At 38.2% G+C, this 120,318-nt stretch overlaps 1 protein-coding gene, 1 long non-coding RNA gene and 1 pseudogene across 9 annotated transcripts; 2 read left to right on the forward strand and 1 right to left on the reverse strand.

Moving 5' to 3' along the window:
* Positions 1–16,289: 16,289 nt before the first annotated feature.
* LOC150061716 (uncharacterized) lies at positions 16,290–23,092 on the forward strand. The gene is made up of 3 exons (XR_016535846.1): positions 16,290–16,339; positions 20,418–20,550; positions 22,780–23,092. It is a non-coding gene; the product is annotated as an uncharacterized LOC150061716 (long non-coding RNA).
* A 10,043-nt stretch (positions 23,093–33,135) lies between these two features.
* On the reverse strand, positions 33,136–90,359 carry Atg4c (autophagy related 4C cysteine peptidase). Of its 8 annotated transcripts, none has more exons than XM_090334704.1 (11): positions 90,192–90,359; positions 76,208–76,292; positions 71,325–71,408; positions 67,956–68,189; positions 65,742–66,072; positions 63,337–63,407; positions 56,995–57,131; positions 51,467–51,545; positions 50,728–50,804; positions 45,067–45,186; positions 33,136–34,524 (listed from the first exon to the last, which is right to left on the reverse strand). In XM_090334704.1, exons 2-11 carry the CDS (start codon positions 76,281–76,283, stop codon positions 34,357–34,359), a joined length of 1,377 nt encoding a protein of 458 aa, XP_090190830.1. In that variant the 5' UTR covers positions 76,284–76,292; positions 90,192–90,359; the 3' UTR covers positions 33,136–34,356. The 8 variants fall into 8 exon arrangements, with proteins under 8 accessions (XP_090190830.1, XP_090190829.1, XP_090190825.1 ...); XM_090334703.1 differs by lacking the exon at positions 90,192–90,359 and adding an exon at positions 89,037–89,185; XM_090334699.1 differs by having other exon boundaries at positions 33,137–34,524; positions 76,208–76,346.
* A 19,756-nt stretch (positions 90,360–110,115) lies between these two features.
* LOC150061718 (methylosome subunit pICln pseudogene) lies at positions 110,116–113,687 on the forward strand (annotated as a pseudogene).
* The last annotated feature ends 6,631 nt before the right edge of the window (positions 113,688–120,318 follow it).

The raw sequence follows: 120,318 nt of genomic DNA on the forward strand, positions 1-120,318 counted from the left end.
CCCCAACACATTATTTACTAGTGCTCTTCAAAATGCTGGCTATACCAGACCCTGGGAAACTATGTAATGACACTCAGTAATCATTAACAAATGTGAGGAATTATTATAATCATAAAAACCAAAAACATCACATTCCTATGTACTATCCAAATAGCATTGCCAAGCAATATAATAGTAGATAAAATATATTGAAATCTTATTATGTTCCAGGCAGAGTAATAAGTTTTTTACACCATTATATTGACTTCAGGACACAGCCCTCTGAGTTAGATGCTATTACTGGCCCCATTGTACAGATGAGAAAATGGAAGTTTATAACAGATTAAGTAATTTACCAAAGAACTTGTCAGCACCAGAGGTCACTTAGAATTTGGGACTATAAGAATCTTCACCTCTCCAGTCTTGGGTTAAATCTTTGTGTTTCTCTTCTTCCCAATATTTTCATTATTTCAATGTGTAGTGTGTCAATACTTTTATATATTATTTGATGGGATCCCTTCCTCCATTCCTAGTGCTCCTTTATTTAATTTGAGCCAGGACTTGAGGCTCCATGGGCTTCTGTAGGAAGCACTAGCCAAAGCTTCTCTGTTCCAAACCCTTTCCTTTACCACATAAGCAGACACAGGGCACCCAGGGCAGAAATCAGAATTCCCCTTTAGAAATGAGAAATGGAAGCACAGGTTATAGATGGACTTGCCCAAGGGGTCACTGCATGTTAGTGACAAGCTGGAACCAGGGACTGGATCTCCCAGGTCAGAGCCTTTCCATCCTACTTCTGGGGGAGAGGGGAAGGATGCTGACAGCCCTGTCATCTTCAGATAAATCCTGTATAGAAAAGACACAGGAAGAATGATTCAAGCATGAAGCACTTCGAGGGATTTTAGAGATTTTCCCTGTTTTAACTTATTTAATAAAGGTATTGGAGAAAGCCAGGCACTGATGGCTCACGGCTATGCTACTCGAGAGGTTGCAATCTGAAGATTAAAATGCAAAGCCAGTGTGGGCAGGAAAGTTGGTAAGATTCTTATAGTCAATGAAACACCAAAAATCTGGAAATGGAGCTGTGGCTCAAGGAATAGAGCACCAGCCTTGAGTGAAAAATGAAAAGGACAGCACCCAGGCCCTATGTTCAAGCCCCAGTACCAGAAAGAAAAAAAGAAACAAACCAGATTCTGAACAAATGAAATAGTCCATGGGTGATTATTCATTCTTATCCATGATAGATAGTTGCTATATTTGTTCAGGGGAAATACAAGTTTCAGGCTTTAAGAAAGAAAAAAAAGTGTCCATGTGAAAGAAAATGTACATGTGGAAGAAAACATCTGTTTTTTGGTGGTGGAGACTGACCCAAGTTTGCCAACTTTACAATAACTAACTCCAGCTAAGAAAAATGAGCAAAAGGACACACACCATGAGGTTGGCCTGGTAAGTCACAATAAAAATGCTGCCCTTCTTCCTCTACTTCACCATGTCAGGCATTGCTAATCGATCATGGCACTGTTTCCGGCTGATCCTGCACAGAGCCTCACGAATCTTCACACACCCTGCTTTAGGCATCTCCCATTAATCCTTCAGAATTGACATTCATGCTGAAATCTATTTGTCAGCTCTGACAGACTTATAGTCTTTCTCTGTGGCACCAGCAGAACAAGAACCAACTCAAGCTGCTCTTACATCTCTGATTTTGCTGAGTGATCAGGAGGATACAATCTAGAAAGGTGTTCTTGGGACTGTTCTGATTTAGTTTAGACTTTACTGAAGAAGTGCTGGCAATGGTGATAGACTCTGCATAGGTTACTGTGAGTGTGAAATCTCAGTTTTTGAGTAAGCCTTATCCCAGTTGTTCCAGAATAATTGGGCATAGCCTTGCTTGTGGAAAGACACAGAATAATCTCTGGATAGCCTTGGTGCCAATTCAAAATTTCCTACCCAATCAGGGTTAGTAGCAACAGCTCAGAAACCAATGTCTGTATGTTCAAAGGTTCTAAGAAACCTCTCTCAAAATGAGACAGGGATTGACCTAAAGGATGTCACATGTGCATATTCAAAATTTATTAACATATGTATTTGCAGCACATTAAAATTTGAAAGCAGGCTAGAGGTGAGGGTCAGTGTTAGATGCTCATCTAGCATATGTAAGGCCCTGGGATTGTTAGCATTTTAGAAAACACAATAGCATCAAAACTCCAGCTGATTGAAATCATTCTTCTCATTAATGTGCAGTCCAAAGGAATACAGTTAAAAGGACAGTAAAATTGTATGATGATTAGATATCTTGATTTCATCGTATATTATTTTAATGTCACCATTTATGATTTTAAAATTCATCCAGATTTCTGAGTAGGTGTCTATTTAGAAAAAAAGATACTTTTATGAAAACTAATACCAGTGTAAGAAGAGTTCAACACTAAAAATGCGTGGCTTGCAAATGCATCACATAAGATGCCAACCTAATTAAAAGAAAACATTCAGAGATTCTTGTCCAGAACAGAGGTCTGAGGAATTTTATCACATGATGTCACTGCTATTCACTTCACAGAAGGGCCACCTTCTGTCACCAACGTGGAACCCAAATGAGAAAGATGTGCTCCCACAGCCTAACTGGAACTCTCAGCACAAAAACCTTCCTGGGGTGATGGGAATCCTGGGAAACAATGTCAGTGAGCTGTGTGGGATATTTTGCTTGCTTGTTTTTGAGAGAGACTCTCATTCTGTGGCCTAGACTGGCCTTGATCTCTTCATCTTCCTGCTTGATCTTCCTCCTGAGTATGGGATTCCAGGTATGAACTACCATGCCAGACTCTCCTGCTTGTTTCTGTTCAATTTAATTTAATTTTATTATCAAGGTGATATACAGAGGGATTACAGTTACATACGTAAGTGGTGAGTGCATTTCTTGTTGAACAAACACCATAGATATTTAACAGACTTCCCAGAATATTATCTGTGAAGTCCAAGTAACTAAAAGCATGTACGTAATATATATAAAATATTTTCTGTATGTGTGTATACAGATATACATGTATACCTTATAGATTAATTATACATGTATATACATATATGCATATATATAGTTACACATACACATACACATATATATATATATAAAGAGAGATATTGTATTTCCCATTTCTGGATGCTTACTTAGTGGCAGGCACTTCTCTAAACTTTGTGTGGACTAATCCTCATTTTACAGAGGAAGAGAGAGGGGCATGAGGAGGATGTAACTTTCCTATAGTCGTAAGTGACAACATCAAAATCCAAAGATTTTCATCATTATGTATTTTCTACCCCTCTCAATATATATTTTACTCAATTTTAGATAGAAAGAGGAAGAAAAGTATGATCCTCCCCTTTACCATTAAGTCGGGATGGGAGGAAATTCCCCATCACAGTCTCCTTTACTCAAACTAAACTACTGGATAATCCTTATTTCTAGTGATTCCAAGCAAAGGCTAAGCCATGTTATTTTTGAAGGTTGAATTAATAGAACATAGTTCAAATAAAACTGATCACACCTTTTATATTCCTGACGCAGCTGGGCAACTATAGCTGTTATACTAGCTAATCAGGAGGCTGAGATCTGAAGATCACGGTTCAAAGCCATTCTGGGCAAGAAAGTCCTTGAGATTCTTTTTTTTTTTTTTTTGCCAGTCCTGGGCTTGAGCACAGGGCCTGAGCACTGTCCTTGACTTTCTCAAGGCTAGAGCTCTACCACTTGAGCCTCAGCACCACTTCCGGCTTTTTTCTATGTATGTGGTACCGAGGAATCGAACCCGGGTCTTCATGCATGCTAAGCAAGCACTTTAACCACTAGGCCAAACTCCTGGCCCTCCTTGAGATTCTTATCTCCAATTAACCACCAGAAAACCAGAAATGGTCTTGTGGCTCAGGTAGTAGAGCACCTGTCTAGTAACTCTGAAATCTTAAGTTCAAACCCAGTACAGCCAATAATAATAGTAGTAGTAATAATAGTACAGTCTTAATTTAGAAAGAGACATAAGACATGAATGATGCCAAAGACATAGATCGGTGCAAGAATCTGACTGAAGTCCTTCCTTCCGTGGATGACATCTGCTTATATTCTGACTTTATATCTTTAGTCAGCCTTGTATTTGCTGGACTTTTTTCCACCAGAAACCAATTCAGTAACATTCACTGACTATAGCACTATGACGCTTCCATAATGAAAATTTGGTGTGGGTGCACATATGTACACACACACACACACACACACAGATGGATTTAGACCTCTACCATGGGAATGTCTGTTTATGTGGTTGGTTTACATATTATTAAACCACCCATCTGATCTCTAACAGCAGCCCGCTGACACCATTCTGACCCAGTGTGACAATCTAGATAGAAATTGTAGGCTTGGCTGTTCAATGGCTGTGACTTTTAACAGCACTGCTTTTGGGCCTCAAATCAATTCTCTCTGTTTACAGACCATTTCACAGCCCTTTACCTGCAACATCACTTGTGTCAGTCCCATAAATACTTTGGTGTATATAATGCTTGAATTAGCATAATGGTTTAGGCTCTAAGCTGTTAGCCCAAAGAAGGACACGTCAACATGTTCTCTTCACTTAAGCAATTAAGAGCCATTATGCTGCTTCAGTGGAAATATCATCAAGGTTAAAGACAATCCCAAACAGCCCTCTCACCTTTTTATTCCAAGTCTAATAAATGAGGCATAGAAATTGAAATGTTAGTAAACAGTCCTACTTGCAAGCTCTTTTTGCATCATGCTTAATCAGACCCTTACTCACCAGTCATTTGCAACGGATTTAGAAGTATGTATATTAAATTGTTCATTTAGTGCAAGAGAATGGACTTTATTGACTTAATTTCACAGAAAGCAGTGATTTTTTGCCACATTTTTTAAACTTTGAGCACTGAGTTACATGCAAATATCCTCTCACTTTGTAATATGTATGGCCAAACTTGTATTTTTTCAAAGGTGCTGAGGCTACTGTGCCTTTTGAAAAAGGGATTCTTGTCAAGGTCTTTCCAGATTGTTTTTCTTTTCAACTTTTAGTTTTGAAAATCAGCTTTGCATCTAATAAAATTTAGTTTTAAATATACTTTCATGAGCTCAGGAAAATGTACATACATGTATAACTATTATTATTATCAATATATAGGCTATTCTATAAGCTTAACAACAATCTCTTTGCATTTAATCCCCTTTTCCTACTTCTGGTAACTGGTGATCTGCTTTCGGCCATTAGGAGTTTTACCTTTATTAGCATTTTATATAAATAGAATCAGACAGTATCAAGTCTTTGTGTTTGATTTCTATACTTCTTTCTATTGTTTCCTCCCAGATGTCAGCTGCAGAAGATAATGCTGTAAATGTAACTTGGATGAAATCCACCATTTCCAGCTCAATGACCCTGAGCAAGAGAATGAAATTTTTGGCCTTAATTTTGCTATCCATAGGATGGTGTGGTATCACAGAGCTGGTAAGGGAAAAGAATCTATGAATCCACCTGTAGACAAAGTACCTAGAAAGTGCCTCATGAGTATCAGTGCCTCAGACTGGCCATTTGCTGACCAGCTACTTACCTCCTTAGCTGGCAACTACCCATCTAGCTACTATGACTAAATTCAATGGCTGCCACAAAACAAGGGAACATGTTCAGGTTCTGGGGATTTTCTGCAGTCCAGTGGTAATGGTAATTACACAACTGTACTCATTATCAAAGGACATTCACTATACATTCAAAATAAGAGTTTATCACATATAATTGATGGTAATGCTGTTTTTAGTCTAAAAATAATAAAGCAATACAGAAATAGTTTGAGATATCCATTAGTGTAAAAGCATCATGTGATATGACCTTGACCCTGTCAAACACAGAACATGCCAATTTATCAAATAAGGGTAGTGTCAAAGACTTTTGTAGTAATGATTACAATATATCTCACTAAGCCAGTAAAAAGCCCAGCAAGAAGCAAATGTCATCACAAAGCAATGTGTTTGTATAAAGGTTTCATTTGTATAGTAGCACAAGAGACAAGTGCGTAAGTGTGTAAGAAAAAAATGTAGTCCAGACATTGCATTGGCATTTTGAACTAACAGCTTCAAAATGTCATAAACATCTGCTTGGTTCTTATACAGAAAAAACAAATAAATAAATAAATAACCTGAGCTCAAAAGCAGGCACCAGCGGCTCATGCCTATAATTCTAACTATTAACAAGGTTGAGATCCGAAAAGCACAGTTCCAAGCCAACCCAGGCAGGAAAGCCTGTGATACTCTTATCTGCAATTAACTAGCAAAAGCTGGAAGTGAATCTGTGGTTCAAGTGATAGAATAACCACCTTGAGTGTAAAAGCTAAGGGGAAAAAGACTCTAAGTTCAAACTCTAATACTGACTCCCCCCGCCCCCCTCACTTCATTGAAATGCTGCTTGCCTTGGGACATTACCCCCTTAAGTTTCTCCAGTGTCATCATCCTCTTTTTGAGCCGTCCCTCTTCATCACACTTACTGTCACATTGCATTTTAATTGCTGGTCTGTGGTTTATCTTCTTCAAGAGATTTTTGAGATATTTGAAGATAAATCCTTTTATGTTTATTTGTATCTTTATATTCCCAGTGTCCTGAACAGCACTTGATAGGGGATCAATAAATGTCTGACGTATCAAAGTCTACATCCCTTTACTTTTATGTCATAATTTGATACAGACATTTCCTCCCAGCTGTCTTGTAATGTGCGTGAGGATGCGAGTGAACGAAGGATGCTACAGCATGAAAACAGCCAACCAGGAGAAGGCATGGAATCAATAGCCAACCAGGAGATGGTGCAGTCAGAAAAAAAAATGAGAGCAGTAGATAAGACAAGCACCCTTCACTCACAGAACTTCCGACTTGGGTGAATCATGAACCCCAGGAAGTTCGAGTTCCTGCTCCAAATCAGAGAACCCACATTAGATTATAACCTGATCAAATTCTGAATGACTAATAAAGCCCTCCTCAGTTCATCTGTGGCTTTATTTCTCATCCATGAGTGGAGACTACTTCTGTGTCCTTCATAAGGTTCCTGTGAAGATTAAATGTATAGAAAACCTTGACAGAGTGGTTAACACACACTGTGAATACTCACAAGATGTTAATTTTCTAGTGTGACTCCAAAGTGTCACCTCTTAAGTCAACTTAGATCTGAATTAAAATTCAGTGCTCAACTGTGAGCCTAGAAAGAAGATGTGTCGCCTCAAGTTCCCTGAGTGCAAGATGAGAATAAGAAAGGTGCCCCTAGTAGGATTAGTTTGAGGATTAAATGAGATACATAGCTGAATATGGTGGGTACTACATAGTAGCTACTCATAAGGCCTAACCTCATAGGCTATAGCCCTGCTATTACCATAAAAACCTTACTTCCCAGCAGGAATTTTCACTTCTCCCAAGAATGCTATACCTACTGTGCATCAGCTATGGTGAGGGGTTGGAGGATGGAGAACAACATGTTTGAGGCTCAATGACCTGGGTTCCAGATCTGGATCTGTCAGTTTCCTGTTGTGTGCACATCATTTGGCTCCTTGATTCTGCTTCCACCCACAGCTGGCTTTTAGAGAATGCATGAGATTCTACTTAGTGAAGAACATAAGGTATGGCAGGTGTTCTGGTAAACCCAGTTTAATGTCCCATCCATTGTATTCTCCCAGTCAGGCACAACTGCCCCGTGTTTGTATCTATCTAGGCATCCTGCTTTATTGTTCACCACCCCTAAAAATCCCCCCATTCTGGAAACTGTCCAACCATACTGCCCTATTTTGATTCTATGGGTATATCATATACCATTCTGCTGATTTAGCCAAATTAGTCCTGTTTCCCCAATTAAATCAATGACCCCTCAGATATCCTGACTCTTGTCAAAGATATGCATAAAAATGTGAAAGGCTGAAAATGATGTCAAGACGTTACTGTCTCTAAAACCTCTAACTCAGATTCTGAGCTCAACATCAGTGAGTATATGGTCTTTGGCATCTTCTGAGACTGAAGAGGACTTAGGAAAGATGAGTGGGTTGACTGATTAAAGTTCACCATCAGAAGACAAGTGATGGGAGTACTTCAAGTCCAGAGTGAGAGGCTTTTCAGCAGCATCGGGTCTTCGTTTCTCCAGAGCACAGCAAGTCTACTTCCTTCTGATCTCTGAGGATGGAAAACAAGCACCATTGTAGTAAACAGACATATGGAAAAGTAGTCTGAATATTCTGGCACTGCCCTCTAGACATGGAAGAACCCCTTTCAGTCCTTCGATCATCAGCCCCCCAATCCAGAACACCTCCCTGGGTCTGTGGTCTCTCATTCCCTAAGTTAAGTGCTGGCTGTTTGGCTTGATTGTTCTTTTTACACAATCGCCTTTGGATTTGGAATGAAACAGTTCACTTGGTCCTCTGCTTATACAAAAATATCCACTGATTTTGGCTCTCCTTTTAGACTTGACCCCATAAGGGAGAAACTGCAATATGGAACATAAGCACAAAGAGCCATAATTCTAGTGTTGGCCTTGTGTCGTTGGTGCCGTGACTTGGGGTAAGATCACCTGTCCTGTGGTCTCAGGTTCCTTCTTCGTGCAACTTGGAGATCTCTCCCATTCCTAACTACAATGATTCTGAGTCACTGCCATGATTCATGGTTGAAACTAAAGGTTTTCTAAAGGGTTCACGGCAATGCTTGATAAATGTATGTGGAATGACTGGGGGAATGGGTTTTCATTACTAGGTTTAAAAAGAGTTGTCATAGCTACCATACCCTTCTATTCAACATACCTAATACCAGACAACAATGAATACAAGGTTTGTTTAATTTATGATTGAAAACCTTTAACCTTCTTTCTTCCACCATTCAAAATTACAAAAGAGAAAAGTATTACATGTTTTTTAAATTGTAGTGTTTTTTGGAAAATGTGGGAGTGGTAGATCTAACCAAAGTGATATAGATAGATAGATAGATAGATAGATAGATAGATAGATAGATAGATCTTTCGATCATCTATCATACCTCTTCCTACATCATCCACATTGCATTGCTGGTGAAAGAGTAAAGGGCATAATAAAGGCCTTTCTTGTATCATGAGTCTTCTTTTGGCATAAAATTATCACCACACCTCAGAGTTCTGACATTCTAGTAACAATAACAGCTACAGGAAAAAAAACTAGAAAGGAAAAGAATAGCCAGTTTCTAATTTTATTCTGCCTACTCGGACTATGCTAAGAGGGGAAAAAAAGATGATAAATAGCCAAAGAGATTTTCTTGACATTGTGCTTAACTGAAATTTCAAAATAAATCAGTTGGGCTCATTTTTAAAGACCTACAACTAAATTATCATTGGGTCGTTTTGTTTTGCTCCCAACTGGGTTTCTAGGGGACTAGTGGTAAGATACAATGAGATCTGAAAATGGGCCACAGTACGCAAACATTGCAGTTTGGTTTGATTTAGTCTAACTCTTGTGTAATAACTTTCTTTGAAGTGTGGGTTGAGGAGCAGGTTAGGAGCCCGAGGCCACAAGCTCATCTTGTTCTTGTTACAACTCGGATGCCCTGAAGTCCCTGCACTATATATCAGAGACTTGGCACTGGAGTCCCTGAGCTGATCAAGAATGGAGCCCTCATTCCCTGCACAGCACAGCTATTGAGCAGCAGGCAAACAACAACATGGTTGTGTTTGCTTGGGAAATCCTATTCCATAAAAGGAAAGAGGTGGGTCTTGGAGGTATCTGTGAGCCAGAGGTAGCCTGATATTTCTCCCAAGGGCAAAAAAAGGGGTGTTAAATTATCCACCTTGTTAAAAAAAATTGATGATTTCCCAATCTAGGGAAAGACAAGAGGAGTTTTCCCATTGCTGGCTGACCTCTTTCCTTCCCTTGCTTTTGAATGACTACTTATGCAGGTCATCTGACCCAAGATAATCTCCTGTCCTGCTCCAGTTCAGACTGGTTTCTCATGGGCAAATGAGGAGGCTACAGCAAGCCATCACTTAGGCCATCTCCTCCTCTCAAATATAACTGCTTTGCCTCTGTCAGGGGTCTTGTAGTTCACAAGGGACTAACCTTCCTTCTACTGGTCCCATAGCTAGTTTTACAGCTAATCTGGACCATGGATTATTCTAGAAAATAACATTACCTGCACTGTTTCTTAGAATTTGTAAAATGATTTTGCATACAGTCTTTCATGTGATCCTTGCGGGGGGGGGGGAACCCTTTGAGGAAAGTGAGTTGCTGCCCTCATTTCATAGAGGTATGATGAGGGCAGACATATCAGAACTGCCAGATCCCAGAGGGAAAGGGATCTGAAGAGATATAGGACCAGAGAACTCAACGCAGGTGTCTGAAGATGAGAGGCTGCAGGGCACCACATTAAATAAAGGTGGGAGAACATGGTTGTCAGGAGCAGAGAGCATTCTGAGGATGTACCTCCAAATTCATGACCATCAGAGCCACCAGCAAAAATCATTTTGCATGAAGAGACTATAGACCAAACAGGAAGAAGACTAACCAGTTTTCAACAGATTCTCACAGCAGACTTGGCCAAGGATAAGGATGAGGGTAACAAACATCCAGTTCCTCATGCTTTGAAAGGAAAAAGCTGTATGCCCTGTAGGAGCCCTGAGTTTAAACCCTAGAACTGCCAAATGCCTCACAGTCCTTCCCCTTTTCCAGGCTGGTAATCCTGCCTTAGCTCTGGCTGTTATCTCATGAGACTTTTCCAGCAGACCTTTGCACTTTGGGAGAAATCCTCAGGAACTCCATCTCTTTTTCAGTACATCTTCTGTAGAGTAACCAGACCGTTTTCAGAAAGCAGATATAGTACAGAGCCATGCTCCTTTGGTCAATATTCCCCAACTGACCCCATAAAACAGTATGAGCTCTCAATGCTTCATAGAAGCCCTGACGTTTCACGTTCAGTGATTCACATACACACATCTTACACAGACACAGACACACACACATACACACACATACACACACACACACACACATACATTTTCCTTGCGTACACACATATTCAAACTCACACACATACACACTTTCATATGTCCATGATAAATGATTAGTACATTCTGCACACAAAGTGTTGTGACATATATCCTTGTTTCTTTCTATATATTCTTCCCTTTTCCTGACATTCCTTTGCTCTCCTCAATTCTCTTCTAACATACTAGAAAAAACACTACTTTTATGTTTTCATATGTTATAGGTTTGCTTGAGCATAATCTTTTGTGAGGCTCTTTTTTAACCTTTCTTTCATGTCCCAAAATTAATCAGCCCTTCCTTTTTGCTGTCACCTTTTGCACTGGTTCTATCACATTCTGAAATACAGTGATGTATACATCTGCTTCTCCATAGTTCTTAGGCTCTAGTACTATTTGTGCAAATCCTCAGTACTTAGCACAATGCCTAGCACACAGTAGGTCTCAGACATCTACTGAACTATAGAGGGGTTTTATAAACATGTCTACATTTGCTAGTAATCTGAACTTTCTAGTATAATACATGTGAACATCAAGTTTTACAGTGGAAAACAAAGTTAAACTCTTAAGATTGCTCAGTAAGTTTACATTAAGTAAAAGAGACCCAGAACTAAGACAAAAGGTTAGAATGAAAAAGGGGAAAATGAACATATAATTTCTCATTTCTTTCTGCCTGTGTCCTAAAAAGCTTTAATCAGGAATCTGGTCCCGAGGAACACTGGCCTCTGGTATTGATCCTCCAAAAGAGGAAAGTCTCATATGAAAAATAGAATCAGTCTACTCACCAAACTTTTACTGAGGATCAAAGATACACAAAGCATGCTGTAGCCCTAAGAAAATCCAAAGGAATCTTTTGAAGCTACAGTGAAATAATAAAAAGTTTTACTAGAATTATAGGTTATTGGTATACATACATTTTATATTATGCACAATGACTAGAATAAATGTTCTAATTGATATACTTTTGAGTACTTATAATGTGCTAGGAATTATTTTAAGCATAAATTCAGTCAACAACTATTTGTTGAGATCTAATATGTTACAGGCATGTAGGGATTCAACAGTAAACAAAACATACAAAACCCTGTGCTTTCTAGGAGTTCTTTTTTTTTTTTTTGATGGGTCATGGGGCTGGAACTCCACCTGAGCACTGTCCCTGAGCTCTTCAGCTCAAGACTACCACCCTACCCTTGAGCCAAGCCCCACATCCCATTTTCTAGAGGTTAATTGGAGATAAGAGTCTCAGGTCCTTTTTTGCCCAGGCTGGCTTTGAACTGGGATCCTCAGATCTCGGCCTCCTGAGTAGTTAGGATTATAGGCATGAGCCACAGCACCCGGCCTGGAGCTAACAATTTGTACAGGAAAACACAATCAACAAGTCAACAAATAAAAGAGAAATTCAGTCGGTATTAGTGCTATAGAAACCTGAAATCAGAATGGAGACAGGAAGTGTTTTGGCAAGGGAGCATGGTTCTCTGGTAATGTTCACTGCAATTTTGTTGCAGATGAAACTGACACAAAGGGGCAGAGGGCAAAGATGACTTCAAGGATTTTTATCTCCTCCAATAAAGAGGCAAGAGAAAGACTGAATGAGGCAACATGGGGAGTTGGGGACTTGGCTTTTTGCTAAATTTGAAGCAACAAGCATATATTTGATTAGATATCCAGATCATCCCTAAAGCTTGCCTCGATGTCACCCCTATAATAAATGATAACTAGCAGCAGATTAAAACGTGGATTCAGACACTAGAGACGATGTGGCCATAGACACAAAAAGGAAGAATCTTTTAAGATCTGGCTACCTTATACTACCATGGCACCCAAATATCCAGACATTGGGTTTTAAGCCCTAAAATAGACCTCAATATCTACTTCAGGTACTTCTCATGTCTTATCCAAGTGAGCTTAAGGTAAGGGCACATCCACATTCTCCTACTCTATATAGATGCACTAGATGCACCAAACATAACTCTTGCTGCATAGGCCTCAGTATCCCAACAGGCCAAAGATCTAATGGTGAGAAGCTAACCACCCAACAAACCAACCACCAGTCACTGAAAAACTTACTATGTGTACCCAGGTTTCCCTTGCTCTCTTTCAACCAATATGGGTAGAGATGGCAAGGAGGGGGGGACACAAAAACAAAGAACGTGGTCCTAGTAATATAGCAACAGACAGATCCAAGGATGCTTCTTATAAACTAGAAAGAAATTGTGACCAATGAAAGAAAGATGGGTCAGAAAATTGTGAGCATCATATGCATCTGATTCTTAAGGTTGGAGGCAGGTACAAATTCTAGTCTGCACCTCAGGAGAGAGAAAGAGAGAGAGAGAGAGAGAGAGAGAGAGAGAGAGAGAGAGAGAGAGAGAGAGAGAGAGAGAGAGAGAGAGAGAGAGAGAGAGAGAGAGAGAGAGAGAGGCAGGGAGGGAGAGAGAGAGGGAGAGAGGGAGGGAGAGGGAGAGGGAGAGGGAGGGAGGCAGAGGGAGGGAGGCAGAGAGAGACAGAGAGACAGAGAGAGACAGTTTCTCAATGCAGGTTAAAAAGGATTATGACAGCTCAGAGAACATTTCAAACTCATGTTATCACACCCCCCCCCGGCACCACCCTTTGCTCCCCAGCAGTACATGAATGAAAATATGGGGGGGGGGGGTTGTTGCAGCTCACACCTTACACATAATCCTATGATTATCCTAGGTGCCTATTGCCTATTAAATATGACTGAAACAATGCCCATTGGTAGTCTTAAAACCTTAACCGTCAGTTTTACTTCTAAAATAAAGTAAACTGCCAAAAGTTCTGATAAAAGTGACAATTTATATATTTTTAAGTAGTGCAACCAGAATTTTCCTATAGCTGTAGACAAAGGAATTCGTACCCAGATAAGTAGAAGAGCACCAATAAATTTAAGGTAGCTTATGCAAGTTAGGCACTAATGAATGTCATCTTCTGTTTTGTCATGAAAAAAGATCTTTCTGCTGCTAAAGGAGACTGATTTAGATTATGAATAGCTGTAGTGATTTGCAAAAATGGCTCCAGAGAGATAGAATGAGACTCCATATACTCATGGCACTTGAGGTTTCTGCCCTTTTTGTTGAAAATTAATTTGTCCTGTGGGTTATTGGATTCTACCTCAGCCAATGTATATTGCTCAGTCATCACAAATTTACTTAAAATTTAGTGTAGCTGAAGTTCATTCAACAAGACAAAAGTCTACAGTTGAAAGCTTCTAAAAATCTTTTTTAAAAACTGGCTAACAGTGTAATTGAAAGTGCTGGCTTCTAAGTAGATTCACATACTGTTTTGCAGGTATCAATATATAGCATATTACTATGTGAAAATGCATTTTTCAGTTGTTTTCCAAAGCAGAAAGAGAGGATTTATTGTCCTTTGGGAAGAAGACATTTTGGTTCAAGATCCCACATTCTGAAAATATATAACCCTAACACATACCACAGTATATTGTATTTTTAACTTTTTTTAAATAAATATTTTAGTGCAAATAGAGTATACAGCTCCTCTCTCTTATAAATCCTGAAAACATTATACATTTGAAAAAAATTAAAAATGGACACATTCTCTATCCTTTCTTCATCGGGTCCTACCACTGGCAGCTGAACACCTCTAGGGAAGGGCCAGTGTCACTGGAGTCACACTTCAGACTGCATCAAGATACAAATCATTTTCTTTTTGACAAAAGGGACAGTAGCTTTAGTGGCCAACAAGAATGAGAGGAAAAGGAACTATTCTTCAGAAGAGGTTATTATAAAAAGGTATGAAGGTGACATTAAAAAAAGGAAGAAAGAACTAGGTGGGTTGGGAAGGATGAGTAAGAATGTTAGAAGGGGTGACAATGATCAAGAAGCATTGTAATCATAAACTGCTTTGTTGAATGGCAGCTCCTTTATACAACTACTTAAAGACGAAAAACAAGAAGAAGAACTAAAAGCTACTGGTTACTTTTAATCCTTCAGTGAAAGTGGTTTTTCTTGATAGAATCTCTATTTCTCATCTTATACCTTTAAATAAGTATATTTATTTAAACAATATGTGTTTTTCCCCTTTGAAAATCTAGATGATCTCAAAATTTACTTCAGCTAGGTGTGGTGATTCACATCTATAATCCCAGCCCATGGAGAGGCACAGTTAGACTGGGTGCAAATAACTCATGCCTATAATCCCAGCTATTTATGAGGCTGAAATCTGAAGATCAAGGTTCAAAGTCAGCCCAGGAAGACAAATCTAAGAGAATGTTATCCCCAAATAACTAGCAAAAAGTCAGAAATGGAGATATAGTACAAGTTAGCATGAAAAAAGCAAAGTGAGAGTAAAAGGCCCTCAGTTCAAGTCCCCACTATCAATACAGACATACAAACATACACACACACACACACACACACACACACACACACACACACACAATTTAAAGCCAACCTGGGTAAAGGGACCCAATCTCAACAAGAGAGCTGGACATACAGGTTTATACTTGTAATTCCAGCAAGGCATGTAGTAAAAGTATAAAAGTATGAAAGGCCCAAAGCCAGCCACCAAAACTGAGAGACCACATCTGAAAAACAACAAAAGCAAAGAGTGATGGAGGGGTGGCTTAAGAGAAAAAGCACCTACTTAGCAAGCTAAGGATCTGAATTTAACCCCCTGTACAAAGAAAAAAGAAAAAAGGATTTTTAATAGTTAAAAATCACACCAGAGGGGCCGGGAGTTTGGCCTAGTGGTAGAGTGCTTGCCTAGCATGCACAAAGACCTGGGTTCGATTCCTCGGTACCACATACATTGAAAAAAGCTGGAAGTGGTGCTGAGGCTCAAGTGGTAGAGTTCTAAGCCTTCAGAAAGTCCAAGGAAAGTGCTCAAATTAAATTAATGATACACAGACAGAAACAAAGATTCATTTCATTTATAGATGAGTGATTATTCTACTGAAATTTGTATTATTATTGTTGTTGTATAATTAAAAGCAAAACTCAAGCTGAGCAGGACATATACATATAACTGCACACTAGACGGGCTGAATACGACTACCTTGGCTACTGAGTGGGTTTGAATACAGCTCAAGTGATATGGCAAAACCCTGCCTCAAAAATAAAGACAATAGGGGCTGGAGTTTGGCCTAGTGGTACAGTGTTTGCCCAGCATGCATGAAAACCCTGGTTTGATTCCTCGGTACCACATACATAGAAAAAGCCGGAAGTGGTGCTGTGGCTCAAGTGGTAGAGCTCTATCTAGCCTTGAGAAAGTCCAAGGACAGTGATTAGGCCCTTAGCTCAAGACCAGGGCTGGCACAAAATAAATAAAATAAAGACAATAATAAAATTAACCTAACAACTTAAGGAGTCAAACCTATATGGTAAGACATTAGGATTTGTTATCTCACTAAGAAAAGAAAACAAATACTAGCAGTGTGGTGGCTCACGCCTGTAATCCTAGCTACTCGGAGGCTGAGATCTGAGGATCAAGGTTCAAAGCCAGCCCAGGCATAGAAGAATCTGAGACTCTTATCTCCAATTAACCTCTAAAAAAATGGAAAGTGGGGCTTGGTTCAAGGGTAGGGCAGTAGCCTTGAGCTGAAGAACTCTGGGACATCGCTCAGGCCCAGGAGTAGGGTGGTAGCCTTGAGCTGAAGAGCTCAGGGACAGCACCCAGGCCAAGTTCAAGCCCTATGACCCACAAAAATAAACAAAGAAAGAAAGAAAGAAAAAAAAGAAAAAGAAAAATACTATTTGGGAGCTGGGAGTTTGGCCTAGTGGTAGAGTGCCTGACTAGCATGCAGGAAGATTGGGGTTCCATTCCTTGGTACCACATACATAGAAAAAGCCAGAAACAGTGATGTGGCTCAAGTGGTAGAGCTTTAGCCTTGAGAAAGCTCAAGGACAGTGCTCCAGCCCTGAGTTCAAGCTCCAGGACTGGCATATATATATATATATATATATATATATATATATATATATATATATATATATATATATATACTATTTGGGATAACCTGAACCAAAAATTTAGGACTTTTTGTAATTTTTTTTCCATTTCCTAAAAGCTGATGTATGAGTGAACTGTACAACTGACCAAGTCCAAACTCAGAAAAGATCAGCTCTTATCTGGAGGTACAACCACCAAAAAAAGAAAAAAGAAAAAATTGAGCTACAAATTAGTAATCAAATCCAAGCCATGACACAAGGGACTGCAAGTTTTAGATTAAGAAGTCTCTTCCAGTGGAGAACTAAATAACTTTTACAATTTCAGCTATAGTTACTTGTTTCTATGAAGATTTATGGTGGCAACAGATATGCATCTTACCTTTGACTTTCTAGATTAAAAAAGAGATGGTTTTAAACAGGCTCTGACTGGCATAATCTGGAATTACAAATGATCCCCAATTTTTTTTTTTATAAATGCTAACAGTGAACTTGCAAGCCAAATGAAAATGACTTTGTACATGTCAGGTGCCTGCGTGGGGGAGGGGAGGCCTGGGGCATACAGCTAACCAAGTCTGACCTGTTAGGAGTATGGATCCTTTGCCCTGACCTGGATCAGCCTCATGCAATCTGTACCTGCTTAACCAGGAATTAAAACTCCTCATGCAACTGCCGCTTTAATTGATTGATGCTAAAAGTTTAGAAAATATAACCCAACCGGCTCTTCTAAAGCTCCTTTAACCAAGCCTTCGCCTTTGAAAGCAGCATCCTCAATTGAAACTGGCAGACCACATTTTTAGGTTTCAGGCAGCTCTGTCATTCTACAAGGAATGTGTCTGCCACTTTGCACGATAGCTTGAGCTGAAAGACATGTACTTTGAATCAGAGAATCAATAGAACACTTAATGGACAATTAGGAGAACAGCTGTAGGACTGTCAGAGCCCCATCTGTACTCAGCTCAAACAGCAAGCCTGGACAGGGCCCGGGAAACAAAGTACACTGCTCCAGGGCACTGGCCCAGTACAAAACCTGCCTTTCAGTTCTCATTTAATGTTAATATAGTGTTCTTTTTCATTACAAATTTTAACACGTGTAGAAAATTATGGAAATTGCTTAAGCCATTTGTCAACTTACATCATGTGAATTGATCAATAAATTTCACTACTTTGTTGTTAATGTAGATAAATTTTGGCATTTAATTAAGCTCCAGCAAAAATGTGGCCACTTTTAATTTCAGCAGATGCTGTCGTTTCATTTGTAATACATAACTACAGGGATAAATACAACCCAATCACGAATTATCACTAAATATTTATAGACAACATGGTAGCTCAGCAAATAGACACAAAAGATTTTTACAATAAGACAATTATTGTGTGGGAAATCCGATATAGGTTGGTGATGAACTCTTATCGGAGCTATGAACTGAATCATAATATTGTAGCTCCACACAAGAATTACGTATGTATATTTTTCTCTCATGATCCTGCCTCCACAGATTAAGTCTCTATTCAGAAGAAATCGTTTCCAATTCTTTTTCTCAGAATTGTTCTAAATGCTAAAGGATAGGTCTCCACATTTATGGAGCTATGTTAAATTTTCTAAATTGAAAGCCCATCCTTTTATATTTCTGCATATTAAATGTGTGGGCATACAAATTGTGAAACTTACTTCAAAAATCTTATCTTGCTTCTGTCATACAAATGACTTGGATTTGGGTTGTAAGGATGGTCAGGAGAACTCGGCTGTGGGAAATGAAGACTAGACACTGCCAGACAATGGAAAAGGCAGAATGAACCTTTTAGGTTTCCTCCATATGGCCTGAGGGGCCCCAAGATGAAATCCTGCTCAAGACAGCCAGAAGCGCCATAGCCTTAGCCCTCTGTGGCGCAGACCGACATGATAAACTGCCATCTCTCATTTGAGAAGGAATAGGCTGCCTCTCGGTGATTCTGCCAGAGTCTTCAGGGGAAAGGGGATTCAGAAATCACATTGCTATCTTCACAGTGCAAACCAATCCAGAACATCCATTCCCACCCATTGTACCCCAGGCTTCATTCAGGAGGAGGGTTGAAGATGGCTTACTGGGCAAGGACTGCATTTTCAGTCCTTGCTGAAAAGCTGGCATGGATGCTTAAGCCGAAATCCTCAGTAACCATTAAAATAATAATAATAAAGTGTAAGGGATCAAAGCTGACTCTTCGCTTCTATTTTTACAATGTCTCCATATCAAACTGGCCATCACTGTGAAGGCAGCTTGGCACTTTTGCTCTGGCAGAGCAGGACCTGGTCAGTGATGAGTCCCTAAATTCCAACTCTATTAGAGAAATTAAAATTAAGCAGCCAAAGGGAAAGTGGATAGGGCCTTTTTGCTGAATCAAATTACTCATCTAAATCTCCAGCCAAAATTCTCTTTCTGGCTCACCCTCACATGTTCATTTTTCTTTTTTATTCCAAAATTTGAATTTCCTAGGACCCAAAACCTATTTTTACAACCCCAGAAAGTAAAGAGAGGCTGGAAAAATCTCCCTCAGCTCTAACACAGATAGTGAGGAATCCTTGGAAATCTCTGAAATCAGGGTTTCCATGAAGTGCTAATGCAACTGTTTTTCACTTGCTAATATAAGTGAACTTTGTATACCTGTGACTCTAAGGAAAGTAGGAAAAAGTAAATTACTCCTTAGATTAAGGAAATAGTAGCATTTGTTGATATTTTATGTGGACATTGAAAAGTTAATAAAGTTAAGCTGTAAGATTGGTAAAGATGGGGCTACGACTGTGGCACAGTGGTAGAGAGCTTGTCTAGCATGTATGAGGCCCTGGTTTCATTCCTAGCAGTACCAAAAAAAAAAAAAAAAAAAAAACGAGACTGGCAGAGAAATAAAAATTAAGGTATTGACAGTGGGTTAGAATAAAAAAAATAAAAATGGCCATACACTGGACACAATGTTGAAAATGATCTATCTAACTTGTGAGTGGAGAAGGAAGGCAAAAACTGGGAAAGAACGGGGAAGGGTGGACTTTTCAAAAAAAAAATCATTGTACTCTTTTCCTGATGTATCCATGTAACTTTTTATAACTGTAACCTCTCTGTATATCACTTATATAACAATAAATTTATTTTTTTTTTGCCAGTCCTGGGCTTGAGCTCAGGGCCTGAGCACTGTCCTTGGACTTTCTCAAGGCTAGAGCTCTACCACTTGAGCCTCAGCACCACTTCCGGCTTTTTTCTATGTATGTGGTACCGAGGAATCGAACCCGGGTCTTCATGCATGCTAGACAAGCACTTTAACCACTAGGCCAAACTCCCGGCCCTAAATTTATTTTTTAAATGGCCATAAAATTCTTTGCCATCTCTCCCATCAATAAATGAAGCCTCTTTTCCCTACCCATGAATCTGGACTATGTTTAGGAATTGTTTTTCTCAATTTATCAGAAGTTAACACTGTACCAGTTCTTGAACAAGACCCAGAAACTACCATTCTTTCTATTTTTCTGCTGCCATGCTACAGAAAAATTTGGATTAGACCACCAAATGACAAGAGGTCACTTGGAGAGTGGTATTGAAAAGGAGCAGCCATGGTGTCCAAGCTCCCAGCTGAAGATATAGCTTTACAACCACAAAATCAAGAGAAAGTTAAGATGGTAAGTTTTGGGATGACTTGTTACATAGCAATAAATTACTGACATCAAGATTTTATATGTCTCCCTTCTCCTTTTCAGATCCTGCACTCCTTTTGAAAGGACAGCAGTTGACAACATCTATTTCCTATGCCACTTGCAGAAAGGACCCAATAATTTAATTTAAAAAAAAAAAAGGAAATGGGAAGTGGTGCTTGGTGGCTCATGCCATAATCCTAGCTACTCAGGAGGCTGAGATCTGAGGATCACAGTTCAAAGCCAGCCTGGGCACTAAAGTCTTTTTGAATCTTATCTCCATTTAACTACCAGAAAACCGGAAGTGGTGCTGTGGCTGGAAAGGTGGGGCAGTAACCTTGAACTGAAGAGCTCAGGGACAACATCCAGGCCCTGAGTTCAAGTCCCATAACCTACAAAAGAAAAAAAAAAAGGAAATGAGTGTGTAGGGGGAAACGCTGGTGCCTTTGAATCACACCCTGTAAACTGAGCTACATGGGAAGCTCTGATTGAGAGAATTGTGGTTGAGACCAGTCAGAGCAGCACAGTTTTGTGAAATGTCTTCTTAATAAAGAGCTAGATGTGGCGATGTAAACCTGTTATCCTAGCTACACTAGAAGCCTCATAGGCAGATAGTACCCTGGCATGTGCCCAGGCAGAGAGTGAGATCCCATCTCCAAAATAGAGTACATCACAAAAAAAAAATCAGTGTTTAAGGTGTGGCTCAGAAGAGTGCCTGCCTAGAAAGTATGAGGAACTGAGCAAGAATTCAAACTCTAGTACAGGACAAAAAAAAAATAAAAGATATTCATTGGAAGGAGGGGGGGCACATATGTTTTTAAGCTGCTGAGATGGATTTTCTCTTAGTTCACTGTTTTTTCTCTATACTATATACCTTTCACTAAATATCCCAACTCTACATCAATGTTCAAATTAGACACCAAAAGAAAGTCAGTTCCTAGAACAAGAATTCTATTCCTGTTTAAGACTGAAGTCCTGAAAATCAACTAATGATTTAATTTACTTTAATACAAGTAGACTTTTACAAAGACACCAGCAGATGTTCTGGTACTTATGTTCTTCATATTAAAACTCACAAACATAAAAGAAACTCTTTAAATTTTCTCTAACCTGAAAGAACAAACCATAATATCCATAGGAAAAAATAATAGCAGGGCCAGGAGTTTGGCCTAGTGGTAGAGTGCTTGCCTAGCATGCATGAAGACCCGGGTTCCATTCCTCAGTACCACATACATAGAAAAAAGCCAGAAGTGGTGCTGTGGCTCAAGTGGTAGAGCTCTAACCTTGAGAAAAGCCTAAGGACAGTGCTCAGGCTCTGAGTTCAAGCCAGGATAGGCTAATATACATACTAGCTCTGTCATATATAACTTGGACAAAATATTATCTTTTTTGTTCATTTTTCTTTCTCAATTACATAAAAATGTGTAAATAAAAGATTCTTACCCTGGCCAGAAACTTCCACCCTCTTCTCATGGCTTCATTATGCTGTTTATCTAATAGAAATCATTTGGTTTGACTGTCATTCCTTTTAACCTACTCCGCTCATTACTAAAAAGGAATAAACCATCTAAATGATGAGCAAACAAAGGTATAAAAGCTCATTGATTCCTAGTAAATTAAGCTATAAATATGAATAAAAGACAATCATGGCTCATATGGAATAGGAAAATCTCATAAAATGGGTACCTTTGAATTGGGCTAAGTTGTTAAGGCAAACTGCTTTTCACAATTTTTTCCAACAAACAAGGTTTTAGGAGATTCCTGTGAAGTAGTTATAATTCAGTCTAACAGAAGAATAAAACAGAGAATCTAGATAATTGCCCCAGGTCAGTCAGTGACCAGATCAAAATTTGAATCCATCGCCAGGTGCCAGTGATTCACACCTGTAATGCTAACTACTTACAGAGCTGGATCTTAGGATCACAGTTCGAAGTCAGCCCTGATAGAAAAATTCATGAGACTTTTATCTCCAATAAACTACCATGAAAGCCAGAAGTGGAGCTATGGCTCAGGTGGTAATGTGCTATCCTTGAGCAAAAGAAGTTCAGTGACAATGCCTAGTCCCTAAGTTCAAGCCCTAGGATCAGCACATTACACACACACAAAAAATTGAATCTACATTGTTTAATGACCCTCTCCATCATTCAATTATTTACTATACTATTTGCCTCCCACTTTAAGAGAGAGTTTAATTTGTATTTTCTATTTTCTTTCCAGTTAAATTTTCAACACAGCAAAAGAAGAAGCATGTACAACTGATCTTAAGTCAATCATCAAAGCCTACCTACCCTCTAGTTCTAGGCAACTATCTACTGCTGCCCCAGAGGAAGATTTAATTCTATTTATTTCCCTATGAATGTGCTGATGTGTGGCAAACAACGGCTCAGGATAAGTTGTCCTATCCCCAAACCTATGCCTAATCAATCATCTCCAGGGAAACAAGCCAGTTCATTGGGTCTCTGCTTATAGCAGATACAGAACTTAACAAAAACTTTCAATTCTGAAATAAAACTATTGTGAACCAATCTCTCTACAATTGCAAAGAGTTAATGAGGCCTATGAAGACACAAAGCCAATTAAGACACAAGGATGACATGGCTTTAAAAGGAGGAAAGAGGCAAGGCACTAGTGACTCACCCCTCCTAGAGGTTCACCTAGCTACTCAGGAGGCTGAGATCTGAGGACTGCCTGTTCAAAATAGAGCAGGCAGTAGAGTCCATGAGATTCTTACCTCTAGTAAACTATTCAAAATAGCCAGAAGTAGTGCAGTAGCACAACTAATAGAGTGCAAGCCTTGAACTAAAGAAGCTTAGGAACAGCACCCAGGCCATGAGTTCAAGCCCAAGATCAGCGAAAAAGAAGAAAATGAAAACGGAGAAGTCTGGTGTTGCTTACATTTCCTAAGTTTCTGATAACACACAGTATATGACATGAATTCATATTAAAACCATACTATTATCTTTCACCACTTCTACTTTTATAAGCAGGAAGCTAGGAAGTAGGTGGGTGATAGGAAATGGAAAGTGTAGTTTATAAGAAGTATTACCACAGGAATAACTTGGGCTGAAACTTAAGTCCGGACTAAATACACACCAAATATTATCTAAGAGCTTTCAGATAACCATAACTCTTCACCGTTATGTGCCTCCTATGGAATTTTAAGATTCTAAGAGATAGTCTACCTACATGTAAATGCTGCTAATTAATTTTTGTTTTAATTTTCTTTACACACAATATTAAGAAATTATCCTTCTTTAATTGTGGAGGTCAGGTTAACCACAATCAAGGCCCATCTGTGGCTTAGGACAAAGTTGATTTGAATAAGAGATAGGGGTTTTCTTCTCTTTCCAGAGCATATCAAATAACTTTAATAGAAGTTCACGGAGATCTGAATGCTAGTTCTTGGGATGCTGGTGTGTATATGGCATAAAATGTATATTAAAAGTATATTAATACAATTCGATCTCAACACATTTAATTTTTAAATGCTACATATACTTGTTTAATCTCCATTTTAAAAGTAGAAAAGGTTAGATTATAACATCAGGTTAGCTCTCTTTGAAGCAGATAATAATTAAGTTGATTCACTGTTGCAATTACTGTCAAATCCCCCTTAATTACCAGAGATTTTATAGCAGCTTCATTACACGTCTGCTGTAATGCATTGTGGCCCTAAGGAGAGGTGTTGCAGGAAATTCTGCATAGCATGGATAATTCTAACCTGCACTTACAGCTTCCAGCAAAAGCTCTTGCACTGAATTTATCTTTTTTTGACATTTCTCCCTGTTACTCATGCAGTTAAACTGAGGTAATATTACTAAAATACTTACATAACTTTGAATGTTAGAATTGATTTCTCCATGGAAACAAGAAACCAAACAAAAAAGAAAAAGATAAAGAAAGGATAAATTAGCCATCAATTACTGCTGAAAAAGCATGAAATCATTTGGTAATGAATTCAGAGTATGGCATTCAAATAGATGTGAGATCTACATATCTTAGTCAAAAATAATGTCTTATTTTTCTTCTTGTAGATACTTTAAATATGATGAACAAGACAAAAAATTACAAAATCTTGAAGAGATAATTATAAAGAGGATAATCATTGCTTTTTATTTATCAGTGATTTTCCTACCAATTTCTCAGGGAAATAATCATTAAAATAAAAAGGACATTTTTAAGTTTTTCTAGCACTGCTTGTTTTCATTGGGAAAATCTTTATAAATCAGAGCCTGTAAATTGAATAAAGTTCAAAACAGATAACTGAATGCCTCTCAAAGGTCCCTTTTTCACCAAGGAATTTTCTCCCGGAATATATTAGATTCAGAAAGGGCTGCAGTGTCAATGACACTATTGGCAGCTGTGTTAACAGTTAAGGGCCTGGCTTTGTACAGCAATACAGTTATTAAATTTCTCCAGAGACCATGACTCATTAATCAAATATTCATACATCTCTGTAAATACACACTGAACAGAGAATACCCTCAGAGCTGGGCATCCCAATACAAGTGCTCTTTCATGTAACACTGACAAAATCCTGAGAACATGTGGTCATGTTTTGCATTTCTAATGCGCTATGTACTCTTTAATACTCTATTTCCTAAAAACAGAACACAAATGATCTTACTGATCACAAGTGTTAGATGGTTACAATTAAAATTATTTCACTATTGCTTCATACCATCTTTTTTTAAAACAAGGAAATGAATTGATTCTTCTGTTCTTTGTTTACCATCAAACAAGTAATTTTTTTTTTCCCAGGCGGATGAAGAAACTCAAGGCCATGCTCCTATCACTACAAGAATTTGTATTAGCATGAAAACAACTAACCACTACTTAAACTAGGGAGGCCAAATAATATATTAGTAGACATGAACTCGCTATATTTTCAAAGCCCTCAGTCTGTTTTATGCTACTGGGAGTCCCCTTCCCTCTCATTGTACAGTAACAAAAGGTCTTTCTGAATGCAATTTCTGGAAAATTGGTGTCTAAAGTCTAGGCAAATTAGAGAAGGCTCAAAATGTCCCCATATAAGCGACTCACCTCACGGTGGACAGAATGTACCATGACATAGGAGGAGAGGAAAGAAGCATCTTATCTTACACAAACTTACTAAATTTTTTTTTTGTGCCATTCCTGGGGCATGAACTCAGGCCCTGAGCTTCTTTTGCTCAAAGCTAGCATTCTGCCTCTTTAGCCACAGCATCACTTTTGGCTTTTTCTGTTTATATGGTACTGATGAATTGAACCCAGGACTTCACATATTCCCTGTCCTTAACTTAGTGTGAAGTTTCCAAAGCAACAGAGATCCATAATACCATTTATGTAGAAGAAAATCTTTGTCAAGTGTCTCCTTATTGCCTCTGGTTACCTCTAGCCTACTTACTCAGACTACATGTGTTCTTAACTCATTTTCCAACTCTTCCTTTTCTCTGTTCCAAAAAAATAAAAAATAAATAAAACAGATGTATCACTGCTATCCACAAGTCTTCTGTTTTCATCACATTTGGCACCTTCACCATTCTGTATACTATTTTCTCTGGCTTCTATTCTCTTAAAAACAAACAACAATAACAACAACAACAACAAAACACTGTATATTTCTAAAGGGAAGATTAAAAACATGTTTCAATTCAGAAGCAGACTTTTTGAATTCTAAAATTCAACTTAAATAGACAAAAATTATAAAGCAATCTTATAAAATAATAAAATTGGAGGCTTCCTTCTCAATTTCAAAATTTACCATGAAGTTTTTGATAAAAAGTGGTATGAGGAATAACTCTGAGAATCCAGAAGCTAGAGATGGAAATAAATAGTAGAGTATCATACATAGCATTTACAAGGCCCTAAATTCAATTCCTAGCACTGAAGGGGGAAAAAATTCAGAAATAAATCCTGACATTTATGGTTAACTGATATTGAGTAACAAAGCCAGTACCACTCAACAGAGAACACACAGTCATTTTTTAACAGAGACAACAGGTTATCTGCATGCCAAGGGATCTAACATACACAAAAACCAACTCAAAATGGAGAAAAATCTAAATGTAAGGGCTAAAATTATAAAAGGCTTAGAAGGAAATAGGTATAAATCTTTATGAACTTGGATGAAGTAACTGTTTCTTAAATATGACAGCAGAAGCAAAGAGGAAAATAGAGAAAATGGACTTTATCAAAATTAAAACCATTTTGTGTTTCAAAGGAAACACTAAGTTAAAAAAAAAACAAGTTTTACCTTTCACTATCATGAAAGTTAATAAAAACACACAGAGAGATTGAGAGAAATTGTTGCAAATCACACAACTGGTAACTGACTTATATCCACAAAATACAAAGAATCAACTCAATATTACATACACAAAGCACCTGCTTTCAAAATGATAACAGAACTTGAAAACATTTCTTCCAGAATGAGAAAATGGAAAATAAACACATGGGAAGGTGGTCAACATTACAGGTGACTAGGAAAATAATCAAAGTTGGTGAGGAGGTAAGAAAACTGGAGCCCTCATGGACTGCTGTGAACATTCTGCAGCCACTTTGAAGAAAAAAAATTCTGCTAATTTTTCAGATAGTTTAATGTAAAGTTATTACATGACTAGCAATACCAATTCCTAGGCATAGAATCAGAAAAAAAAATGAAAACATGCACCTACACTACATTATGTTCATGGCTGTTAAAGAGGTATTATTCATAACAGCCCCAAAGTGGAAACAATCTCAATGTCCATCAATTGATGAATAAATAAAATGTGGTATTACTCATCTATGGTATAGTATCCAGTCACAAAGAGAGAGGGTAGTGCTGTGACATACTATGATATGCAAAACTCTTGAAAAGAAAAACAAAAGACGCTAACAAAAAGAAAAGAAAAGGAAAAAAAAAGAAAAGAGTGAATTGTCTGGTATATGAAGAATGCATCTCAATAGGGATATTATTATTTTTGTGTGTAGATCATAGAGCTTTATAGGGTTGAACTCTGGCCCTGGGCACTGTCCCTGAGTTCTTCAGCTCAAAGCTACCACCCTACCCCTTGAGCCACAGCCCCACTTCCCATTTTCTAGTGATTAATTGGAGATAAGAGTCTCACGGTCTTTAGTGCCTAAGCTGGCTTGGAATCTCGATCCTCAGATCTCAGCCTCCTTAGTAGCTAGGATTACAGGTCTGAGCCACTGCACCTGGCTCAATAGGGCATTATTTTAAAAACTAAGGGATATACCACTGAGATAATTCTCTGGTTTTGAACAAGGTCCTCCAAAGGTTCGTGTATTATTGAAGATTTTGGCACAATTGGGTGGTAGGAGCCTGGTAGAAGGAAGTTAGGTAGGTATTCAGGGTATTATTGAAAGGAATAGTGGGTCCCTGGTCCCTCCTCTTTCTGTTTCCCCATGAGTTTAACAACTTCCATGTACTCCCATCATACTCAACCAAACTCAAAACCAGTAAGACCTACCAACTGTAGGCTGAAATCTCTACAACTGTGATGAAAATAAGCCTTTTTCCATTTTAAATTATTTCAAATATCACAATGACAATGCTCACTAACTCAAATGGCTGTAATAAAGACCTACTTTGATGTAGGAAAACATTAGACATGTACAACTCAACCGTATTTTATATTACAAGTTATTTTAAAATGTCATATAAATGGATAAAAATGGTAGCAAGAAATGTCTCATAATTTTAACCTAATTAATGTAGATAGAAATAATCATTAGCCCAGTTTAATGCTTAGTTGATTCTGTATTCTAACTAGAAATAAACTTTGTCAATCAGCTGTACATTCTACTATAAAAAAGCAAAAATAAAGAGTAGCTATGAAGTATTAATGGCATTCGCGGGGAAGTGGATGAATCTAGAGCGAACCATGTTGAGTGAGATAAGTCAAGACCAAGGGAACAAAAGGTTCATGGTATCCTTAATATGTAGCTATTAGATCCAAACAGTACAAGAGCAATAACTCAATATTTGCGTACCCAATGCTATGGACATGATATTGGAAACATAAACACAACTACATAGACATAAAAATTTATGACTTTATAGACAGAATGTTTTATTACATAGATTAATATGTATCTATTACATACAAACCCTCAGCCTAATTTTAATTATGTTCTAAAATCTAAGCACCAGTGATTGTATATAGAGATTCTCTTCTTGAATACTTGTTTATTAAACACATCATTTGAAATATGATGTAAAAATCAATGTTAATAAATTCTTTAATAGAGTATGAAATATTACAATTATATCAACAAGGTCATGTCAAGCCTAATATAAATAAAGAATAACGTGATAGTTTTTAACAATTTCATAGAATCTTTTATTCTCTGGGACAGGTTTTCCTTAAAACATTGTTTTAAGCTGGGAGCCAAGTGCTCATGCCTGTAATCCTATCTACTCAGGAGGCTGAGATCTGAGGATGCAGTTCAGAGTCAGCTCAGACAGGAAATTCTGTGAGACTCTTATCTCAGATAAACTACTCAGAACATGCTAAAAGTGATTCACGTGGTAGAGCACTAGCCTTGAACACAAACAGGCACAGGGACAGCACACCAGCTCTGAGTTCAAGCCCCAGGACTGGCAAAACAAAACGTTTTAAAACATCTATCGTTTAGTTCTTTCACATTCAACTATTTCAAGTATTTACAGGAACAAGCTACATATAAAAGAATTTCTCTAGATACACACAAGGGCTGCAGGCCCTACATTTAGAAAAGCATAATGGGCCCAATCTAGGAAGCAGTAAAAGTCAGAGGAAAAAAACACCAAATTAAGACAGAGACATAAAAGCATGATAGTACACCAATCACAATGTGAAAGACTAAATGGTGGTCCTCTTCATTACACAGGATACAGCTAAATAAGTAGAAATACAAAAACAACTTACTGACTCTGAAGGAAGCCTACATAAAAATGAATCACTTGGCAAAGCAGAAAAGGTCTAAGTAGATTCTCCCTAAGAGTTCTATTTAAAGTAGTTAAGGAGAGAGAGAGAGAGAGAGAGAGAGAGAGAGAGAGAGAGAGAGAGAGAGAGAGAGAGAGAGAGAGAGAGAGAGAGAGAGAGAGAGGAGAGAGAGGAGAGAGAGGAGAGAGAGGAGAGAGAGGAGAGAGAGGAGAGAGAGGAGAGAGAGGAGAGAGAGGAGAGAGAGGAGAGAGAGGAGAGAGAGGAGACGGAGAGAGAAAGAGAGAGAGAGAGAGAGAGAGAGAGAGAGAGAGAGAGAGGGGGGGGGGGGGGGAGGGAGAGAGGGAGAGAGGGAGAGAGACAGAGGGAGGGAAGGATGGAAGGAAGGAAGGCTGACTTTACCAGGCCCCAGTGGCTCACAATTGTAATCCTAGCTACTCAGGAGGCTGAGATCTGAGGATGGCAGGATGCAGTTCTTAGCCAAGCCCAATCAGGAAAGTCCATGAGGCACTTGTCACTGAGAAATCAGCAAAAAGCTTAAGTAGAGTTGTGACTCCAGTGACTGAGTACTAGTCTTGAGCAAAAAAGCTCATAGTGCCCAAGCTCCGAGTTCAAGCTCCAGGACTGGTGCATGCATGTGCAAACAAGTATGAATATGCACATACATACACACACACACACACACAAATTTTAACAAATGATAGTTCTCTATGGAATAGTTCCTTTATTTCTCACTCAAGAATAAGAATCTTGGAAGACTGTAAATTTCTGGAAAAATGATTTGAGTATAGAATAATAAAAAGTAATTTTTCTACATAATAACATCTTTTCCACACTTAGAATATTTTTCTTATCACTGTGAGAGAATAAGTAAAATCTTATATAACTGTAGTTGTAAGTACTTTGGACCATTGCTTGTCACCAATAATGTTGAGGAAGACTGTAAAAAAGAAAGAGAGAAAAATGCTAACTTCAAAATGTGTCTGCTGTACCAAGCCTAAATGCAAAAAGTTTATGGACAATGACAATGTCTTTAAATAACTATGAAAACCACACAAAATTTTTCAAGATTTTGAAACTGACTTAAGAGTCAAACATAAAATGATATAAAATTTATATTTTAGAATCAATAGGATGTTCCCATTTTTTCTGGCTTGGTATTTTACATTTTCAATTTACTGTCCCCAACTACTTAGATGTAAGTTCAACTGAATAGCACTATTGAACTATGATGGGCTGACAATAATATTGAGGCTATAATCAATAGCATACTGTAAATATTTATTCTCTTTAAACATTTTTTTAAAATTTTTGCTAGTCCTGGGTTTGAGCTTCTTGTGCTCAAGGCTAGCACTCTACCACTTGACCATAGTGCCGCTTTTTCTGTTTATGTGGTACTGAGGAATCAAACAGGGAATGCATGCTAGGCAAGAACTCTATCATTAAGCCACATTCCCAGCCCTACACCTGTTCTTTCATAGAAAATAGCAATTACTTATGTTTCTAAGAAATTGCTTCTATCATGGATTAACGATTTCTTTCTTTTTTTTTTTTTGCCAGTCCTGGGCTTGAGCTCAGGGCCTGAGCACTGTCCTTGGACTTTCTCAAGGCTAGAGCTCTACCACTTGAGCCACAGCACCACTTCCGGCTTTTTTTCTATGTATGTGGTACCGAGGAATCGAACTCAGGTCTTCATGCATGCTAGGCAAGCACTTTAACCACTAGGCCAAACTCCCGGCCCCAAGGATTTCTTTCTTTTATTTGCCATTATTTTAAATTATCAATTGCTTCCCCATCTAACCTAATTGGTGATTTCATACCTACAAATTGTTTATTTCTTCTTCCTTGTTTTGAAAAAAATCTTCAAAGTATTTTTATACTTAAACATGAATGTACAGTCAAAAATATTCAGATGCCTGGGGCTGGGAGTTTCAGCTAGTGGTAGAGTGCTTGCCTTAGCATGCACAAAGACCCAGGTTGATTCCTCAGTACCACATACATTGAAAAGCCAGAAGTGGTGCTGTGGCTCAAATGGTAGAGCACTAGCCTTGAGGAAAGCCCAAGGACAGTGCTCAGTCCCTGAGTTCAGTCCCCAGGACTGGCAAAAAAATAAAAATAAAAAAATATTCAGATGCCAAATTCAGTTTAATAATCTGTGATAAATCATGAAAATGAAACTTCTCACTACTAAAAGAGAAGCAAAGTAAAAGAAAAGCTGGGTTGGTGTGATTTAATCAATAATTAAATGCTTTCTGGCATGGAATAACAGAAGATAACTGGAGATCTCATAACAGATATCTAACCCAAAAGTGGACAAATTAAAAAGATGTCATTTTTTTTCATCTTTTACTTTCATTTCTCTAAAACCAAGTTGGGTTTAACATATATAGTAAAGCCTCATTAGATTATGTTAAATCCTGAGGTTAACAGAATACAAAAGTGACCTAAAATCCTAATCTTCTAAAAGTTGTCTTCTAACTAATACAGATTTAATGTGGCTGATTTAATGTAAAAGCAGAAAAATGAATACCTCAGGGAAATCCTTTTTGTATATACTTATACTATAAAAGATCTTTCATTCATTCAATAAATTATGACTTTCAAAATTACCTGCCAGTGGTTAATACATTAACAAAAAGGGATTCAAACTGTCAAATCTTATGAAGAAACAAAGGAAATCTTCATAATCAAAAAGTCCTATCTAGAATTTAAGAATTCATTTCTGAAATGTTCATGGTAAAATCCACTATCTTAATATTGATGCCCAAATGGAGGATTCCCATCCCAATTCTAACAGAATGTCCATTTTAGAACTTTGTCCTTTTTGATGTTCCTTTATTCCAGGCTAAGTGTAATCACCCATAAGCTTTGTTAACTGAACTTAGTGGCTCATTGAACCTGAAATAAAATCTGAGTTCAAAACCAAATTTGAAATTAGGATGTACACTGCTTCTATTCTATTTCTAATAATACCATTTTTTTGCTGTTCTCTCCCCCAAAACAACAGCCTTATTTTTACCTAGTATTCAGATAATGTTCAATCAATAAACATGATAAATCCAACAGCCTCTCTCAATTCCATTCACACATTCATTCACTCATATATATTACTGAATGCTTTTTATAAGCATATCATTAGGGTAATGATTTCATTCTCAACATTTATTCTCAGGAAGTAGATGACTGAACTGAAAGATTTGTACAGTATTCTGAGTACATATCTTTAATACAAAAACAAAGAAAGCTGCTGCCTTCTCTTACCATTGTCCAGCTGCAATTTTGTAATTGTACTTCAAAATGATCCTACAACAACCTAGGAAAATAACAATGCTACTCTGTAACCCTAAGCTTTTAGGTAGTTCTCATAGAAAAAATGTACAGCAAGTTGTAACTCATTGGAATATATATGAGTGCTCTCATTTGACAGGATGCCTATACTGTGTGGAACAGTAAATAGCAATGTCTTACATGAAAGGACCACAGCATATAGTCTCACATACCACTGGCTTCTTGTTTCTATACTGCCTTGACATTCTAGAAAATTAGTTTTGGACTTAATCTGGCCAGATTTTATCTAGGAACAGGAAAAAAAATTTAGATTTTTAAACTATTTCAATTCAATAAACCATCTTTACTAGAAAATGTCAAATGCAATTTTCTCATCAGGCTTACTAAAGCAATCTGCCCACTGTTTCCGTTTACATGCAACTCTAAACCAACAGGATTCTCTGATGGAAGAGATCAGTGACTTTACATGATACAAAATTTTATGTCTTTATTCTAACTCACCTTTACTTATTGAAAGAGAAACTCCATAAAGTAGGATAATGTTTTGCTTTCAGAGTAACAATAGTATTTGCCTTCAGTACAAATCAACAGAATTCATTTAAGATGTTGATTGAATGAAAGAATTAAGATAATTCAAACATTAAAACCAAAACAAAGGCATTTTATGTGCTCACTTCTTTATTACTCATTTTATACCCCTGGCTCAACAATAACTCTTGTATTTTTATACCACAAATTTGCCTAAAGAGCAAAGCATAATATCCTATAGCAGATTTACTTTGTAAATAGTTCAACTGTTAAACACCACTATATTGTTTTATACAAATAGCAAAAATCAGAGAAGTATTATAAGTTATTTACATTCAGTTTTTAAAACTGTTAACGTTGAATTCCCATAAAATTTCATTTTGAGATAGGGAACAAACATTACTACTAAATAATAGTAGTATTTGTATAATTTCCTTTTATCTAAGTGTCTAGTTACTATTAATAGCAAAACCTATAGAAGACTCAACAGCAAGCATAATTAGCAGGCACTATAAAATCACATTGCTATTTACCTTAACTCAAAACTCTGCTTTTATAACTAAATATAAAACAATTAGATATACATACAGGTAACAGATGCTATCTAATTTTCAAGATATATAAACCCAAAGTACACACTGGCTGCATTAATAGTAGGCTAGGTAGCATTGAAGGTTCATCCTCTAGGCTCCTGGTCTGGTCATTAATACAAAGTGAGGCTTCTGAAACTAATGTTTGATCCCAGTCATTGAGAAGGCCTGTCAACAAAGCTCCAGTAGGCCAATGGACAAGACTAAAGACTAAAACGATTATAATTAATGTAGTACTTCATTAGCAGATCTTAGGAAACTAGAAACACAACCAGAATCACTTGATAGTTATCAGGAAGCAAAATTCATTAAATCATCTTTCTGTCAGAAAAAAAATACCTTTCAAGTTTTGTATTTTCAAATGTTTTTTTAACAGAACATATAAAATTGAGATGTTGAAATAAAACTTCAAGAGTACTTATAACTCTTCAGTTTTACCCTTTCAAAAGAGTTCTCAACAAACACAAACAAGTTAGTCTTTAAAGTAAGACAAATTCTTCTGTGCTAAATCTTTTTAATCTTTTCTTCTCATCCTCTGAAAACAGGTCTTCTTCATTGGTTGTAGAAGATGTAAAATCATAGTCTCGGGAATGGCCATTTACAAAAGTAAATAAGGGATACTTCTCCTTAGAAGAAATTTTCAGGATCTGTAAAAAAAAAGTACAGAAGAATCCCTTATTGATTGTAACAGCCCACAGTAGAACCAAATGACTTGTAGCCTTGAATTTGTATTGTAGGATTCTTCTTACATTTATTCATCACTATTGTTTTAATTAGAAAAGAAAAATAAAGTTGATCAGAATCATAGTTTATTTATAAGTAAATACACCTTTTTTCATCATCAAAAATTAAGTGTTCACTTCTACCTCTAACCTTCTCATCACATTAGCTTAGATTCATGCTAAACAATTCAGTTGTAAGCTGGGCTTGTTGATTTCAGTACCAAGGAGGCTGAAGCAGAATAGGGAGTTCAAGACCAACAGGGGCTACACAGAGATATCCTGTCTCAATAAACAAAGCATTAACAAAAAAAACAGTTAAGTGTCACATTAACTTACCTTTTGTGGTAGTAAAAACAGAATGAAATGGTAAAATACTGGGAAAGATTGTTAACCTAACACAGATAAAAGAAGCATTAAACTGAATCAGAAGGCCCATTCTATTCTCAATTCTGCAATTTGCTTCAGTGTGACCTTGAAAAAATCACTCTTACCCATCATCTAAAAAGCAGGCCCAAGAATATCTAACTTCTGTACTTTAAAGAAAAGAAATAATGTAAAATTATTTTTAAAATTAAGTTTGGTCTTTGCAAAATTTATTTTAGAAAGATAGTTTGGCTGAAATATCTTAGTAATAATCAAGTCAAAATAAAAAATTATGTTCTAGGGCCGGGAGTTTGGCCTAGTGGTAGAGTGCTTGCCTAGCATGCATGAAGACCCAGGTCTAATTTCTCGGTTCCAAACACATAGAAAAAGTCAGAAATGGTGCTATGTCTCAAGTGGTAAAGCTCTAGCCTTGAAAAAGCCCAAGGACCATGCTCAGGCCCTGAGTTCAAGTCCTGGGACTGGCAAAAAAGAAAAAAAATGTAACCTGTCATTTAAAATATGATGTAAAAATCAACGTTAATAAATTCTTTTAAAAAAAGAAAAATTGTGTTCTACGTAGTTATAATCCATACTTTGCCTTCCAAAGTAATGATTCCAAGAATTTAGAAGAAACACACACAATCTCATAGCTTATAAATTGGGAATTCAAAGGCAATTTGAACAATTTTAAGTTTGTTGGATTCTTTCAAAATATTTGGGAAGTGGAACTGTGGCTCAAAATGGTAGAGCACCAGCCTCAAGCAAAAATAGCTCAGGGACAATACCCAGGCCCTCAGTTCAAGCCCTACTATCAAAACACACACACACACACACACACACACACACACACACACACACACACATAATTAAATATTTGAACTATTTCTATTAAAAAATAATTTAAGCCAAGCATTGGTGGCTTATGCCTACAATCCCAGCTACTTAGGAGGCTGAGTTCTGAGGATCTCAGGTTGAAACCAGCCTAGGCAAGAAAGTCTGTGAGACTCTTATCTCCAATTAACCATCTAAACACCAGATGCAGACATGTAGCTCAAAGTGGCAAAGTGCTAGCCTTGAGCACAAAAGCACAGGGACAACACCCAGGTCCAGTTCCAGGACTGGCAAAAAGAAAAAAGAAAAGTTTTAAACAAAGACTGTTTCAACAACAACAACAACAAAAGCCTTTTGCTTTCTATTTTTTAATGGTGTCTTTGAGGTTTGAACTCTGGGCTTCACACTTGCTAGGCAGGTGTTCTACCACTTGAAGTACTCTGTCAGTGCGTTTTGTTTGGGTTATTTTTGAGAAAAGATCTTGTTTGATGCCCAGGTCATCCTGGATTACATTCCTCCTATTTTTGCTTCCTCCATCACTGGGGTAACAGATGTACACCATGGCACCTAGCCATTTGTGGAGATAGAATCTCAAATATATAAATATATATACATACATAGAATTTCAAGTTTGCCTTGCACTGTGATCCCCTATCTCCATCTTCCAAATTGCTAGGATTACAGGCTGAACCACTGTTTAAAAAACATTTTTTTAAATAGTGTGAAGCAAGGTCCTTTATATATCCCAGGCTTGCCTTAAACTTGTGGGGGTTTTTTCCTGCCTTTCAAGTACTGGGTATCACTGTTTTGTGTCACCACATCTAGCAGAAACATTTTTTTCTCCCTACACATTCACAGACACTCAGGGTCTTATACTCCACTGCTGATCCATGCCTTCAGCTCCTTTTGCTTGACTTTCTTTTTCATATAGTCTCTTGCTTTTGTACAAGTCAGCATATAATCCTCCAACTCTGAGTAGCTAGGATTAGAGACATGCCATATCAAGCATGACCCAGAAGTAAATTTCTGATTGGCAAGAAAGACCATCTAAGGATTCTAAAAATTTTAACTGAGTTCCAGAAAGTGCTGAAAAATAGCGACATTATTTACATTTACCATTAATCATGATCAGTTAAATATGTAATAATTTTAGGGGTAAAACTAAATCTTCCAAATGTCAACATTCAGCTAAAGAACTATCTAATTCTTGTATATTACATTTATAGATGATTTAAGCAGGCCTAGCATATAGCTACACTGTTAAATTAAAACAGTTAATTAAGACATTCAAAATAAAAATATTCTTTTTTTGTTTTTACTTGGCAGTACTAGTGTCTGAAGTCAATAGCTGCCACTTTCGAAGCCAGGCCAGCCCTAAAATGGGCACCCTATTTGCGTGGAAATGAACCAAAAACAACCATATACTAAAAAAAAAAAAACTATAGGTAATAAAAGCTAGATTGTATACTTAATATGCTTCTAATTTATACTTGTCTAATCTATTTTGCTTACATCCTCCAAAAAAGGGAGAAGGGCAAAATGTGACACATGAAAATGAAGAGTCAAAAGATTAATCTGATGGACTCACCAGCCAGGAGCTGGAATATGGTCCAAAACATTTTTCCTCATTTTATATTCATTTACTGTCACCTGTAAAAGTCCAGTATCTCATGAGCAAGTATCCACACTATAGCATTTTCAGATCAACACATCATAGCCAACATTATCATCTCTCATTCTTTCATTCAAAATCAAGAAAGAACTTATTTCGGTGTATAGCACAAAACTAAGTTGTTCATCAACATAATTTTTAAAATCTGTCCCAGGGAAAAATGTCAGACAGGAAACTTTTACCCCTTTGTTATAAAGTATACCTACTTAAAAAAAAAAGCCTCTTACAAAGTAAAGTCTCCTTATATAAGGTATAATATCTCATGTAATATCCTTGTATAATATATTTTGATTCAAGTTTTTGAGGATTATAATTTTCTAATGTTTTCAGTTTACTTAAAGTAATTTTAAAGGCCACTAAATGAAGTCAGTGCCAGTTGTTCATGACTATACTCTAAATACTCAGGAGGGTGAGATGTAAGGATTGCAATTTGAAGCCAGCCTAGATAGAAAAGTCTATGAGACTCTTACCTCTCCAACTAACCAGCAAAAAGCTGGAAGTGGAGGTTTAGCTCCATTAATAGAGTACCAAACTTGAGGGGAAAAGTTAAGGAAGAGCAAGAAGCACTGGGATCAAGCCACAGTACTGTCATAGGAAAGAAAAAAGCAATCAGATGAAATATACATTAAAGGGTTATCTAAATTAGTTAAAAACTTATGTCCACACAAAACCTGCACACATACATTTGTAACAGCTTTACTCAAAATAGCCAAAATTTTGAGATAATCAAAATGTCTTTTTGTAGGTAAATGGATAAATACAGTATATCCAGACAATGGAACATTATTCTATGGCAAAAAATAAATGATCTACAAAGCTATGAAAAGACATGTTGAAACTTCACGAAAATGTGTACTGTAAGGTAAAAATAATCTGAAAGGCTACATACAGGGAGTGTAGCCTAGTGGTAGAGTACCCATACTCACCAAGCATACATGGGTTTGATTCCTCAGTACCACATACATAGAAAAAGCCAGAAGTGGGGCCGGGAGTTTGGCCTAGTGGTTAAAGTGCTTGCCTAGCATGCACGAAGACCCGGGTTCAATTCCTTGGTACCACATACATAGAAAAAAAAAGCCGGAAGTGGTGCTGAGGCTCAAGTGGTAGAGCTCTAGCCTTGAGAAAGTCCAAGGACAGTGCTCAGGCCCTGAGCTCAAGCCCAGGACTGGCAAAAAAAAAAAAGAAAAAGAAAAAGCCAGAAGTGGTCCTGTGGCTCAAGTGGGCAGAGTGCTAGCCTAAAGCAAAAAGTGTCCAAGAATAGTGCCCAGGCCCTGAGTTCAAGCCCCAGAATTGGCAGGGAAAAAAAAAAAAAAAGACTGCATACATACAGAATGATCTCAATGATGTGACATAGAGATGGTAAACAGATCAGAGGCTGAGAGAAAGAAGAATGATAGGAAGAGCAGACAATTTTTATGGCAGTAAAACTATTCTGTATGCTGTAATGGTGATATACATCTCTATATATTTGTCAACCCCCATAGAATATACAACTCATGCTGTGGAATATTAAAGCTATGAATATTTTACCTTAATTTTTCCTGAACTTCAAAAGGTTGTACAAGGAGATTATATTGAGCATGTCCATCTAAGTGTAGAGTGCTTGATCAGTCTTCTCATGTAAGGATGAGTGCTCTCATCAAAGTTATTGAAATTCACTTCCTCACAGCCACAGTAAACACAGGATTCAACAATAAGTGCATCAAATGAGAGCACTCAAACATTCAAATGTACTTATTAAATATACTCTTGTACAATCATTTGTTTAATGTCCACTTCATATCTTCCCAATAAAACTATAATCCCCTGAAGATTTCCAAAAGATATCAGATTAGATCTCAGAAGGATAAATCTATAAAATAAAAACTATATCCCTCTGACTTTAGTTGGAGAACACACACTAGGAGGTCTCCAGGAAATGTAATCATGAACATAAGCCTAAAACACAAGCGATTTCAAAAAGACACTCACTGAAACAATGATGGGCATGGGAAATTGTGTGTCCTTAGATAAAATGAGAATGTTTACCCTAGAAGAAAAAGGAAAACGTATTTCTCTTACACTATGTGCCCAAAGGGAAAGTTGCATGGAGGAGGATTCCAATCCAGTGTAAGTAAAGCTTTAGAAAAGAAAAACAAGTAAAAACTAAGAAGACATCCAAGAAACATCATTTTTAAGTTGAAATAGTGCTATCACCTGAAGTAAAAATTAGATAATCTACTTCCTGGAATATGGATTGACATATACATAAGAAAGTGTACATCATACTATTTATGAGTATATATTCTTGAGTTACTATCTGAGGCTTCAATCTCAGCACTATCATTTATTAGTTGTGACCTTTGTGAAAACTACTGAACCCTTCTAAATGTAAGATTCCCCATCTGTAAAATAGACATAACATTACCTACCTCAGACTAAATAAAATAATGTATAGGAAGTGCTTAGCACAATACCTGATCAACAGTGAAGACTCAACAAATGTTAGCTTTGGACTGAATAACATCAAAAGCTCTAGGATTCAACATCTATCTTTTCTCTCTCTCTCTCTCTCTCTCTCTCTCTCTCTCTCTCTCTCTCTCTCTCTCTCTCTCTCTCTCAGGATTCAATATCTATAAAATATAAATTCAGTTCATAGCTAAAGGACAAGTGGTCAAGTGTAAGTTTTCCCTTGTGGACATCCTTTCCAAACTTAAATGATTCATTTCCTAATATTTGTATTTTTCTTTTCTTTTTTTTTTAAGCCAGTCCTGGGCTTGAGCTCAGGGCCTGAGCACTGTCCTTAGGTTTTTTCAAGGCTAGAGCTTTACCACATGAGCCACAGCACCACTTCCAGCTTTTTCTATGTATGTAGTACTGAGGAATTGAACCCAGGTCTTCATGCATGTTTCAGGCAAGCACTCTACCACTAGGCCAAACTCCCGGCCCAATATTTGTATTTTTCTTTGCAAGTTTCTAGCCTTAGACATTGTACTATTAGGTAATACATTTGTCATTAAATCACCAGGCTGGAAACAGGTGAAAAAAGAAAGAAAGTGGGTACAGAATTAAAAAAATAATCTACAGAGCCGGGAGTTTGGCCTAGTGGTAGAGTGCTTGCCCAGCATGCACAAAGACCCGGGTTCTATTCCTCAGTACCACATACATAGAAAAAAGCTGGAAGTGATGCTGTGGATCAAATGGTAAACCTCTAGCCTTGAGAAAGCCCAAGACAGTGCTCAAGCCCTGAGTGCAAGCCTCAGGACAGGCAATAATAATAATAATCTATAACAGGCCATTCACTAGACAGCAAAGGAGATGTACCCTCAGTTCATAAGTTGGGAACAGATGGTGTTGGCCCAATATCTGAGGAAAATGACTATCTTACAGAAGCTGTGATCATCAATACAAATAAAAATATTTGACCTTTACATATAATATTGTTGCCGGGTGCTAGTGGCTTGTGTCTGTAATCCTAGCTACTCAGGAGTCTAAGATCTGAGGATCTCGGTTCAAAGCCAGCCCGGACACTAAAGAATGTGAGACTTTTATCTCCAATTAACCACCAGAAAACCAGAAGTGGTGCTGCAGCTCAAGTGGTGAGTGATAGCCTTGAGGTGAAGAGCTCAGAGACAGTGCCCAGGCCCAGAGTTAAGGCCCCACAACCAACCAAAAACAAAAACTCGCCATACATAAACACACACACACACATACACATGCATATATGTGCATACATATATATGTATGCATATATATGATAGAATGTCTACTACTTACCAGTTTAAATAAACTGAAAATGTAGGAATACAGACTACCTTTCAGTCACTAGCAAATGAAAAATTTATATATATATATATATATATATACACACATATATCTTTATGTAGCTAACACAAATGGTACATATCATTAGTTATCATTAGTGTTGCTTATAGGTATATAGTGTATGAGTATGGATATATAATACTAATTTAAAATAGCGAAAAAAGGAGTAAGATGGAGAAAGATAACCAATTAAATTGTTCATAAACTCAATAGCAGAATACAGACATTAGTTTTGTTAGTCTTTATAGTTTCTATATGTCTGAAATTTTAAAATTAATATAACAAAATGAGTATACTCTTAGTATAGTTATTCAACTAACATTCAAGCTTCTCCATGATGTTATTTAATGTACTTTTCCAGCCTTGTCCTTCACTATTTCTCATATCAGTGTTTACTAAGTCTTGCACATCTTACATATCACCTTCATTATTTTTGCTGTTTATGCTATTTCTATTATTACTAATGAATATTTTTCTTTTCATCATTTATAACTTAAGTAGCCTTCTATAATAAAAAAGAGACCATATGTTTGATATGTGGGTTGTGTTTTTATAATATGGATATAAAATATCTATAGATATGTTTATATGTCTATAGATATATGTATATCTACAGATACATAATGTATGCCTTAGTGACACCTAAAAACATCAACGAGTATCACACAATTTTAGGTTATAAGGTCTTAACGAATGGTTCTCAACTGATATACAAGACTGTAGGAGTCTTGTCAAAAACTGAGACTCCCATACCACCCACACTGGAGAGGTTCTGACTCAGTAAGTCAGAAGACAAAAATTTTCCCCATATCTATCCTGGACATCTATCAAACTGCACTATTTGCCATTCTCTAGGTAAGCTCCACAGTGGGATTTTGAATTTTTCCTACTACTGCCTCAGCTTGAAGTATGCCTCCCTCTCACTAAGCCAATGGAAATTAGACTACATTTTAAGGCTCATCTTAAATATCACCATCACAATAAAGTACTTTGACTTGGATGTGACATCTCATTTCAATACTCTTCCTTCCCCTATCAATTTATTTCTATTTCCATATGGATGCTTATTATATTCAATGTAATATATGCCTACTTGTCTTATTCCCCCTCCTCAAGCATAAATGTTACTTGAGGACATAATTTTATATCTTATTCAAAAGTAGAGATTATATTTCAGTCATTTTATGCTTTTTAGTTACTTACATATTTTCTAGACTCCAGTTTAACAATTTTTATTAATGTTTTAAAAATTGCACAGCACAATATTTATTCATAAATTATTACAAATTAAGTATGAGACTCTAGACTCTGTAATTACATTTTCAAAATAAGAAAACTGAGGTCATATTATAGAAAAATAATTGTTATAATTTTTCAAGGAATTAGGTTAATAAAAATACCAAATTCAAATTTTAAGAAAAAAAGGACAGAAAACTGTTTAATGTATGACTACCTAAGTAAAAGTATGTTATTATTAATATTTTGTTGGTTTGTTTGCTGGTCATAAGGTTTGAACTCCATCTGGGTGCTGTCTCTGAGCTCTTTCATTCAAGAATAGCACTCTACCACTTTTGAGCCACAGCTCCATTTTCAAAAGTAAGTTATTAAAAAAACAGAAAAATTACTTGAGAATCTAAAAAAAAAAAGTATATTAACATATTAACTGAAGCCGGGCACAGTGGCTTCTGTAGCTCACACCTGTAATCCTAGCTACTCAGGAGGCTGAGATCTGAGGATCACAATTCAAAGCCAGCCCAGGCACTACAAAGCCATGAGACTCTTATCTCCAATTAATCACTAGAAAAACGGGAAGTGGGGCTATGGCTCAAGGGGTAAGGTGGTGGCCTTGAGCTAAAGAGCTCAGGGCAGCTCCTAGGCCCGGAGTTCAAGCCCCATGACCCCCCCCCACCCCACCCCCACTCCCGGCAAAAAAAGATATTAACTGACAGTGTTAAGCTCCATTATCTTAAGATCAGTAAAGATAACTGATCTCACAAAATTCTCAGTACTTTCAAAACTTTCAAAATATTTTCTCTTGGCCTTAATAGTAAATATTACTGATTCACAAGAAGCAATAATTTTTAGTTACTCTTCCTGAGTAAAAACTATTAATAAGTTTTTAATCAGAAAGCATCAATATTCAAGTCATTTGTAAAGTTTTTTATTTGCTAATAATAATTTGTTTTGTTCTATTCCTATAGACTCATCTACTACTCTAAACACATTTTAATCTAAATAGAAAATAAACTGGTGAAAATATAAAATGGAACTCTTAAATGGAAAATGTTCATCAAAACATCAATGTATGTCACAATATCACCTGAATATTTCCGCACATACATTACACCTTATAAATACAATTATAAAGCTAAAATACACAAATGCATTCATGAATTGCAAACATTAAAGACAGAAAAAAATGAAGAATACATGCTTTGCTCCATTTACTTGGCCTTCCATGTTGACAAGGAGTGTACACGACAACCACTGTGAGAAATGTAGTATAAGAAAAGGTTCCCCTATACTTCATTTTCACCTCCTCTGATTCATTTTTCTGTCCCATTCCTGTCAAGTTTCCCCTTCTAGATGTCAGGGCAAGTAAACTGAGATTTTTTACTTTTATCCTATTTTTTATTTGTTGAAAAAATACAATTTCAACTGAATATATCCATTTTCCTGAACAAATTAGCTAGAGGTAAAGCTCATAAAACTACTATTACATCTGAGTACCAGTTAAAATTTTTCAAAAATGATTCTAGTATTGATTTCACTTATCCTAAAGGATATCCTATAACTAATGGTACTAATAAAGAGACACATCCAATTATACTTACCTCTGAAGTACGTAATCTTTCTTTTATTTCCTAAAGTACTAAACACTCACAGGCTATTAAGCCTCTGTAAATGTTTTAGCAGTAGTCAAAGACTAAAAACATGCAGAAGTTTAAAAGTAATAAGAAGTTAAATAACCTGTTTTAAAGATCCTGAAGACTACATCAGATTAGACAAGCTTATTGGAAGGTAACAACGCAGCTCATCTAATGAAGCTATCCTGAGAAATCCAAAAATACCATTTCTCTTTTTAAAAAAATACAAGAGCACTTGGACTAACAAGAAATAATGCACAATTTGGCTTGATCAAATACTTCATTAATTTTTTTCTTTCCCTAAGGGATTGCCCTTTTAAATTCTCTTCCAATGGAATATAACCTAATTGCTTGCTCAGATCTACAGTTTGAAGAAGGATTTTTATTTCAACAGTGCCACCTAGTGGAAAAAATCAATACTTTCAACTAGTCACCAGTTCATTTGTCTCAGCACTTGACTCTGCAATAGTTTTATTTTCTGATTTGCAACAGTCCTAACAGTAGTAACATTAAAAAAGGAATTCCTGCCAGCCTGGGCAGGAAGGTCAATAAGACTCTTATGTCCAATAATCTATTCAGAAAAAGGAAGAAGTAGCACTGTAGCTCAAGTGGTAGAACCAACCATGAGTACAAAGAGGCTCAGGGACAGCACCCAGTCCCAGAGTTCAAGCCCCAGGACTGCGGGTATAGAGGGAGGATTTTATTCAGGCACATTTCTGTAATCCTAGCACTGGGGAAACTGAGAAAGGAGAATTGTAAGTTGAAAACCAGGCTCATGGACAGAGTGCGAGGACAGTTGACATAGTACAGCTTGTCTCAAACCCTACCCCCTATCCTATAAAGGAGAAAATAATTTAGATATGTTTATCTTCTTACATACTATGATAAAAAATTAAGGTTTTACAAATATAATATTTTAAATATAGATACCTTAGTGATTTCTTCAGAAGCTCGTTGGAAGTCCTGAACATTTCGACAGTAAAATCCTATTGTACAACTAGGATCCATTTTTCGAAATGACATCTTTTTGGGAGAAGGACAGTGGAATGTCTGTAATTTTAAAAGTTCTTACTGATTAAATTGTCTCTATTTGATAGGCTCAAGTATACAGAAGACTATTAAATTTTTCTCAAAACTATAAATGCACATTTAAAATGGCAATTCAGTCCTTTCATTCTCCTTCTTACTCCCCAAATTGTAAAACACAAGACTTTAACATTGTGTGTAATTTAATTTATTCAATTACCTTATATGACATTACAGTGTTATTCTGCAAAGGAAAGCAACTGTGTTGTGTCAAGAGTGGTAAGCATTTCAAACACAAAATGAAAAACCATGTCACTAAAATGCCATTTCTATAAAATTGCAATTAACTCTACCTTGTTGGAGATTCTTTTTTCAATGCCTACCAATCTGCTAATAAGGACATCAAGACCTTTTAAGCCCATCTGTATAGATTCAATAAATATCCTGTATTAAAAGGTTAACTAAGAATAGCAATTAACTAATAGAATTAGTACATACATATTTTCCAACTTAACACTTCCATTGTGCTTTAAATTCCTGTTTATTGTCAACAAGGCATAGGATGAGACAACTAAAATCCTCCCTATCATGGTCCTTTGCCCTCTTTCTCACGAATCTTTCCTGTAAGTTCATTTTTCTCATGTGGTCACAGTGCCACATATAATTGGGCTCGGCAGGCTGCTCTAGTTTTTCTACTCTTGTTAATGGGAGTTGGTCTTTAGAAAATACGAAGTGGAAAAAGGGCTAAAGCTAAAGATAATTATTCCAATCTTTTTGTTCTTCACCACAGTAGTTTGATACTAGGTTTAAAAGATATTTTCAATAATGTGAATGGTTGGGTATCCTGTCCTTAAAAATCATTCATGTCACCAAGTTAACATAAAAATGAAAGTCTAAGCCAGGCACTGGTAGCTCATGCCTAGCTACTCAGAAAGCCGTGATCTAAAGATCACAGTTTGAAGCCAGCCCACTCAGGAAAGTCCATGAGACTCCTACCTCCAAATAACCACCAGAAAGCCAAAAATGGAGTTGTAGGGCAAGTGGTGAAGTGCTAGCCTTGAACATTAGAAGCTTAGAAGTTCAGGGGATAGCACCTAGGCCCTGAGTTTAAACCCCAGGACAGGTGCAAAAAAAAGAAAAAAAACCCTAAGGGTCTTTAACTTGAAACTGATGATTAAAATGTATAAAAATACAAGCTGTTATATTTGTTATATTTATGGTAAACCAATCAAAATATAATAAGATCCAACCCAGCTAAACAGAAACAAAGATGGTCTTCCTGAAATTTTACTACTCTTTTCACCCATATTCTTCCAAATAGATTTTAAAAAGATCTGGTGGAAATGTACTTATTACCTGCCTTGTAACTGTAACCCCTCTAATATCACCTTTACAATAAAAAAATAGTAATAATAAAGTAAAACAAAAACAAATCTGGAAAGGCACAGAAAACTAAGTAAATATATATACATACAATATTACACTAGGGCATAAGGCATAGTTCTGCAGGAAATTATTCTATACATAAGTTATCTAAATACAGCCATCTGCCCAACTCATTCCAATTCAGCAACAACAACATCAAAAAAATGTTTCTTTAGTTTTTATGCCCTAGGGATAAGGAAGAGAGCCAAACAGTTCGTACAAAGTTCCATAATACATTCAAATCATCTAAGAGAGTGTCCTATAGTGTACTAAAGCACTAACTGGAGTTTTCATATACAAACCACTAAGTAGAATAGGCTTCTATTCACTGCAGTGCCTCGATTATCACTGCATTGCCTCTATTGTCATATATATATATATGATCTTTTTAATTTTTTTAAATTCTAATGCTCGTTTTTTTAAATAAAAATAAAAAGCAGCTTCAAGCTAAGTGCTGGTGGCTCATGCCTGTAAATCTGCTCAGGAGGCTGAGATCTAAGGACCACAGTCCAAAGCAAGCCCAGGCAGAAAAGTCTATGAGATTCTTATTTCCATAAACTATCCCCAAAAATCTAGAAGTAAAGCTCTGGCTTCAAGTGGTAGTATGCTAGCCTTGAGCATAAAAGCTCAGGGACAGTGCCTAAGCCCTAAATTCAAGCCCCAGGACTGGCATGAGAGGGAGGGGGTAAAAAGTAATTTCTTCTTAACATACACATTTGGGGAAATATATGAACATCTGGCTTCTGTGACAATGACATACCCTTCAAAAAAAGCTAAATACAATAGTATTTGTTAACTCGATAGTATATACTAATATATTTTATAAGACAATTCACAAAACATTAATTTGCATATGACACTACAAAGAAGAAAGGAAATAGAGGACTTTAAAGAGCTTATGGTAATGCTTTGCATCTAGAGAAGGCTTAGCAAATGATACTAAAAAATAAAAACCTGAGCCGGCATGGTGGCTCACACCTGTAATCCTAGCTACTCAGGAGTCTGAGATCTGAGGATCAAGGTTCAAAGCCAGCCCTGGCACAAAAGGACCTGAGACTCTTATCTCCAATAAGCCTCCAGAAAATGAGAAGTGGGGCTTGGCTCAAGGGTAGGGTGCTAATCCTGAGCTGAAGAGCTCAGGGACAGTGTGCAGGTCTAGTTCAAGCCCCATGACCCACAAAAATAAATAAAATTAATAAAATTTAAAAAATAAAAATAAAAACCTGAGTTGGTCTGATTTGGTTTCAAAATGTTCAAATTTGGGCTAGGAGAGTAGCCTAGTAGTAGAATGCTTGCCTAGCACACACGAAGGCCTGAGTTCGAATTCTCAGTACCACATACACAGAAAAAGCTGGAAGTGGTGCTGTGGATCACGTGGTAGAGTGCCAGCCTTGAGAAAGCCCAAGGACAGTAGTCAGGCTCTGAATTCAAGCCCCATGACAAAAAAAAAGTTCAAAGTTCAACTCTAGAAATGCTAGAACTCAATGCTGTAAAAATAACAGCAAAGAATATAATCTATTTAAATCTCTTTTTCAATCTTAAATACTTTAATATTCAACTTAAAAATTCATAATCCTATTAGATTTAGGACATTCATAAAATTTCAAAACTACAATTATTTACATGGAAATGGATAGAGCTAAGATTTAAATTTCTGGCTATTGACTAAAAAAGAAGTATTGATCAAAAAATGCCGCACATAAAAAATGAGTTTAGTAACCGAGGTAGGTGGGTGGTTTTAGAATGCACATATTATTTACTAGAACATAGTAATAAAAGGTAATTTAAAATACCTTCCCTTAGAACATTATGAAGATATGACAAAAGGCAAAAACTTTATTCTTATACAAAGACAACTTATAATAAATGCATGTATTAATAGGAAAATAAGAGGCTGGATCTTTAAATTCTTTGAAGAAGAAAAAAGACTTTCAAGAAAAATTGCCCAAATAAATCAAGATACTTTATGAGAATTCAAAATTGTAACATCTCAATATACTTTATGATACTCTATAATAAATTATTTTATACATTTACATTATTAGATTTCACCAAATTTTACTTTACAAAATAAAATCTTTAAATTTATTCTTCCTTTCCATTTCTATCATCACCTCCCTACTTGAAGCTTTCATTCATTGTCATACTCCTGGAAGGTCACAACAGACTCCCAATAATAAACTGCCCTTTCTAGTCCTGAACGCATAAACACAATCAGGATATTCACTTAGCTGGGGTCCTTGAGAGATTCTTGAAAATAATAAAGACCAATAATCTTCTAATTTGCCTATTTTAAGTAGCATTAAACTCTGTGAACTATTTTCCATATGAATTTAAAGTATCTATTGTTTATAAGGAGTCATTTTGGCCTAGATAAACTGGAAATGTAACATAGACATAAGAATAGGTACCACAAAACCACAGTGTAGCAGAAAGGAAATCACATTGTGTTTCACAAAACTCAGTTCTGTGGCACTTTTCACCTGTGTCAGTCAGCCAATTAGCAAATATTACTAAGGTTTATATTCAAGATGCTATGAAGGAAGGAAAAGAAAAACACCTGATCTCTAACCCCAAAATGTTTATTTTTTTTAGTTGAGGTAATAATTTACAAAGGATTCGAGGATGTCTCATAATGATCCTTCTAAAGCAGAGTTCAGTTTATTTTCATAATCTATCCATTAAATATTGTTAAGCATTAATGTTAGCTAGAAAGCTATTAGCGAAATAAAACACTTAATCATATTCTAACTAGTGAAGTCCGTGAACTTCAAATAATTCAAATAATTGAAATTATTTTATTCAGTAAAATTACTTTAGTCTGTAAAAGCATCAGCTGGGGTAAATAAAGAATCAAACCCATGTTTTAATTACACCTTACTCTCAAAACTTTTCTTAATTAAAATATTGGGTCATGGGCCAAGAGTTTGGCCTAGTAGTAGAGTGCTTGTGTAGCATACATAAAGACCTGGGTTCAATTCTTTGGTACCACATACACAGAAAAAAAAAAATGCTAGAAGCGTTACTATGGCTCAAGTGGCAGAGCTCTAGCCTTGAGAAATCCCAAGGACAGTGCTCAGGTCCTGAGTTCATGCCCCAAGACTGGCAAAAAAATTGGGTAACAAAAATTACTTATACAAGGAGAAAGAAGAAAAAAATAAATAATAAAATAAATTTTAGAAGCCTAACTAAACTATTGAAAACATAATGAAAGGCTACAAAATTTTTAAGGGTAAGATTTAATTAGTATACTTAAAGCAAAACAACTTAGTAGATAATCTTCTTTTTCTGGTTTATCTTCTTTTTTATTTCTCCTTTATTTTTCACTTTTTTTTTTTTTTTTTTTTTGCCAGTCCTGGGCTTGAGCTCAGAGCCTAAGCACTGTCCTTGGTCTTTCTCAAGGCTAGAGCTCTACCACTTGAGCCTCAGCACCACTTCCGGCTTTTTTCTATGTATGTGGTACCGAGGAATTGAACCAGGGTCTTCGTGCATGCTAGTCAAGCACTCCACCACTAGGCCAAACTCCCGGCCCCTATTTTTCACTTTTTAAAATTATGGCCAGGCAAGGCGGTTCACACCTGTAATCCAAGCTATTCAGGAGGCTGAGATTTGAGGATCAAAGTTCAAAGCCAGCCTAGGCACAAAAGGACCTGAGAGTCTTATCTCCAATTAACTTCTAGAAAATGAGAAGTGGGGCTTAGCTAAGTTTAGGGCAGTAGCCTTGAGCTGAAGAGCTAACAGACAGCACTCAAGCCAAGTTCAAGCCCCATGACACACCAAAAAAAAAAAAAATATATATATATATATGTATATATATATACATATATATATATAAACTAAGTTATTCAATACTGTTTAACTGTCTTTCCACAAATTTATTCAGAGGTTTGATCATTTATTTTAGTAGGGCAATGGTGTAAGCTGGAGACAGAGATAAATGAGCAAGAAAGTATATCACAAATTAAAATTCAGCAACAAAGTACTTAACCTTTGACCACTGTGTTGACAATAGTTTTATAAATCAGTAAAGTATTATTAACTTGTCGTAATACTAGAAAAGCACAAGCATCCAATGTATCTCTAAATAATTAGCTTGTTTGATACGGTAAGAAAACAATACCAGCTCTTTATAAGTAGTACCTCAAGAGGGAAATCCTTTATGCTGACATCTACAAAAGATTGGCAGTAATGAGGATCCATGTAAATCAAACTGTCATCTACAAGGACAAAAAAGAAGACAAGTAATTCAAAAAACACCTTATTATTACACTGCTTACAATCCAATTTCTATGTAGAATAGCTGAAAAAAATTCTAGGAGTAACAGCTTGGCAGACTGATATTCATTGACAGAAGCATAGGTTTGCACAGGATAGATTAACTTTTGCATAATCAAATATGCTTGTATAAGCAGAATTTTTATAAAGTGATGAGACTGTCATTTAATTTAGGAAGATAAAATTACTTTCACAAACACACAATTATATCGTACAGTTTGCATATGAAAAATGTATTGCACGTCTTTATTCTGACAGGAAAAACATATTACTTGTCATTTTATCATCAACTAACACTACTAAAACTGCTAAAAAGTAAATATGTAAATAGCAACTGCCAGAACGTGGCAGCAATGTCTTCTAAAAGTTTAGTGAAACCAATAAATTATGCCTTGTTTATGCAATAACAGAAATTAAACATACATTTTTAGAATCCAATTATCTTGTGGGCCAAATGACAAATGAGTGGCTATGGTAGGACTGATGAATGTATAAGGTACTCATTTTTACTCTGTTAATCATCCTGCTTCCCAGATGATCTCATATTAACTTCCTGACTTTTAAAAGAAAACGATGAAGAAATATACTTTACTAAATCACTAACCTTGGAATCCAGCAAAGTAGTATGACTGTTTCGGTTTGCCACCAATAATACCCACACAGTATTCAAGGCTTAAGACACCCTGCCAAAAAGAAAAAAAAAACAGGTTTAGACTGAGACAAATAATAATTATTTAAAACAACAAATTTGTAGTAGTAATAGTAGTTTCCAATTTTTCTACTAATAAGTTATTATTTTTATTATATTTGCCCCATATTCTACAGTCTTCTAAACTACCTTCCTTTTTCTCTAAATTACTCAGGATTAATTTGGCTAATTCTGACCAGCATGTTGACCTACCACACTGAACTATTTTGTAGCAAAATACTGGTGGTTCACACCTATAAGCTTTATTCCTCAGTGTGCTGAGATCTGAGGATATGGTTCAAAGCAAGCATGGGTAGAAAAGTCCATGAAACTCTTATCTCTAGCTAAGCACTAAAAAAGCAGAAAGTAGAGCTGTGGCTCAAGTGCTCGGGCACTAGTACCTAGCAGAAAAGCTCAGGGACAGCACCCAGGCCCTGACTCCAAGCCCCAGGAACAACACACACACAAAAGAAACAACTATTTTGTGTCAAGAAGAAAAAAAAAAACACACATTAAAGTAATAAAATTCATGCTAAAGCCAAAACACTTGGCCTTTGGTTAATTAGTGCAGCCTGTCACCAACGCAGCAGTATTTTAATCAGGTTCTTTCTGTAGTGCTATGGCTTTAACTCAAACTTTGTCCTCGCACGAGCTCTTTTGCTTAAGGGTAGTGTTCTATCACTTGAGCCATGGTTCCACTTTTTGGTGGTTAACAGGAAATAAGAGTCTCGCAGACTTTCCTACCTAGGCTTTCTTTGAATACTGATCCTCAAATCTCAAACTTCTGAGTAGCTAAGATATAAGCATGAGCGCTGATGTCAGACTATTAATTGGGCGTTAAAATGCCAAAATTAGTTCTCAGATCTTATAGTTCGCATTAACTGAGTCTTAAAATCACAAACTGGAAAGTACTGATTTTACAAACTTTTCCTGCTTAAACATAAGAGTGATGAAAACATGGGGCTGGGAATGTGGCTTAGTAGTAGAGTGCTTGCCCAAAATGCACAAATCCCTGAGTTCCATTCCTCAGTACCACATACACAGAAAAAGCCAAAAGTCGTACCTTAGACTACTAAATATTCTAAACAAAGTTGAGCCAAATAATCTAACTTTTAGAAAACATGTTCAGAAGAATCAATGTCTTATCAATAGTTCTTGCATTAATTTTCACATTATAAAATACTACTAATGATAAATATGTTACAAAATTCCTAAAGCATTAAATGGTTATAATGTTCCCTTCTTTTAAATGAGAGGACGTAATTCTTCAAGACAGAATGTGTGTGTGTGTGCACGTATGTTTGTCTGTCTCTGTGTGTGTGTGTGTGCGTAAAAATTATGTTTAAAAAAATGACAGGATGTACTAAAATCTATTGGTAACAAAATGAGAAAATAGATAGTTCCTGACATAAAAAGGTCTACCTCAAAATTTTTCAACTGTAGTGGTGCAAAAGCTACATACATTCATTCAAAACCATATTCTTGACATTTGGTAAGTTAGGAGTACTAACTATGTTCTCAACTTCCAATATTTTCAAATTACAATGGCTTGTTGGAATATTACCACATTATAATTTAACTTTAATGGCTGTAAAACATTGAATTTTATAAATAGAATATTTTCCCTTTAGCCCTTCATTACACATATTTAAATCTGAATTATTTGAATATTTTGTCCCCTCCAAAATTCATGTCCTAGACATCAATTTCCAATGCAAGTGTTGAAAAGCAAAAACTTTTAAAGGTGTTTTAATCATAATGGCTCTGTTCTCATGAATAGGTTGATGTGACTGTACGAAGGACTGGAAGGAGTGTTCACACTAAATGAAAACATAGCAAGAAAGCTCTCAATAAAGGCTAGCTAGTGCCTTGATCCCAAACTCTCTAGTCCTTCTATTTATTTATTTAGGTGGTATTATGGTTTGGACTCAGGACAATGCACTTGTTAGGCAAGAGCTTTACTAAGCCCTCAGGTATTCTGTTACAGACAAATGACCCTTTAAAGAATGAGCTTATACATATTCAGTCTTGTAAATATATCAGGAATGGGGTCGGGAGTGTGGCCTACTGGTATAGTGCTTGACTAGCATGCACAAAAGCCCTGGATTTAAAGCCCTTGGTACCACATATACAGAAAAAGCCAGAAGTGGTACTGTGGCTCAGGTCATAGAAAGGTAGCCTTGAGAAAACTCAAGGACAATGCCCAGGCCCAGAGTTCAAGACTGACAAAGAAAAAAAAAAAATCAGAAGTTTTTTTTGTTTTTTTTTTTAAAAAGGAGAACTGCAACTGAGAGTGAAACAAAATAGCCATGTTAGATTAAAATCATAACTAACCTGAACTAGCTAAAACTAAAACATAAAGATAAAACTTCACCAAAAACATACAAGTATTTAACAGCAATGGAGTTATTTGATATCAAAGATTCTACTGATTTCCTTTTAAATAAAAATCCTTACAAAGGAAGCAATCTGATCAGCCGATAGAAATTTGTGTCCAGGGACCTGTGAGGAAGTGAAAGTTCTAAGTCTCTCAAAGCTGAACAAAGAAAGAAAAAATTATAGCAAGAAACATCACTGAGTCTTCTCTAAAAAAAGAATCAGTCCAAGTAATAGAAGAAAGCATCTGTTCCTGACATCTATATTTTGTTTTCACCAGATGACAGCAGATTTAGCAAAGACCATTTAAAAGATTAGGAGCCAAAATGCCATTACATATAAAAGCATATCTCTGGAAACAAGGAACACTTTTCTGTTCCTAAAAGAGCTTCTTCACCGTTATCTAAGAGTGAGAATTTATTGAGCTGTATCTATAAAACAATAAATAAAACTAGAGTAATCAGTCAAAGAAGGAAGTCTTAATTTTTCTTGCTGAAGAATATATTGAGTTTTCCTCATTCTAAGTCCTCACAAAAATAAAAATAAGTATATAAACCTCTCATTGTAAGAGGTGATAAAGCACACACTAAATTTCTTTCTTCCTCATAGAATGTGGAAGAATGCCAGGGTGAAATCATCTCTGAAATACTGTGAAATTACTTTGAGTAATAAGTGTGAAAGATCAAACTGAACAGTGAATTTTAGCCTATTAATGTACATTAGTTTGAAGGAAAATGCACCTGCTGAATATACAAAAAAAAAAAGGAGTAAAAAGGAAGAGATTAAAGTAAAGACAGCACAAAAAGGAAGGAATATACACTGATTTTTTTTTTTTTCCTCCCAGTCCCAGGGCTTAGACTCTGGGCCTGGGCGCTGTCCCTGAGCTGAGCTCTTCAGCTCAAGGCTACCGTCCTACCCTTCCTTATGCCACAGCACCACTTCTGATTTTCTAGTGGTTAACTGGAGGTAAGAGTCTCATGGACTTTAGTGCCTGTCTGGCTTTGAACCATGATTCTCAGATCTAAGCCTCCTGAGTAGCTAGGATTACAGGCATGAGCCACACCTTCTGGCTACACTGATTTTTTTTTAACTATTTCTTTTTTCAGACTTTCTCACTTCCAAGTGAATATCTTTTTTTCCTCTCTCCTTCCTATCATTCCTAACTGTAATTCTACAAGAGATTTCATTGCTATGTTTCCATATATGCATACACTGTTCAAATTCATCCCTTTTTAAATCTTTATCCTCTATTTCTTCTTTATTTTACAGCTTTTACTGGTTTGATTATGTTACTTTCTTTTTTTTTTTTTTTTTTTTGCCAGTCCTGGGCTTGAGCTCAGGGCCTGAGCACTGTCCTTGGACTTTCTCAAGGCTAGAGCTCTACCACTTGAGCCTCAGCACCACTTCTGGCTTTTTTCTATATATGTGGTACCGAGGAATCGAACCCAGGTCTTCATGCATGCTAGGCAAGCACTTTAACCACTAGGCCAAACTCCCGGCCCTGATTATGTTACTTTCATACATACATACATACACATACATATGTATAATATATTTCAATTATGCTCACCCTATCATTACATTAACTTTACTTTTTTTCTTGACCAACCACTTCCTCTGGCCAAGCATAGCACTTACCATGTAATTGAAATTTTAAAATGTCTTAACAGTCACTGCTCTCTAATTTTAGTAGATTACTATGTGAACCAAGTTAGTAGACACTGAAGGAACATCTTTATTTATTTTTTTTTTTTTTTGCCAGTCCTGGGCTTGAGCCCAGGCCCTGAGGCCTGAGCACTGTCCTTGGACTTTCTCAAGGCTAGAGCTCTACCACTTGAGCCTCAGCACCACTTCTGGCTTTTTTCTATGTATGTGGTACCGAGGAACCGAACCCGGGTCTTCATGCATGCTAGGCAAGCACTTTAACCACTAGGCCAAACTCCCGGCCCTAGGAACATCTTGAAAAACTTGAAAAACAGTAAATGATTCTGCTACCAGTTTGTTATCTGAGCCTGACAGTATCAGTTAACCTGTTTTTTAATTCTATTTTATATTTAAAAATAAAATAAAATCCTAGTGGCCCAGACCTATAATCCTAGCTACTTAGGAAGTTGGGATCTGAGAATCATGGTTCAAAGGCCATCTGGTCAGTCAAGTCCCTAATACTCTTATTTCCAATTGACCACCAAAAAGCTGGAAATAGAGCTGTGGCCCAATTGGTAGAATACCAGCCTTGAGAGAAAAAGCTAGGGACAAATCCCAGGCCTGAGTCAAGCCTTAAGATCAGAATACACACACACACACACACACACACACACACACACACACACACACGGAGGGAAGGAGGGATGGAGAGAGGATAGGACAAGAAAGGATGAAAGAGTGATAAAAGAGAGGGAAAGAGGGAGGGAGGGAGAAAGAAAGGAAAGAAAAAAGAAAAGAATACCTAAGCCAGGTATAGTGACTCACACCTATCATCAAGTCAGAAATTGAGAAGATCACAACTCAAGATCAGCCTGGACAAAAAGACTCCATCTCAACCAATAAAAAGTTAGGAGTGGTATCACACATTTTTCATCCCAGCTACAAAGGAAGTATAAATAGAAGGATCATGGTCCAGGCTAGCCTGGGCAAAAAAGCAAGACCCTATTTGAAACACAACTAAAGCAAAAGTGCTAGGGATATGGCTCAAATAATATTATGTCTGCTGAGCAAATACAGGTTTTGAGTTCAAAGTCTCATACTGGGGGTTTGGGAGAAAGAACAAACTAAAATACATATTTTTAAAAATCACAAAAGGGTAATAGAATTATACCCATATTATATATGGTGAATATTGTCGCATCTGAGTCTCATTGATCAGCTACAAAGATTCAAAGGCTTTTCATTGTTTCAGAGAACATTACACATAGACACACACCTATCTACTTGATCTTGCAGTAGTGATTAAAAATCTCTTAATGTCAAACTTCACAATGAACAACTAAAATCATCAAAACATTACAACCCTTCTGTATTTTTCATATTAGCCAATACTGTCTTTAAAAAAAAAAAGCACTCCTTTATACCTTCATGAACTCCAGGTAGTCTGTGTTGGTTCTTTCTCCACCAAGTCTAACAGGAACTAAAATAATAACAGCTTTGTCATCACCATTACCAGATGTCATTGAAGCACTTTGTTTATCAATTACATCAGAACTGTAAACTGAGAAAACAACAATGAATGTGTGTCAGGTATTATAAAAAGTGGTTTTTCACATACATTTTTACCCCACTTCCACTCCCTAACACTGCTGGCCTGTCATCTTATCTCTAGCATCACTATCAAAGTATCAAGCTAAAAATACCTGCTTCATTCACATCATATTATATATCAGTGGAGGTCCAGCAGTAACCAAAACAGAAAAATCCCTGCCTTAATTGAGCATACCCTCTAGTAGGAGAAAACAGACAACAAAAAATAAAATGTAGCTGGGTGCCAGTGGCTCACACCTGTAATTCTAGCTGCTCAGGAGGTTGAGATCTGAGGACTGCAGTTTGAAGCCAGCCCAGGCAGTAAAGTCCATGATGCTCTTACACATAATTAATCACAGAAAAAGCTGAAAGTGGTGCTATATATAGTTCAACTGGCAGTGTACTAGCCTTCAGCAAAAAGAGCTTAGGGACAGCACCCAGGCCCAAGTTCAAGGCCCAGACTCAGAAAAAAATATATTAGGACTATTAAATATCAATATGTTAGAAGACAAAAATTAGTTAACAGGTAACTTGCAAGATTTTTTTTGTATGTATATGGTAGTTACTAGGATTTCAATTCAGGGCTTTCAGCTTCCTGAATAGGGACTGTATTTGCAGCATTTTGATATAAGCAAACAGATTATGAGAGTATCATTAATAAAGATAGAGAGGAATGGAGGAAGGGACAACATAGGAACTGAGAATTCACTTTCAGAGACCATCAGTTTTAGACACCTGTCAGGCATGAAAAGAGAGAGGCTGAGTAAGTAGATAAAAAGCTAGAATTTGAAGGGCTGGGAATTTGGCCTACTGGTAAGAGTGCTTGCCTAGCATGTACAAAGATTCCTTGGCACCACATACATAGAAAAAGTCAGATGTGGTGTTGTGGCTCAAGTGGTAGAGCTCTAGCCTTGAGAAAGTCCAAGGACAGTGTGCTCAGGATCTGAGTTCAAGCCCTAGGACTAGCGGAAAAAAAAAAAAAAAGAATTTGAGAAGGGAACATGAATGGATCTATAAGCTTGCACGCCACCAGTATACAGACAGTGCTGTAAAACCATGATACTGTTTGAATTCAAATCAATGTAGACAGGGGAAAAAAAAAAGACAGGAAATACAAAAACTAAACATTTAAACATGTTTAGAGATCAGAAAATTAGTAAAAACCAATAAAGAAGGCTATAAAGGAATGGACAAAGAGGTAAAAGGAAAGCCTGAAGAATAGTGTTCTAGAAATCAAATAAACAAAAAAGCAGTAAGGAGATATAAGTCATCAATTGTGACAAATGCTTCTGACAGACTACGTGATGTGAAATTGAAAAGTGACCACTGGGTTTAGAAAGATGAAATTATTGGTAAGAGCAATTTAGTACAGTGGTAGATGTAAGCCTAATAAGTGAAATAATTTAAAAGAAAATAAGATTTGATAGAAACAAATATAGACGAAACAATTTCAAAATAATCTTATCTGAAACTTATACTCACACTTTGTCAGTTTAACTAAACTCTGCTTTTCCTAGAAGAACTGAATGGCAAATTCTGCTGCTTTTCTTCCAGTTCTCTTCAAATTTAGACTATGATATCAAATGCTCTGTTCACTAGCTTCTCTCTCAGCGTTTACCTAATCCAAAGCTATAAAAAAAGCCACAACAGTTTGGCCCAATAAAATGTCTCTTTACGCTCTACCTTCTCTCAATACATATTTGTTGATAGGTTGCTATTCATTTAGGTTTACATGATTAAGCTCAATTATTTTTGTATTTTGCCTCCACCTCTATTATTTGTGAAGGCTATGACACAGTCCAGCAATGATTCTCCAAATGAGTCTATCTTTCCTGTTACCTTAGTAATTCAATCATTAATCTACAAAGAGAAACAAATCATAGGGTGACATCACCAAGCAAATTCTTAAGTGTAATACTCAATAGTAGCATATTAAAATGTTATGGAGGGCTGGGAGTATGGCCTAACAGTACAGTGTTTGCCTAGCATGCAGGAAGCCCTGGATTCAATTCCTTGGTACTACATACAGAAAAGGCTGGAAGTGGTGCTGTGGCTCAAGTGATAGAGCACTAACCTTGAGAAAGCTCAAGAACAATGCCCAGGCCCTGAGTTCAAGACCCAGGACTGGCAAAAAAAAAAAAATGTGATGGAGAAGCTGGATGCTGGAGCTCACACCTGTGCTATTCAGAAGGCTGAAATTTGAGGATCCCAGTTCAAAACCAGCCCAAACAGGAAAGTCCATGGGACTCTTATCTCCAATAAGCTACTCAGAAAAGGCCAGACCAGTACCTAGACTGAGTTCAAACCCCAGGACCAGCACAAAAAGAAGAAAATGTTATGGAGAACAGAGGGGGGAAAATAGACTAATTCTAATAGACTAGTGCTAAGATAATAATAAAAGCTTAAAGTTCATACAAAAATCATATTTTTAAACTAAAGTATATGATTAATGTCTTTTTATTAGATAGATCCAAAATCGGGAAATCAAGTTAAGGTCTATAATATAGAAAAGACAGGACCTAAATTAATGAAAACAAAGAGAAGACGCTTCAGAAACATTTTAAAGATATAATTGATAAGCTTTTATATGCTGTCTAGACATAAATGATGATAAAACAGTCAAGAATGATAGGCTTTGCCTTGACTATACATGTGGAAATACTACTAGCCAAGAGAAAACAAAAACAAAAAGAACTAGGATAAGAGGTAAATAACAACTTAATTTTAAACACACTGAATACAAACTCTTTAAGTTTATATGTAGAACTAAATGGTGACAAAAAATATGAGTTGTCCATACTAACATAAGCAGGACCAGAGATGTACAGTGCATGGTCATAAGTAATGAAATCCACAAATTACAAAAGAAGACACTACACACAGGAGGAGAAAAAAATATATAGAAAATTAAACATTTAAAAACATTAATGAGGAGGAAAAAAATCACTGATAGAATCTAGCTTCAACTAACTCCAAATCCCAGAATCTAATAAAACTGCAATAATACAAATTCTCTACTTAGCACTCTTAAATATGAATGCTAATAATTTTAAGAATAACTTCAAATTACATAAACCACTTTGCACTGCTTGCTTAATTAAGTAATTATATGTAATAATCAAGATAAGACTGATGGATATCAATGAAAGCACAAAAAATATATATTTAATAATTAGTTGTTTCAGCACATCCTTAGACTTAATTAAGTCTTACCACAGCAAATTTTACTTGTAAGATCTATTACCTACAAAACAAACACACTTACTTACGCATCCAAAAATTTACAACTTCAATTTTCATATGGTTATAATTATGACTATCGGTCTTTCTTTAACAGGGAATTAATAAAATGACAAGTCATTCTTTCTACACTGCAACTACTAGTTGGTTACAATGGTAGATACATTCTCATTAAATGTAATTGAAGTACATTTAACTTTTACAAAACATTCATTTTAGGCCGGGCATGGTAGCTTGCACCTGTAATCCTAGCTACTCAGGAGGCTGAGCACTGAAGATCAATGTTTACAGCCAGCCCAGGCACAAAAGGATGACTTGAGACCCTTATCTCCAATTAACCTCTAGAAAATGGGAAGTTAGGCTTAGCTCAAGGGTAGGGTGGTAGCCTTGAGCTGAAGAGCTCAGGGACAATGCCCAGGCCAAATTCAAGCCCCATGACCCACAAAAATAATAATAATAATAAGATAAAATAATAATAATAATTTTTTCCTTTAAATAAATTTTCTGTAAAAAGCAAACCTAACAGCATAAAGTGACTTATTGCTTTATTAGTAAGTTAAGGTTTCTATTTATACCAAAAGTAATAACAACACAAAACTCAGAACAAGTGATGTAGTTATGAATTATTTGTTGAAGCACTGGTGAGAAATATATACAATTCTAAGATAAACTCAGAATTTTCTTTCCCTGAAATACATCAACCAATCAGAGAGTACCATGCCACCATGAGTGACACCCATGAAGTCCAATAATATATCGATGCTAAATTTTCCTATTTCTTCTTCCTTCTTCATCCTTCCTACTTCCTCTATCCACCCCATCCTCCCTCAAGACTAGCCTTGAACTCATACTCCCCCTGCCGCAGCCAAATAAATGCTGGAATTGCAATCATACACCACCATTCTTAATCTCAAATGGCTACTTAAAAGGAGATAAAACCTCACTAACATCTATAATCGTAGCACTTGGGAAGTTGGAGCAGAGAGATTACAAATCCTAGGCCAACTTGGTTTATACAGTGAGACTCAGTATTTTTTTTAATTACTTTTTTTTTTAGATCCTGAGGGGGGAAAAAATAGATGTGGGGGAGAAATTTTAAATGCTGGAATTTTCATGAAGAAGTGGCCTTTAATATTGTAATTAATAATTCATGAGATATAGTCAATAAAAACATTTAAACAAGACAGGGTAAGTCTTGAGCTTGGTGATTCAGAACATTACAGGTCAGGATGTGGTAAAAACACTCTCACCTCCATATTCATTGCTGCCCTATTCATGAAAGCCAAAAGATGGAAACAACCTAGATGCCCTACAACAGATGAGTGATTAATAATCTGTGGTACAAAGCAGGGCACAATCACTCACACCTGTAATCCTAGCTACTGAGGAGACTGAGAGCAGAGGATCACAGTTCAAAGCCAGCCCAGGCACTAAAGTTCATGAGACTTAGCTCCAATTAACCATCAGAAAACCAGAAGTGGTGCTGTGGCTCAAGGGGTAGAGCGATAGCCTTGAGCTGAAGAGCTCAGGGACAACACCCAGGCCCAGAGTTCAAGTCCTACAAGCGACAAAAAAACAAAATGTGGTACATATATATGATAAAATGTTAATCATCTATTAGAAAGAAAATATGTCATTTGCACAGAAATACATAGGTACACAAATGAGAAAAAGGAAGCATGAAAAAGAATGCAGTCATTATACTCAAAACACTATGTAAAAATTGAACTACATAACTTGAGAGTGTGGTTGGAATGCAGAAAGATGGGGAAGAATGATTGAAGGAGTGATACTGATCAAGATACATTGTATTCATAGACTGATTTCTGGAATTGAAACCCTTTGGTAAAGCTAGTTAATAAAAATGAATTAGAGAGCCAGGCGCAGTGGCTCATGCCTATAATCCTTGCTATTCAGGAAGCTGAGATTTGAGGATCGCAATTCAAAGCCAGCCTGGCATTAAAGTCTGTGAGACTCTTATCTCCAATTAACCACTAGAAAACCGGAAGTGGTGCTGTGGCTCTAGGGGTAGGGCAGTAACCTTGATCTGAAGAGCTCATATCGCCCAGGCCAAGGGGTAGGGCAGTAAGTAGCCTTGAGCTGAAGCTCAGGGACAGCACCCAGGCCCAGAGTTCAAGTCCCAGGACCAATAAAAAAGATAAACAAATAAATAAAAATTTTAAAATAAATATATTAGGGCCAGGAGTTTGGCTTAGTGATAGAGTGCTTGCCTAGCATACACAAAGACCGGATTCAATTCCTTGATACCACATACACAGAAAAGGCTAGAGCATGGTATTATGGCTCAAGTGGTAGAGCTCTAGCCTTGAGAAAGCCAGAGGACAGTGCTAAGGACCTGAGCTCAAGCCCCAGGACTAGAAAAATAAATAAGTAAATAAATAAATAAACAGAAAAAATTTTCAAATAATGGGGCATGGTGGTACATGCCTATAATCCTAGAACTTAAATGACAGCATTTGAGGCCAGCCTGAACTATACAGCATGATCCTATCCAAATAAACAAACCTATTTATGCCCATCAGGTGTAGGAATAATGCTTGGCAAGAACAAAAGGTATAAACCAGCAGAGTGCTAGGGCTCACGCCTGTAATCCTAGCTACTGAGGAGGCTGATATCTGAGGATCATGGTTTAAAGCCAGCCTCGGCAGGAAAGTCTGTGAGATATATCTCCAATTAACAACCAGAAAACCAGAAGTGGTGCTGTAGTTCAAAGTGGTAGAGCACTAGCCTTAAGCAAAAAAGCTCAGGAACAGCACCAAGTCCCTGAGTCCATGACTGACAAATTGAATATACTATGTTCTTTCATCTTATGGTCATTTATAATATAACTAGAAAGCTATGTAAGTTAAACATACATAAAAGGTGTAACCAAATAAATTATATAGATAAAAATTCAAATTAAACACATTTTTTACCTGTACAGTCTTGTGCAACATAAATCGTTATTCCTTGTAAATCAGGGTGTTTTGCTTCTTCAACTGCTTTTCTAAGAAAAAAATAAACATTACATGTTAGTAACTAAAGATTTAGTTTTAAGAGGGGAAAAGGCATCATTTATCTAGTTATCCTATTTAACTTATGTATCTATTGTCAAAAATCTATCAAAATGATACCAGAAATCATATTTGTTCTTTCGTTTTGTCTTTTGCACAGAATTAAATTCAGCATCTCCCACTTGCTAGGTAAGTACTGTATCACTTGAGACATGCCCCAGTCTTTTGGCTTTTTATTTTGTTTTTCAAATAGTGCATATTATGCTAATTTTGCCTATGCTAGCCTAATAGCACATTACGGCTGTGTCCACTTCCCAAGTGGCTAAGATAACAGAGGTACACTACCATGGATAGCCCCTGAAATCTGTTTAAATTTTCAAAGGTGAATATCACAGTAACTGGCTGGAAGAACACAATGTAAGTTATAAAATGCACTTTCAAAAGTTTGGAGGGGGGCCGGGAGTTTGGCCTAGTGGTAGAGTGCTTGCCTAGCATGCACAAAGACCCGGGTTCGATTCCTCGGTACCACATACATAGAAAAAAAGCCAGAAATGGTGCTGAGGCTCAAGTGGTAGAGCCCTAACCTTGAGAAAGTCCAAGGACAGTGTTCAGGCCCTGAGCTCAAGCCCATGACGGGCCAAAAAAAAAAAAAAGTTTGGAGGCTGGGAATGTGGCTTAGTGTTAAGTCCTTGCCTAGCATGTATGAAGCCCTGGGTTCAATTCCTCAATATACACATAAGCAGAAGAAGCCACAGGTGGCGCTGTAGCTCAAGTGGTGAAGAGCTAGTCTTGAGCTGAAGAAGCTCAGAGATTGTGTCCAACCCTGAGTTCAGGCCCCAACACTGGCAAAAAAATGTACTACCTATCCCCAAAAGGATTTCTCTCAACCACTTTCCTGACTACAGTGAAAAAGCTTTCCAACAGTGGTATTTCTATGTGTTTTAAGATTTGCTTCTCATTAACCTACATCACTGGCTAGGAATGAATTACTGTGCTTGTCCACTAGACCAGTTTTTAAATGCTTCTTTTCTGCCAATAACAGCCTGATGCTTTCTACTTTATTCAAAAAACTATGAAGCTGGGTGCTGATGACTTATACCTGTAATCCTAGCTACTCAGGAGGGATCTGAGGATTGCAGTTTAAAGCTAGCCCAGGCACAATTGTCCCTATGAGAATCTTATCTCCGATTCACTACTCAAAAACCAGAGGTGGAGCTATGGCTCCAAACGGTAGAGCGCTAGCCTTGAGCAAAAGAGCTCACAGATAGCACCCAGGCTGTGGGTTCAAGCCCCAACTGCCAAAAACAAAAACAAAACAAAACAAAAGGAAAAAAAAACCCTCTATTATGTATGTTTCTGTGCGTTCAGATCGGAAAGGGATGGGCAACAATAGGCCAAATACAATCTGTGGCCTGTTTTTGTATATTTGAAAACTAAGAAAGGTTTTGAATAGTTTTAAAGAATTAAAGAATCAATTTAATTGTCACTACTTGCATACTACCTGTGTGTGTGTGTGTGTGTGTGTGTGTGTGTGTGTGTGTGTGTGTGTGTGTGTTTTAATAGATTTACAGGCAGTCTAGCTGCCACAAATGAGGGAAATCATACTACCTTTGTTTCTATGGGGAGCTCAAATTGTATAATTTTTTAGAAAGATTTAGTCAAAGTCCAACAAAGTAAGAACCAGGAAATGGGTACTTACAAGAAGAGGCATGAAGATAAGGGTAGACAAATGAAAGGGGAAGGGGGAATCAAGAATGCATTGTATATACCACAAAATTAAGAGAGGAAGAGAAGAAAGAGAAAGAAAGACAGAAAAAAGAAAGAAGAAAGCAAGAGAGAAAAATGACAATGGTCTAAGAGTGTGGCTTAGTGGTCGAGTGTTTGTCTAGCATGCACAAAGCCCTGGGTTCAAGTCCTCAGTACCACAAAAACTAAAAAGGCTGGAGGTGGCAATGTGACTCAAGTGGTAGAGTGCTAGTCTTAAGCAAAACAAACTCAACAAGAGTGCCCAGGCTATGAGTTCAAGCCCCAGGACTGGCAAAAAAAGAAAAAAAAGATGTAGAATGTAGAATGCTATCCTTGAGCACAGAAGCTCAGTGACAACATCCAGGCCCTGAGTTCAAGTTCCAGGACTGGTACCAAAAAAAAATTGCACAAAGTTTACAAAAATCTGTATTTCAGGGGTGACACTGTCCAAAAGAAATATACTCTTTACCTAATTTTTGTAACTGCAACCCCTCTGTATATCACCTTGGTAACAATTTTCTTAATTTTTTAATTGTGTTTCTATCTAAGCGTAAAGATGAAAAATTTTTAAATCATTTTACCTTAAAATATGAGCAACAACAGCTGGTCCATACCAATCTCCAGCTTTTTTCCCAGACTTCTTTCCATATTCTACTAGTTGATGTAAGCCAAAAAGAGCCAAGGGGGAATCACCAAACCAGGAGATGATTTTTCTATGATAAATTTCATTTTGAATTTCATGATCATCAGAATATTTCTTAACTTTTTCCTTCAGAGAAATTGTAGGAGTTTTGAGTTCTCTTTCCCCTGAAAGTGATGCTTCAAAAGACGTGGTAAATTTTTTCACAGTGTGGGAAGTCCATGATTCAGAGTCTGAATTTTCAATGTTCAGTGCATCAGGCCAGGTCCAAGCTACAGCAGTCCCAAAGCAAGGTATTCGGACAGGTTAAATAGATAGACTTGAACAATGAAACAAAAATGAATAAGTAGCATTGTTGGCTCACACCTGTAATCTTAGCTACTAAGAAGACTGAGATCTGAGGATTGTGGCTCAAAGCCAGTCCAATAAATTACAAAAAAGTCCAGAAGAGGAACTGTGGCTTACGTGGTAGAGCACTAACCTTCAGTAAAAAGAAGTTCAGGGACAATGCTCAGGCCCTGAGTTCAAACCCCAGGACCAGCAAAAATAAATAAAATCAGATGGGTTACTAAATTAAAATTGAAAATACTAAACTAAAACTGAAAATACACAGACACAATTGCTAATAGATAGTGGATATAGTAGCCAGTGGGTATAAGGTTTCACTTGGGCAATTCTAAAGATGTTCTAAAATCTGATATATCTGATAGTACTTGATACTTTATCTAAAATTTTTATAATATTTAGTAATAACCAGAGACAACAGTCTAAAATGATAAAGTAAAATCCTCTTTCAAATATGCATGTCACAAAATATTGGCTTGTTGGATGCTGGTGGTTTATGCCTGTCAATAGCTACTCAGAAGGCTGATATCTAAAAGACCATGGGTTAAAGCCCACTAAGGCAGGAAAGCCTGCAAGAGCAACTGTGGCTGAAACAGTAAAGTGCTTAGTTAGCCTTGAGAACAAAAGCTCAAGGACAGTGCCAAAGTCCTGAGTTCAAGCCTCAAGACTGTCACACACACACACACACACACACACACACACACACACACACACACACACACACTGACTAATAGAAACAGATACTATAATGTTTTCCTATACTCCTACCACTCCGGAGTCTTGAGGCAAGAGGACCACAATTTTTTAGTCTGGGCTACCAAGTTAATTCCAAACAGGCCTTGACACAAGACCTTGTCTGGACAGAAAAAGAGAGGAAAGAAAATGAACTAAGAGAAAGATGTTACATTAGAAAAAAAGATGCAAATAAAGTACCACTAGTTTATCTGATGGTTTAAAGGGCTAATAAACATAATCTTATTAAGAATATGTCTAATAAACTTCATATAATTATAGTCTTACTAAGATAAACGTTTCAAACCACTGTAGATATGTAGGGAAAATATAAATAAACAATAATAAATCTATTAGGATTTATTTTTGTCAGTCATAGGGCTTAAACCCTGGGCCTAAGCACTATCCCTGAGCTTTTCAGCTCAAGGCTACCACCCCTACCCCTTGAATCACAGTGCCATTTCAGGTTTTCTAGTGGTTAACTGGAGGTAAGAGCCTCCTTAGTGCCCAGGCTGGCTTTGAACCTTGATCCTCAGATCTCAGCTTCCTGAGTAACTAGGATTACAGGAGTGAGCCACCGGGCCCAGCTGTATTAGGATTTTTTAAAATACTAATATTCTCTCCAAAGCCACAGATATTGACTTATCTGTAAGTTAGGACACCAGAGATACTTCAAAGAATTCAACCAAAATGAAAAGAATAACAAAACTTAAAAATCCAAACTATCTTAATCCATGGTGGTAACAAGAATAACAGCTTTGTTGCAATGAGTGACATTGACCAAAATATATTCAGAAACTGCTCTGTTAAATGGCAACTCCTCTCTAAAACTACTTAAAGATAATCTTTTAAGATTTAAAAATAAAATAACATCAATATTTAATCTATAGTTTTGAAAGAGAATCATAAATGTTTATATAAAAGACATTTATGGCCCAATTCAATAGAAATGTAATTCGTTGAGCTAGTTACTACTAGGTCAGAGAACAAAGAAATTAACTTCAAGCATTTTTACCAACAAGCTGGAGTTCAAATTTAAAAAAAAAGAAAGAAAGAAAAAAGAAGAGATTTAATTTACCTCTACCAAGAAAGTGTAGTATGAGTCCTTGAGCCAACAGCATTTGACCAGTTCTTAGTGTACAGCCCCAACCACAATCTGTCGTTAAGGCTGAGCCTTCAATTTGAGGAAATTCTTCCCTGTAGGTCAGCCATATTCTAGAAATGAAATCTTTACGAAATTCTTCTACATTTCCCGCAATCACATGATCTTCTATTGCACATCCTGATCGTGCATGTAATGTTTCATTTTCATCTACAAAATAAAAACATATAATCTATGTAGTATGAGTACAAAGAAATGTCAATAATGATAATACACTCCAATTACTGTCTTACGGATTATATCAGAATATTCCTAATCCACTTTTTGTTTTGTTTTTGTTTGGAGCTTGAAATCAGGGCCTGGTGCTATCCTTTAGCTTTTTTGGTCAAGGCTGGCACTCTTATACCTGAGCCACAATTCCACTTCTGGTGTTTTGCTAACTAGACTTTCTTGCCCAGTCTGACTTTGAATCTCAATCCTCAACTCTCAGCAAGAAAAGTCATCAGACTCCATCTCTGTAATAGCCAGCACAGGGCCAGGAACATGGTGTAGTGGTAGAGTGCTCGCCTAGCATGCATGAAGCCCTGGGTTCGATTCCCCAAAACCACATACACAGAAAAAGCCAGAAATGGTGGCTGTGGCTCAAGTGGCAGAGTGTTAGCCTTGAGCAAAAAGTGTCCAAGGGCAGTGCCCAGGACCTGAATGGCAAAAAAGCCCCAGGACTGGGGAAAAAAAAAAAAAAGAAAAGAAATATGCAAAATAAAGCGGGGCTGGAGGCATGGCTCAAGTGGTAGGAGGGCCAATGGTGCAAGGAAGCCAAGCAATCAAGCAAGCTGAAAACCTACTACTGGCAAAGAAAAAAAAAAAAAGGACACAATATGAACTGAAGTATGCTTCAAATGGTAGAGCATTCTCCAGCAAGCATGCAGCACTGAGTCCAATTCCCCAGTACCACAAAACAAAACAAGAAAAGATGATAATGGGATATAATAATGGTACAGAAAGTGTAGGGAGTACAGCAGCTTATGTCCCAGGGAACTGAATGGCAGATAGATGTGTTTACCAACTCAGAAGCTCACCAAACCTTGTACTTTAAGGTTTTTATGAAGGCTTTAAATGCAAATAAGATCAATTAGCTCAATTTCAATTCCTCTCCTCTCCCCCAGAGGTCTGAAATTAGGACTGAAAGTTCCAAGCTTCTAATTCTGGCTTGGACTTTATAGTGACCTTCCAGAAGCCCATCAAGTGTCAGCACTTTAGGCCAAAGGACATATTCCAATCATTCAGAGGGATTTAGGAGCTCACTATCAGAAACTTGAGTCAAAGGCCAAACTCCCCAACAGAAGATACCCTCAGAGGTCTATTATTAAGGACATTGCAGGAGTGTTAGGAGCTCTGTGATTACAAAGTGAGGGCAGAAACCTAAATATTTCTTAAGAATTGCTTTCATGTGTTCCTTCCAGGCATGATCAGTGTGCCAGCCAGTATAATCTGAATAAATAATTGCTAAAAATAGCTGACTGGAATTTCACTCAAAAACCTTAGATAAGGCAGGTGCAGTGGCTCCTGCCTCTAATCCTAGCTACTCAGGAGGCTGGGATCTGAGGCTCAAGGTTCAAAGCCAGCCCAGGCACAAAAGGACCTGAGACTCATCTCCAATTAAGCTCTAGAAAACAGAAAGTAGTGCTTGGCTCCAGGGTAGAGTAGTAGCCTTGCACTGAAGAGTTTAGGGACAATGCCCAGGCCCAGGGGTAGGGTGGTAGCCTTGAGCTGAAGAGCTCAGGGACAGCGCCCAGATCGAGGTCAAGTCCTATGACACACAAAAAAAGAAAAAAGTCCTTAATCAGATAACGATACCAACTATAGCCAGGTGCCAGTGGTTCATGTCTATAATCCTAACTACTCAGGAGGCTGAGATCAAGGATCATGGATCAAAGACAGCCCAGGAAGAAAAAAATCTGTGAGACTTGGCCCAGAGTGTGGCCCAGTGGTAGCGTGCTTGCCTAGCATGCAAGAAGCCCTAGGTTTGATTCCTCGGTACCACATAGACAGAAAAAGCCAGAAGTGGCACTGTAGCTCAAGTGGCACAGCACTAATCTTGAGCAAAAAGTGTCCAAAACAGGGCCCAAGCCCTGGGTTCAAGCCCCAGGACTGGCAAAAAAAAAAAAGTCTGTGAGACTTATCTCCAATTTACCAGCAAAAAACCAGAAATGGAGCTGTGACTTAAGTGGTAGAAGGCCAGCCTTGAGGAAAAGCTGAAGGACAGTACTCAAGCCCTGATAAGCCCCAGGACTGGGACATACATACAGACACAACACAATGTCAAGACCCAAAAATTTTAATGATAATTTTCTACAAATTCCTTCTCTAATTTCATTTAGAATGTTTATTTATGCCAGACATATTACTACATACATATAAAATAGGTTATCATTAACACTTGGGAAGATCAAATACTTGGCCTAAAGTAACAACTAAGCAGCAAAAAGAGTCAAATTCAAACCCAATATCTGACCTCAAAGTTATTGTATGTATTCTTAATCATTCTGCTTTGGCTATAGTCTGCCTGTAAAACTATGTTTACTTAGGATGGGGCTAACTCTACATACATCCTTTTCAGGATTATCTCCCAATCAGAACTAAAGTAGGCATCTTTATATCCTACATGTGCCCTTTAATATTGTTACTGCTTTCATCATGCCATTCTATGTATATTCTCTTTTCTTTTCTTTTTATTGTTTTTTGGCTAGTCCTGGGGCTTGAATTCAGGGCCTGGGGACTGTTCCTGAGCTTCTTTTGCTCAAGGCGAGCACTCTACCACTTGAGTCACAACACCACTTCTAGCCTTTCCTGTTTAGGTGGTACTGTGGAATCAAATCCAGGCCTTTGTTCATGCTAGGCAAGCACTCTACCACTAGGCCACATTCCTACTCAACCTTCAAGATTGTTGAAGAATTCAATGAATTGAGACATGTAAACGTTTACTTTACTTTTTACTTAGAATACTCCTGGCTTTATTACTACAAAATATATTAGCTGATATTATTACAAGCCATCTGAAGGTTTTAGAAAACTACTGATAAATAATATTTCAGGGTAAGACAACAAAAATGAATAAACCTTGATAATAATATACATTCATATACATTCTTTTTCTTTACAAAAGCATACTCATGTATTCTACATACATACTCTCTCACACAAACATATAAAACCAATTAAAGATGTACAAAGAAAAGAATACCATTATTTAAAATATATTATTGTTTAAATTTCAGACTTAAAGGATTTTTAAAATTTTTGGATTTAAGAGAGTTATAAATGCTTTACAGATTTATCACTTACCCTCATATTTAAAATGGTAACACTTGCCAAGTAATAATACAGGGGAATTTCTACTAAAATATGTCTTTGTTTTCAACACCCAACCTAAACAAAAAAAAAGAAGAGTTTTGTTATAAAAAAGATTTAAAAGTACACTTGTAAAAACATTTTATATAATTCTAAGCCATTGTCACTTTTAAAGGTATAAGGAGTTGTACAGAAGGGTTTTAATTCAGCATGTCAATTTATGACACTAGACGTTTAAAAGAATGGCAAAATATCTGAAAAGGCTAAAAAGAGTGAGTTATGCTACTTTTGACTAATCTTTTATCCACATTTCATCCCAACATAAGAAAGAAAAAACAGAGCATAAAAAAATGTTTTTAATTTTAATTTGCTTTGACAGTCATACAAAAGACTTTCCCTAACATGATAAAGATTATCTTTATGATCATATCCCACTATCCATCTCCACTCAAAGTGAGTTTTGCCACTGGTTTATGCTATCACCTGACAAAATCATCCTCGCTAATGTCATTTTAATTAAATCCTGCTACTTCTAGCTCTTCTAAGCCATTTTTCCTTTTAGGCACCTGAGTCTCTTCAGCTAAACTCCAATAGGAATTTGAAATTGGTGTTTATATACCAGGGAAGGAATTATTCATTTAATTCTAGGCCATTAATTATCACTTATAGATTTGCATTTCTATTATTTAGGTCACTGAACAAAGGTGTTTCAATGTCAATTTACAAGTACTAGATAAATTAAAATTTTATACTTACTATCTTTTAGAAATATGATTAGTATCATAATGGAATAATTCTAATCCCCAAACTAGTAGCAACCCTCTATCCCATAAAGATAATATTTCCAAAGCAAATCCTAAAAACTTAAAAGAACAAGTTCAAATGAAAAGAAACTTTTTTTTTTTTACCAGTCCTGGGACTTGAATTCCTGAGCTGCTTTTGCTCAAGGCTAGCACTTGAGCCACAGTGCCACTTCTGGCTTTTACTGTAGATGTGGTACTGAGGAATTGAATCCAGGGCTTCATGTATGCTAGCCAAGCACTCTACCACTAAGCCACATTCCCAGCCCCAAAAGAAACAATTTTTAAACATAAATGTCTCCCTTTACCACTACAAGTTATCTACTTCTACAAATAACCTTCAAATCTGTCTCAAGAAAGGAAGAAGCCAGGTATGGTGGCTCATGCCTGTAATCCTAGCTACTCAGGAGGCTAAGATCTGAGGATCGTGGTTCAAAGCCAGCTCAGGCACTAAAGCCAGCGAGACTCTTATCTCCAAGTAATCACTAGAAAAAAAAGGGGGGGACATGAGGCTGTGGCTCAAGGAGTAGGGTGGTAGCCTTGTGTTGAAGACCTCAGGGACCTCAGTGCCCCAAGCCCCATGACCCCAAAAAAAAGAAAAAAAGAAAGAAAGAAAGAAAGAAAGAAAGGAGGGAGGGAGGGAGGGAGGATTGTAAATCTGATAGATCAAAGCCTAAGGCACTGCAGGGATGCATATTTCACAAGACACAGTGCTTTATAATTCCAATAGCAACCTGTGAGTATGTACTCCTACTTATTATTATTATTTTTTTGTGCATCATGGGGTCTGAACTCGGCCTGGGTGCTGGCCCTGGGCTCTTCAGCTCAAGGCTACCACCTTACCACTGGACCTGGGCACTGTCCCTGAGCACTTCAGCTCAAGGCTACCACCCAACCCTTGAGCCAAGCCCCACTTCCCATTTTTTAGAGGTTAATTGGAGATAAGAGTCTCTGGGTCTTTAGTGCCCAGCCTGGCTTTGAACTGCAATCTTTAGATCTCAGCCTCCTGAGTAGCTAGGATTATAAGTGTGAGCCACCTCACTGGCTTCTTTCCAACTTTTCTATTCCCTGTGTAGACCCTGGTAAAGACTAGTATCTCCTGATAGACTAACTTCCTTTAATATTCCTTGAAGTTAGGTACATAAGACAAATCTCAATTTTCATAAGGCCCCATCTTTTTCTCTTTTTCCACAGGCATGTAGAAGCTGAATCATGTTAACATGTCAAAATATTAACTTATAGACAGCTACCCACAAAAACTAATAATAAAGTTGGACCTCTATTTTACTCTATATGCAAAAATTAACTGAAAAAGAATCAAAACCCAAATGTAAATGCTAAAACAATAAATCCCTCAGAAAAAACCTCAGGTATAAATTTTAATTTAGGCAGCAGTTTATTATAATATTGAAAGTACAAGCAACCAAATAAACACAAAACTGACTTCATCAAAATTAAAAAGGATTGCGCTTTAACAGACACTATCAGAAAAGTAAACAAGACAAACTAAGAATAGGAAAAAAATTGCAAATCGTATTTCCCTAAGGAATTTTTATCTAGACTACATAAAGAATTCATGGGCCAGGAGTTTTGCCTAGTGGTAGAGTGCCTGCCTAGCATGCACGAAGACCCGGGTTCAATTCCTCGGCACCACATACATAGAAAAAAGCCAGAAGTGGTGGTGAGGCTCAAGTGGTAGAGCTCCAGCCTTGAGAAAGTCCAAGGACAGTGCTCAGGCCCTGAGCTCAAGCCCAGGACTGGCAAAAAAAAAAAAAAAGAATTCATACAACTCAATTATAAAATGACAACTAACCTGAGGAAAGAATGTGAATAAACATTTCTCCACAGATGATATAACCATTTTCCAGTACAGTCATAGAAAAAGATGTACATCATCATAAGTCATCAGGAAAAGACAAATCAAATCTACAGACAAATCCATTTTACGGCCACTGGTATGGCTCTAGTAAAAAGATGAATAACAAGTACTGGCAAGAAGCTGGAAAAACTCAACCCATCAAATACTATAGAAGAGAATGTAAAATGGTGCCGCCACTATGGAAAAGTTGGATAGGAGTCCCTCAAAAAAAATAAACTTAGAAGCCAAGTGTTAGTGCCTCACACCTATAATCCCAGCTACTCAAGAGGCTGAGATCTGAGAATCATTGTGCAAACCCAGCCCTGACAATTACTCCAGACATTTATTTGCAATTAACCATCATTAAAAAAAAAAAAAAAAGCAGAATAGAGCTGTGGCACAAGTGGTAGTCTTGACTGAAATATCTAAGGGAGGCCAGGAATTTGGCCTAGTGGTTAAAGTGCTTGCCTAGCATGCATGAAGACCCAGGTTCGATTCCTTGGTACCACATATATAGAAAAACCTGGAAGTGGTGCTGAGGCTCAAGTGGTAGAGTTCTAGCCTTGAGAAAGTCCAAGGACCGTGCTCAGGCCCTGAGCTCAAGCCCAGGACTGGCAAAAAAAAAAGAAATATCTAAGGGATAAGGCCTTGAGTTCAAACCTACTAGTAGTACTACTAAATTACTATATGGCCCCAAAATGCCAATATTAGATATAAAAATAATGCATTAGCACAAAAACATATGTAAGTGCTTAACAGTAACATTGTCCATAATGGTCAAATAGTAGAAAAGAGGCTGAGTGAGGAGGTAAATGAGCATTAGAGGCCTACCTGGTCTACTTAGTGAGTAGCTTGTACAAAACAAAAATAAAGTAAAAATGTGCAGGGCACTGATGGTATACACCTATAATCCTAGCTACTCAGGAGACTGAGAGCTGAGGATGGCAGTTCAAAGGCAGCCCAGGCACAAATGTCCATGAGACTCTTTTCTCCAAATAACCAACAGAAAACCAGAAGGACAGCTGTGGCTCAACATGGTGAAGCACTAGCCTTGAGCTGAAGAGCTCTAGTACAGTGTCCAGTCCCTGAATTCAAACCTTAGGACCATACCAAAACTAAAGTTCTAAAACTCACTATAACACAAATGAACTATGAAAATACACTAACTTACTGAAGCCAGAAACAAGAGGTCAAAAAGTACATGACAGCCAGGGGCCAGTGCCTCACTCCTATAATCCTAACTACTCAGAAAGCTGAGACCATGAGGATCTCGGTTCAAAGTCAGCCTGGGCAGGAAAGTCCAAAGATTTTTATCTCCAATTTAACTACCATAAAACCAGAAGTGGCACTGTGGCTCAAAGTGGTAGAGAGCCTTGATCTGAAGAGCTCAGGGCCAGCATCCAAGCCTGAGTTCAAGCCCCATGAATGACAGAAAAAGAAAAGAAACAAGAAAGCCTAGCTACTCAGAAGGCTATGAAGATTACCAGTCCAGACAAAATGTTCATGAGACACCTACCTCAACCAATTTAATAAAAAAAATGCTGGGAGGAAGGAGCCAATTACAGGAGAGTCATTCAAGCTAGGAGTAGAGAGTAAACAGGAAGATCTTCATCCAGGCTGGCTCCAGAAAAAAAAAAAAAAAAAAAAAAAACAACCTGCTTGAAAACTAAGGAAAGCAAAAAGGACTGGGATATGTGGCTCAAGTGGTATAGCAACTGCCTAGCAAGCATGAGGCTCTTGGTTCAAACTCCAGTACCAGTCAAAGTAGTAATAATAGTAGTATGGATATCTATATATTCCATCAAATTAGGCAAAAATGAATACTATTTAGTATGAAGGTTTTTTGTTTTGTTTTGGCCGTGGGGCTGAATTCTGGGCCTGGGTGCTGTCCCTGAGCTCGTCAACTCAAGGCTACGACCACCTAACCCCTTGAGCCACAATGCCCACTTCCGGTTTTCTAGTGGTTAATTAGAGATAAGAGTCTCAAGGACCTTAGTCGTGAGACTGGCTGGCTTTGAACCACAATACTCAGATCTCAGCCTCCAGAGCAGCTAGGATTACAGGCATGAGTCACCACGCCCGCTCTTAGTATGAGTTTTTAAGCAATATTCATAACAATAGTCAACTCTTTCTTTAAAAGATTCTTGTGAGTTAAGGAATTTAATATACACATCTTTAAATACTTCTTTGTATTTCTATAATGGACAAGTTATACTCACTATATTTCATGTTGTTCCAAGCAGATACAAATTTGGTTTTTAACTTGTCAACTTCATCTGTTCCTGTGGCCTCCATATTCAAATTCTAAAGAAAAAGCCATCACTTGATTGCATTCTACTGGAGAGTTAATCTTCCATACTGACTTAATAGAAAAAGATTGGTGCAAAATCAGTAATTAGTGATACTGCTAAAGTCACTTAAATGATTAAATAAAATTTGAACAGAAACAAAACCATTTCTCACTTTACAGAATATTACTTAATATTCTGTGTTTAAATGAAATAAAACATTTAACATCAAATGTGAAACAAAATTATCATATATAACCAAATAATAACTTTCAACTGCACAAACAAAATATAATTTTAAGTAACACAGCTTAGCCATGATGCCTATATGACTACCTAAGATTTGTTTTATTTGTAATCAAAGAGGGTAATTTAAAAACATTTACTATATTCTGAGTGGCAACATCTACTTATATTAAGTCATTACTTCCATATAAACTCTAAAGGCTTTGTTTTTTTTTTAAATTATGGCATATTCTTCATTTTCTTCCAATCTCAATACTGAAACATTTTTGAAAAACAAAATGGCTTAAATTTACAACAATTTGTTTTACTTTAAAAACAAATAAAAAGAATAAATGAAGCTTTAAGTGTGTGAAGGAAAATTAAGATGTATGATATAATCCAAGAGCAAAAATTACAACCAAAAATGTTTGTCCTTCTTTGCAATCATTCACAAATAATACTTTACTTTTCAAGAAAAGAATACTTCAGGGAACATGACCCTTTCAAGGTTACAAATACCTCTTCAAAACTTTTGGTACATATATTTCTCTAATAATAAGCATCCTATTTTATAATATATAACAAAAGCTACTATTTATCTATTGTAGTTTTAAGGCAGAAGAAAGCAATCTACTAGAATTTTTTTTTTTTTTTTTTTTTTTTGGTCAGTTGTGGGGCTTTAACTCAGGACCTAGGAACTGTCCTTTGGCTTTCTCAAGACTAGTGCTCTAGCACTTAAGCCATAGCACCACTTCTGGCTTTTTCTGTGTACTGTGGTACTGTGAATAAATCCAGGGCTTTGGGCATGCTAGACAAGCACTCTACCATTAGGCCACACTCCCGGACCCTACCGGAAAAATTTTAAAAGCTAAGTTGTCTACAGTACAGAAATTCCAAAAGAAGTGACACAAGATGAAGGTAAAGGTTTATTCATGTATGTAAGCACACAGGACCTTCCAGATCAGGTTGGATACCAGTTACTCACACCTAAAATCCTAAATACTTAAGAGACTGACATCTGAGGATTGAGGTTCAAACCAGCCCAGAAAAGTCCATGTGACTCTTATTTCCAATTAACCAGCAAAAAGCCAGAAGTGGAAGTGAAGCTCAAGTGGTAGAGGACCAGCCTTAAATAAATTGAAGCTCCAGTACTGGCATTCAAAAGCAAAACATTTTGACAGGGCATGGTGGCTCACGCAAATATTGAGTCCTCACTCTTGTACTGTTTGGATCTAATAGCCACATATTAAGGATACCATGCTGTTGTTGCTTTTTGCTTTGGCTTTTGTTGGTCATGGAGCTTGAATCCTGGGTCTGGGTGCTCTCCCTGAGCTCTTTAGCAAAAATCTAGTGCTCTACCATGTTGAGCCACAGCACCACTTCCAGTTTTCTGGTGGCTAATTGGAGATAAGAGTTTCACAGACTTTCATGCCCCGACTGGCTTTGAAATGCAATCCTCAGATCTCAGCCTCCTCAGTAGCTAGGATTATAAGTATGAGCCTCTAGTGCCCAGCTTTTATTCCTAAGTTTTTTTTAACTCTATATGCTATTTGATACCTCCTTACCCTTGCAAATATTGTTTCCTCTACCTCAAACATTTTCCCACTTAGCCTCACTGTGAAACTATCTTACTATATCACACGCCTCTAGAACCAAGCTTAAGTCTCCTTTGGTAAGACTGGTTAAAAGTTCCCCAGCTACATACCACAAGTTAAGACTAGTGACTTCCTCTTAACTCTCATAGGCCCCTTTGTCTTCCACTGTCACAGTGCTCATCACGCTACATGGTCATTACTTTACTTTTTTCCTGTCAGCAATACTAGACAATAATTTTTTGAGTGTCCTTAAATTCTGTCTGCCATGCAGACAGAATTTTATGTTCTTAAAAATATGAAATGGATCCCTAAATGATAAATTAATGAAATACAAGTATATGGTGGTAACATTTCACAAGAATTAGAATTATTTTTAACTGATAACTAAAATTCAAGAAGTCTGTGCTAACCTGGTACTGGTGGCTCACAACTATAATCCTAGCTATGCAGGAAATGGATATCTGAGGATCACAGTTCAAAACTAGCCCAGCAGCAAAGTCTGAGGGATCCTTATCTTCAATTAATCACAGAAAATTCCAGAAGTGGTACTGTGGGTCCGTGGGAGAGCACTAGCCACCAAGCACTAAATTCAAGCACCATGAAGGACAAAAAAAAAGTCTGGGGGCCGGGGGTTTGGCCTAGTGGTAGAGTGCTTGCCTAACATGCACAAAGACCAGGGTTCGATTCCTCAGCACCACATACATAGAAAAAAGCTGGAAGTGGTGCTGAGGCTCAAGTGGTAGAGCTCTAGCCCTGAGCAAGTCCAAGGACAGTACCCAGGCCCTGAGCTCAAGACTAGGGCTGGCAAAAAAAAAAAAAGAAAACAAGTCTGTGCTTTTGTGCCAACAGTGTCTGTTTTATGAAATTAGGTATATGTATGTACATGAAGATTTATAATTGTTATCTCCAGCTGATGGACTGTTACCTTTCTCAATAAAGTCATTTTTGTTTGTTCCTCTTAATTTTGTTTTTAAGTCTGCACTGTCAGATATTCTGCTTGCTTGTGGGCTCTATTTGCTTATAAGGTATTTTTTCTATCTTTATACTTTAATCTTTCTTTTTGTCTTTACCAATGCAATGTGTCTTCAATAAATGAAAAACAGTCGGGTCTTGTTTTTTTTAATCAACCTGCTGATATGTATCTTTTGATTGGATAATTGAGACCATTAACATTTAGAGTTATTACTGCTGAAAAAAATGTAGTAATAAGTGACATCTTGTTGTTTCTTGCAGTGTCTGTTCCTTTTTCTAATTCTCATTTGCTTTCAACTTCTCCAGTGAGATTTATCACACTTGTACTTTGCTGGTTGTATTTGCCTTTCTCTTCTATGCGTAAGATGCATTTAAGTATCTTCTGCAGTACTGGTTTTGTGGTTTTGAACTCTTAACTTCTGTTTATCATTGCCTTTAATTTAGCAGGATAGCTGTTTTGAATAAAATAAGTTGGTAATTTTTACTTCCAAGGCTTAAAATCTGTCTTTCCAAGCCCTCCTAGATCTAAGAGATTCTAAGAAATTAGTTGTTTTGATGGATTTCCCATAGTATGACTTGTGGCTTCTCAAAGTTTCAATATTCTTTCCTTCTGTACATTTAATGTTTAAAATAAATATACATCTGCAGTGGTTCTTTTCTGATCTATTCTGTTGAGTGTCATTGACTCTCACAAGTTGGAACATTTTCTCTTATTGTCTTATTGAATAGTTTTTTGTTGTTGTTTTGTTTTGTTGGCCATCGTGCTTATACTCAGGGCCTAGACATTGTCCCTGAGCTCTTTTACTCAAGGATAGTGCTCTACCATTTTGAACTACAGTACTGTTTCTGGTTTTCTGGTGGTTAATTAGAGATAAGAGTCTCACACACTTTTCTGCATAGACTGGCTTAGAACTTTGATCCTCAGATCTTAGGCTTGAGTAGCTAGGATTACAAGTGTGAGTCACCAGTGTCTGGCATTGAATATTTTCTTATCCCTTTTGGCTTCTACCTCTTTTTCTTCTTCTATCCCTATGATTTGTACTTTTAGATTTTTTAATACATACACATTTCTAGAACTTACAGTTTATTTTTAAAAGTGTCATAAACCTTCAATCTTCTAAATTCAAAATTTTTAGGCAAGAGAATGCACATGCATATATTTTCTTCTAAGTCAGAAAGAAAGTATGTCACTGGGAAGCTTTTGCTTCTGACAGTTCCCAACAATAGATACCAATAACACTCTGGATGGTTCTTTTTTTTTTTTTTTGCCAGTCCTAGGGCTTGAAATCAGGGCCTGAGCATTGTCCTTGGCTTTTTTTCTCAAGGGCAGTGATCTTCCACTTGAGCCACAGCACCACTTCTAGCTTTTTTCTATGTATGCGGTACCAAGGAATCTAATTTGGGTCTTCGTCCATGCTAGGCAAGCACTCTACCACTAGGCCAAACTCCCGGCCCTCTAGATGGTTCTTAACAACAATAAGGAAATGCAGATGTACTAGAGTAACTGGGAGGAATAAAGACAGTGAGAAGTTAGGCATTTGCAAGGGAAAGTGTACATCCTAAATAGTAAGTGCAAAATAATTATAAATAAAAAGGGAAGATATGCAATAAACAGAAATTATTAAGCTTAATATGACCCAAAAAAATTTAAAGTGGGGCCAGGAGCATGGCCGAGTGGTAGAGTGCTTGCCTACCATGCACAAAACCCTCGGTTAGATTCTTCAGTACCACATACACAAAAAAAGCCAGAAGTGGTGCTATGGCTCAAGTGGTGGAGTGCTTGCCTTGAAAAGGCCCAAGAACTATGCCCAGGCCCTGAGTTCAAGCCCCAAGACTGGCAAAAAAAAAAAAAATTTAAACTGGCCCAAGTAGGAAAGTTCATGAGACACCAATTAAGCACCTAAAGCCAGAAGTGGAACTGTGATCTAAATGGCAGAGCACTAGCCCTCTAACTAAAATAACCCAGAGACAGCACCCTGGCCCTGAGTTCAAGCCCCAGGACCAGTGCAAAATAAAAAAAGAAGGAAGTGGTGAAGCACCAACCCTAAGAGAAGAAATCAAGCATCAGTTCAAGGCCTGAGGTTCAAGCCCCAAGACTAGTATACAAACACAAATATACACACACACATTTTTTTGAAGATCAATTTTAACTCTAAATCTCTAAACATAAAACATAAAATATCTGAATATTTTATTTCACATTTATATAGTTGAGGATAATAATTCATATAACCACTTTTCATATAACTAAACTGAAATTCCACTCTTTCATAAAGATTAAAGCCAATTTTACTTAAATGAGTGTTTCTGAAACTCAACTTTAGAGCAATCAGATTATTTTGTAAGGTGATTCCTTGAATCATGTTGTAAAGTATTATAAATTAAGACATTTTATAAAGGATTAACAAAAAATTCCTAATGAGATTTGCCTGGTAACATGTTAAAACTCATTATAAAACTACAGTAATTAAACTTTAGTACTATTTAAATTTATTATTCTTATTAGCACAGGATGACACTGAATAAAACATACTAGAAAGTAGAGCAATAAATCCCAGCATATTCGGGAAGTGAGTGCTTGATATTAGCAATATTTCACATCATTCAGAAAAAATACCTATTTTAAAAAATAGGACTAGAATAACAAGCTAATCTATTTTAAACAATAAAGCTCTATTACTACCTCATAGTTTGTAAATTCTAGACAGCCAAAGATGTAAACATAAATGCAACCAAAAGTGATGACACACATTTGTAATCCAGCACTGGGGAGTCTGAGGCAGGAGGATTTGGAGTTTGAGGCCAGCCTAGCTATACACACACCAAGTTCCAAGTCAGCCTGGACCATCCAGTGAGACATAATCAATCAATCAATGACTAGGAATGTAGCTAAGTAGTAGAAATCTTAAGTTCAAACTCTAGTACAAAAAAAAAAATCTTGGGACAAGGAGTTTGGCCTAGTGGTAGAGTGCTTGCCTAGCAGGCACAAAGACCTGGGTTTGATTCCTCAGTACCACAGACATAGAAAAGCCAGAAGTGGAGCTCAAATGGCAGAGCATTAGCCTAGAGGAAAAAGTGTCCATGCCTTGAGTTCAAGCCCTAGGACTGGCATAAAAAATAAAAAAAAAAAAACCTTTGTCTTTCAGGAGGAAGGAACATTGTGAAGAAAATCAGTACTACTTTTTCCTTGAAGGTGAAGGATGATCCTCAAGGCAAAGAAGTATTTGTCACCAGGATGATGATAAAAAGATAAACTGCACAATTGGTATGGCTAACTCGGATCTGCTGGCTTTCATGACTCATAATAAATGCTCAGCCTCCTTTCAATATAATTTTAAAGTCATAGCAACATGAGCTTAGCAATGAAGTAATAAAATCTTCAGCTTTATCCAGGCAAATATAGACATACATGCAAATATTTTTGTCCGTACTTAGACCGAAACTTCACACTGGCAAGCAGAATTTGTTGTTAAAAGGGAATGACCAGGCCAGAAGAGTGGCTTAGTGGTAGAGTGCTCTCCTAGCATGCACAAAGCCATGGATCAATTCCTCGGAACCACACACACACAGAAAAAGCCAAAATTGATGCTATCACTCAAGTGGTAGAGTGCTAGACTTGAGAGAGGGGAAAAAAAAAAAAGCTCAGGGACAGTGCCCAGGCCCTGAAATCAAGCTCCAGAATCAAAAAAAAGGGGGGAGGGGGGCCGAGGGTTGTGGGAATAATCAATCACGTTTTTCTGAGTAAGAGACTGATGGTATACTACTGCTTTGTGGAACCACATACAACTATGCACAACTACATTAATAACTATGATTTAGGGTAAATTTGGTTTCAGAATAAAATAAGGAAGTTAAAATCTTTAGATTATATAAAAAAGAAAGAAGTATATTTGATTGTTCTGCTAAAGACTCAATTTAAAAGTTTTCCTTCAGGGAGAGTAAAGGAGGGGTAAATTTCATTGGAATATATTATATACATGTCTGAAAATGTAACAATAAAATCCCATGTATATAACTAACTTAAAAAGAAAAAAGTTTCCTTCAGAGAAGTAAAGAGGAAACAGAATACCAGTAGCTGACTAGTAAAGATGTCATATACTTAAATGACCTCATTGATTTCTCACTAACAGTTCTTAAAATTCTGTGTCACACTAGACACTGTTGGCACATGCCTATAATCCAAACTACTAAAAAAGCTGAGAACTGGAAGATAGAGGTTTAAAATCAACCAAGTATAAAAGTCTGTGAGACTCTGCCACCAATTAACTAGCAGGCAAAGCTGGAATCAATAGAGTCATCCTTAAGTGGTAGAGCCGCAGTTGTTAAGAACAAAAGCTAAATTCCATTATGGACCTGGCCAAAGACACCACCCTGGGCCCCCAGGAGTCCATAACCCATTTTTTTATTTTTGCATCCTTGTTAAGTCTTATATATGCCTACCCCCATATCCAGCCCCTAGCACAACCTCCAATCCCAGGGCAAGGTCTGTGCCCCTCAATAAACAGTCCTCGCCTGTTAAAAAAATGAAAGAAAGAAAGAAAGAAAGAAAGAAAGAAAGAAAGAAAGAAAGAAAGAAAGAAAGAAAGAAGGAAGGAAGGAAGGAAGAGAAAAAGAGAAAAAAAGAAGAAAAAAACTGAGCAAGAGGCCCCAAGTTCAAGCCCCAAGACTGATGGACATGGGACACATACACACACACTATTCTATACTGATTTAAAAACTTGTTAATTTTTCATTTTATACCTTCAGAAATTACTTTCTTCCCAAAGTGTAAGAAATATGATTATGGAGTGGCTGGGAGTTTGGCCTAGTGGTAGAGTGCTTGCTTAGCATCCACAAAAAACCAGTTTCAATGCGTTGGTACTTCATACATAAAAAAGTCAGAAATGGTGCTATGGCCCAAGGGGCAGAGTGCTAGCCTTGAGGAAAGCCCAAGGACAGTGTTCAGGCCCTGAGTTCAAACTCCAGAACAGGAAAAGAAAGAAAGAAAGAGAAAAAGGAAGGAAGGAAGGAAGGAAGGAAGGAAGGAAGGAAGGGAGGGAGGGAGGGAGGGAGGGAGGGAGGGAGGAAGGAAGGAAGGAAGGAAAAGAAAGAAAGACAGATGATTATGGGGTTGAGAGTTTGGCCTAGTGATAAGAGTGCTTGCCTAGCATGCATGAAGACCTGGGTTCTATTCCTCAGTACCACATACATAGAAAAGCCAGAAGTGGTGCTGTGGCTCAAGTGATAGAGCCCTAGCCTTGAGAAAGCCCAAGGACAGTGCTCAGGCCCTGAGTTCAAGCCCCAGGACTGGCAAAAAAAAAAAAAAGAAAAGAAAAAGAAATATGATTATAGCATAAGAAGAAAAATTTGTAGTTGAACATGGGCCTATTTTAAAGTAAAAATATTTAAATAGATGTATTAGTCATAATACGTTAATTTTAGTCATATGCTTGTGCTTTAAGTAATTGAATAAAATCTGATTTCAAATACAAAAATAAAATAATTATAGTGGGGATATTTTATTGCAAAATTTCTAAATAGTCTTTGAACGTAAAAAATGCTGGAACTTTTTTACCTTTTTATGATAAAGAATTCTATTCTTAGAATTCTAAAAGACAACAGATTCAGCTATTCAGTCATGCAGAAGTGTAACTTCCTTAATTCCCCAGGGCAGCTTTGAGCTAAACAGAATGTCAGGCAGAGTACCGATGTTTGTAGTCTCAGCTATTGAAGAGGTAAGAACTACAAGTATCATGGCTGGCAGCCAATATGGGCAAAAGGAGGCCCCCAGTCTCAACAAATGAGCTGTGGTAACCCTTATGGAAGACATAAGTAGGAGGATCATTCATCCAAGAGCACCCTACCTCCCCAGCAAAAGAACAAATCTCTTTCTGAAAAATAAACACTCTCTCTCTCTCTCTCTCTCTCTCTCTCTCTCTCTCTCTCTCTCTCTCTCTCTCTCTCTCTCTCTCTCTTTTTCATGATGGTATTGATCAAGCCTTGAACTCCTACTCTGCCTTTGCTGCTCAGGTTGACACTACATTTGAGCCATAGCTCCACTTCTGACTTTTTATAGGTTACCTGGAGATAAGAGTTTTGCAGATTTGTCTATCAGAGATGGCTTCAAACCATGATTCTCAGATCTCAGCTTCCTGAGTATCTATGATTATAGGCATGAGCCAAGAGAATCTAAAATATTTTGTTTCTTAAGTCTTAAGAGAAATTACAAATCTTTTTTCAAGGAGACATATTTAATAATGCATATATAATGAATCTTACCATTTACCATCTTATTATTCAGTTTACATTCTAACAAATACATTTCTTCATGTACAATAGTTTCTATTTTGCTCTAACATATCTAGTTTTAGAGAATAATTGCATTAGGAAGAGAAAATGCTATGTAATTCTACCTCCTTAAATACAGATGAGGTCTGTTCCTAAGCTCTTTCTCTAGTCCTAGTCCTTAATTTCAGTGGTCAAGAAACTGTGCCTGAGGCTAGTAGCTACATGCCATTTAAAATACATTTACTTATTTAGTATTGAAGAAGCTGCAAGGCATTAGAAGAGATAAAACGATCCACGGAACTCAGTTCCTGTCCTCATTAACTTTACATTTTAAAAAGCAAGATGGGACAGGGAGTTTGGCCTAGTGGTAGAGTGCTTGCCTAGCAAGCACGAAGACCCAGGTTTGATTCCTCGGTACCACATACATAGAAAAATGCTGTAAATGATACTGTGGCTCAAGTGGTAGAGCTCTAACCTTAAGAAAAATCCAAGGACAGTGCTCAGGCCCTGAGTTCAAGCCCCACGACTGTGTGGGGGAGGGGGGAAATATATATATATATATATATATATATATATAGAGAGAGAGAGAGAGAGAGAGAGAGAGAGAGAGAGAGAGAGATAAAGCAAAATGTTTTTACAAGTAACACATTTGATTAAACACAGTTAGATCTCAAGATATAAAGTCTAGGCCAGGTGCTAGTAGCTTATATCTATACTCCTAGCTACTTAGGAGGCTACTATCAGGGGATTGTGGTATAAAGCCAGCTGGGACAGGAAATTGTATGAGACTCTTATCTGCAATTAACCAGCAGAAAGCTAGAAATAGAGCTGTGACTCAAGTGGTAAAGTGCTAGTTTTCAGCACTAAAGCTCAAAAGCAGCACCTAGGCTCTTGAGTTCAAGCCCCCAGACACACACACACACACACACACACACACACACAAATATGAAGGATAATAGGAAAGAAATACTTTCCACTTTCCAATATGAATCACACATGGACAATATCACAGGGTAAAGCATGGTAATGAGTGGCACTGAACAAGAATAGGCAAAGAACAAGGATACACAAATACACCTTTCTATTCTGAAAATAAGTAAGGGAAAAACAATAGACATAATACTAAAGCTTCCTCAACAATTCTGTCTATTGTTAGAGCTAATATTTGAATTGTATCATCAGCCAAAAGAACATTGTTTAAAATGCTCACAAACACAATTGTTTTGGCTTATAAATGGAATGGGCTGATGTCACTTTCCACGTGATTCCTAGTTTAAGTAATATTATGTTAGACAATTAGAGCCACAATAACAATAAAAATTCTTACTAAGATTAAGACTCTATATTCTTAGACTATAAGTGTGGGTCAAGTGGTAGAACAGCAGCTGATTAAGCAAGCCAAACAACTTTGAGATGCTGAGAACAAACTCCAGTACCACAAAAAGAAATAAAAACTACAAATTCTTTAGCTGATATTCCAAAATCTCCTACAAGTCTCTATAAAGATAAAGTTTTAAATTATTTTGTCTACTTTAATAGCTTTTAGCAGATAACTGATTTAACAGTCTATTAAAAAGTAGCTTTACTGGACATATTAAATTATAACCCATCTAGCACAATCATTTAAAGTTCAGAAAATAAAAAATAAAATAGAATAAAAACTAGGGTTTGTAGAAACCTAACTATATTTTAAACTGCTAACATAATCATTTTTAAAAAATCAAGTAATTCCAATACCTGTTCTCTCTCTCTCTCTCTACATATATATATATACATATATATATATATATATCTTTAGTGAAATATGTTCTAAGGACATAAAATGGCAAAAAAAATCTTTATCTGGTGTTGTTGAAGGCAATGATGGTATAATAAGCCTATGTTAAAAGCCTATTTTCTGTGTTACAAGATAGATAAAATGTGTAACATACTAATATAGTTGAGAATCCAAATTTTCCCTATGGGAAGGAAAAAAAGAGACACAAATATGAACTGGGTAGGAAGGAAGAAAAATCTTTAGTACTGAATTTGTATTGACAGTGTTCTACAAACTCAATTCTTTTGAGAGATCAAGAGAAAAAGGCTTTACATAAAGGGTTTAGAAGCAATAATAGTAATTAATGTTTAATTTGTAGTGATTAATATGTTCAATGACATGGTCTTGGTTTCTAAATAACATTTCTCACTGAAGTGGATATAATGAGAAGTCACAACGAAGTCTTTGCCAGAACTTCATGGTAAAATGTAGTTACAGTTAAACAGAAAAATGCATGGGAAGTAATTAGGAGTGAAGTGACAAAGTATCTCCACTTCATGTTCATGCAGCTAAATACGAGAAAAATAATGCCTAGGTAAATTCAAATGCAAAGAGAATGTCACAGTAACAAGTATGAGTCCAAAGAAAGGACAGTATTGACTACTCTCTCAACTTTTGTATGGGTTTGACACTTTCAAAAGAAAAACTCCTAAGGAAATAGGTAGGGTAGAAATTAAGTTTATTTTAGACCAGCTGATAAAACTCTGTAAGTCTAGTTCTTCACCCTATCCTACTTCATGAGGTCTAATGGGAGTGCAAAGTCCATTTAAAAAAAGGGAGGCGGGGCTAAAAGTGAAGATAATGACTGTAACAAATAATAACCACATTGGGATGGAGGAGAATGATGAAAGGGTGACAATGATCAAGATGATCATTCATAAACTGCTTTGGTGACAACTCCTTTGTATGACCAAAAACAATTTTTAAAAATATCAAAAACCAAAAGAGAAGAGGGCTGAGAATATGGCTTAGTGGTAGAGGGATTGCCTAGCATTCATGAAGTTCTGGGTTCAATTCCTCAGTATCACATAAATAGAAAAAGCCAGAAGTGGCTGTGACTCAAGTAGTAGAGTGCTAGCCTTAAGCAAACAAGCAGCTCGGGGACAGTGCCCAGACCCTGAGTTTAGTTCCCAGAAAAGCGGTGGAGCACCAGACTTGGATGAAAAAGCCAAGTAAGAGTGCAAGTTTCTAGGTTCAAGCCCCAGTAACAACACAATTTTTTAAATTTTTTTAATTAAAAGAAAAAAAAAGCTGATGCTCATGCCATTAATCCTAGCTACTCAGGAGACTGAAATCTGATCACAGTCAGAAGCCTGCCCAGGCAGATAAGTCTATGAGACTCATCTCTACTTACTCACAGAAAAAGCTGAAAATGGAGCTATGGCTTCAGTGGTAGTGTGCTAGCCTTGAGTTAAAGGAGCTCAGAGACAGCAAGTACTCAGGCCGAGTTCTAGCCCCAGGACTGGGACAAAGAAAGTGAGAGACAGAGAGTCTGAGACAGAGATAGAAACAGAAGCCACAGACTCATTTGAGTTACATAGGGCCCCCCCCCCAAAAAAAGGACAAAATTTGTCTGCAAAGAGTGCAAAAAGCTATTTACCAGAGCTATCAAATGATCTAGAAACACCTTATTACAAAGCATCACGTATTTTTCCAAAGTTCACATCTCATTTTACAGAAAAAGTATCAATTGGGCTTTTAACTTTTTACTAAATTATGTAATTCCTTGCATTGCTCACTTTGTAATTTCAAAAAACAATTCTCAATTTTTTTTATAGCAAGTGAACAAACTGATCATTCAATCCGCCTCACATTATTGGACTAATCAAAAACTCTAGCACAAAAGCTTTAACATTTTAACACTCAGAAAAAACAGTGACTTTACCTTTTTCAAAGCCTTTCCAATACCTCTGGGACCTCCAATGACTCATATTCTAGTCACAAATTACAAGCAAGCAGAAAGGAAAGAAGATTCCCTTGTGTCTGCTATCAATTGACACAACATCATTGTACAAACTCCACTCAGACATGTGGTCAGGAAAAGGAAGACAAGAAAATCCGCATCTAAGTAATTCAAATATAAAGAGCTATTAAGGCCAGGCACTCTCTTCACGCTAGGATAGCAGTGAACAGTATAAAAAATGTAAATCAATCTTCAGAGGGTCAGGTTAAGCTGAAGCTCCCTTGAACAGCTATATACAAGCTCAACAGGCGTGGATTTCATCTATAAGATTATATTCTAGATTTCTAACCTCAGAAATTCTGGGGTCTGGGTGGGATTGGAAGCGTGAGGAACTCCAAGCTACGTCATATTCAGATGGACAGGCACTGTTATATTGAAGTTAGTATGTTATACTTCGAAGTAGCGACCACCACCACCCCACACACACACATACACACCCCAAAGGAGAAAAGGGTTACAAGAATAGGGATTGAGATCAAGGGTTTCAATTTGTGGGGGGTGGGGTTGGTGCTTGCTTGTCTGCTTTAAATGATGAGAAACCAAGGCAACTGGCGCGGGGAAGGCGTTAAATGCTACGGACTGGGTGATGCCAGGAGCACCAAAGAAATCCTCGAGTTAAGCAAAGAATCGCTTGCCCAAGCTGGCTGTTCTTGCAGCTCAGGACAGGGCGAGGAACAAGACGACCTGTGACACGAGAAGGGGAGAAGAAGAGCGCGTCCAGGGATGCCTCGGGGGGCCCGGACAGCGGCCACGAGTCCCTTTCCCGAGGGAGGGCAGGGCCCCCAGAGACACCCCGTCCACTCGGGGCGGGAGCTTCCAGCTCCCAGCCACCGCGACTCCTCCAGTCTCCAGCGGAACCCTCACCGAGACAGAAGACGTCGCAGAGCTGTACAAAGGTGAAGGAGTCACCGATCCGGGAAACGCCGCGGCGCTGGCGGCGGCGGCCACCAGAGCAAGCCGCCAGCACACGCAGCGGCCCCGGCGCCGCGGCAGCAGGAACTGGCGCGCCCCAGGCCCCGCCGGGCCACCATAGTAGTCGGAGGCATGGCCTCCTCCGTCCAACCATTCGCCACTCACTTCCGGGACACGGTAGCATCCCGAAGGGTGGCGGCAACGGCAGCGCTCCGCCCCGAGCTTCTTTTCCACCTCTTTTACTCCAGCTTTCCAGTCAGCAATGCGGCAAGCACGGAGAGAGACTGCATCTGTAGGCAACGTTAGGGCCTGTCTCTGTGATGACACTTTACGGCTGCCTTACGTTCCTGTTTAGGGATTGGACTACAACTACCAGCATGCCATGCGACACCATTACGCTTCCCCGCGGCGAAAAACTACAAGAGCCAGCATACACTGAGGTCCTCAACGACCCAGCTTGGAAGCTCTCCAACCAAGCCTTGCTCTGATTTATTTATTTTTTTTTAACTTTTTTTTTGGGGGGGGGGCTTGAGCTCAGGGCCTGAGCACTGTCCTTGGACTTTCTCAAGGCTAGAGCTCTACCACTTGAGCCTCAGCACCACTTCTGGCTTTTTTTTCTATGTATGTGGTACCGAGGAATCGAACCGGCGTCTTCATGCATGCTAGGCAAGCACTTTAACCACTAGGCCAAACTCCTGGCCCCGCTCTGATTTATTTTTATTTATTTATTTTTTTTTTAGCCAATCCTGGGCCTTGAACTCAGGGCCTGGGCACTTTCCTTGGGCTTTCTCAAGACTAGTGCTCTACCACTTGAGCTTCAGCATCACTTTCGGCTTTTTTCTATGTTATGTGGTACCAAGGAATTGAACCCCGCTCTTCATGCATGCTAGGCAAGCACTCTACCAGCAGACCAAACTCCGGCCCTGACAAACCTATAGACAAACCTATAGGAACTATAGGCTAGATAATGAATTGAAAACTATCCATTTGTGCACTCATTTTCCACATCCAGGTTCCTTTCAATGATTGAAACATAATAGTCTTAAGGAAGCCTCACTATTTTAATTTTTTAATTATTATAAAGATGATGTACAAAGAAGTTACAATAACATAAGAGGTCAAAAAATGCTAGTTATGGGCTGGAAGTTTGACCTAGTGGTAGAGTGCCTGCCTAGCATACATGAAGACCCGGGTCCCATTTCTAGGTACCACATGCATAGAAGAAGCCGTGATGATATGGCTCAAGTAGTAGGTTCTGGCCTTGAGAAAGCCCAAGGACAGTGCTCAAGCTCTGAGCTTAAGCCCAGAACTGGGGGGAAAAAATACTAGTTATTGCAAAATATGATCTAACCACTTCTTTTTTTGCCAGTCCTGGGCCTTCGTCTCAGGGCCTAGGTTCTGTCCCTGATCTTCTTTTGCTCGAGTCTAGCACTCTACCACTTTTGGCCTTTTCTGTTTATGTGGTACTGAGGAATCAAACCAAGGGCTTTGTCTATGGTAGGCAAGCACTCTACCACGAAGCCCCATTCCCAGCCCCTCCTACAGTACAGCTTCTGAAATGCATTCTGAAGTGCCTCAGATTTTGTTGGAACAGAACTAGCAGACATTTCTCTTGAAATGCATGGGAAATCACAGATGTTTGAAACATTTAACAGTCTACAAGATGATTGGGAGGGGATGAGGAGAGGGAAACGGGGACAAAAACATGAGAAATGGTATCATTGTGTGAGAAGTAATGTATTTACTACCTGATGAATGTAACTATAACCCTTCTATACATTATCCCGACAATAAAAAAGAAACATTTAACAGTCTATGCTGCCTAACTATGAAACAAGCCCCAGTACTGGTAAAAAGAAAAGGGAAGGAGGGAGGTGTTGCTCTCCGGCAACACCGGTAGAAAGGGACACCCAGGGCCAGCCTGCAGTCCCAAGGAGCAGAGCGAGAGGGTAAGAGTCGACAGCTCAGTCCACCACCCAACAACTGGAAAAAAACCACACTGGGCCAGGAGCTATGTCAGCTGTGAAAGTGCAGCAGATCTCAAGTTTATTCTGTCAGGCACATAGTTAAATACTTTGGGGAAAAGTGGAAGTAGGAAAGAGGAAGAAGAGAGGGCCAATAGAAAATAACCAGGACATTGTTAGCAAGGGCCAAGGCAGGTCTCAGGTTAAGTCGCTGGGTGGGGCTAAGCTGGAAAGCCGAGTGCAGGGGGAGAGTCCAGTTATGCCACGTGAAACAGCACATGAGGCGATCCTGACCAATGCCCAATAATGGCCTCGAGCCCAAAAGAGGTGAAAAGGCCGCAACAACTCCCTCTTTTGTTTTATTTAAAAGAAGGAGGGCAAGCACACAGAGCCCCTGTCTTAGGTTGTCCCCTTCGGGGAATCTTACCCATCGCTGAGTACCCTGTGGCCTTTTGTCCTATGGTTCCAATCATCCCTGGGCCTGTCTTAGGTTGTCTCTGCTCCAGAGATCTTACCCATCATTGGCTCCCAGAGAGACATATAGGGGGAGTCAAGAGGCCCAACCTCATCATAGGGTTCTCGTCGGTCATAGAGGTAGTTGGCATCGGAAGCAAGCCTCTGATAATGTACCTGTACGTTCATCAACTGGATAGACTCTATCCTACTTTGAATGAATTGTATGGCCTTATTAATAACACAGGGCCCAAAAGTGAAGAGCAAGAATAACAGGAGAATAGGACAAAGGAAAGGGAGAACATAAGGCAGCCATCCGTGCAGTCCAGTCCAAAGGAAGTTGGCTTGTAATTCTTTTCTGCGTTTTTCAAGATCTTCTTGGAGCTGTTTGACCTTGTCATAAAAACAGCATTCCTCAAGAGCTGCAGGGGTCCCCAATGGTCTTCTGGAGTAAGGCTCTGGCTTGTCCGGGGTCGTCAAACCCCGCACTGACAATGGATATTTCTGTACCAAGGAGCATCATTTATTCTGAAAGAGAAAAGAGAGATATACAACCTCAGGAGGCAAAGAGCCTTCTGGGTCCTTATCAGTATCATTGGGGTCCCTTTCCATTTTGGGACAATATTTAAGATCCCTTACAGGGACTCAAATTGGCTTTGTTTCATCTGTGGGAAAAACACAACCGAATCCTCTTCCAGCTATAATGAGGGGATCAGGGCCCCTTCATTCTCCATTAAGGGGGTCCTTCCACCAGACATAACCATCTGATATGAAATAGAGGTTGTCCAATGTTTCTGGGTGAGAAATGCTCCCCTTTGGCAAAATTTAAAATATTGAGAGTAAACAATGCCATCTTTAGCTGATCATGTGGGAGGTGTTTCCCCCTTTTATTAATTGAGATTTAAGGACATGGTTATATTTTTCTACTATTGCCTATCCTCCGGGATTATGAGGGATACCAGTAGTATGGGTAATTTGCCATTGTTTAAAGAAGTCATCAAGGGACTTGCTGATAAAACATGAACCATTATTGGTTTTTATTTGGTCCAGCAATCTGAGAGTAGCAAAACATTGAATAAAATGACTGATGGCATGTTTAGTTCTTTCCCTGGAATGGGCTGTAGCCCAGCAGGCATGGGAAAAGGTGTCTATTGTTAACTATGAGATATTGCTTATTAGGAATGGCAGGTACCCAAGGTATCCCTCTTTGGGGGACCCCGAAAGGTTCCATTTTTTCATTTATCTTTCTTAAATCTTGGAGTAACTTCCACTTGCCATTAGGCTTCATAATCACAAATATTGGGGAGTTCCAAGGACTCCGGGAGCGCTGGAGATGTCCTAACTGAATTTGTTGGTCAACCAGATGATTAAGTTGCTGTAACTTTTGGTAAGTTAATGGCTACTGCTCCACCCAATCAGGGGGACCCAGGGTCCAATGTATTGGTGTCCCGGAGGAGCGGTGGCCTTTAGGATTGGGGTTAAGGCCGAGGATGAGAGAGTGGTTGAGCCTTTCTGATCATTTCGAATGTAGGCTCATCCCTATGATTTGGGTGACACTTTTGGCCCTCATGAAAATGTTGTTGGTACTCTTCATCAAGGAGGTCATTATAAAAGGCCGTATGGTCTGTGGTGATAAATGCCTCAGCCTCTCCTAGTATATCCTGGCCCAATAGGTTGGCGGTTAAACCCAGAGCCATTAGGGGGTGAACCTCTCCAGTGTTGCCATCTGGATCCTCCCATGTTATCAATCCACTGTCTGTTGTGATCCTGTCTGTCCTCCCACACCCAACAAGGAGGGGGCAGCAACCAGCTTCCACTGCAGGGAGTGGGAGGGGAATCTCCTCCTTTCTAAGAACTGTCCTATCAGCCCCTATATCAATTAGACAGTTGAAGGACTTTCCCCGTGTAGTGAACACCATCTTAGGTCTAACCCCAGCCACAAGAGGAACTGTCCAATGAGTACGTACTGAGGATTTCCCCTTATTTAATGGGGCTGGGGTCCGCCCCTCTTAGAGTTTAAAGGCCTGCCCTGAATATCAGTTTTGGATCTGCACTCTTTAGCCCAGTGAAACCCTTTCCTGCACTTAGGACAGAAGGTGGGAGGCATGTTAGGGGCTTGTGGTTTATTAGGCGGCTTATTGGGGCAGTCCTTCTTGAAGTGTCCTTCTTGGCCACACCTAAAACAGGTGTGTCCTCTTCTAGGAAATGCTTGTTGGAGAGCGCTGACAAGGGTAGCTATAGCATCCTTACAGGAGGTCTGTAAGTTCCCACCCCTGGTGGGAACTTTCTCTTAATATTCCCTTCTAATCTATTAATAAAACTAGATAGGTCCTCCCCAGCTCTTCGGCTAATCACCTCTATAGAGGACTCATAGGGACCCTCTTCAAGCTTTCTCCAGGCTGCCAAGCCTAGAGCTCAAATCTGGTCCTGATAGGAGGGAGGAATGGCTGCCTGCTGGATCCCTGATGAATATGCTCAGAAGTCCCCTGGAGCATCCCCATAGTAATGGGAATCGCAGGTTGTGCATGCTGGTTTCTTTCCGCTGTTTGGCGGCATTCATCCTCATACAGGGTGCACCACTTAATATAAAGGGGGCCTGGAAGAACTGCTCGGGCCAAAACTCTCCCGTCAACTGCAGTAAATGGTTGATGAACAAGGCTCTGGAGGATTGTTTCTGTCCAAGGAGCATTAGGGCCATCTTCTAAGACAGCCTTTTTGAGTTCCTTAAGGTCACCAGGCTTCCAGGGATACCAGGCCACAGGATGGTTACCCCCTGGGTTAACAGGAAATGGCTGGCATGACTCCAAACCAGGTGGTGGGTGGAGCCCTGGTGCCAGCCAGCAGGACAGCCCAGTCCCTCAGGTGATAAGACTGCTGAGGCCCCAGGGGCCGGATATGGTGGGGGAGGAGCAGAGGGTGATTGGAAGAAGATCCGATCTCTGACAAAGAAGGGTAAAAGTTAGATTTGGATCCCTGGGACGGAGGAGCAGCATGGAAAGGATCTAGAGGCTCCTCATCTGAATGTTTATGAAGCCCTTTCACTTCTCCCTGGGCAGAGTCTGGTGTTTCTGTTGATAATGAGAGGTTAGAATCCCCCCCGGGGAGTAAGGGAGGCTTCAGGTGTCTCCCTCTTGCCCGAGTTCCTGGAGGATTCAGCCTTTGGCTTGGAGGGTCGGTGAGGAAAACAGCTCTTAAGAGGGGCTAAGATAGGGTAAACTAGCGGAGGGATCTTCCCCCCGATTGATCTCGGCTCTTCTGATCAGTTGTTCTACTCTATCCCAGGTGTCCCAATCAAACAGGTTGCTAGCTGGCAGCCATGGGGCAACTCTGACTAAGGTTTCCCAAGCTTTAACTGACTGTGCTTCAGAAATCTCTAAGCCCCGACTCTTAAGGAGGACCTTAAGAGGCTCGAGGGAAGGGTCGGCTTTTGAAGAGGCCTGTCCCATATTTTACGGGAGTACACTTACCCGTGGTCCGATTAGCTCCTCGGTGGCAGAGAGGATCCTCACACAGGGCACCAATTGTTGCTCTCCAGCAACACTCAGGGTCAGCCTGCAGTCCCAAGGAGCAGAGCGAGAGGGTAAGAGTCGACAGCTCAGTCCACCACCCAACAACTGGAAAAAAACACACACTGAGCCGGGAGCTGTGCCAGCCGTGAAAGCGCAGCAGATCTCAAGTTTATGAGGTCAGGCACATAGTTAAATACTTTGGGAAAAAGCAGAAGTAGGAAGTAGGGAGAGGAAGAGAGGGCCAATAGAAAATAGCCACGTCATTGTTACCAAGGGCCCAGGCAGGTCTCAGGTAAAGTCTCTGGGTGGGGCCAAGCTGGAAAGCCTAAGAGAATCCAGTTATACCACGTGAAACAGCACTTGAGGCGATCCCCACCAATGCCCAATAATGGCCTCGAGCCCAAAAGAGGTGAAAAGGCCCCAACTGGGAGGAAGGGAGAGAAAGAGAGAGGGAGGGAGGAAGGGAGGGAGGGAGGGGAGAGAAGGGAAGAGAGGAGAGGGGTGGAGAGGGAAAGAGAAATTATTGGGGTTGGGGATTTAGCTCAGCAGAAGAGTCCTTGCCTGGCGGGTACAAAGTGTTAGAGTCCGTGATCAAAGGATCGAGCCTGACACAAAAACGGAAGTTAAACAGAGTTTTATTCAGGGCCTAGCATCGAGAATCATACTGACCCGTCAGGCTGTCTCTAGGATGTGAGTGAGAGAGCGACCCTGCCTAATCTTACAGGCTACCTTTATAGACCCCAGCCATGTGGCTGGGTTGGCCATACACAGGTGGCCAATGGAATTCAACATGGTTGATTGATGGCTGGGGCAACCACTGACACCTTTGCTGTTTGAAGGGGCATCATCTCTGTGGGCTTCTGGCTCACTGCTCTGATGACAAAGGAAAGGGAGGGAGTTTCCTGGCAGGCCAAGGGGGGTAAGGTGTGGAGGAATTGGGGAAGTCCCTTTCACAAAGCCCTGAGGTCTGGCCTCAACTCTGGAGAGAAAAAAAAGAAAGAGAGGGAGGGAGGGAGAATATTAGATAAGCTTTCCAATAACATATCTGCATTTAGGGGCTGGGAGCATAGCCTAATTGTAGAGTGCTTGCCTAGCATGCATGTAGACCCAGGTTTGATTCCTCAGTACAGACATTCACAGAAAAAACCAGAAGTGGTGGTGTGGCTCAAGTGATAGAGCTGTAGCCTTCAGAAACCCCAAGGACAGTGCTCAGGACTGGGGGCGGGGGAGGGGAAGGCAGCAATAACACTTGTCCTCTTGACTCCTTAATTCTCATTTCAAGGATGGAAAGCAGAAAAGCTTTCTCTTTTTCCCTTTGTTAAATCTTTCACCTTAAGCCAGGCAACAGTGGTTGGTTCAACTCTATAATCCTTAGCTACTCAGGAGGCTGAGATCTAAGAATCTGGGTTCAAAGCCAAGCCCAAGAGACTTATCTCCAACTGATCACACACACACCAACTGAAAGTGGTGCTGTAGCTCTAGTTGGATGGAGTGCTAGCCTAGAGCAGAAAGAGCTTAGGGACAACCCCCAAGCCCAGCATTCAAGGTAGGTGGGAAGGGAAGAGGGGGCTGTCACCTTGTGAGACAGTCCTTTTTGTGAAAACTAGGAAATGGAAAAAAGCCTTCATTCATTCCCTGATAACATTGTCATTGCTGAATAGGTAGAGTACCCTTTCCAGCCTCCTTCCTTTTCTGCCTGGGCCATCCTAGAATCCAGATCCTCCCCATCTAAGCATCCCATGTATTTGGGGATTATTGACACATACCATTGCAATTAGCTGTGGCTTGCTTGATAGGGAGTCAAACTTTTCTGCTTCAGCTGGCCTCAAGCATAAATCTTCCAGTTCTCAGCTTTCCAAGTGACTAGTATTACAGGTATGAGCCACAGGCACCCTGCTTGTTTTGTTTTTTAGGTAAAATACCTTGATGTAACCCAGGCAGGCCTCAAACTTGTAATCTCCCTTCCTTAGCCTCCCAAGTGCTAGAAATACAAGACTCTGACACCACGACAGGCAAATTAATCTATTTTTATGTATTTATTGTTCTTATTAGTCACCAAAAAGCAGATTACTAGAGTAACTAAATCTATTTGTTAGTCACTTGTTGAACCAGTCATTTAACCCATCAAACAGGGTATGACAGAATAGCAACTAGATCTTTTATTAGCATGAATGAGAAAGCGAAATAATTGTTTCTGTACTGTGATTTCCTGGATTTCGAAATATAGACCTCTTTCTGATCACATGAATAACGCCTCTACCTTATAATAATTCCTGTAAAGACTTGGTGTATAAAAATGAATATATTTTTATTTTTGTTATTTTTCATTAACAGGACTTGAGAAACAAAGCTTAGATTTGCAAAATAGCTATATGACCATTAGAAGGATTAAATTACTTGTTCAACAAATATCAACCTTTTGTGAATTTACATCAAAGCAAATTTTAATTGGCTAAAAAAAAGGAACAGAATATATTTCATATTTACAACTTCACATAGGAGTCACAGAGGGACCTTATATTCTGTAACACTGACATGGCATCAGCTCCCATACAAACTGCTTTCCAACTCCAGTGTGCTAAATTATGCAACACAAGCATGTAAATATTTAAAATCTATGATGATGGCAGGCAATCTGCTACCTTCCATACTCATGAACAAAAACAATATCATGAGGAGAGAAAACATTTCCACTGTAGTGATTCAAAGGTCATGTTGATAAACTATAATTAGGTAAAACAATACTCACAAATTATTTTATTAGGTAAACACATCATTGAATCTACTTATTAGTGATGTTAAGGAAGCCTTAAAACATACTGAATATTTGATGTACATATTTCTAAGGCAGTTTCAGTCATCAATTGTGTAAATAAACTTGGAAGAGAGTTTAAAGAGTACATAATTTATATAACAGACTGGTTTTTAGAGTTTTTTGCAGCTGTAGCATTCAACAATATTCTCACCTCTACATGTGTTTTTGATTTTTCAACCCAGCTAAAGCAAAAAGAAAATCAGAGAAGAGAGCTTGTGTGGGATGGAAAACAGAGAGGAAAATATGTTTAATACTGTCAGCATGTTATTAATTGAGAGTGTATATCACCTAAAATACCTGCTAAAAAGCTGGTGCTGTTTTAAACATCTCTGTCCCTCTCAGCTCTAAGTATAGTACTTTGCGCAGAATAACCAGCTTTCAATAAATGTCAGAATGCAGTATTGATGACAACTTTCTTCATCCATACCAGGTAGATTCTTGGTTACACTTTCTTCCTTCCTTCCTTTTCTTTTCTTTTCTTTTTCTTTCTTTCTTTTTTGCCAGTCCTGGAGCTTGAACTCAGAGCCTGAGCACTGTCCTGGAGTTTTTCCAAAGGGCCTTGCACTAACTCGGCAAGTGATCTTCTACTGAGCAATGACCCTAGACCTGCTTCTTGCTTGTCATTTTTGAGATGGGGGTCTCATTTCTTGCTTAGTGCACATCTGAACTACAATTGCCTGTTTTAGGCTTTCCATCATTGCTGAGAAAACTGGTATGTGCCACAGAGTTCAACTTCCCTCTATTGAAACTGAGTGTTCTGCTGAGATTGGCCTAGAAATGAAATTCTCTCCATCTTGGTCTCATATATACCTGAGGATGACAGGTACACTCTACTGTATCCAGCTAGGGGTGGACAAGAGTTCTCACAAGTTTTTATTTCAGGCTGGCCTCGAACTGAAACCCTCTAGGTCTCAGCCATTCAAATAGCCAGGATTACTGATACCCAGCTTAATACTATGTACTTTTGTGTATGGGTGGGGAGGTCTGTCTGCCTGTGTGTCATTGGCTTAAACTGAGTGCCTGGGCTCTGTCCCTTAGCTTTTTTCTCAAGGCTGGCAGTCTACCACTTGAGCCATAACTCCATTTCTAGCTTTTGGCAGGTTATTTAGAGATAAGACTCTCAGACTTTCCTGACAAGACTTGCTTGGAACAGTGATCCTCAGATCTCAGCTTGCTGAGTAACTAGGATTACAGGCATGAGCTACAGGCACCTGGCTTACTAGCTTTAAACACAATTTCCCTAGGATATGTTTTCTTTTTTTTTTTTTTTTTTTTGCCAGTCCTGCTTAAGCTCAGGTCCTGAGCACCGTCCTTGGACTTTCTCAAGGCTAGAGCTCTACCACTTGAGCCTCAGCACCACTTCCGGCTTTTTTCTATGTATGTGGTACCGAGGAATCGAACCGGGGTATTCATGCATGCTAGGCAAGCACTTTAACCACTAGGCCAAACTCCCGGTCCCAGGATATGTTTTCTTTCTATATGACCATATTTATCTACAAATAGATGGCTTTAGTTTTTCTGTCTCAGTTTAGATATCTTTCATATCTTCTTTCTTTTCTTTTCTTTTCTTTTCTTTTTTTTTTTTTTTGCCAGTCCTGGGGCTTGAACTCAGAGTCTGGGCACTGTCCTTGGACACTTTTTGCTCAAGGTTAGCACTCTACCACTTGAGCCACAGGGCCACTTCGGGCTTTTTCTAGGTATGTGGTGCTGCAGAATCAAACCCAGGGCTTCATGCATGCTAGGCAAGCACTCTACCACTAGGTCACGCTCTTGGCCTCCTCATATCTCTTTTCTTTTCTTGTAATTTTTTTTCTTGTGGGGCTTGAACTCAGGACCTGGTCACTGTCCCTAAGGTCTTTTGCTCAAAACTAGCACTCTACTACTTTGAGCAATAGCACTACTTCTGGTTTTCTGATGGTTAATTAAAAATGAGAGTCTCACAAACTTTCCTGTCCTGGATGACTTCAAACTGTAATCCTCAGATCTCAGCCTCCTGAGTAGTTAGGACTACAGGCAGTAGCCACTGGTACCAGGCCTTTCATTTTATCTAATTGTCCTAGACAAAATCTTTAGAGCAATTTTGAATAAAAATGGCAACCATAGTGCCTTTCTTTTGTTTTTTTTATCTGAGGGGAAAACTTAGTAGCTGTTTGACTTTGGACAAGATAGCTAGCTTTTCTGTGTTCAATTTTCCTCATATTCAAAATGAGAATAATGCCTAACATAATACTGTAACAATTACAAAAATTAGTAAAATTGTAATTTTTTTGCCAGTCCTGGGGCTTGAACTCAGGGCCAAGGCACTGTCCCTGGGCTTTCTCAAGGCTAGAACTCTACCAGTTAAGCCACTACCACTTCTGGCTTTTTTTCTGTTTGGGGGTTACTGAGGAATCGATTCCAAGGCTTCCTGCATGCTAGGTGAGCACTCTACCATTAGGCCACACTCTCGGCCAATAAAATTATGTTTTAAAAAGCACTGGATGTGTATTGGCTGCTCTATGTGTTCACTTTACTATTGTTTTCAGTATGATTGTCAAGTTAGTCAAATTTCCAAAAATTCCTAAATATGAGTAATTATATTACAAATTGTACGGATTATATTACGGATGTCCTCCTTTATCTAAAATACTGTATGAAGTCCTGGCTGATCAAACTTATGCAGAAAGTTGCTTACAGTACCATTTATGGGAGAATATTTGACATAGAAACCTAATGAAATAATAGATTTCAATGAGTTGCCAGTAGATGGCTCTCTTAATTTGCTGTTCTATTTTCAGTACAGCCTATAGGGTTTTTACACATCACATTACAATATCATAAAACCTCAAGAGAGGTGCAGACATGGTTCTCTAGGAATAATTTAAATCATTTTCCCAATTTGGTAAGAGTTAATATCCACTATAGTAAATTTATTTACAGAAATACCTCATTCATTGAACACTCTGGGCTTTTTATATTATTGTTGTTTGTTGGTCTCTTAGGTAATAAAATATAAGGGAACACTTTAAGGGTTTTTTTGTTTTTGTTTTTGTTTTCAGTCCTAGTGCTTCAGCTCAGTACACTGTTCTTGGGCTTTTTCAAGGCTAGAGCTCTACTACTTGAGCCATAGCACCACTTCTGGCTTTTTCTGTATATGTGATACTGAAGAATTGAACCCAGGGCTTCATGCATGCTAGGCAAACACTCTACCATTAGGCCATGCTCCTGGCCCCAACACTTACAGTTCTAACCTAGAATTTCTGTTTTTTTTATCTGACATGATAGATGGATAAACATACTTTATCCATGTATTTTGTTAGTGGTGTTGAGGACTGAACCTGAGGCCTGGCTTATTCAAGACAAATGCTCTGTCATGGAGCTATATCTCCAACCCACTGGGGTCTTTTGTTTTTGAGACAAGTACTCACTATGTATGTCAGGCTAACCTTGAATTCACCATGTATGCCAGACTGATCTAGAGAATATGATCCTTCTCTATCTCTATACTGCTGGGATTGCAAGATTGTGCTGCCACACCTAGCTTCTTTCTGTTTAATGAAAAATGTGCTTCTAGTTTTTGCCCATGTGACTTTCATTTTTTTACTGTTTTAGTCATGTATATTCATTGTACAAAGAGATTTATTTATGATATGTCCATACTTGTATATAATGGATTTTAATTAAATTTACCCTTGTATTATTCCTTCCTATCTTTCCCCTCTCCCTCCCCCTATTGTGATTTTTTCCCCATTTTAATGGGCTTTATTATTCCAATTTGATTTACACATAAAGTACTTCAGTCATATGATTCAACCATATGATCTGAAGTTCATGTTCATTCTTGATTTATTGATTCAATTATGCAACTTTGACCCCAGGCACTGTGAAAGAGCCTGGAAATATAGATGCATGATAGAAAACCCTGCTTCTAGCCTGGAGCATGACCTAGTGGTAGAGTGCTTGCCTAGCATGCACAAAAGCCTATGTTCAATTCCTCAGTACCACATACACAGAAAAGGCCAGAGTGGTGATGTGGCTCAAGTAGTAGAGCACTAGCCTTATGAAAGCCCAAGGACAGTGCTCGGGCCCTGAGTTCAAACACCAGGACTGGCAAAAAGGAAAAGAAAAAGAACACCCTGCTTCCAGAGAGTGTCTACTTTGAAATAGGAAAGTAGATTTAAAACAAATAACTGCATAAACAATGTATATTATAAAAGGTAAATATAAGAATGTATAATACAAAGTATAATAACAGAACAACAGACAGACATCAGACATCTCTACCATGAGGAGTCAGCCATGTTACACAGCATGTTAAACCATTTCAGGCTTTAGCATAAAAGGACAAGGCAGTCTTTGTAAGGTTTAAAGCTAAGAATTAGATACTAATTAAGTATTTGTTACGTGCTATGTTTTAGTCTACTATATACAAACTGATGTGGTGACATATGTCAGTATTTTCATGACATTATAAGGTTGGTACTCTAGGGTACTTCAGTTTACAGTCTATAGCCGTTTTCTGTTTTCTTTTTTGAGAACTGATAATTTGAATTAAGAATGGAGGAGGGGTGGAAAGAAAGTGTAGTTAGGATGCTTTGGGCTATAAATTAAAGCAAATCTAACCAAAAGTGGTTAAAACAATCGAGTTTATTGGCTTTTGTTATCAAAACAGTTCTGAGGTAGAATGAGTTATGTCATGATTTCTTTCCATTTCTCTTGTTTGATTCTTGCACTGTTTACTTCACTGTAGAGTTGTACCCTTCCCTATGACCTCAAAATGGCCCTAGCAGTTTTCATCTTACTCTGTTATGTTGAATAGGAAGAAAGAATTGCACACTGAAAGCAGGCAAGTAACTTCCTTCCTGGAAGCCCTCAATACATGTTTTATTGTGTCCCACTGACATAAGATAATTGTAGGAAATAGATGAATTCATTAAGTGACTGTGTTTCATAGGAATTCACTAAGTAGAACCCACTCTTGGAACTGAGGGCAAGGTTAAATCCACTGAAATAACATGGTTAAGAACAGGAGAGGGATGTTTTCCAAAAAGGAGGTTTAGGGGGCTACAACTAAGAAAGATCCAAAATGGATGTTTGGCAGCAAACACACACATCCATCATAGACAGCAAGATGAATCAGGGCTGGGTTACAAAGCTTTGGCATAATCCAGGTGAGAAATGATAATGTCTTGACTGTAGAAACTCAATGCAGCAGACAGGTTTGAATAATTCTTAGGAGGTAGAGTGAAAACAGATAGCTAACTAGTTGACTGAGAAACATAAAAAGTGAAGGAGCTAGTCAAAGATAATTCTGAGATTGCAGTTTTCTAAGCCAATCGTGTTCCCATAGGGTGTTATCTAAGTGAATCTTGTCATATAGCTAATTTATCCTTTTTAGTTGCCTCTTTTTTTGGGGGGAGGCTGTCATTTACTTCTATAATTCACTGCTTCTGTACTATACTCACTCAAGAGAAGAGTAAGGTAATTTCAATTTTAGCTTCTATACTGGGCAATACTTTGGCCATTAATATTGACCATTGGTGAATATGTTGAAAATTTTAATTTATTCCAGAGAAATTTTCCTGGAAGTCCATCCGGAATTGTAGACACAAATTGAGATGACTGATAATTCCTATTTTGCTGTCCCAAAGACTTCAATCTCTAATAAAAGTAGGCACAGCATTTAGCCTGTGTCAAATTCAGTTTCTCACTCCCCTAGCCACACTGGTTCAATCATCCAAGAGGTAGACTTCTGGTTCTTTCCCAGGGAATTTTAAAAATTAAAATGGAGCAAAAGATATTGATGGGCTTGAGATACCTCATGTGTAGGACATCTTGGAGCCAATCCTCAGGGCAGGATGAAAGATTCTAAGCTTAGATAATTAAGACCATAAGACCAGATTGCTTTGGCTACATACTCTTTCTGACTTCAAATCATCTATTGGAGGAAAGATTGAAACCGTTAAAAAAAAAAAAGGTAAAGAAACAGAGGGACACAGCAATCTTGAACTCTGGTACCCTGTATTATCCTGAATCCTCTAGTTTCTGGAGAGTAATCTATTTCTGACCTTTCTATCCTATGGTCATGTGCTCCACAAAAGCAAGAATCTCAAGTGCCTAGAATATAACAGTTCAAATTAATTGTAGAGATAGAATTTTTACTTTGGAGCGGGTAGAATGATGTATTAGATTTACCTGACCATACGAAGCATTTTTTAACGTTTTGGTTGGCATATATTAATAGGACAACATGGGAAATTTCATTGTGACATTTCCATACATGCCAGATGCCAAAATAAAAATGAGACAAAATATCTGAACCAGTGGTCTTTAGGCATTGACTCTCAAGTGGTGCAGAACAGTGATATGTGAGAGAAAGGAAACTGAGCAGGTAAGCCTGCTCAATAGCTCCACTTAAATGGCTATATCACAAAGAAGAGAAGCTAGGTGACAATTCAAGGGTTCTCTGAGTTGAGGAGATGGAGCTGAGGGTCTGGGAAGGGCCAAGCTCTTAAGGTGACATATCAAAGATGAGATTGCTGCATAGAGTATGTTGGAGATTTGTTGAGTGTCCCTATTTATTGTCCAAAAGATATTAATTCAGAGTGGCTTAGGAGGAACCCTTAGAGTTGAGAGCTTTAAAAAAAAGTCTCTAAGTTGGGTGCTAGTGGTTTACACCTATAATTCTAGCTACTCAGGAAGATGAGATCTGAGGATTGCAATTTGAAGCCAACAGAACAAGAAAGTCCATGACCCTTATCTCCAATTAACCACCAAAAAAGCTGGAAGTGGAGCTATGGCTTAAGTGATAGAGCACTAACCATGAGCAAAAAAGCTCAAGGACAGCACCTTCACCTAAGAGTTTAAGCTTCAGGATTCTCTCTCAGTCTCTCTCTCTCTCTCTCTCTCTCTCTCTCTCTCTCTCTCTCTCTCTCTCTCTCTGCCCCCCCCCGTTCTGTGTGTGTGTGTGTGTGTGTGTGTGTCTGTGAGAGAGAGAGAGAGAGAGAGAGAGAGAGAGAGAGAGAGAGAGAGAGAATTTTTGAGAAAACTAGGAAAAGCAAAAGAAAGGGTGATAGATATTATCCAAAAAAGAAATGTACTTATTACCTGGCTTATGAAATGGTAACCCCTCTATGCAGCACCTTAATAATAGCAGTAGAATTATATTAAAATTTTTTCCTTTAGTTTATTTTAGCAGACTTATATTCTGATTTTGGAAATGAAATAAAGTTTCAATAGTAATGAAAATTATTTTTAAAAATGTAAGTCAAACTCATCTTTCATCTTTTTCTGAAGCTAAGTCAGTTGGGTTTGTCACTTGTCAATAAAATCTCTTAACCAAGGCAGGGAGTTTGGCCTAGTGGTAGAGTGCTTGCCTAGCATGCACAAAGACCTGGGTTTGATTCCTTGGTACCACATACTTAGAAAAAGCCAGAAGTGGTGCTGAGGCTCAAGTGGTAGAATTCTAGCCTTGAGAAAAATCCAAGGACAGTGCTCAGGCCCTGAGCTTAAGCCCAGGACTGGCAAAAAAAAAAAAAAAAATCTCTTAACCAAGACATCTTCAAGTCTACTTCTCAGAGCTTTTCTTCACAAACCAATAAAGACTTCCAAAGGTTTGGGTTGTAAGAATACTCATCACTTTCATGCATAAATGTCAAAAAAATCAGAAGCAAATCAAATCAAGACTTTCTATGTTAATTACAACAAACTCACTTAATAAAACAGTTCATAGTAACGTGACATTTCAGTGTCTTATTGAGATAGAAATACATATGATCATGATATGTAGATGACTTTTTATCATGTAACAAAAAAGTAGTTTTGTACAGGACTTCTACATAAGAAAGGATGTTTAGCATATAAAATCTTGAAAGACTTATCTCAAAATCTTAATAATTCTGCTAGTGGCTTATACTTGTAATCCTAGCTACTCAGAAGGATTCTTATGAGGATTGAGCCTCATAAGAAAATCTTTGAAACGCTTATCTCCAACTAATCACCAGCAAACTGGAAGTAGTGCTGTGGCTCAAAGTGGTAGCTCACTATCCTTGAGCTGAAGAGTTCAAGGACAATGCCCAGGCCCAGAGTTCAAGCCCCACAACTGACCAAAAAAAAAAATCTTAATAACTCCTTCTGCTAATAAGGTTTGGGTGCTTTAAGAAAGAAACTCACTGTATCTGTATATTTTACAATGAATTTGTTTCAACTTTCTTTTTAATGCTTGCCTCCTTATTTGATCTTTGTGATTCTAGATTTTGTTTCTTTGCTGTTAGACTTCTGCTTTCTAATTAACTTACCCATGGTTCCCAGTTTATTTACAAAGCAGTGAAGGTTGACAAACGTTAGCCACTAATTGAATAGTTCATTTCCTCCTATTCCCCCAAATCTCAAGACAAGTATAAACTATATAGATAGTACAAGCACAATAATAATCACTAAATGGATGGCTGTTTTCTCACTAATATCCTAAGGGAGAAACATAAAATCAAAGGTGTATGTTCAACAAAATGGGATTTTAGACTTTTAATAAAAATATTGAAGCAGCTGAATTATTAAAGCTTAGAAGTATTTTTCAGTGCTTGGCTGACCTAATGTTTTGACAAACACTGAAAGTAACCTATGTCCCTAGGGGACACATTTTATGTCTAAGGATTTGATGTCCCAGATTTTCCAAAAGAGGTTTCTTTCTTTGTTTTTCCATAACAAAGGTCATTTCTTTAGTGAATTTTGACTTTCCCATTCCTGGAGGATTTTTTCCTGTAAATGAATTCATGGACTAAAAAAAAACCTTAATAGATAAGAAACCCAAATATTTAATTTAGAAAAGATGATCACCGAAGCATCAGGGTTGAAACAGCTAATCCTCAGATAGGGTAATGTGCTACTGGGGGAAGATCTGGGAGCTATAAGAGATGCTGAGCATCCCTGGTTCACACCTATAATCTTAGCTACTTAAGAGTCTAAAATCTGAGGATTATGGTTCGAAGTCAGCCCAGGCAAGGAAATAGGTGAGACTCTTATCTCCAATTAACTCCCCAAAAGCTGAAAACAGGTCTGTGGCTTAAGTGGTAGAATACTAGCCTTGAACAATAAAGCTCAGAAACAGTGCCAGGCCCTGAGTTCAAGCCCTAGGACAGGTACAAAAAAAGAAAGGAAGAAAGAAAGAAAGAACAGAGGGAGGGAGGGAGAAAGGGAAGAAGGAAGGAAATGCTAAACACATTGAGATCATTACATACAGTGATCACTACATACATATACATGTATTGAATTATCATACTGCCCATAATATATACAATTGTTATATGTTAATAAAAGTAAAACAAAATCATTGTATGAAAATTTAAAAATAATAAGGAAAATGTGCACTCTAGTTAAAGAAGGTGTGACAAACAGAAACACTTCATGCAAATTTGATATATTATTCTTGCTTCCTGTGTTTATTGGAAAAGTAGACAATAAAGTCACCAAGAATTTATTTACTTATTTTATTTTTTGCCAGTCCTGGGGCTTGAACTCAGGGCCCAGACACTGTCCTTGAGCACTTTTGCGCAAGGCTAGCACTCTGCCACTTGAGCCACAGCACCACTTCTAGCTTTTTCTGTGTAGGTGGTAACAAGGAATTGAACCCAGGACTTTGTGCATGCTAAGCAATCACTTTACCAATAGGCCACACAGGCCCACCAAGAATTTTATTACATAAATAATTTTTAGGGCTAGGAGTGGGAGCACATGTCTGTAATTTCACTACTCAGAGGTAGACAGAGGTAGGAAAATTGCATTCCAAGTCTACCTGGGCAAGAGCACTCAAAAACCAGAAGTGGCGCTGTGGCTCAAAGTGATAGAGCACAGGCCTTGAGCAAAAGAGCTCAGGAACAGCACCCAGTCCCTGTATTCAAACCAAGAAACAAACAAAAACAAAAATCAAAAAACAACAACAACCAAAAAAACCCAAAACCTGTTAGCAAAAGCTAGGTGGAATATAAGAGTTACCCTCGTACTAAGAAGTAAAAGTAGTATCAGGCACTGGTGGCTTGCCCCTGCAATTCTAGTTACTTGGGAGGCTGTGACCTGAGGATTGAGGTTCAAAGTTAACCCTGGGCAGAAAAGTCCAGGAGACTTTTCATCTTCAATTGGCAAAATATACTAAACTGGAGTGATAGAACCCCAGCCATGAGCAATTAACCAAGAATGTAAGGCCTTAAATTCACACAGGGAAAGAAAGTGGAAAAGGCAGAAGGCTAGTTTGGTTTACATATCAAGACACTTTCTCAAATGAAACAGCTGGATGCAAGTGGCTCATGCCTGTAATACTAGATACTCAGGAGGCTGAGATTTGAGGATCAAGGTTCAAACCCAGTCCAGGCATGAGACTCTTATTTATCTTCAATTAAATATCCACTTAAGCACCACAAAAGCTGAAAGTGGAGTTGTGGTCAAGTGGTTGAACACTAGCCTTGAGTAAAAAAGCTCAGGCCTGAGTTCAAGCGCGCGCGCGCGCGCACACACACACACACACACACACACACACACACACACACGAAAAGAAAAAGAAAATAAGAATCGTTAGTGATCTATATTTTTCTAATTTGATCAAACGAATGAAATCTATTTCTTATCATTGCATGGAGCTGTAAAAGGTAAGATTCTGGGTCAAAAGTTAAGAGTGAAAAAGACTAATGTCATTAGATCCAGGAGGCAGTTCAACATCTGGCCAGAAAGAGGAGACAAAGGCCAGATGCTATTATTAGCCAGTGAATCTGATTGAAGAGACAGACTGAAGCAAGCCTGGAGAGAACAGGAAACTAGGAGAAAGCAAGTTTGGAATTCCTTCCACTTGTTTATTGGATAACAGCCGTAGGCTCTTAGTTCAGAGTGGTTTGAAAACTCAAGACATTTGCAAAGCTACAATAGATATCTTAAAAAGATAGCAAATAGCTGGGCACTGTGGCTCACGCCTGTAATTCTAGCTACTCAGGAGGCTGAGATCTGAGGATTGCGGCTCAAAGCCAGCCCGGGGCACTAAAGACCGAGAGACTTTTATCTCTAATTAACCACTAGATAACCAGGGAGTAGGGCGGTAGCCTTGAGCTGAAGAGCTCAGCTCCTAGGCCCAGAGTTCAAGCCCCATGACAAGGGGTGGGGTGGTGGTGGGGGAGATAGATAATAGTTAACTGGCTAAAATAATTAGGAAGTGTTATTTATTACCTTGTATTTATTACCTTTGTTTAATGTAATTTATTTCTTGTAAAATGTAATGAACTTTATAATATTTAATTTTTAATACATTTTAACATTTAGATGAAAATTCTTTAAAAAAATATTTTGACTCACGATGAAAATTCTTTAAAAAATCTATTCTGTGAGTCAATATGGCCTATTCGAAGTATGGTTGAAAATTTTATAAACTATCTAAAAATAATATTATTTATGCCTTTTCTTTCTGTATTTCCTTCTACATGATCTTCTGCAGTAAATCAAAGGTCTCCAAGCTGCCTAAAGGCAAGTATGGCTGAGCCAGGTGCCAATGGCTCACACCTATAATTCTTCCTAGCTGTTCAGGAGACTGAGCCCTGAAAGCTCTCAATTCAAAGCCAGCCCAGGCAGAAGAGCCTGTGAAGCCCATTTTCAACTAACCAGAAAAAAAGCCAGGCTAAAGGCAGAGCATCAGCCATGTATAAGAAAGCTAAAATCTTGAAGCCCTGAGTTCAAGTCCTGCTTCTCTTCTTCCCTCCCAGTCCCCGCTCACATCCCCACCCCAATACCACATATCAAGACAAGAAACCAAGGTCCTTATTATATACAGCTTAAACACGTACATTCACCATATATCACAAAGTCTTGAAATCTTAGAAAAATGATCCCAAAAGACACAAACTAAAAAAAAAAAAGAATTAGGAAAGAAGGAACATAACAAAATTTGAAATATAGGAGATGAGTGAGAATAAATATTGCAATGTAGAATGCTCAAATCTGAAATTTCAGACAGAAGGAAATCACAAACTAATCTGTGTTGTGAAATCCTGTCTGCTGCACTCCTTCTTCCCCCTTGAAAGAGCTCAGGAACTGGAGGAATATGAAGATAAAATTGAAGTAGATAGCTATAAAGTAGAACTGCAACCTAAAATGAAAGTGAAAGAGATGGATAAATAGGAAGTGGCCCTGAGCAACAAAACTCAGGGATAGAGCACAGACCCAGAGTTATAAGCTCCAGGCCTTGGGAGAGGAGGGGGAGGGAGAGAGAAGGAGGAAGAGAGGGATGCAGGGAGGACTGACCAACAACAACAAAAAAAATTAAAGACCTATGTCAGTATTTAAGTAATAAAAGTTTCAGAACAAAACAAATTGAGGAAAAAGAGAGGTGATTATCACATTTATGAAAACTTTGTACAACTGGAAGATATGACTTCCTAGAGTATGAGAATCCACACGACTCCCAACTCAATATATTTGCAGACACACACTAAGACACCTCCTCAGAAATTTTATTAGCAACAAAGGAGTGCTTATACATTTCCAAAGAGAGAAAGAGAGGAGAGAGGGCTGGGGAGAGAGAGGCCACAACTAAGAGCAAAACAATAAGTAGGCTAATTTGGCAGCAGCAATGTTCCATTAAGAAGACAACAGAAACTGTCTTCAGAATTTCCAAGAAAATAGTTTCAATTTAGAATTCTATATTCAGAAAATTCTGTATTCAGATCTCCTTTTCTTCTCTGGTTAGTTCCTCTGTTTTCTGGATCCTGATTCATTGTGTCTTATTTTGTTCCCTTACTTTCTGGAGCACATTACTGAGAAAGAGCATATGTTCAGAATGGTTTTAAGAATAATCTGGACAAGCATGATGGCTCACACCTAGAATTCCAGCTACTCGGACGTAGAGATCAGAAAGATCATGTTTTCAGGCTAGATCAGGTAAAAAGTTAGCAAGGTCTCATCCTAACCACTAAGCTGGGCATGGGATTACATGACTGACATTCCAGTCATAAGAAGAACTAAGCAGGAGAGTTATGGCCAAGGTTGTCTGGGAAGAAAGCAAGATCCTATAGGAGAAATAACTACAAAAGCTGGAGAAGTTGGGCCGGGAGTGTGACCTAGTGGTAGAGTGCTTGCCTAGCATGCATGAAGCCCTGGGTTCAATTCCTCAGCACTACATACACACTAAAAGCCGGAAGTGGTGCTGTGGCTCAAATATAGAGTGCTAGCCTTCAAAAAGCCCAAGGACAGTGTACAAGTCCTAAGTTCAAGCCCCAGAACTGGCAAAAAAAAAGCCAATGGCTCATGCCTATGATCCTAGCTACCTACTCAGGAGGATTAGATCTGAGGACCTTGGTTCAAAGCCAGCCTGGGCAGGAATGTCCATGACATTTTTTGGCAGTTCGTAGGGCTTGAACTTGGGGCAAGGGCACTGTTCCTAAGCCCTTAAACTCAAGGCTAGCACTCTACCACTTTTGATGAACCGACACTATGCTTATTATAAAACTCAGATTTAAATCTAGTAGCTTAGTTGCTTTCAACAGCTCCATAAGATAGGAATTAACTGGAACTTAGAGAGGCTTGGGAATTTATCTAAAGAACACAACTCCCAGTAGTGGGCTTGAATTCAAAGTAATTTTTTTTGAGACAAATAAAATAGCTTAGAACTATGATCCTCATATCTCAGCCTCCTGAGTAACTGGATTATAGGTATGAGCCACTGGCATCTGGCAAATTTCATTTTGTTTTAATTGGACAATGTTTCAAGGTATTAGCTGTCCATGAACCATTGCTTATCAAGGGAGTTTTAGGACTTCAGCATACCTACATGTCAGTCATCATCACTTCATCATGTCTTCCTTACAGCTTTTAAAGCTGTTATTTAGGGGGGCCAGGAACTTGGCCTAGTGGTTAAAGTGCTTGCCTAGCATGCACGAAGACCCGGGTTCGATTCCTTGAGCTCAAGCCCAGGACTGGCAAAAAAAAAAAAAAAAAAAAAAAAAAAACCTGTTATTTAGGCCCGGGGCGTGCCACCAGGAGCTGTGCGGCTGCCCGGGGTTTTGTGTTTATATCCTCCTGGCTGCAATGAGCTTCCTTTAAAGTTTCCCGCCTCCAGAGCTGGATACCGAGGCTGTGCTGAATGGGAAGGCACCGGGACCCTCTACATCGTCGAGAGCCGCCTGTCTTGGTTAGATGGCTCTGGATTAGGATTCTCACTGGAATACCCCACCATTAGCTTACATGCAGTCTCCCGGGATCTAAATGCCTATCCTCGAGAACATTCGTATGTTATGGTGAATGCCAAATTTGAAGAAGAATCAAGAGAATCTCTTTCTGATGAAGAAGACGACAGTGATGATGATGTAGAACCTATTACTGAATTTAGATTTGTGCCTAGTGATAAATCAGCATTGGAAGCAATGTTCACTGCAATGTGTGAATGCCAGGCCCTGCATCCAGATCCTGAGGATGAGGACTCGGATGATTACCACGGAGAATATGATGTGGAAGCACACGGACAAGGACAGGGGGATACCCCTACATTTTATACCTATGAAGAAGGATTATCCCATTTAACAGCAGAAGGGCAAGCCACACTGGCGAGATTAGAAGGAATGCTCTCTCAGTCTGTGAGCAGTCAGTATAACATGGCTGGAGTCCGGACAGAAGATTCAAGAAGAGATTATGAAGATGGCATGGAGGTGGATACTACACCAACAGTTGCTGGACAGTTTGAGGATGCAGACGTTGATCACTGAAAGGGCTTTAATCTCCTTTAAGATTCTGTTTGGAACTTTAGGAGGGAACTTGGTGCCTCTTCCACTGTGGAGTGGAGTTGATGAAGGGCTTTTTTTTCCTTCAAAACTCACTTGAACCAGTTCTTTCTCAAGACAAACTATTCTGAGGCAGCAGGTTGTCACCAGCCGAAGAAACTATGACCTTTATTAACAAAGGTGAATTAACATAACCAAGGGGGTGTTGTAGTTTATCAATTACCCAGACTTTCTGGTCGGTGTTGTCTGAGTAGGCCTTTCCTTCCTGCCTTTGCTGCACTTCTCTGACCACTAGCAGGCCTCTGGTGAAATACACAGGAGCTTGGGGTGTGGGTTGATCAGGGTGGGGTTGGCAAGAGATAGTTTGAATCTGAGATGCCTCTCTGGAACTAAGGATACCTTTACCCTTAAGAGATAAAGTCAAGATCACAGAGGTTGTGTTCCACATGGACATGAGTCTTACTAGTCTGGAGCCCAGATGAATGAATTCAGGCCTTCCTGCCTTCCTGTCAACCCTGGAAAACCCCAACTGAATCCCACCACTGATGCAGTGGCTAGATTCTGCCCTGTTTTACTATCTGCTCTGCTCTGGTCTCTTAGGCTATAGCCTTGATTTCCACTCTCTTAGGTTCTATAACAGATCAAATGAACTGCTATGAAGTCCTCAAAGTCCTTCCCATGGTGATTGTTTGTCTTTGTAATAGCTTAACAAATAAATCTAGATTTTCTATCTTAAAAAAACTGTTATTTAGCCTAATCTTAAGCAATAGCATCCATGAATTTATAAGTTGACATGTTATTTTATTGTCTTAATGCAAAATTATTAAAATAAAAGTTTTGCCTGCTTATCACCTAACATTGAATACTATTGGAGATACATGTATTTCCTAAGCTAAACACAGCAGCTTGTGATACTGTTTATTTCAACTGCATTCAAGTAGAGGAAAATGTAATGATCATATTTGTGGACTTTCCTTCAGTTTAAAGGAAATAAAATAACCATCTTTTTCCCTCTGAGAGGTAACAAGGGAGCCCGACTCATGCTTCCTGAGCAAATTCCCTTTTCACCAAACAACGAGGTATACAAACTCTTCCTTTACAGATACTGAATTCTTCCATGCAACTGAACTGGAATTAAATTTGGCAAAGACCACTAAATACCTCCAGCATTAGACAACTGAAGATTTTTGCGGCAAGAACAGAATTCAAGAAAAATAAAATCCAATTGTTGGAAAGCACATGCACTGAGAGGAAGGTAGGATTCAAAAAGCTAAGAAAAGCTGTTTGGCATTTGAGCTTCCCCAGCTAGAACTGGTAGAATTGTTTCTATTCTTTCCAGTAAGATGTTGGGGGAGGAAGTAGTTGGGTGTCTTTCTGTGCTTTTGAAAGGGAGGAATAATACAGTATTATAAGAAAAAAATTAAAAACAGTAAAAACAGATTGGGGGAATTGTTGGAACTGCTATAAAAGTAAATTTATATCTCTGTGAAAGAAACTGCATTCAGTTTAATTTGGAATCTAATTTGAGGCAAATAACAAGGGGGGAATATACCTCAGAAACCACAATAGCTAAGACCACAGTGGTAAGCTGCATAAATTATTTTTAAAAGCTTGTCAAGAAAAAATGGCTACAGGGTCGGGGACGTAGCCTAGTTGTAGAGTGCTTGCCTAACATGCACAAAGCTCTGGGTTCGATTCCTTGATACCACATACTCAGATACTAAGAAAAAGCCAGAAGTGGTATTGTAGCTCAAGAGGCAGGGTACTAACATTGAGCAAAAAATGTCTAAGGACAGTGCCCAGGCCCTGAGTTCAAGCCCCACAACAGGCAAAAGGAAAAAAAAAAACAAGAAAAAGAAAAGAAAAGAAAAAATGACTACACTGAACTTGGGGGTAGAGCTAGCTCAGTGGCAGACTATTTGCCTAACATGCTCAAGGCTCTGGGTTTGATCTCCAGCATTACAAAAATTAAAAATAAATACAAAATTTTAAATGTCTACATTTGTTTCTATTTTTAATACATCTCCTTTATGGTATCTTCAAGCTGCTGAACAAAATAGTTTCCAACACATATCTAATTCTCTCTTTCCTTTAAATGTATTTGGAATTCTATACCCTATATCCCAACTAGCCCAGGTCCAGAGACACTGACATAAGTAGTTCACTTATGTATGAACTTAAGGTAGATTGGAATTTAGTAGCTGCTATCTTTTTATTCCTTAAAATAAAAAATCCTGGGCTGGGAGTGTGGTCTAGTGGTAGAGTGCTTGCCTAGCATGGATGAAGCCTTGGATTTGATTCCTCGGTACCACTTACACAGAAAAGGCTGGAAGCAGTACTGGGACTCAAATGGTAGAGTTCTAGCCTTGAGCAAAAGTGCTCAAGAACAGTGCCCAGGCCCTGAGTTCAAGCCCCATGACTAGCAAAGAAAGAAAGAAGTGGGGGGGAGCCCCTGTAGAATTCAGAGCTAGATGTTTTGTTTTTCTTGAAATGGAATCTTTCACAATCATTAGGACTTCGTGATGGAGCATGTTCTCATCCTGCTTTGGCTGGCTGTGCTGCTCGTAACCCAAGTGACAAAGTAAATGGTTGCTACTTGCTGAAGAATCATTACAAAAGAATGAGAGTTCAGCTTTGCTCCTTTTCTTGAAATAGAATGGCTTAGTGGGGAGGGAAAGGGGGACAAAAACATGTGAGAAGTAATGTACTTTCTATCTGGTGAATATAACTGTAACCCCTCTATACATTAAAATAAAAGAAAACAAAAAAAAACATGGGATAGCTTATAGTTCACATTCTCTTTGGTAAGGTCTAGGCTTCCTTCATTTAGTTTATTTTTTTATTTTAATTTTTTTTAATTTTTATTTATTTATTTATTTATTTTGCCAGTCCTGATCTTGAGCTCAGGGCCTGAGCACCGTCCTTGGACTTTCTCAAGGCTAGAGCTCTACCACTTGAGCCTCAGCACCACTTCCGGCTTTTTTCTATGTGTGTGGTACCGAGGAATCGAACCCGGGTCTTCGTGCATGCTAGGCAAGCACTTTAACCACTAGGCCAAACTCCTGGCCCCCTTCATTTAGTTTAAAGAACATTGTTTTCCGAAATCTGGTGTCTGAAGACTTGCTGGATTGACCTAGTCCTGAAAGTCTGAGGTTAAAAGAGAATGGGCCAGAACAGAGAAGGATTTCCTGAGTTGAGAGGAAGGGCTGCAATAGAGCTTCTATCTATGGGATCTAGTCACTGCTTCTTCAAATAGGCCTGGAATTCATAGGTATTCTGATGGGCATTGTTTTTTGTGTGTCTGGACACGAATGTTTTCTCTGCTGTGAAAGTCTCAGTTGTCAAATCTGTCATGGATTCTCTCTATATTAACTTGAGCAAAGACCATCACTAATTTAAATAGACTATCTAGATTTAGCAATGTAAATTGTAAAGTCTCAGGGCTTTTCCATGAAAAGTAAAGTAGAACCTTCTAAAAATAAGAGATTAAATTACCAACAATGTGAATTAACAAGATCAGTGGATTTAATAAAGAAAAATGAGATATGACACTTTCTATACTTTAGTTTTAATTGCCTACTGCTATACAACAATCTTATCAAGAATTGGGTGGCTTAAAGCATCATTCATTATTAAAGGCCTTACATATTCATTAATTACCTCATAGCTTCTCTGAGTCATGAATCTGGAAGTAACTTCACACAGTCCCCTGCTTCAGAGTGTCCCCCAAGTTTCAGAGAGACATCAATGTAGGAATAGGCTTTCACCTAAGATTCCAGTGAAGATAGATCTTCTGAGCACCCATGGAGAAGGCAGTATTCACTTGCTTACCGATTGTTCCACTGAGGGCCTCATGTCCTATACTCTTAAGTAGAAGCTGCCTTTAATTCCTTTTCAGGTAGGCCTTTTCATGTGGTGATTTGCTTTATCACAACCATACAGTAAGAGCCAACAGAGTTTACCAGCAAGACCAAAGTTGCAGCCCTATGTTTTGCAGTTATGCAGAGCATCTCATCACATCTGCCATATTCTACCAGCAAGTCACAGATTCTACCCACATTCAAGGAGAGGGGCTCAAATTCTAGGAACTGAGGATAATTTAGGACTCACTTTGGGTCTAAGTTACACTAATACTAAGAAGTTACACAAATTGATTTTGTATCTGTTAATGCTAAGAAGTCCATGAAAACTATACTTTACATGCAATAATTTATATACCCCAATAGTTGCCACATTAGGATAATTTCCTACTTTATTATATATGCCTTTGAAAACTTTTCTGAACCTTTTTTTTTTGTCAGTTATTGGGCTTGAACTGAGGGCTTCGGTGCTGTCCCTGAGCTCTTTTTGCCACAGTGCCACTTCTGGTTTTCTGATTGTTAATTGGAGATGAGTCTCACAGACTTTCCCACCTAGGCTGGCTTTTGAACTGCAGTCCTTAGATCTCAGCCTCCTCAGTAGAAAGGATTTCAGGTATGAGCCACCAGTGCCCAGCTTTTTCTCAAACCTTTTGTGGAAAGAGGACACAATAAGAATACCTGACATATTTACAAAAATGACTACTTTATTTTAAAGAGTGCGTATAATAGACAATATTATGTGTAATAAAATAAAAACACAAATTTCTAAATAAACAGTTATGTAAAGATTTTCTGTGTCCTTTTACTTATAGTAAAAGAAATGCACATCTAAACGTACTGATATAAAAATATCTTATGTCATATTGGCCAAAATTTGTGAATTCTGTTGCTGAAGGTTGTGGAAAACATGGACAAAAAATTAACAAACATGGAGGGTTACAATGTTAAATATGATAGATGCTATAAAGAAAATTGAGGTTAAGAGTGACATTGTTGCTATTTTTATATAGAGTAACTTCAGTAGCCTTTTCTTTTCTTCCTGTGCAGGTCCTGAAGCTTGAACTCAAAGCCTGGGCACAATCTTGAAATTTTTTGGCTCAGGGCTAGTGCTTTACCACTGGAGCCACAGATCCATTTATGGCCTTAGGTCGTTAACTGGAAATAAGAGTCTCATGAACTTTCCTGCCCCAGCTAGCTTCAAACTGTGATCCTCAGTTCTCAAGCCTCCTGAGTACCTAGGATTACAGATGTGAGCAACCAGCCCCCAGTTTCAATGGCCTTTAAAGAGAAAAAGATATTGTATAGAAAACTCAGTACTATATAAACAGAAGAAGCCAGAAGTGGCATTGTGACTCAAGTGGTAAATTACTTGAGCAAAAGAAGCTCAGGGATAGTGCCAAGGCCCTGAGTTCAACCCCTAGAACTGCAAAAAAAAAAAAAAAAATCTAAAGAAGTTAGAAAATAGGCCTTCAAATATCTAAACGAATATCTAAAGAAGAGGTTCCAGGAAATCTTAAACACAACTGGTTCAGAAATGGGAGCAGGAAGAAAGCCAGTGTAGCTGAAGCACAATGAGCAAAAAGAGAAAATGGTGGGAAATGAAGCTGGAGAGGTGGACAGGATTCAGATTATGTAATGTACTGTAGATTACTCTATGTTCCACGGGTACTTGTGGTTTTAAAGCAGGAAAGAGAACATAATAGGAGTTGATTTTCAAAGTAATCACCACGGTTTGTTATGGAGAGTGGGGCAAGGAGAAGGATTGAACAAGATTAGAGAAGAAAAACCAATAAAACAATTTGGATACCTATCAACAGTCAAATGGAAATCAGAATTTCAGGACTGCTTTTGCTCTTAATCCATGGCTACTCTTTCCTATCTCAGTATTGATATCACCACTCTCCAAGTTGCTTGGCTCTTGTCCCAAAATTCCCATATCTTTATCTTAAAAAATATCAAAATCGGGGCTGGGAGTTTGGCCTAGTGGTTAAAGTGCTTGCCTAGCATGCATGAAGACCCAGGTTCGATTCCTCGGTACCACATACATAGAAAAAAAGCTGGAAGTGGTGCTGAGGCTCAAGCGGTAGAGCTCTAGCCTTGAGAAAGTCCAAGGACAGTGCTCAGGCCCTGAGCTCAAGCCCAGGACTGGCACCAGGCATGGTGGCTCACGCCTGTAATCCTAGCTATTCAGGAGGCTGAGATCTGAGGATCCAGGTTCAAAGCCAGCCAACCCGGGCACAAAGTGACCTGAGACTCTTATCTCTAATTAACCTTTAGAAAATGGGAAATGGGGCTTGGCTCAAGGGTAAGGTGGTAGTCTTGAGCTGAAGAGCTCAGTGACACTGCCAAGGCCCAGGGATAGGATGGTAGCTTTGAAATGAAGAGCTCAGAGACAGTGCCCAGGCCTAGTTCAAGCCCCATGACCCATTAAAAAAAAAAAGAAAAACACCAAAATCCATCCTTCTTTCTATCTCCAAGGCACTTTCACCTCAATCTGGACAGCTATATCCTCCCTGCCTCTACTTCCAACCTGTACAATTTATATCAGTTGGAACCAATTGTATATTCAGATTCTTTGGCAGCATGGAGTAGTATCAGGAGTTCCCTATTATCCCTATAAAGCTTTACTGACATTATCTGCTTCAAGTCTACTTTAAACTCATTTCCTGCAGGTATCAGAGAGAATTTTGGCCTCCATGATTTCTATCTACCCTGTGTTATTTCATGATGGAGATAAGTTATATGGCAATGTACCTTCCCTTGAAAATGGAGGTAGAGAAAGAAGTCAGAGAAATTCAAACAGAAGGAAGATTTGACCTACTTTTTATTGCTTTGAAAATGAGGGAAGAGAGCCATGAACGAAAGGATATAGGTAGCCTGTAAAGGCTAAAAACACCCCCAGCCTGCGAGATAATAAAGACACCAGTCTTACATCAAATAAGGATAGGATTTTGTCAAGACCCTTAAT

This window comes from Megascapheus bottae, chromosome 6 (genome assembly GCF_031878675.1).
Source record: "Megascapheus bottae isolate mThoBot1 chromosome 6, mThoBot2.hap1, whole genome shotgun sequence".
Lineage (NCBI taxonomy): Eukaryota > Metazoa > Chordata > Mammalia > Rodentia > Geomyidae > Megascapheus > Megascapheus bottae.

Excerpts from the sequence above, each read along its gene's own strand:
- Atg4c (XM_090334704.1), bottom strand. The coding sequence starts at position 76,283 with ATGGAGGCCACAGGAACAGATGAAGTTGACAAGTTAAAAACCAAATTT. Across the intron at positions 68,190-71,324 it reads TTACCATTTTAAATATGAGG|ATGAAAATGAAACATTACAT; the intron begins GTAAGTGATAAA and ends TTTATTTTGTAG. Across the intron at positions 34,525-45,066 it reads CTTCTGAAGAAATCACTAAG|ATCCTGAAAATTTCTTCTAA; the intron begins GTATCTATATTT and ends TTTTTTTTACAG.